Source organism: Molossus molossus, unplaced genomic scaffold, assembly GCF_014108415.1.
Source record: "Molossus molossus isolate mMolMol1 unplaced genomic scaffold, mMolMol1.p scaffold_m16_p_12, whole genome shotgun sequence".
NCBI classification, from domain to species: domain Eukaryota; kingdom Metazoa; phylum Chordata; class Mammalia; order Chiroptera; family Molossidae; genus Molossus; species Molossus molossus.
This window is the reverse complement of record NW_023425347.1, coordinates 81,680,958-81,798,245: the sequence shown is the minus strand read 5'-3', so window position 1 is coordinate 81,798,245 and position 117,288 is coordinate 81,680,958. Positions and strand designations below refer to the sequence as shown.

Below are 117,288 nucleotides of genomic sequence, written 5' to 3'. Positions count from 1 at the left end.
CACCCCCTCCCTCCCATCCAGTTTGCTCCTTTTCTTAGTTCTTGGAGGTGGGTGAGTCACTGTATTCCCCTAGGCTGGAGGCAGGAGTGAGGCTGTGGAATTCCAAAGCACAAAGGTGCAGCAAGGGTTAGCCTTCTGTGCCTCAACTTACCACCAACCCAACCACCCTCCTGCCTTCCAGTTATGCTTGGTGCTCCATGCAGGGAACAAGTGGGGAGCAGCCAGGGCCCGAATGGGTACGGAAAGAACTAGAGAGGAGGTCCACAGGCTCTGTCCTCAGAACAGAGTAGGGAGTCATCTCGGGGGACACTTGGCAATGCCAGGCATCTGTTCTTTGTTTCACCGATCAGGTTGTGGGGGGCAGGCGTAGCACTTCAGAGTGGGCTGTGGCAAAGCTGGGTTCCCTTTCAGCTGGGCAGTGGTAGTACTGAGGAGGTGGGTGGAGGGGAGGGTCTGGCAGGGGGAGAGCTTATTTGGGCAATGGGTCCCGCCCCAGATTTCATTCTCTGACCTTTCTTTCTTCGCCTGGGTGCATGTCCGCCGTGCAGCTGCTTTCAGCACAGGTGGTTCCACTGGGGGGACTGATGCTGAGTGACAAGCACGGGAAGCCAAAGGTGCATTCTATTCCAGACTCTTCCCTAGTCAATGGAGGGGGCACTCAGTGTTCTAAAGGAGCAGGCTGGGTGGTTGCCCTGTCTCCTCCAGGAATTCTAATGACCTTTCTGTTTTCAGCCTGTGCCACCTATCTAGGTAAGCTGGCTTCCCCACTGGCCCCTATGGCTCCACAGTGACCCAGGCTTGAGTCTGGCAAGGAACCTTGCCATTAGCTGTTATTTCCCATCAAGGAGAGACTGACCTCCTCCCAGAGCAAGAGCTGGGAACACAGGATGTGGTACGAGAGAGAGCCCAGGTTTCTCTGGCCCTCTCTCACCACTTCCTCCTGTAGCTGTAAACCAATGTTCTTCCCTTGCCCTTTGGGTAATGAAGAGCTGCTGTTGGGTACATGTTGTGCCTGCCCAGTGAGTTGGGAAAAGAAGGTGGTCAATAAGCATCGCTCTGCTCAGAGCTCCTGATCCAACCCCCCTGGAACCAGGACCGGGCCAAAGCTTCCTTGAAACCAGGTCCTGGCAGCAGCCTTGGAGCTGCTGAGGGTGGGAAGGTGCCCAAATTCTGTCTCTTTCCCTCTCTTCTCCTCTCAATGTTACTCAAGCTCCTTTTCCTCAGTTAGAATCTTCTGAGTTTATTTCCCCACTGGGTGGGACAGTACAAAGGAGAAGGGAGGATCTAGAAGTAACCCTTCTTTGTCCTCTGGGGTAAATGAGCTTGATCTAGTGCAAATGGAGAGACCAAAAGCCTCTGATTTTTATTTCCATAAAAATGTTAGAGAGAGAAATATATATATATTTCTTTAAATTTTTTCGTCTTTGATATGTCTGTACCAACAATCCATCCCCTCTGCCCTAAAGCCTGAATGAGACACATGAAAAAGCTGTGTTTCAAAGGTGTTAATTAAATGATTAAAACTTGGCTGCTCCTGCTGCTGTTTTTTTTTTCTTTCCGTTTATTTTCAGATAGAGTGGGAGGTGGGGGGAGGAAGAAACATTGATGTGAGAGAGACACATTGATGGGTTGCCTCCTGCACGGGCCGGGGACCAAACTGCAACCGAGGTACATGTCCCTGACCTGAATGAACCCACGACTCTTTGGTACACAGGCCGATGCTCTAAACGTTGAGCCAAACCACCAGGGCTGGCTGCTGCTTCTTAATGGGGTGGGGGAGGGGCAGGGTGGTGGTTGGGGCCCACATTTAGAAGGGAAAATGTTCTCCCTGCAAACATTGGACCTCTCAAAGTGGGCCTGCTCTGCTTAGCCAGCCAACGAGAATGTCAGGTGTTCACCCTCCATCCTCCAAACCTCCCTCCCTCCCTCACCTCACAGGGTCAAAAGTACAAGATACAAGCAGCTCCAGGCTGGGTGAGGGGCCCAGCAGCTGCTACACACTTGTGTTCCTCTCTCCTGAGATGGTTCCAGTTCACAGGCCTCATCCAGACACCCTTTTCCAGACATTTTATTTGAATTCATGACAGTGATAGTGATACCGACTCAGATGCCTTATGGAGAAGTACCCCACCCTCTATGAAGAAAGAATCAGGCCGTACCATCCGCCCCTACTTCTGACATTAACAACACAGCTGGTTTAGGGATTTTCCCAAACGAGCAGAGTTAAGGGAAATGCCAGGAGCCCAGGGCTGGCCCTGCCTCCAGTGCCAAGCCTTAGGGCTGGCAGGCACTGGCAAATGCTGCCAACCACGTGGTAGACCACTAGGTTCTGCTTCCCCTTCTCTTTTCAAATCCCACAATTTCCTGTTGGGGAGAAGCTGTAATTAATCCAGTTCAGGCACCAGATCCCAGGCAGAGGTACAGCTGCTGGGGTAACTCTAGGAAAACCTGGAAACCAGTATTTTCCCAATTAGAAGGACTGTGACATAAACATTTTCTGTGAGTTATATTAAAACCAGATTTCTCAACTCAGCTGCCAAGGGAAGAAGGTGACTCCCTGCTGCTGCCCAGCCCTCGTTACCACCTGGGAGGTCAGCCTCCCACCGTGGCCAGACTGCGACAATCCTGGGCCCCAGGGGTGGCTGAGCTGCCTCAGCAGTGCTGCAGCGAATAAAGTCCCAAACTTCCTGCTTCAGTGTCCTGGGAGGTGGGTAAATGGATGCTAGATGGAGCAAACTAAGGAGACAGATGACTTAGACCGATGGGAGAAGGGTGGAAGATGCCCGGTTAGCTAGCTGATGTTCCCCCCAGTCAGCGATTTACAGGAGATGTACCCCAGCTTGGTCATGAAGTTGGTTTGCTTCCACTGTGCGATGCACTCCTCAGAAATTTTAAAGTCAGCCTGGACAAAGAACAAAAAAGCGATTATAGTGACGGTGATGGCACGGCGACTCAACTTCTCTAAGAAAACAGTTTGTCAGAGGCTTCCACGTTCACATCTTTTGAATCAGGCAAGCCCAAAACCTTGCTGGAGGCAATGAATGACAAAACTGAAGCTGCCCTATTTGGGGCACATCACGAGAAGGCAGAGTTCCTTGGAAAAGACAAGGCAACAGGAAAAGAGGAAGCCCAAATGTGAGACGGACTGACTATAAAAAGCCAAAGACATACATCCATAGGAGCTGAGCAGGGCTATTATGAACAGGATACTGTGGACATCACTCATTCATAGGATCACCGGGAGTTGGAGCCAACTTATTGGCACAAAGATCATTTTAGGGACTTAGTTTAAGAAAATAATCATGGCCTGGCCAGTGTGGCTCAGTGGATTGAGTGTCATCCCATGGACTGAGGGGTGCCGGTATGATTCCCAGTCAAGGCACATGCCCGGATTGCAGGCTTGATCTCCAGTGGATCGCGTCGATATTTCTATCTCTCCCTAAAGAAAAAAGGAACTAGGTACCAGGACATTCTAATAGTGAAAAATAGAACAACTTCAATGTCTAGTAAGGGAAATAATTTGGTTAAAAAATGATAATTATGATATAATACTGTAAAATAAGATCCCCCCTTAATATTTAAGAAAATAGGGAAGTTTTCAGGCATAAAGTTAAAAAAAAAAAAAAAGGCATGATTCACACTGTAACTATGAAGGAAATAAATCACTAATGACATTTTCAGTGTCCAGGTGGTAGGACTATGGGTATTTTGTTTTCTTCATGTCCTATATATTTTTTTACATATTTACATCAAAAATTTATTTTATAACCAGAAAAAAAATCAGTGATTCATAAAACCATCCTGGAGAGCCAGGAAAGGAGGGAGGGGACAAAGCCATGTGGCACTTGCAGGAGAATGGAGAGGGAGAAACCATTAGGCATGCCCTCCAGAAACCCTCTGTCTAACTGAGGAAACAAGTTATCTCAGTACACGTGCTGCAAACAGTTAATTAACTAGCAACAGTTACTTTATTTTATTTTTTTTATCCTCACCCCAGGACATTTTTCCATTTTTTGTTCAAATAGAGTGGGAAGGAGAGAGAGGAAGAGAGAGAGAGAGAAACATCGACATGAAAGGGACACATTGCACGACCAACCAGGGCCGGGGACAAACTGCAACCGAGGTACATGCACTTAGCAGGAACCGAACCTGGATCTCTCTGGACCACAGGCCGACGCTCTAACCGCTGAGCCAAACCGGCCAGGGCTAGCAACAGTTATTAACTAGAAAAAGTCACACATGTAGTGGTAGTTCTATGAGGGGAAGGAATTTTCGCTGCTTTATTCACTGATGTTGCACCCAGAACTATGCCAGGCATATATATTAGGGACCCAGTATCTGCTGAGTGAATGAATTCCGGGGCACTGGGACAGGCTGAATATGAATCAGTGCCCCAGAGAAAGAAGGAAGAACGAGTGTTCCAAGATTAAGGAGGGCGACAGTGACCCCAGGAGGGTTTTGATCCTGGCTCCCCACTTCGGGTGACCCTGTGTGGCCTTGGCAGGTATCCTGCCAGGTAAAATGGGATCATCTATCAGACTAAAGAGCAAATGAGGAACTGTCTGAAGTCCCTCATGCAGAGCCCCAAGTAGCCTGGGGGTGCTCCGTGCATGTGAAGGCCCCGTGCTCCTTAGGCACCTCGTTCGGAAAGGTCTGAAATGAAGGAAGAGAGGCACTGGCAGAAAGGCCCAGCTGGGAAGAGGGCAGGTTTGGATTCATTAACAGTCTGGGGACACAGTGCAGACAGGCCAGGGAAGAGGTAAACAACTGCAGCTTTTTACCTGCAACTTCTCAAAGACTTTCTTCTTTGGCTTGAGCTCGTCATCTGGTTGGCCCTTCTCATAGCCCTTCACAAACACTCGCTCCCCAGGAGCAGAGCCTGCAGGAGGGTCCAGAGGCTCAACCTTGCGGCTGACCCCTTCTCTGGGAAGACACACAGGCCACGGAGAGTGAGGCTACCGGCTGCTTCCAGCTGCGCGGAGGCCAAATATTAGAGCCTCCGCATGGAGCCCCTGCTGGGGTGAGGTCACCCTTGTCACCAGGAGGCCCTCACGGCTATACGACATGTCAGAGCCTGACCAGGGTTAGATTAACCAGGGCTAAACTGAAATCCTATGTCAGGAGAGATACCAAAATCTGGGCGCTTAAGGGGGGAAGTACGATATAACAGAGAGAGCAAGTCCTTAACAGCTCATCAGAACTGGGTTTGAATCCTGGCTCCTCTTATGAGTGGTGAGAGGTGGGCATGTACGTACTGCTTTGAACCTTCAATGTCTGTTTTAATAAAGTTAACTGAAGGTAAAGTGCTTCATCCACAGTACTTGTACAGTAATTCCACCATGACCCACCTTTGGGCCAGGGTTCCCAGGGCTTCCACCTGGCACGTGGAGGGGCACCACATGGGCCAATTCCCCCGTTCTTTTGGCGTCCCCTGGTCCTGCGCTTCACCCCAAGCCCTTACTCACATAGAAGCACACAGAAGCATGCCTTGAGACTCGATTCCTCTCATCTTCTGGGGTTTCAGATTGCACAGCACCACCACCAGCCTGTCCTGCAGCTCCTCCTTGGACACAAACTGCACCAGGCCGCTCACCACAGTCCGTGGCTCAGCTTCCCCCACATCAATCTTCTCCACGTACAGGCTGTCTGCATCTGGGTGCTGCCAGCAAGAGATGTCAGTCCCAGAGAGTGTCACAATACAATAGATCATAGGTCCTGATGAACTCTGGCTCCAGGAAGGGGCAGCTGCTCCCTAGAGAAGCCCTCGAGGGACCCTCTGGAACGAATTCTCCTTCCAGGTCCCAGACAGCAGACAGTAGACCGGGCCTTGAAGGTACATTCTCCTCTCAACCAAGTGATGAGATTTGAGTAAAATGAGCCTAATTACTTGTGTAAGAGGTGGAAAGAACCTCTAAGAGAGATGAAATGGCCTGGACTCTCTGGGTGGCTGCCATGATGGCCACAGCTGCCCCGAATCAGTCCTAGGTGCAATGGAAGACGGAGGAGGACACCGCCAGGGTCGCCTTCTGAAAGCACCCTCAGCTCTCAAAGTAGTTTGGTGGTTTGGTCCATATACTGAAAACCCAATCAAGCTGGGAACAGAAAAAAAAGATAAAGCCCACAAAAATGGTCCCAGTCACTGGTTGCATAACCTTCTGTCTCTGGGAAAAAGGAAGTCCTTCTCCCTTCACCATTCTTTCTCTTTCTCTTTCTCTTTCTCTCTCTCTCTCTCTCTCTCTGTGTGCGCGCGTTGGGGGCTGAGGGGGTGTTGGTTTGGGAAATAAAGTGACCGATAAAAGATAAGGCCAGCAGCTTGTCCAGACAAGTTGGTGGAGACCAGGTGAGTCCATCAGATCAGATTTAACAGATAAACAAGTTCCCTTTGACTAACACCCCCCCTCCCCCCTCTGAGTTCCTGGCTATGTTTGGTTGCATAAGGCCCAGAGGCAGCAAAGGGAAAAGCCTGAGGCCTGGAATTAGACACCTGGATTCTGACTTGCAATATGACCTCAGGGATGTTACTTCCCATCCCAGGCCAGGTTTCCTCCAGATGGAAACAGACAAACCTGACCCCTATCTGCTTCTCTGGAATGTAGTGAAAATGAGTACCTTGTCCACACTGATGACTTTCCCCACACGGATATCCAGCCGGGATGGGATGACCTCCTCTGGTTCCGAATTCTTGGCAGGGCCTTTGGCAACTGGCTCTGTGAATGAGAACCCCAGGGGTCAGAACTGACCTTCCCCATGGTAGGTCAACTGCTGATCCCACCAAATGAAGACACTAGCAGGCTTTCATGCAGAATCACCGAATCTACCCACCAGTTATACCTTCGTTTATGTATCTGCCTACCTACCTACCCCATCTATCATCACCTAATCGTTCTTCTTTATTTAACTTTACTGGAAAGATTTACAGAATTATATATTAGTTATGTAGGATTTCATGGAAGTAGCAAACTGAGGACCTGAATAGAAACATCACTAATATTATTAAGTTTTATAGAATGTGGGAGTCCTGGCCTCTGTTTTACAGTGGCCTAGACTTTTCTTGACCAATTCAACTTTACCTTACCATGAATGCTACTTCTGAGTTACATCTTCTTTTTATTTTATTTATTTATTTATTTATTTATTTATTTATTTATATTTTTTGGTACGTGCCCCCAGCAGGAACCAAACCCAGGACTCTCTGGTCCGCAGGCCAATGCTCCAACTGCTGAGCCAAACCGGCCAGGGCTGATTTATATCTTCTTTAAAACAGGGCTGGCAACCTTTGAGAAGTGACACTAGATTGTCATCTATTCTTACTGAGCTATTAGGCTGGAGGGGAGGGGAGGGGAGGGGAGAGTCATAGCTCTCCCCTTAGGTGTTTCCATTCAGGTATTCCACATACTTACTGAGTCTTTTCTGGGAGGGGTGGTTGGCCAACTAAGAGCCAGTCAGAGGCACATAGAAGGAACTGGCAAACCTGAAGATGAGCTTCCTGAGAAGCTGTGTGTGCTCCGCCTGAGCAGTTGATTCACCCTCATGGTCTAACCCAACTGGTCTCCTTAGCTGAAGAGGATTTAGTGAAAGGATCCAAGCACATGTCCTACACCAGCATCTCCTGGCAGTGCTGGTACAATAGGATATAATCACTGCACGGTATCCACCAAACCGAAATCAAGTTCCATTTCAGGTGTCAAGGGGGTACACATTCTTGCACTTCAGACCCCTGGCTTCTTGGGCCCTCAGTTTAGGACAGACCTTTTTCTGAGGCACATGGACAGGTTATCTATCCAGATGATGTCACCCCCCCGTTCACCCCACCCCCCCACCCCCGACCTTACTCTGCTTTGAAGGATCTGGGTAGGCAGCACTGGACAGTTTCTTCAGTGCCGGGGTGTTAAACTTTTCCCGGATGGGATCCAGCAACTTGTTCAGAGCGACTTCAACTGAATTCTTTAGGTCTCCGGGGTGTACAACCTGCAAAAGTATACAAGGCCTGGTGAGATAAGGCCCTCAAACAGGCACAGGGCACCTGAACCTACTAAGAACAGTGTGCGTACAGGATGCAGGGTGTTTTCCCAGCAGTCAGAACCACCTCCTGGAGCTGGTAGAGCAGAGAAGGGGAAATAGGTTCGGAAAGGCTATCTGACTTGTCTGGGATCCAGGCCTTTTGACTGAATTCGATACTAACTTGAAGGTTTTAGAGGCTAAATGTTTTTATTAGTCAACATCTTCTAGCCCCTCCACTCATGCTGAGAGTGGTGGCATAAACCAGGTGTCATTTACAAGGAAACACTCACAAAGGTCACGGAAGGGCTAAAACCCAGAGGGGAAGCTGACTGAATAAGAAAGAACAAGGGCTCTGGAGTTAGACAGACTGAGGTCTGAGTCCCAGCTAGATGTATGACCCTGAACCAGGCACACTCTAAGTTCTGGATTCTTTGCTTAAAAAATGAAGATAACACCTTTATCTCATTGAGGCAAAGTCAGGATTAAATTACATAATGTGGGTGAAAATGGTCAGTAGTGCTAGTACACGAGAGTTCGGTAACTCAATTTCAATTAATTGGGATATAATTCACTTTTATATGCCAAACCTGGCCTGAAAGTATCCTCTATATTCATTCTGAGGGGATATCCCTTAGGTATGAGTACCTGTGATACAGCAATGCCTCTATTTTTGTCTCTGATGCTATTCTTTCATTTCCTTGGGAATGTTTAATGATATAAAAGCTTTAGACTTGCCCTGGCTGGTTTGGCTCAGCAGTTAGAGTGTTTGCCTGCAGTCCAGAGAGACCCGGGTTCGGTTCCTGCTAAGGGCACATATCTCGGTTGCAGTTTGTCCCCGGCTCTGGTTGGATCATGTGGGTGGCAGCCACTCGATATGTCCCTTTAATGTCGATGTTTTTCTCTCTCTCTTCATCTCCCTCCCACTCTATCTGAACAAAAAATGTCCTCGGGTGAGGATAAAAAAAAAAGCTTTAGACCTGTACTGTCAAATATGGTAGCCACTAGCTTCATGTGGATATTTAAATGTAAATGAAGCCCGCTGGTGTGGCTCACTGGTTGAGCACTGACCCATGCATCATGAGGTTGCCAGTTCAATTCCCAGTCAGGGCACATGCCCAGGTTGTGGGCACGATCCTTAGTCAGGGGCATGCAGGAGGTGGCCAATCGATGTTCTCTCTCATCGATGTTTCTCTCTCTCTCCCTCTTCCTTCCTCTCTCTCTAAAAATCAATAAAAAACATTTTTAAAAAATGTAAATGAAGATTCAGAGCCCTGGCCGGGTAGCTCAGTTGGTTAGTGTGTCATCCTGATACACCAAGATTGTAGGTCGATCCCCAGTCAGGGTACATAAAAGCAACAACCAATGCATGCATAAACAAGTGGAACAACAAAGCGATGTTTTTCTCTGCCTCCCTTCCTCTCTCTCTCTAAAATCAATCGTTTAAAAAAAAGATTCAGTCAACTCAGTTGCACTGGTCACATGTAAGTGCAGGTGGAACACACCCGCCCTCACAGAAAGTGCTATGGTTACCACTGTTCCAGGTTCTTTATTCAAAAGCATTTCTTCTCTTCCTTCTCATTATTCCCAAAGAGTACTGTTCACAGGGTGGAGGAGGGGATTGTGGGTTCTGTGGCCTGCCTCAGACTGCAGCTAGAAGGGTTTCAGAGCAACGGCTGTCAAATGTCCAAAAAATGGACTTCAAGGGCCCTCAGACCCCAGTGGTCACCGAGTCTTTTCCTCAGTTCGATGCCCAAACCTTTATACAACATTGCCTCCAGTGGTCTCCAGGCTGAACACTTCAGTGGTGGGGCATGGAAGGCCAAGTGAGGCAGCCCTGCCCATCAGCACATAATTGAGGTCATCAGACAGTTTTTCCTGAAGTTGAACTTAAGCAAGTCCCCTGTGGTCCCCACCCACAGTCCTGGTGCTAAACCCTCTGGCGCCACAAGAAGAAACCTAACCTTCTCCTGGGAGAGTCCTTCATGTATTTGAGGAGGACTGGACCCATACTCGCTTCTTGGCTAAGCATGCCCAGTTCCTTCAACTGTGCTTTTGTGACATGGTTTTGAGTCTGCTGCCTATAGTAGCAGCCTTCCTCTCCCCGCCAACACACCCAGCTTGTCAAATACACCTCATAAAATTGAAGTCCAGGGCTCCAGGCACAACCCCAAATGTAATCAGAACAATGCACAACTGAATGGACTATCAACTCCCTGGTTCCAGGACCTCTATTTCTGATGACTTGGGCCAAGACTTAATTGATATCTTTGACAGCTCTAACACACTGCAGACTCAACTCAAATTCAGAGTCAATCAAAACTCATCATTCCTCGTATGTGCTATTATTATATCTTCCCTTTATAATCTGGCCCTGCCTACATATCCCACAATGCCCCACCTCACCTTTTAGACTCTAGTGAGATCAAACCACTTGCAATTCCTTATATACCATGCTGATTCATCTTACCAAGTCTTTAAAAAAATTGTTTTTTCTTTATTGATTTTAGAGAGAGGAAGGGAGAGGGAGAGAGAGATAGAAACATTGATGAGAGAGAATACTGATTGGCTGCCTCCTACATGCCCCCGACTGGGGAACGGGCCCACAACCTGGGCATGTGCTCTGATCAGGAATTCAACTGGTGACCTCTATGGTACATGGGTCGACGCTCAACCACTGAGCCACACTGGCTGGGCTCATCTTACCAAGTCTTGGCACAATTTATTCCCTCACAGATTTCCTCATGAACTCCTGCTCCTCAGGTGAAACAGTGGATGCCGGCCCTTCTACAAGGCTTCCCAGAGAGTCGGTTAATCATTTCCTCCATTTTATTTCTAGACCATGCATATATCTTCATTGTGCAGTAAAACAAGAAATATTTGTTTATATGTCTGCTTCTCCTCCTGGATTATGAAATTCATGAGGATTTAGTCCTCTTTGTATTGCCAGCCCCTAACACGGTGCCTAACACATGGCCACTGAGTAAATCTTGTTAAACTGTTGGGTAAAATTAATAGTATCTTCTACTCTGTCCTTTTATATCTGTGTCTCTTTTTTGAACCCTGATTTTGCACCTGTCCTTGAAATGCTTCATTTTGGGTTGATCCTTCATTCCAGGTTACGTCCTTTGGAGAGCAATTAGGACACCAATATGTTAGTTTTGTGCCATTTGCCCTTCTAATCTGTGAACCATGTGAATATTCATCTAAGCCACTCACAAAATACAGAGCCCAGAAGAGTATCAAGTCAGAGCCCTGTGGTACATAACCAGAAACCCAGCTAGGACAAGACGGAGTGGTGTCAGAATAAGTTCTGTGGGGCCCTGGCTGGGTGGGTCAGTTGGTTAGAGTATCATCCTGTACACCAAAAGGTTACGGGTTCAATTCCCAGTCTGGACATGTATGGGAGGCAACCAATTGATGCTTCTCTCTCTCTCTCCTTTCCTCTCCCTAAAACATATCCTCAGGTGACGATTAAAAAAAAAATAAAAAAAGAATGAGTTCATGGGGTATTATGCCTCCTCTGGTATTACCTCATCAGCAAAGTCTTTTTCCAGGTCCAAGTAAGCTGTGTAGGTCTTGTTTCCACCCCATTTTTCATCCCGAAGGATCACAAACTCTGTAAGAAAAAGGATCCGTACCAACAAACTCACTGCTAAAGGCAGTTGGCATTCCTAGCACAACTACATGGGTATCTGTTGTTTCTGCCATATATGTATTTTGAACTTTATTATATGTTGTTGTTTTTTAAATTGGATGTGTGGCCATATTGTATATCCAGCTGGAATCTAAACTCAAGGGGGAGGATCGGTGTCTTACATTTCCTCTTATTCCTCTAGTTCATGTCTGCCCCCACCGTCATTTCTACCACTCCTGCCCACCCTGACACCCCACTTAGAACCTAACCTCGTAACACATGGACAACTAACTGGTATTTCAACTTCAATCCTTATTAATATGTACGAATTCAGAGCAGAGAATCAGGAAAGCCATCTCTGGAGGATGACTCACAAATCACAAGTATGATACAGTATATGATCTAAGTATTATCACTACTAGTTCTGCCATTTCAGCCTGGGCTCTGAAAAGAAAACAGGGAGTGTCTTACCAGACTTGAGGGGGAAAAGGACATGCTTGATGAAGGACAGAACCCCATTGTTCTCCACGTTCCCTGGCTCACAGAAGGCCTTCTTCAGTTTTTTCTTCACCTCCTCCTTCCGATCAAGGAGATCAATCTTGGACTCCTAGAAGCCATGGAGGGGAAGAGGACATCTTGTGGTTGAAAATGAGAATATGCTCAACTAATCTGTGCACAGCTGACCTTTGAACAACACAGGTTTGAACTGCGCAGGAGCACTCGTGATTTTTTTCAATATGCACAGTACTGTCAAGGTATTTTCTCTTCTTTTTTATCCTCACCCAAGGACATTTTTGCATTTATCTTCAGATGGAGTGGGAGGGAGAGAGGGAGGAAGAGAGAGAGAAACATCGATGTGAGAGAGACACATCGACTGGCTGCCACCCACATGACCCCAACTGGGGCCGCAGATAAACTGCAATTGAGGTATGTGCCCTTAGCGCAGTGGTTCTCAACCTGTGGGTTGCGACCCCTTTGGGGGTCAAACGACCCTTTCACAGGGGTTGCCTAAGATATAACAGTAGCAAAATTACAGTTATGAAGTAGCAACAAAAATAATTTTATGGTTGGGGGTCACCACCACATGAGGAACTGTATCAAAGGGTCGCGGCATTAGGAAGGTTGAGAACCACTGCCTTAGCGGGAACCGAACCCGGGACTCTCTGGCCCGTGGGCCGATGCTCTAACTGCTGAGCCAAACAGGCCAGGGCCCATCTCATTTTCTTAATAACATTTTCTTTTCTCTAACGTAATTTATTGTAAGAATAAAGTATCTATCATACATGTAACATACAAAATATGTGTTGATCGACTGTTTATGTTATCATATGGTCCCAGTCAACAGTAGACTATTAGTAGTTGTTTTTGGGGTCAAAGTTATATTTAGATTTTCAACTACATGTGGAGGGGGAAAGTTGGTGCCCCAAACCTTCACATGTTCAGAGGTCAACTGTATTTTAATCTTTTAAAACAAAGATTTAAACATTGAACAACTTTAACAAAAGTAAAATTAATCAGAGTGAAGTATCATTCACAGTATTGCCACCCAATAAATAAAACTATTTTCATTTTACTGTGTTCTTCCAAGACCTTGTCTATGGCATAGGAAATCATTAGAAATTTATGGTTAGAGAATAAATGTCCTGTGTTTTTTTTATTTGAGGCTATGTCATAAGTATTTCTGAGTGGCTACTTAGTATTAGGTTATAATTTTTATGCTGTATTGTATTCCCAATTATTAGTGACAACATAATTATATAACAATTTCTAAACTTTCAAATTATGTCCCAATTGTTACAAACTATATATCATGCTACAAGGAACATCCTAGCAAAAGTTCGTTTTTTTTTGCCTTCTCTAGGATTATTTTCTTTTTTTTTTATCCTCACCCGAGGACATTTTTCCATTTTTTGTTCAGGTAGAGTGGGAGGGAGAGAGAGGAACAGAGAGAGAGAGAGAAACATCGTTGTGAAAGGAACACACCGAGTGGCTGCCACCCGCACGACCCACCAGGGCCGAGGACAAACTGCAACCGAGGTACGTGCCCTTAACGGGAACCGAACCCGGGTTTCTCAGGACCACAGGCTGACGCTCTAACTGCTGAGCCAAACCGGCCAGGGCTAGGATTATTTTCTTAAACTACAAAAAATTTTGCCAGGCCCCAAACTGTTTTCTGAAAAGGGTACATAAATAATCGACATTGCCATCAGTAATGTGTGAGGATACTTGTTTCACACACCACCACCACCACCAGGTATCAAGAATTATCAGGAGCCCTGGCCGGTTTGGCTCAGCGGTTAGAGCGTCGGCCTGCGGTCCTGAGAGACCCGGTTCGGTTCCCGCTAAGGGCGCGTACCTCGGTTGCAGTTTGTCCCCGGCCCTGGTCGGTTGTGCAGGTGGCAGCCACTCAATGTGTTCCTTTCACATCGATGTTTCTCTCTCTCTCTCTGTTCCTCTCTCTCCCTCCCACTCTACCTGAACAAAAAATGGAAAAATGTCCTCGGTGAGGATAAAAAAAAAAAAAAAAAGAATTATCAGGAGCCATTTTTCCTTTTTAGGGCACAAAATTTGTTTCTTATTTTGAAGTCAGTGAGCTCATACTCATTTGAGTTCAGTGGTTACTAAATTCTGGTCCACATATGACTGTATATGAATCACCTGGGGTGCTTTTAAAAAAATAATAAATGATTGGGTTCCACTCAAACCTCATGAATCAAAATCTCCTGGTGTTGGGCCAGGTATTGTATTTTTAAAAAGGTTTCTGAGTAATTCTGATGCTTCATATTTGGGAACTGCTAATAAAACCAATTTCCAGGATTAAAATATGGTGATTATCACCAAATAGGATGAGAAACATGATACTTAGTCTCAGAAAAATAATTGAGATATGGAGTACCATAACTTGAGAGAAAAAGGAATGAGTATATTCTTTTAAAAATAACTAACAGTTTCTATGCATACATTTATTAATCTCTGACCAAAGATCAAGAAATCAGTCTTAAAGAACCAGACAAGTGCCCAAACATGACTTTAAACAGATTCAACTAGTAGGATTTGAAAAAAATACAGATTCCTGAGTTGTTTCCCAGAACCACTTTATCAGAACCTAAGGACAGGGTCTACTCAACTTAAAAAATATTTTCCTAGGTGATTCTGAAGGTCAGCCATGTTTGGGAGCCCTGAACTCAAATTTTCACATCTTTGGGTTCCACTAAGTCCTCTATTCTGTACCCGTAGTGAACAAAAGTGCACATTCCTTAGACAGGATTTATAAATGTTAAAAGATAGGATACATATTAGTTAAAGCAAACATCACCCTGAGAATCAAGATGCTAGTTGGTAAAATGCAAGCACAGCCTTCTCAGTAATGAGGTTGAATGTTATCACAGTTCTATGAATAAAGACATTACTTTTGCTTGTGCTTTATATCAGTAGCAGTAAAATGAAAATCATCAGGACTGCTTCTGGGTCCTTCAATACTCAAGAACCACTGGAATTAACTAAATTATTTAAGATTACTTATAACTCAAGGCAGAGTTGGCAACCTACCTCTTCCGAAGAACTCATTTTGCTACCAGTTAATCCTGGAACCATAGGATTCATCAGATGGACTCGTTTTGAGTAGCCAAGTGCAGGGAGATACTGAGGAGTTAGAAAGAAACACACAAAGCAGATATTAGTATAAATTCCTCCTTGGTACCCCAAGCTCAGCTAACTTGGCCAGCAACCTAATAGTTTCACGTATTCCTTCCAATCTCTCTCTCTCTCTCTCTCTCTTTTTTAACCAAATACATAACTTTCTTTTTAAGAAAAAAATTTTTTTCCCTTTATTGATTTTAGAGAGAGAGGAAAGGAGAGGGGGAGAGAGAGATAGAAACATCCATAAGAGAGAACGTCAATTGGCCACCTCCGGCTTGCCCTTCACTGGGGACTGGGCCCACAACCTGGGCATGTGTCCTGACCAGGAATCGAACCAGCGACTTCCTGGTGCATAGGTCGACACCCAAACCCTGAGCCACACTGGCCGGACCAAATACATAACTTTCGATGGTGATCATAATGTAAACAAAAATTCCCCCCCATCAAAGCTTTTTTATTAGTATTATATTGTGAGGCTACTGGATTTACCACCATAAACAACTATAAAATCTGGCAATACATAAAATAACCATTTGCATTGACAGCAACAGGTGGACAGCTATAAATCTTGAGAGAAGGGAAAGCAAAAGTGACCACACATTTACCCTGGCTTTCCCCTTGAGGGCATTTTTTTTTTTCCTCCAAAAAGGTGCTGAGAAAAAGACCAAGCAGAAAGCAGCAGTCTAACTAAGCAGACTGAAGTTAAGGGTTGTCAGGTGGCTAGGATTTGGGAAGGTTCTAGACAAAAGGGATCCCCTCCCCCCAAAAAAATCTAAGTCAAAATTCCCCACTGATTTAATAGCTGACTCATAGCTGTGCATGCATCCGAAGAGACTCCAGGAAGCTCAGCACAAAACAGGCTCTGGGAGGCTGAAGATCTGAGCAGAGATTTCAGAGGCTGCACAGTGCTGGGAGACAGAGGTTGAAATTTAAGTCCAATCAAAGTAGAGAGGGTTTTGTAAACACCTTGAAATTTCAGCATGAGACTCCAGGAAAGCCATAGCCTAAGAATAAAAACCACATCATGGGAACAAGGGCAAAACTGTAATAGACCTGTTCTAACAAAATCTAAAACCAACCCATGACAGGATCAAGGTAATAAATCAGTAATTTAACAACAGCCTACAGAAAACATAGCACTCTATAAACATAAGCCAGAGCCTCTATAACATATCTACGATGACTCTGATACATTAAAACACAGAAATGGAAAGCAGAAAAAAGTGACTGATAGTTAAAACAGACAACAAAAGCAGAGCCAGAAACCATTCAGGTATTGGAATAAGTAGATTTAGGGTATCAAAATAATTATGACTGGTGTGTTAAAAAGTGACTGGAGGAAAAGATGGAGGAGATGGATGAAAGATGAAGAACTGTAAACGAGAATTGGAATCTGTAAAAAAAGAATCAAATGGAAGTTCTAAAATGGCACAATACAGTCCTGGCCAATTTGGCTCAGCAGTTGGAGTGTCGGCCCGCGGACCAGAGAATCCAGAATTTGGTTCCCGCTAGGGGCACGTACCAAAAAAAACCCAAAAAGGCACAATACAATCCCAAATGGATTCAACAAAAGACAGGATTAATAAACCTGAAGAAAGGTCAATTGAGAATATCCACACTAAAGCACAGAGGGAACAAAGAAAGGAAACGACAACTGTAAGGGGTCTAACCTATATGTAATTAGGGTCCCAGGAGAATACAAAGAGATACGAGAGAAGCAATATTTAAGGAAATAATAGGGGACAATTTTCCAAATTTGATAAAAATATCAACCCACAGATTCAAGAAGCTCAGTAAAATCCAAGCAGGATAAATACAAAGAAAACTATTGCAGAAAACATATAGTGAAATTGTTGAAAATCAGAGACAAAGAGATAACCTTAAAAATAGCCAGAAAAAAGACATATCATCTACACAGGAGAAACAATAATACCTATGGGTGATTTTTCAGTGGAAACTATGGAAGCCAGAGGCAATGGGACAACTCTTCAAAATACTAAAAGAAAAATAATTGCCAATCTAGAACTTTATAACCCAGTGGAAGAAGAGACACAGAATTGCAGGAAGAAATCAAGAATATCAGAAAGGGTAAGTAATGATAAGTATGCATGAAAATTGTTTAAAAGACACATAGTAAATCTTTGGAATGTAAAATATATATAAAAGTGAAATATAGCCCATCCTGTGTGGCCCAGTGGTTAAGCATCGACCCATGCACCAAGAGGTCACTGGTTCGATTGCCAGTCAGGGCACATGCCCAGGTTGTAGGCCCAATTCCCAGTGGGGGGCGTGCAGGAGGCAGTCAATCGATGTTCTCTCTCATTAATGTTTCTATCTCTCTACCTCTCGCTTCTCTCTCTAAAATCAAAAAAGAAAAAAAAAGTGAAAAATATGACAACAATAGCATAAAGGGCAGGAGGGTATTAATTGAAGTATAATTGTAGGTTTTTGCATGGTTGGGAAATGGTAAAAATGTCTAACTTAAATTGTAATATATTACAAAAATACATGTCATCTCTAGGGAAGAGACGGGCAAAACTTTTTTGTAAATGGCAAGATAATAAATATTTTAGGATTAGTGAGCCACACATTTGGTCTCTCTTGCATACTTTTCATTTTTTTTTATAACCCTCAAAAATATAAAATCTGCCCTGGCCAGTGTGACTCAGTTGGTTAGAGCACTGTCCCATGCATTGAAGGGCCACGGGTTTGATTTCTGGTCAGGACACATACCAAGGTTTTGGGTTTGATCCCCAGTTGGGGTGTGGTCGATGTTTCTCTCTCACATCAATGTTTCTGTCTCTATTTCTCTCCCTTCCTTTTTCTCTAATAATCAATAATAAAAAACATAAATATAAAAAATTCACATTGTAGCCCTGGTTGGTGTGTCACATCGAAAGTTCATGGGTTCAATTCCTAGTCAGGGCACATGCCCAGGTTGTGGGGCATGTGAAGGAGGCAAATGATTGATGTTTCACTCTCACATCAATGTTTCTCTATCTCTCTCCTCTCCCTTTCTCTCTATAAAACAAAACAAAACATAAACATTATCTTTTTTTAAAGTGTTTTTATTGATTTTTTTTTTTAGAGAGAGAAATGGAGAGATAGAAACATCGATATAAGAAATACATCAATCAGCCCTGGACGGTTTGGCTCAGCGGTTAGAGCGTTGGCCTGCGGTCCTGAGAGACCCAGGTTCGGTTCCCGCTAAGGGCATGTACCTCGGTTGCAGTTTGTCCCCAGCCCTGGTTGGGTCGTGTGGGTGGCGACCACTCAACGTGTCCCTTTCACATCGATGTTTCTCTCTCCCCCTCCCTCCCACGCTCTATCTGAACAAAAAATAGAAAAAGTGTCCTCGGGTGAGGATAAAAAAAGAAAAAAAGAAATACATCAATCAACTGCCTCCTGCATGCCCCTTACCTGGGTATGTACCCTGACTGGGAAGCGAACTGGGACGTCTCAGTCCATGGGACTAAGCTTAATCCACTGAGCCAAACTGGCCAGGCAATAAAAATTATTTTTAAAAAATTACACTGTAAACATTTCCCCATTCACTAACTATATCCAAAACCCACTTAAAAATATTATATAATATTCTATTGTGAGGCTTTATCATAATGTATTTAACCAACCCCTTGTCATTTGATATGTTTATTTCTAGATTTTTGCTTTAAATTGATAATATAATAAATACTTTTATACATAATTCAAGTTGCACTTTTAAAATTATTTCCTTAGTACAAAGTTGTATAATTAGTAGGGCAAAGGGCAGAAACATTTTAGTGTTGTCAAACCACCCTCCAGTAATTTCCACTAGCAGTGTTTTCTCTCCACTTTTGCCAATATGAGGTTTTGAGACGCTTTCAAAAATGCCAACTGCTCCTCAAAAGCTCTTTTCAATTTACTCAAGTTCTTTCCCAGAAAAAAAAAAAAACCTATTATGGGCTTGTGCTAATTTCCTCCTTTAAACTCTGTTAAACCTCATCTTAGAGCTGAGTGGTTTATGTAAGATCCAGAGCAAACAGACTAAACGCTCTGGGAAAGAACAGCAGTGCCTTTCCCTGGAAACTGAGCTATCAGGAAAGGAGCAAATCAAACAGTTCTGGGCAGCCTCCTGGTGGAAGCAAAAGCATGAGCTTTTGAGTCAGACAGATCTGGGTGCTAATTCCTGCTTGGTGACTAACTGAGATACTGGACAACTTTCTTCCTCTTTCTATTCTGTTTTCTCATCTCCAAAACAAAGGAAAATAATTCTTACTATACAACATGGTTATGAGTGGTGGGACTGGCATTTTCAATAACCTTTCGTTGCATATCTCTGAGGCTCAAAAAAAAAAAAAAGATAGGAAAGAGGATACTAACCTTTTCTGCAAAGGTGAAAATCTTTCTTTGATCAACACCTCCAAATTGGGCATCTACTTTCAAATATTCTTCATCTAAGGCCTGTGGATAAAAACACACGAGAATAAACTCCTACTGTATTTCTTCTATATGCATCTTAGTAATCAGAAACTTTTGAAAATCACTACATTTTTCAGAAGGTAAGCTAGGAAGCAAATCAGCAGCATTCAGTCTCCATTTTGGCCTCAAGAGCTGCATAAACGTTTGCTGAGAGCCTGCAGTGAACAGTGCCTCCACGTGGATGTCATGGGGTAAAAAATAAGTCTCTGCCCTCAGGAAGCTCACAGTCCAGTGGGGAAGGGAGAAAAAAAGACAAAAAACCATAGTCATGTCAAAGGTACCCACTGAAGGAGACTTCTGGCCAAGATGGCAGCGTAGGTAAACGCGGTATCGTGTCCTCCCACAACCACATCAAAGTTACGACTAAACTACAGAACAACCATCATTCAAAACCACCTGAAATCAAGCTGAAGGAAGTCCTACAACTATGGAATTAAAGCAGCAGCCACATTGAGACTGGTAGGAGGGGCGGAGGTGGAGAGGCTGGTCCCACACTCACATGTGGTGGATAAAAATCAGGAGGCTACCTCGGCTGGGAAGGTCCTCCCTGAGGACTGAGGGGTCCCCGTCCCACACCAGGCGCCCCGCTCAGGGTTCCAGTGCCAGGAAGAGAATCCCCATCACTTCTGGCTGGAAAAACCAGCGGGAACTGAGGCTCAAGGAGGCTGAGGCGGCTGGAGCCCTAGGCAGCAACTCTTAAAGGGGCCGCGCACGGACTTCTCGGACTCTCTCCCTCTAAGCTAGAAGGGGAGGCAGCTCGAGGGGCGCCAGAGACATACAGGGAAGAACTGAGCTGTTTGGCACTGGAGCGAGGGCTGGAGAGGGGGGTTTCTCCGGGACAGACTGCTGTCAGAGGCCTTTGTTCCTTTGGTGAGCCCTTCCCTGGGGCGGCAGACAGCTGCCATATCTGGGACTCCAGCAACCTGGCTCACACTGGTTGCCCCACCCTGGTGATTCCCTGAGGCACCACCCCACCCAACTTTCAGGCCCACCCAAGCTATTGCCAATTGCTTAACCATAGGATTGGCCTGTCTTGGATCCTGCTTCAGGTTTTCCTAAATCCTTTCAAACAAGCAGCATCTGGTCTCAGCCAGTCCCATACATCTCATTAATACAAACACAGGGAGGCAGCCAAAATGAGACAAAGAAACAGGTCCCAAATGAAAGAATAGAACAGAACTCCAGGAAAAGAACTAGCGAAATGGAGATAAGCAACCTAACAGATGCTGAGTTCAAAATACTGCTTATAAGGATGCTCGATGAACTTAGTGAGAACCTCAGTGAACTTAGTGAGGGCCTTAAGAGCATAAAAAAGGACCAGTCAGAAATGAAGGAGGCACTAACTGAAATAAAGAATAATTTACACAGATTCAATAGTAGAGTAGGTAAAGTCAAGAACCAAACCATTGATTTGGAATATAAGGTAGCAAAAAACACCCAATCAGAACAGCAAAAAGAAAAAAGAATAAAAAAAAAATGAGGATAGTGTAAGTAGCCTGTGGACAACTTCAAGTGTGCCAACATTCGCATCTTGGGAGTGCCAGAAGAGAGAGAACAAGAAATCGAAAACCTATTTGAAACAATAATGGCAGAGCCCTGGCCAGTTTGGCTCAGCGGTTAGATCATCAGCCTGTGGTCTGGAGAGACCCGGGTTCGGTTCCCACTAAGGGCATGTACCTCGGTTGCAGTTTGTCCCCGGCCCTGGTTGGGTTGTGTGGGTGGCAGCTACTCGATGTGTCCCTTTCACATCGATGTTTCTCTCTCTCTCTTCCTCCAACTCTATCTCAACAAAGTGTTGAAAAATGTCCTCTGGTGAGGATTAAAAAAAAAAAAAAAAAAAAGAAAGAAACAATAATGGCAGAAAACTTCCCTAACTTGGTGAAGGAAACAGACATACAAGTCCAGGAAGCACAGAGAGTCCCAAACAAGATGAACCCCAAGAGGCCCACACCAAGACACATCATCATTAAAATGCAAAAGGTTCAAGACAAAGAGAGAATCTTACTTGCAGCAAGAGAAAAGCAGTTAGTTACCTACAAGGGAGTTCCCATAAGACTGTCAGCTGATTTCTCAAAAGAAACTTTGCAGGCCAGAAGGGAGTGGCAAGAAATATTTAGAGTGATGAAAAGCAAGAACCTACAACCAAGATTACTCTATCCTACAAAGCTGTCATTTAGAATCGATGGCCATATAAAGAGTTTCCCAGACAAGAAAAAATTAAAGGAGTTCATCACCACCAAACCATTATTATATGAAATGATGAAGGGTCTTTTTGAAGAAACAGATAAAATATATGAACAAACAAAATGGCAATGAATACATATCTATCGACAATTGAATCTACAAACAAAATGAACAGGCAGAACAGAAACATTCTCATAGATACAGAGAACATTTTGTTGGTTGCCAGATGGGAGGTGGGTTGGGGGAATGGGTGAAAAAGGTGAAGGGATTAAGAAATACAAATTGGCTGCTAGACTGACAAACCTCAAAGGGAAGGGGGTTGGGAAGAAATAAACCACGGAACTTATATGCATAACCAATGGACACAGACAACAGTGTGGGGAAAGGCGGGAGGGAGGTGGAAGGGGGGCGGGAGTGGGGAGAAGGGGGTCAATGGGGGGAAAATGAGGAACATCTGTAATATACTCAACAGTAAAGATGAAAAAAAAAAAAGGTGCCCACTGAAGAATGCAGCCTTTGAAAAATGTTAAATAACTGGCAGTAGAAGGTGCTGAGAGAACTCAGAGAAAAGGCAAGGCTAGACTAGTAAGCCAAGAGTTACTGTCACTTACTACATGCCAGGCCTATTGCCAGCCTCTGGATGCAGAGATGAATCGAACCCAGACTCTGCCTTCAAGAAACCAATTACCCAGTCTAGGTGAGAGACATATAAACAGATAACTTCAATACAGTGTGTTAAGGGCTAACCTAGATGTTCTTTTAAAGAACAGTGCTAAGGGGATGGGGAGGAGGGTGTCAATGGGGAAAAAAGGAGAAACATCTGTAACAAAAATAAATTAATAATAATAAAAAAAGAACAGTGCTAACACAAAGGAAGAAATTATTATCTCTAAACAGGATGCGAGAAGGCACAGAGGTGTGAAGTATTCAGGGAAATTATGACTGATGCAGTCTACAAAAGCACAACCTCAAGGGATGTGGAAAGTGTCAGTGATGATGTTAGAAACGTAGGTAAGGCCCCTGAATGTCATGCTAGGGTGCCTAGTATTATCCCAGTCAGTGAATGGTTTTATGGAGGGGAGAAACATGACCTGCACTGCAAAGGATCCCACCAGTAAGAGGGCAGAGCATGGAGTGGAGGCCTACCAGTTGGAGACAAAGAAAGTATCTGGAAGGCTGTGGTGATACAATGATGAAACAAGTTAGTGGGGATGTAGAGCAAGACTGAATTTAAGAGATTTTTAGGCAGTAGAATTGGTAAATTGAGTGTCTGATTGGATGGGGGGAAGAGGAAGAAGGCGAGGTAGAGAAAGATGCATGAACAGGAAGAATTTAGAACAGCACCGTGCAATAGAATGCACTGTGATGGTAAATACGTTCTATATCTGTGGTGTTCAACATGATAGCCACTGGCTACATGTGGTGCACGAGCAACTGAAATACAGCCAATATGACTGAAGAACTAAAATTTGACATTTTAATTATTTTTAAAAAAACATTATTATTATTTTGTAACCCTTACCTGAGGATACATTTTTTAAATTGATTTTTAGAGGTAGGAAAGGGGGGAGAGAGAGAGCAACATCGATGTGAGAAAGAAACATTCACCAGTTACCTCCCATATGCACCCTGACCAGGTATCAAACCTGTAACCTAGGGATGTGCCCTGACCAGGAATTGAACCCAAAACCTTTTGGTGTCCAGGATGATGCTTCAACCAACTGAGCCACCCGGCCGGGGCTAATTTTAATTACTTTTAATAGCCACATATGGCTATGACTAGAGGCTACCATAGTGGACAGTGTAGATCTAGAATGTCTCCAGGTTTAACCTTTGGAAAGATCACGTGGAGGTGACAAGGGAAGAATTTTCTTATACCAAACACTGTAGAAATCTAGAAAGAAAAAGTTAAGTCTATCCATATTGTCATCCTGCCTTCCTAAAGTAACCAGTATTACTAGCTTGGTCTATATTTTTCCATCTTTCTCCTTGCACACACACAAAATAGGATGTGCTTGTTTTGTTTAGTGGAAAATAGGATCATGCCTAAAATTTATTTTGCACACATTTCTGTGAAATTAATTTTCAGTGAAGAAATTGTGATCAACTTAAAGAAGGTTTGCAAGATGAGCAGTGTTTTAAAGGACAGACAGGTAGAGAGATTTGCAACAGAAAAAGTCAAAGAGGGTTCTAGGAAATGGAGGCAGGGGAGAAGGAGGGAGACAGGAAGGCCTGCAGCATGGTCAAGAAACAGCAAGTACATCAGTTAACTGGGCTGAGAGAGAGGTTTCAACCAGTGGTTAGAAACAGAACTAAAAGGTCACCGGGCAACCCCATCCTTGTAAATACCTGTAGTCCAGGGTACAGCAGACCACTGAGCAAAGGGTGCTCCACCTGCTTTACCACCTCAGCTCCAGCTTTTTTGGCATCGTGCTGTGTGACCACGGAGGAGAGTCTGTATACATCTAGTGTGTACTCTCTGAAGAAGAAAGTAAAAGGAGATAGCTAAGACTGAGCCCAGGCCTCAGTTTGATTCTAAGGCACATTCACTCTCCTAATTTTAAAACTTTTTTTTTTTGGTTAATCCTCACCTGAGGATATTTTCCATTGATTTTATCAGATAAAGTGGTAGGGAGGGAGGGAGAGAGGGGGGCAAAGAGAGAGAAACATGGTTGTGAGAGACACATTGATTGGTTGCCTCCTGCACGACCCCAACTGGGGCTAGGGATCAAACCTGCAACCCAGGTACAGGCCCTTGACCAGGAATCAAACCTGAGACCCTTTGGTCCTCAGGTTGACGCTCTTAACTGCTGAGCCAAACTGGCCAGGGCAAGACATTTCAAGAAAGCACTACCTACTAGCTTCTAAATGTGAGTGGCCCATCCTCTCATTCAAAATACTTCATTTTTAAAGATGGCTTTAATTAATCTTTTTCTTCACTTATCTCTTATCTCTTGAAATACTGCTTCTCTGCCATTCCCTTCCATTCTCTTCTTCTGGAATGCCTATTAAACACCAGAATTTCTCAATCTATCTTCCACGTCTTAAGAATAGTGTACCTAGCCCTGGCCAGTTTGGCTCAGCGGTTAGAGCGTCAGCCTGCGGTCCGGAGAGACCGGGGTTTGGTTCCCGCTAAGGGCATGTACTTTGGTTGTGGTTTGTCCCCGGCCCTGGTTGGTTGTGCGGGTGGCAGCCACTCGATGTGTCCCTTCACATTGATGTTTCTCTCTCTCTCTCCCTCCCACTCTATCTGTACAAAAAATGGAAAAATATCCTCGGGTGAGGATAAAAAAAAAAAAAAAGAATAGTGTACCTATAACTTAGTTTAAGGAAAAGGATCTAGTTACTTCTGAAGCTCCTGTATACCACTCTACGATCCTATCCCACTTCCTCCTCCTCCACAATAACCACTATCCTCAACCTTTGTCTTTTTCCAGTTTTATACTGCTTGTATCTCTAAACAATGTGTTGTGAACTTTCTTATATTCCTTCACATATGGCTAGGAGTAGAATTTCTGATCATAGAGGATTTGCATCTTGAACTTTAGTGGGTGATGCCAAACTATTTTCCAAAGTGGCTTTTATCAATTGTATTACTTAATGTTGTCATTGTTTTAAATTTTGTCAATTTGGTAAGCATGAGTGGCTTCTCACTGAAGTTTTTTTATTTTTTATTTTTTCATCCTCACCCGAGGACAATTTTGCACTTTATCTTGAGATATAGAGTGGGAGGGAGAAAAGGAAGAAGAGAGAGAAACATCAATGTGAGAGAGACACATCAAGTGGTCACCACCCACACGACCCCAACCGGGGCCAGGGACAAACTGCAACTGAGGTACGTGCCCTTAGTGGAAACCGAATCCAGGCCTCTCTGGTCCGCGGACCGAAGCTCTAACCGCTGAGCCCAACCTGCCAGAGCTCACTGCAGTTTTAATCTACATTTCTTTGAATAATAACCAAGGATGCTTATATGATTGATCATTTGGGTTCTTCTTTCTATTGGAATGACTCTTTTTTTTTTTTTTTTTTGGTACGTGCACCTAGTAGGAACCGAACCTAGGACTCTCTGGTCCACAGGCTGACGCTCCAACTGCTGAGCCAAACTGGCCAGGGCTGGAATGACTCATTTTTTGAGAGTGGATTTTGTAGTTTTTGACATATAATACTGGTTATTAATCCTATGCCAGTTACATGTGCCAGTTACATTAATCCTTCTCCCAGTTGGCAACTTGTCCTTATACTTTATTTACCTTTTGAAGGTCTTAATTTTAATGTAGTTGAATTCATCAATCTTTTCCTGTGATTTATGATTTTGGTGCATTTTGTTCAATTTTCCCTGCCCTGAGATCACAAGATCGTCTTATATATTGTCTTTTAAGTGTTTTGTAGTTTGGCCTTTACAATTAAATCTTTAATCCACTTGGAATGGAGGGATCACTTTTCCCCACATGGAAAACCAACTGCCTCTGCACCATTTTTCCTAAAAAGTTTATTCTTTCGCACTGGCAAGTTTGGCTCAGCAGTTAGAGCAGTGGGTACCTGGTTTGCAGGTTCGCTCCCTCACCCTCTCTCTAAGAAAAATCAATGGAAAAACATCAAGTGAGGATTAACAACAATAAAAAGTTTATTCTTTATTTTATTAATTTTTTAGTTTAGAGAAGAAGGGAGAGAGGGGGAGAGAGAGAGAGAGAAAAAACATTGATTGGTTGCCTCCTACACATGGCATGACCAGGGACCAAACTCACAACCCGGATATGTGCCCTGACTAGGAATCGAACCCACCACCTTTTGGTGTATGGGACGACGCGCCAACCAACTGAGCTACACCGGCCAAGGCTATTTCTAATTTGTTGATATGCAATGACAGCTCTGTTATATATCAATTTTCCATATTTGTGAATATCTATTTCCGAACTCTCTATTCTGCTCCAGTAGTTAATTCTTGATTTCCATGCTATACAAATGACAAAAGATCTGGTATCCAGAACACATAAGGAACTCCTGAAAAATACGTGCATAGACACTTGACAAAAGAAGGAACAGAAATGACCAATAAAAACATAAAAATAGTCCTGGGCGGTTTGGCTCAGCAGTTAGAGTGCTGGCCTATGGACCGAAGGGTCACAGGTTCATTTCCCAGTCTAGGGCATGAACCTGGGTTGCAGATTTGATCCCCAGCCCCAGTCAAGGTAGTTCGGAAGGCAACCAACTGATGAGTCTCTCTCACATCAATGTTTCTTTCTCTTTCTTTCTCTCCACCCCCTCCTTCCACTCTCTCTAAAAATCTGAAAAAATATCCTCTGGTGAGGACTAATAACAAAAACATGAAAATAAATTCTTCAGATATTTTATCCCTACAATTGAATGGGAGTTTGGGTAGACTTTTAAGTATAGACTTTTAGGTATAGACTTTTAAGTTGGAAACTCCTTTCCTTCAGAATTGTAAAGGCTTTGCTTTATTGCCTTTTGGTTTACAGTGTTCTTTTGAGAAATGTAAAACTGTTCTGATTCCTGGCATTTTAAAGTGACAAGGTTACCCTTTTGATTATTCAAATATTGGACCTCCTGCCCTGGCCGGTTTGGCTCAGCGGTTAGAGCGTCGGCCTGCGGTACAGAGAGACCCGGCTTCGGTTCCCGCTAAGGGCATGTACCTCGGTTGCAGTTTGTCCCCGGCCCTGGTTGGTTGTGCGGGTGGCAGCCACTCGATGTGTCCCTTCACATCGATGTTTCTCTCTCTCTCTCTTCCTCTCTCTCCCTCCCGCTCTATCTGAACAAAAAATGGAAAAATGTCCTCGGGTGAGGATAAAAAAGAAAAAAAATATATATTGGACCTCCTGAAGGTGCAAATAGCCTTCAGTATACTACTTACCATATATTTTAGATCTTTTTTTTTTTTTATCCTCACCTGAGGACATTTTTCCATTTTTTGTTCAGATAGAGTAGGAGGGAGAGAGAGAGAAACATCGATGTGAAAGGGACACATCGAGTGGCCACCACCCGCACAACCCAACCAGGGTCGGGGACAAACTGCAACGGAGGTACATGCCCGTAGCGGGAACTGAACCCGGGTCTCTCTGGACCGCAGGCCGAAGCTCTAACCGCTGAGCCAAACTGGCCAGGGCTATTTTAGATCTTAAGATGCTTATTTTTAAACATTTAACATCTCTTAAATCTAGATAAAGTCTTTTAAACAATGGCATACTATAGATTATAATTTTAATTGTTTAATAGTTTAAGTATTATTTTTAAGACATCTTAAATTAATTAAATATAATATCTCTTTATATTTTCACTTGGTTTCTGGCCACTGAGTACATATTCTTTTTTTTTTTTAAAAGGTTGTAGTCTTTTTATTTTAAATATGTTTTTATTGACTTTTAGAGAGAGGAAGGGAGAGGGAGAAAGAGATAGAAATATCGAAGAGAGAGAAACATTGATTGGCTGCCTCTTGCACAGCCCCTACCAGGGATTGAGCCCCAAAACCAGGCATATGCCCTGACCAGGAATCAAACTGGCAACCTCTTGGTGTATGGGAGGACACTCAACCAAGCCAAGAATATGAGTACATATTCTTGACTAATTTGAAGCATTTAGAAACATTTTATCCAGCATTTTTAGTTGTTTTCAGCGGAAAGTTGTTTTCAGACTGGACAGAGTACCTAGTTTGCCAGACTGCTGGAAACAAAAGTTCTTATCAACATCTCAAACATTTTTAGTTTTCTGTCCATTTCTCTGCACTGCATTCTGGGTGAATTTCTTAGAATTACCTTCCAAATTTCAAATATTCTCTTCAGCTGTGTCCAGGCTAGAGTTGACCCCATCTACTGGAGGTTTGTTTGTGGGTCTTTTGTTCCATTGTTTTTACTTAATGCCAAGGAATTGTACCCATTAAAAAAGGAAATTATAAAACAGAGACAGGAAGAAACATGAATACTTAAAAGTAAAAATAGCCCTGGCCTGTTTGTCTCAGTGATTAGAGCATCAGCCCACAGACCAGAGTCCCAGGGTTCAGTTCCCGGTAAGAGAACTTGTCTTTTTGGTAATATCAGGGATATAACACTTATATAAGTGATGGGCAGCTTGGTTCAATTACTGATAAAAGTCCCTAGGGACCCAGGCAGATGGCCAATAGTGCCCCATACCCTGACTCTATTTTCCATGAGGGGTAGGGGTGAGAATGGGAAAAGGGGAAAAGCCCTATTTTATCCACTGGTTGTAAGCAGCAAGCCTGGTTTGTCCCCACGGCCCCTTCCAGACTGGATTCCTGTGGACCTGTAACTTCAGCCCAGTTCACCAATTTGCATTTCAATCATTTCTCTTACCACAGAGATGTTCAGCTTGTTTTTGAACGTGGCTATGTCATTTGTTATTTTTTTTAATCTACTATTGCTGTGTTTGGAATAGAGGGAGTGCATCAAAGCGTGCACTTACAAAGCTATCTTCCTTTGAAGTCACTTTCATATATAGAAAAAGATCAAGTGACTTTGAAGCAAGATAATTTAATGTACCCTACCTTTACTCTAGAATAAAAACCTTACCTGAGTTATTGTAGATAACAGTATCTGGCATATACTAAGAACTCAGTAAAATATTTGCATGACTTGCTCTCTCACCTTTGTCAGATCTCTGTCTAGTGTCATCATATCACAGAGGTCTTCTCTAACCATTCTATTTAAATAGAAACCCCCCACTTACTGAGAACGTTCCTCCCATCTGCCTGCTTTGTAGCACCTGTCACCATATAGTAAGTGCTCCTTAAATATTTGTAGAATAGATGTAAAAATGAATGCAATCTCACACTCTACTGAGCCTGCAGATTCAAACACTTGCTTATATAAGGATGTTTATATGCTTTATTTAAAACTCTAAATGTCCAATAGTAGGGAATGGAAAAGAAACTTGTGTTAGATGAAATAAAAAAGAAATTAACTTCTAAGCAAGAGATCTGGGATCACATTCTGGCTCTTCTACTTATTAGCTGTATGAACTTAAGTTGGAATCTATTTCCTTATCTGTGAAATAGGATAAAACAATGCTTACTTTAAAAAGTTGTTCTCAGAGGCCCTGGCTGGTGTGGCTCAGCGGTTGGAGTGTTGGCCTGCGGACCAGAGAGTCCCAGGTTCGGTTCCCGCTAGGGGCACGTACCAATAAATAAATAAATAAATAAATAAATAAAAAGTTGTTCTCAGAGAAAATGACTGGTAGAGTGATACATGACTTATTGAAAGGTTTTAATAAAATATGTGGAGACTATGAGGCAGCAGGGGGGAATTACTTAGGAAATTGTTAAGTTAAAAAAAGTAGAACACACAAAATTATATGTATTCTAACATTACAAATAGAAATAAAACTGACAAAGAAGCAATAAAAATTGTTGGGGAGGTGATAAACAAGTGAAATATTTTTTTCTTTTTTAAAAATAATTTTTATTTATTGATTTGAGAGAGAGAGGAAGGGAGAGAGAGAGATAGAGACATCGATGAGAGAGAATATCAACTGGCCGCTTCCTGCATGCCCCCCTCTGGGGATTTGGCCCACAACCTGGGCATGTGCCCTGAGTGGGAATTGAACCGGCGACCTCTTGGTGCATGGGTTGACGCTCAACCACTGAGCCACACCGGCCAGGCAAGTAAATATTTTTCTTTCACAATTCTTTTTGTTTTGTTTTGTTTTTTTTATCCTCACCCGAGGACATTTTTTTATATTTTGTTCAGATAGAGTGAGAGGGAGAGAGAGAGAGAGAAACATCGACGTGAAAGGGACACATCGAGTGGTTGCCACCCACACGATCCAACCAGGGCCGGGGACAAACTGCAACCAAGGTACGTGCCTTTAGCGGGAACTGAACCCGGGTCTCTCCGGACCGCAGGCCGATGCTCTAACCGCTGAGCCAAACCGGCCAGGGCTTCTTTCACAATTCTTTTATCAACATTTGCTAAGGCTGGAAGGAGCAAGGGAGGCTGAACTCTTCATCATTGCTTTCCCACATGCTGTGAGCTCTGTAAGGCCAAGGACTTTGTTAAGATTACATTTATATCTCCAGCAAATAGGAGAGTACCTAGGCATTTACTAGTCAGTACATTTTTAATGGCTGAATTAAAAGGACAAAGGGTATACATTTTTTAATGGTTAACAGGTGGAGCCAAACAGCTTCTAATTCAAATTTACGAGTGCCTGGACTCCACAGATCTGTAATTAGCTAGAAGAACCAGAGCCAGGAGGAGGTGGACAATCAAGCACTTACTTGCTGAGCTGGTAATCAGTGCCTTTGATAAACTTGAGCTTCTCCAAGGGCACACCAATACTTTCCAGCATTGCCTTGATCACATTCTCATAGTAGCTGGTTCGGAGTTCTAGAAGTTCCCATGGAGCTTTCATGTTATCTAGGTACGCATGAAGGTCTGCAAACAGAATCGTTACCTGGACATAAAAGAAAAGGAGCCACCAAAATGTGAATTTGTCCAAGTACTTCCAAAATCCCCTCCCTGTCCCTGCCCTTTTTAAGTCTCTTTTGGCCATTCCCCAAGGGCAACTGCTTGGTTCAACACATTCCTTCTTACCTCACATCCTGCTTTCAGGAAGTCCGCGATCTTCGACATAGGCACAAAGTAAGCCACATGTGGCTTGCCTGTGGTTGCTGTTCCCCAGTAAACTTTAAGTTCTCGTTCCTTCAGTATCTCCTTTAGCTTCTCTTCCCCCAGAACTTCCTGTTATGGAAGCAGAAGACCTGGTTTAATGCTGGTGCCCCACCTTACTCATCCTTTACCCTGTGACAAGGAAAACAAAGGCATGTGTCACTGGGGATCCAGGCTCAGAGTCAGCAGGGGGCATCCAGCCGTGCTCTCAGCGCGGAGGAAGAGCTAATCTAAGTTGGTGTTATTACTAGTACCACTCCCGTGAAATGACTGATATTAGGGGAATGGGACATGTCCCTAATTGCATTTTCCCATCCAACTACCTCTAACTCATGCTCCTTTCTTTCAAAGCCAACTTCTTGAAATAGTTATCTTTTCTTCTGGTCTCCAGTCCTTATCTTCCATTCGAGTTTTAATTCCATATAGCATCACACCACTGAAAATGCTCTTACTAAGATCATAGATGGTCTCCACATTGCTAAATTCAACGAATTCTTTTAAATTCTCACACCCTGCCAACTCAGCCCTGGCCGGTTTGGCTCAGCGGTTGGAGCGTCGGCCTGCGGTACAGAGAGACCCGGGTTTGGTTCCTGCTAAGGGCACGTACCTCGGTTGCAGTTTGTCCCCAGCCCTGGTTGGTCGTGTGGGTGGCAGCCACTCGATGTGTCCCTTCGCATCGATGTTTCTCTCTCTCTCTCTTCCTCTCTCTCCCTCCCACTCTATCTGAACAAAAAATGTCCTCGGGTGAGGATTAAAAAAATAAAAATAAATAAATAAATAAGTAAATAAATAAATAAATTCTCACACCCTTCCTGAAACACTCTCCTCTATTTCATCCTCTTAGTTTTCCTCCTATTTCAGCTGCTGGGTCTCAGGTTTTTTTGCATCTATTCTTCTTCTCCCTAATCATTAAATATTAGCAATTCTTGCAGCCCTACCTCTTCTCACTCTGCGTTCTCCTGGATCCTCTTCAGTGGCTACTTATGCGCTAGTAACTCCCAAATCTCCTGCTCACATCCATGTATAGAACCATGTACTTGTTATCAATCCAGTTAATTCAAACTCAACATGTTCAAAATGAAAAACTCATGCTCTCACCTTTCTACCTTACTCCCCACCCATCTTTTTCACCCCTAGTTCAGTAAACAGTACTATCCATTCATCAAGTTGCATAAGTTACTCTGAAACAGCTCTTAAACCCTCCTACTTCTCTCCATCTCTGCACCACCGCCCTAGTCTAGGCCATCATTAGATTACACCAGGATTATTACTACAGCAGCCTAACAGGTCTCCTATGTCTACTCTTGCTCTCTCCAATCCATGCTCCAAAGGCAGCCAGAGATCTTGAAAACCCCAAATTTGATAAACTCATTTACCCATTTAAATACTTCAATAATTTCCTTTTGCCCTAAAACATATTGGGCCCTGGCTGGTTTGGCTCAGCGGTTAGAGCATCGGCCTATGGTCCAGAGAGACGCAGGTTCGGTTCCCGCTAAGGGCACGTACCTTGGTTGCAGTTTGTCCCTGGCCCTGGTTGGTTGTGCAGGTGGCAGCCGCTCGGCGTGTTCCTTTCACGTCGATGTTTCTCTCTCTCTCTCTCTTCCTCTCTCTCCCTCCCACTCTATCTGAACAAGAAATGGAAAAATGTCCTCGGGTGAGGATAAAAAAAAAAACATATTGGAAAAATCCTAATAGGCCAGTATGCTGCAGATAAAGAGATTATAGTGTTTCTCTTTTTTTAAATCTTCACCCAAGGATATTTTTCTATTTATCTTTAGGTAAACTGGAAGGAAGGGAGAGAGAAACATCGATGTGAGAGGAACACATCGACTGGTTGCCTCTCACATGACCCCGACCAGGGCCAGGGATGAACCGCAACCGAGGTACGTGCCCTTGACTGGGATTGAACCTGTGACTCTTTGGTCCCCTGGCCGACACTCTGCTAAGCCAAACAGGCCAGGGCGATTATAGTGTTTCTTCAAGTGATGGTTTGGGAGGCTGTTGGAAGGCATGGTGACAAAAATTGTTTTGTTGGACTGAATGATCCATTAGCAGGATATGTTAAAATTCTGTGTTCCCAGCTGGCTGGAGGTTGATCCTGCATCCTTCAGGCCCCTGACTATTTGGACACTTGGAGGGTTCTTACTACCCAAGGAAAAGTCATATCACTTACCCTTTAAAACCTGAGTAAGCCAATATCATTAGTTTTATATATCCTTTGTTCCCAACCAGCACTCTTTTATGGAAAGAGGCTAGGAAACAAAGGTTCTGGTTAAGGGGAAGCATGCAAGAATCTCTGGTTAAGATCAAGTTATGAGTGGAAATAACCTAAACGTCTATTAGCTGATAAATTGATAAACAATGGTTTATCCCTGTAATGGAATATTATTCAGTCATTAAAAAGGAATTAGGTTCTGACAGGTACAACATGGATTAACCTCGAAAACATTATGCTAAATGAAAGACGTCAAACCAAAGGCTATATATCGTATGATTCACCTTATGTGAAATGTCCAGAATAGGCAAATACATAGAGACAAAGTAGATTCGTGTTTCTCTAGAGTTGGGGAGAGGGGAGGAATGGGAAGTGATTGCTAAGGGGTATAGGTTTTTTTTTTTAATCCTCACTCGAGGATATTTTTCCATTCTTTGTTCAGATAGAGCAGGAGGGAGAGAGAGGAAGAGAGAGAGAGAAACATCGACGTGAAAGGGACACATCAAGTGGCTGCCACCCGCACAACCCAACCAGGGCCGGGGACAAACTGCAACCGAGGTACATGCCCTTGGCGGGAACTGAACCTGGGTCTCTCTGGACTGCAGGCCGATGCTCTAACCGCTAAGCCAAACCGGCTAGGGTGAGAGGTAGAGGTTTTTTTGAGAGTGATGAAATGTTCTGGAATTAGATAATGGTGATACTTGAACAACCTTGTAACAACAGTAAAACCTATGGAATTTTACACTTTAAAAGGGTGAAGTTTGCCCTGGCCGGTTTGGCTCAGCAGTTACAGCATCAGCCCGCGGACCAGAGTCCCAGGTTCAGTTCCGGACTAAGGGCACGTACCTCGGTTGCAGTTTGTCCCCGGCCCCTGTTGGGGTTGTGTGGGTGGCAACCGGTCGATGTTTCTCTCTCTCTTTTTCCTTCTCCCTCCCATTCTATCAGCTCTATCGAAAGATAAATGCAAAAATGTCCTTGGGTGAGGATTAAATAACGAAATAAATAAAAAACAAAAGGGTCAAGTTTATGGTATGTATATTATATCTCAAAAAAAGAGGAAAAAAGCTGTGGCCTAATTACTGCTTTTAGGATAAAACCCCAATTCTAAACAGCCTACAAAGCCCTGAAGACCCGATCCCTGCTACCTCTCCTAAACAAACAAGTAAAATGTATAGTATGTCAGATGGTGATAAATTCGATGAAGAAACAACAAAAGGCAGAACAAGGGATGAGCCAGTTCTCTGGCAGGGGATTTGTTATGTAAATAAAGTGGTTCAGGAAAGGCCTTCCTAATAAATGTGACAATAGTCAAAGGCCTGAATGAGGAGGCAAAGGAATGAGCAATATATATAATATTTATTAAGTTCTTGATCTACACTTTGCTCACTCTAGTCTTGTCCAGTGTTCTTTCTTCTCTCCTCTGGGTCTTTTAATCCTTACCTGAGGATATTCTTTTCCATTGATTTTCAGGGGAGAGGAGGAGAGGGAGAGGGAGAGAGAAGAGAAAGAAACATCGATGTGAGAGGCAACCGGGTAAAAATCGAACCGCCACTCCAGCCCTGCGCTCTAACCACTGAACAACAGGGCCAGGGCTTTCCTCTGGTTAACTTCCACTCCTGCTATTCCTGGAAACAGCAGGAACATATGTGGAGTGTGCTCCGTAGGCATCAAGAAGCAGTTTATTTAGTTGTTAATCCTCACCTGAAGATACTCTTTCGGTTGACTGTTTTTTAGAGTGAGTGGAAAAAAGGGGAGAGAGGGAGTAACATGGATGTGAGAGATACACATCCACTGGTTGCCTCCTGTATGCTCCCCCTCGGGGGCGGGGATCCAACCTGAAACTCAAGCACGTGCCCTTGACCGAGAATCGAACCCGCGACCCTTTGGTCTGCAAGCCCACGCTCTAACCGCTGAGCAAAATCCACCAGGACCAAGGCGCAGTTTAGAGGTCACTTTCTCAATCTTCCCTTACACTCACCCCAGCCCTTTCTAATTTCCTTTCAAAGTTTCAGGTATAGTAACTTTCAGTACTTTCTTCAACTGTAATTGGATTGCAGGTCATTTTTAACGTGATTCCCTCCAGACAAGCTCTGGGTAGGCAGGGCTTTGACGTATCCCAGCGCCTAGCACCGCGCCTGGCACATAATAGGGTGGGTGGGGTGGGAGTCCTGGATTCAAAGTCAGGTTCAACACAGGTAACTGCACACAGGAAGTAAGCCCAAAGTGGTTTCTATGGTACCTAGACAATTACTTTACTGACTGATGACTGACCGACCAGCAGTGAGGACTGCAGGCTCTCTCACAGCTGCCTTGGCACGGAGCTCCCACCCCATACACTTAAGATCCCGTGGTGGGGCTCAGGATCTCTGAACCTCGGGTCCCCAGTCCCCAGTAACGCGTTTCCAACTCCAGGGTCCGACCTGAAGGTTCCGGGTGATAAGGTGCAGCTTCTCTTCTGGGCTCGGAGCATCCCCCATGGCTCCGTCGCCCTTGTCTCCCCTGCTCAGTCCAGCACCTGCGCCCTTTCCACCGTCGCCGCCGCTGCGTGCCGGGAAATGCACTGCGGGTCCAGTCAGGTTGCATCAGCTGAGCTCGTCGCTCGGCTTGCTCGGCCTGGGCCCTTCGCCTGGAAGTGGTAGGAAGTCAGGAGCAGCAGAAAGTCGTGCGGGTCGATGAGACGGGAAAAGGTGGAGCCAGTAGTCAGGGTAGGCGGTGCGTAGGGCGGGGCTACGGCGCCTGCGTGTGGCTCCTCCTTCTAAGAGGCGGGGCGTTTTCCTGCCAATCACTGCCTGTTTGCCCTCCCCCTGGCGCTGCCCCGGCTGCCTCTGGGTGGGGGAGGTCGGGGAGAGGGGCGATAAAATGGCGCAGGGGGCGGAGTGAGGCGAGGTCTTTTGCCCGGCTTCGGCCCCGCTTCCGGAGGTGAAGAGCGGGAGGGGCGAGGAGGTCGTTATTCCCCGGCTGGGAGGAGGATGGGGTCGCCTGTTGCTTCTTCAGGGGACCGCGCACGCCGTCCGCCCCTTTGAGGGGTTGGGAGGCCCTCGCCCAGCTGGGAGACGGGCTCATTTTCGTTCCTGAGGTGATGGCGGCGGGAGGGGGGAGTGTCCCTGCCCCCATCTCCACGTCGGCGGGCTCTAAGTGTCCCTCACCCTGCTGAGGAAAAGGGAGCCGATTTGGCGGCCTGAGAGACGGGGAGCAACGTCGGTTCTCCCAGCCCAGTAGCGGCCGGGAGGGATGGAAGTGTAGGCGGGTGGGCGATGCCGCTGTGCGGCTGCCCCTACCCCGTCGTGGGGAGGGTGTAGCTAGGGAGGAGATCGTGGTCTCTGCCGCGCCTGGCCGGTGCGGGGAGGGGAGGACAACCTGCCCCTCGGGAGAGTGGGGGCCGTGGTCCCGCTGCGGGCGGTGCCGGTAGCCTTCCTCGGAAGAGGGCTGCCGCCGGGCAGGGTTTGCCCCTGCTGGGGGAGGGGCGGGGATCAAGCCCGCGATTCTCCCGCCTTCCGCGGGGTGGCGGGAATTCTTGGTCCTTGAGTAGGAGGGAGGAGGGAAGTGCGAAGGCCTTGCCCCGGGGGATGCTGTGCTGGCGGCGTTGGCATTTCTGAGGAGTGCAGGGAGAGGTCAAGCGCAACCTCCGAAGGGTGGACTTGGACCACCCTCCTCCTGGCTCCCAAGAACTGGAGGCGCCGCACCCGTTCCGTCCTGGCTGGAAGGAAGGCAGTTGGCACGTAGGGTGGGCCCTGGAGTGGGCCCAGAAAGTGATTGAATTGCCCACCTGCTGCCCCCACCTGACCTCCAGATTCCTATGGATGTATTAGAGGCTCCATCCTTTAGCAAACCTGTCTAAATTATTATTTTAAAAATTTCTTTTATAAAAAAGAAACCTGTTGCTGCAGTTTAGACATTTGGTCTCCCATGCCTGTGTGGGAGGAGAATCCTAGGGCTCTTATCTATCTGGTGAAATGTTACTTCAAGCAGTGATATCCAGCTCTGGGTTGTTTTTCTGCCCTGCAGCTTTTTCACTTACCTCAGAGGGAGTTGCACAATTCTTGCAGATAATTTCAGTTCACTCTGATTTTGTTTAAACGTTGTGACCCTTTCATGGAGTGATAAAACCTACTGGGTGCCTTTTGTGTAGTGCGCCTCACAGGGACTGCATATGGGGAAGGTTGGAAATCGCAGATCAGTGGGGAAATCCTATCCCTTGAAAATAATCCTTACCTTCCTCCATATCTGTCAGATTCAACTTGGTACTGCTCTGGTTTTAGAGCCTTGAAAGAGTTATATGGGGTTGTATCTGGTGTTGCAATTTTAATGGCCTGAATAAAGCCACTTTGTGTTCTAAGGCAGTAGGGTTCAGAGGTATGATAAAAATAGAAAGGGAACCAGTTTCTGAGGTTGCAACCAGGAGGTTTGAGAACAGCAAGGGTGGGCGTGGTACACTGAAGTGTGAAGAAGGGGGTGGACAAGTGAGAGACATGGAAGGACAGAATAGTGTCACAGAAGGGATGGGGAGCAGAGGAACTGAGAGGCTTGGGAGATGGGGAAAATATTCTTCCCTTACAAATAAAGAGATCCTCATATTTTTGCTGGAGGTTACAAAGTAAGTGCCAAGAAAGGCAGGTGATGGTAGAATTGGCAGACAGAGAAGTACTAAGACTGTCTTGTGGAACTTCACTTTAGAACTTCAATTTTATCTGAGATTCCCCCCCCCCCCGCAAATTAATTATCAACTTTCATTAGTATAGGGCTTTTAGGTTTAGAGTGCTCTCATAAACTTGCCCTCATTTAATCCTCGTAATAATCCGTGTTCAAAATTAACAGTGAATAATTCCCATTTTTCAGATTAGTGTTCTGATCTGATTTGAGGTTCAGAGACTTCAAGTGAATTGCTGAAGTTTCTGAATTTTAGTTTAGTTTTAATATACAAGATATTTCATTATTAATTTACAGAATATAGTTCAGATGCCCATGCAGCCTGGTCTTTACTTTAGTGACAAAATGGTTGAATACTGGGTTTGACTAGAAGAGATTAGCACATACTGGATAATTTCTTAACAAGTAAGGACTAGGGGAAGTTCCTCACCAGTTCACTCTTTTTTCCTACTATTCCTATGCTTCTCTTAAGACTGTTAGGGTTCAGAGAGGTGATGAGGATGGGGTGAAAAAATATCTGTAGCCCCTACTTATTTAGCTTTTATACTGTGCCTGTAGTATGCTAAGTGCTTTATACTCATGATCTCATTTAATTCTTCCAACAACCCCATGAGGTAGATATTATGATGGTCCCTAAATTACAGGAGAGGACATTTGAAACTTAAGAATGTAATCATTGTATCCCTACTGACTTCTAATTTTTATCCTCACCTGAGGACATTTTGTTTTTTGTTCAGATAGAGTGGGAGGGAGAGAGAGAGAGAGAGAGAGACCCAACCAGGGCCGGGGACAAACTGCAACCAAGATACGTGCCCTTAGTGGGAACCAAACCCGGGTCTCTCTGGACCGCAGGCCAACTCTCTAACCGCTGAGCAAAACCAGCCAGGGCCTGATTTCTAATTTTAAAGTGGTTTTATTATTAAATATTTTAAGCATATAAAGATTATAGAAATGAATACCAACAGTAATGAATACCATTATGTCCACCTTTCAACTTAATTTTATATTGCCATATTTGTTTTAGGTTGTTTGTTTATTTATTTTTATCCTCACCTGAGGACATTTTCCATTTTTTGTTCAGATAGAGTGGGGGGAGCCCTGGCCGGTTTGGCTCAGCGGTTAGAGCATCAGCCTGCGGTCCTGAGAGACCCGGGTTCGGTTCCCGCTAAGGGCACGTACCTCGGTTGCAGTTTGTCCCCGGCCCTGGTCGGTCGTGCGGGTGGCAGCCACTCGATGTATCCCTTTCACATCGATGTTTCTCTCTCTCTCTTTCTCTCTCTCTCTCTCTCTCTCTCTCTCTCTCTCTCTCTCTCCCTCCCACTCTACCTGAACAACAACAACAAAAAGATAGAGTGGGGGGAGAGAGAGGAGAAGAGAGAGAAACATCGACATGAAAGGGACACATCAAGTGGCTGCTTCCCGCACAACCCAACCAGAGCTGGGGACAAACTGCAACCGAGGTACGTGCCCTTAGTGGGAACTGAACCCGGGTCTCTCTGGACCATATGCCAACGCTCTAACCGCTGAGCCAAACCGGCCAGGGCTAGGTCTTTTTTTTAATAAAACATTATATATAGAATTGAAACTCTTATACCACATGCTATTCCTCTTCCCTTCCCACAACCAGAGGTAACCATTATCCTGAATTTGGTGTTTCTTGTTTCTATGTGTGTTTTTATAATTCAATGACATATGTATTTATGCATATACAGTTTATGGTATTGTTTCTTTAACAAATAAATTGCAAGAAAAAAGTGACGCCGTAGATGAAAATGTAAGACATCTCAGCCAGTTGCAATGTATGGACCTAATTTGGATACTGATTTTTGAAAATCTTAAAAAAGTATATGATATTTATCAAATAATTGGAAATCTGAACTGGATATTTTATGATAAGGAATTCTTGTTATTTACAAATGAAATGATGTGATGCCTGGGATTTGCTTGAAAATAATCCAGTAAAGGGGGTAGGTGGATGGGGTAAGATTAGTTATGGGTTGGTTGATGGTAGTTGTTGGGCCTGGGTGATGGGTGTATGTGGGATTCATTATGTATTATGTTATTTTTGTATATGTTTTAAAATGAGGAAATAAAATTATGAAGAGACTGATTTGTGCAAGTTAAAAATTATATGTATATAGTATTATTTTCATGCTTTTGCTCCCAGTCCTTTTGGAACATTATATGAGAGAAGCTCAGAAGAGCCAGCTCTGTGGCTCTGGATGTGGTGTGGCACAGGAATTGATGTTTTCAGTGGTTGTAAAGGCTATTGGTCCTATATGTGCACAGTAAAGTAATGATGGTTTTTTTCCTGTGAGGTTTGGCCACATTCAGGGGTATTTCTCATGTTCTTCCATTCCACCTGGAAAGTCAAGGGAAGCCTGTGCATAAAAGATGGCTTAAATTATTTTTGCCAAGGCACCAAAAACTCATTGGTGTCCATATCTTTCATGTATATTAGAGGCTGTAGTGAATTTAGAGGGTTCTGCCATTTCCTGACCATCCCTGGGCAAGTCTATTACAGGGGTGGTAGAAAAGGAAAAACACTGCCTTTGGAATTAGAGCTTAGTTTGGATTCTTGATCTAGCATTCTTAGTTCTGTGTACCTGGTTAAGTTACTTTATGTCTTTGAATTTTAGTTTCCCAAGAGTGAAAATCTATTGAACTCTTAATTTGGTCAAGCAGGTGCTTGGACTAGACCTCTTGGAAGGAGTTGGAGTAAGAGTGGGGGTAGGGGCTCAGAAAGGGCTTCTCAGAAATGTAGCTGCTTAACCCCATTGCCTGTGATACTTGTGCTTGACCACAAACTTTAAAAATTTCCAAAAGTCAACTGTTCTTCTGCCTAAAGAAATAACTTTATAAAAAAACTCAGTCACATGGCAGAGAAATTACGTTTCACAGAGGAACCCGCACCAGTGCCTGGAACTCTCACAACAATTGCTGGTAAAATAAGAGAAAAAGTCTTTGCAGTTCTCAGTTTAAATACAACAGAAACCTTAGTTTCTTTGATAAGATCTATTGTACAGAGTTAAGGGAGGGGTTAAATTAGAGTTGTAAAATGTCTCCCAGTGCCTAATTTATAATAGGTACTTAATACTTCTTTTCTTTCTGTTCCACCTCATTTTTTGTGTGTGTGGTACATGCCCCTAGGGGGAACCGAACCTGGGACCCTCTGGTCCACAGGCTGACACTCGACCACTGAGCAAACAGGCCAGGGCCTGTCCCACCTCATTTTTAAGAAGAGTATGTTTAACTAGGTTCCTTCTTTCTTTTATTTATTACACACACATTTTTTTTTTTTTTTTAGATCTTCACCAGAGGACATTTTTCTATTTATCTTCAGATAGAGTGGGAGGGAGGGGAGAGAGAAAGAAATATCAATGTGAGAGAGACACATCGACTGGTTGCTGACCCCAAGCAGGGTCAGGGAGGAACCCACCTGAAGTACATACCCTTGACCGGAATCAAACCTGAGACTCATTGGTCCGCGGGCTGATGCTCTAACCACTGAGAAAACCAGCCAGGGCCCAGTTTTATTGAGATATAGTTGACACATAACATTGTATTAGCTTAAGGTGTTCAACATAATGATTTGATATATGCACGTATTGCCATATGATTACCACAGAAAGTTTAGTTAACATACATTACCTCACATAGTTACAATTTTCTTCTTGTGGTGAGAACTATTAGTGTCTGTTCTCTTAGCAACTTCCAAGTATAAAATACAGTGTTGTTAACTATAATCACCATGGTGTACATTACATAGGTCCCTTTTAATTCTAAAATTCTGTAATTCCTTCCCTTCTAACTCTCTAGTACTTTATAACGTTTTATATTTTCTCATAGTGGTGTGTAATTATAAATGTTGTCTTCCCTGGCAAGATTATACATTCTTTGAGGGTGGAAATCATTTACCTTCATTTCTTAGAAGTTATATGGAGACATTTTATCTAGCTCAGTGCCATTTGATGATAGCAGCTCAGAAAATGTTTTCTGTAAGAATGCATGAACTAAAGCTAAAATTCCAAGTGATATGGAGGGAAGTAGAATAGGCAAAATTCAGTTAAAAGGCTATAATGGCCCAGCTGATATGGCTCAGTGGATTGAGTATCGCCCCATGGACTGAGAAATCCCAGTTCAATTCCAGGTCAGGGCTCAGTCACAACATGCCCAGGTTGTGGGCTCAGTCCCCAGTAGGGGGCTTGCAGAAGGGAGCAGATCAATGTTTCTATCTCTCCCTCTCCCTTCCTCTCTATCTAAAATAATCAGTAAAAACATATTTTTTGAAAAAGGCTATAATGAATTTTCCAGATTGAGTTTAGTGTTTATTTCTTACAGCTTTTCAGATGTCAACATGTAATATGTAAAATAATAGCTTACTATCATTTTTCCCACCTAGAAAATAATTATAGATCAAATCCATCATTAGCTGTTTAAAAACTAGGTTTTAGTTAAATGAGTAATGTGTAAATATTCAAGTGGAAAAGTAAAACGATACAAAAATGTTCCCTTGACCTCTCTTAGTTTCTGCACAGGTTATAGCAGTGATCAATTTTGTGTTTGTATTTTTTTTCCATCTTTGCATCTATGTATCTAATGAAAATGAGACTTTTATATGAGTGGTCATGATTAACTTTTAGGTCTTAGTGGAATTTTAGACATTGCCCAGTCCCCCTTTTCCATCCCTTCCCCATTTTATAAATGAGGAAACAAGTTCAAATGGTTAAGTGGCTTACCCAAATCATAGCTGGTTAGTGACAGAACCAGGACTATAACCCAGGTCTTTGGACTCCTAAGCCAGTATTTATCCTACTAGAGCAAATGATATCCTTAAGAAAGTACAGATTGTTGGAACAAAACTAGTTCTTTAGTTGCATAATTTTTCCTCTAAAGGTTTTTCTTTGATGATCTTGACTCAGAATTTAACTTTCTGGTATTTAAAAAAAAGTCAAGGTGAAAATTAATAGATGGAACACCTTAAAAGCATAATACAGTTGACTTTGTAATTAGCAGAGTTGAAAGTGATGAGAAGATCCTCTAATTTTCTTTGTACCTTCAGGAAGGTGGGAGTCAATCATTTTGACAAGTCCCCTGTAAGGAACAGATAGCAGGAGCTGAAACCTTTTCCCATTTGGTCTTGTGGCAAAGGCAGAGATCATGCCAGCAGCTCCACACAGTATGGAAGGCAGTTCTTATATTATTAAAGTTGTTTTTGTTTATTTATTTATTTATTTTTTTTAGTTTTAAAAGTAATATGTTTGGCCCAGTTGGTGTGGCTCAGTGGTTGAACGTTGACCCATGCACCAAGAGGTCGCCGGTTCGGTTCGCAGTCAGGGCACATGCCCAGGTTGTGGGCCTGATCCCCAGTGGGAGGGCATGCAGGAGATGGCCAATCGATGTCTTTCTCATCGTTGTTTCTATATCTCCCTCTCTCTCTGGGTATCAATAAAGGAAAACATATTGTTAAAATAAAAGTAATGTGTTTGGCTTTTAAAAAGTAAACTATAAAAATCCAAACATTTTAAATTATATATATTTGTTTTGTTTGTATGTTGTGGGTATTATTCCATGATAGTATATACAGATCTCACTGTGTTTTTTAAAAACAGTAGTCTCCACTTGTCCACACGGGATATGTTCCAAGACCCTCAGTGGATGCCTGAAACTGGAGTACTGAACCCTATATATACTAGGTTTTTTCCTATATGTGCATATATTTTCTTAATGGGAAGCACTTTTCAGCTTCAATTTGGCATATACGAATTGCCAGCATCATTACTCTTGCACTTGGGGGGTCATTATTATTTTTTTTTAATCCTCACCCGAGGACATTTTTCCATTTTTTTGTTCAGGTAGAGTGGGAGGGAGAGAGAGGAACAGAGAGAGAGAGAAAAACATCGACGTGAAAGGGACACATCGAGTGGCTGCCACCCGCACAACCGACCAGGGCCGGGGACAAACTGCAACCGAGGTACATGCCCTTAGCGGGAACCGAACCCAGGTCTCTCAGGACCGCAGGCCGACGCTCTAACCGCTGAGCCAAACCGGCCAGGGCGGGGCCATTATTAAATAAGGGTTATTTGAACATAAGCACTGCAATACCACTACAGTTGTTCTGATAACCAAGATGATTGGCTACTAAATGATCAACGAATGAGTAGTATAGTATATACAGTATGGATACACTAGACAAAGGATAATTCACGTCCTGGACAGGACTGAGTGGGAAGGAATGAGATTTTATCACACTACTCAGAATGGTATGTGATTTAAAACTTAAGAATTATTCCTGGAATTTTCCATTTAATATTTTTGAACCTTAGTTGACCTTGGGTAACAAATAACTGTGGAAAGTGAAACTGCAATAAGGAGGGACTACTGTAGTGTAAAATATTCCATAGCATGACGATACCATGATTTTCCTTAATTGTTCTGGTGATGGAGATAGAGATTGTTTCCTATATTTGACTATTTTCAATAATATTGCTTTGGACATCCTTGTAAATGTATCCATGTGTATTTGTATAGGTATTTCTGTAGGGTAAACTTCCAGAAGTGAAATATCTGGGTCAAATGGTATTGCCAAATTACTATCCACAAAATATTGTGCTGGCTTACACTCTCACTGATAGAGTGTGAGGGTGCTTTTTCTCATCCTCACCAACCTGGATTAATATGTCATCTTACTTTTTACCACTTTGATGGGGGAAAAAGTATCTCATTGTTCTAATATGTATTTCCATGATTTTGATGAAATTATCTTTTTCATATGCTTTTTTAAATTTTTTAGAGAGAAAGGAGGGGAGAGAGATACAGAAACATCACTGTGAGAGAAAACATCATCCTGCACGTCCCCTACTGGGATCGAGCCCAAAACCCAGGCATGTGCCCTGACCCAGAATTGAATTGGGACCTCTCAGTCCATGGGACAATGCTCAGTCCACTGAGCCACACCAGCTGGGCAAAGTTAAATATCTTTTTTTTTTAGCCTCACCCGAGGACATTTTTCTGTTTTTTGTTCAGATGGAGTGGGAGGGAGAGAGAGAGAGGAAGAGAACAGAGAGAGAGAAACATTGACATGAAAGAGACACATTGAGTGGCTGCCTCTTGCACGACCCAACCAGGGCCGGGGACAAACTGCAACCGAGGTACATGCCCTTAGCAGGAACCGAACCCGGGTCTCTCCAGACCACAGGCCAATGCTTTAACCGCTGAGCCAAATTGTCCAGGGCAAAGTTAAATATCTTAAAATTGTTTTTCATGTTACAAGTTACAGTGTAAAAAATTTGAAATGTTAGGACACCACCACTCTAGAGAGCAAATTGGAGTTGATATAAAGAGCATTTCCGGTTCCTCAATGAAACTTTTATTTCTCCAGGTATGATGTGTTCACTAGTGTCCTCCAGGGGTTCCTTGGATGAGGACGCATTGTCTGACTCCTTGTTGGACCTGAGTGAAGGAGAAGAAGATGATGGCCATTTCAGTCTCACAGAGGAAGAGATAGAGAAGTACTTGAAGGAGGATGATCTATTAGATGAGGAAGAGGAAAATTCATTGGACAGCAATGGACCGGTAGCTGAGACTCCTGGCCTTTCCGAATTACCTCAACTAAGTACATCAGTTGGTCAGGGACCAAGTCCTACGAAACCATTAAACAGACCCTTTGCACTAGAAAAGAATCTTGTAAAATTAACAGTTGTTGCACCATTTAATCCAACAGTTTGTGATGCTGTGCTTGATAAGGACAAGACTGATACATCCAAAGATATTGAAAAACCCTCTTCCCTTGGAGAAAAGATTAGAGAAGATGGGCTTAGTCCAAATAAGAGCAAACTTTGCACTAATTCTGAAGGGATCATCCCCAATAACTCTGCCTGGGATGGGCCCCCACTTCCTTCTCCTTCAAATAACTTCCAACAAACTGTCCCTGATAAAAGTATGCCTGACAGTAAGAAACCTACACCTATATTCTCTCAGATCTTGGACAATTCAGAGACTCCTCATATAGGGTCATCCTGGAGAAATGGATCCCATAAATCAAGTTGTGAAATGAGGTTTCCAGTTGTTTCCAGTTCATCAGACAAAGTAAGTATATTTTTTTCAAGGTAAAGAGAAAAATCTATTTTCATTCAGAAGCTGTATAGCAGAGCTTTGTGTTCAGACAAAGTGGGGTTTGAATCCTGTCTAGCACTGTGACCCTGGGCAGATTATGTAGCCTCTCTGTTCCCTCACATTTCTTATTTATAAGGTAGAGTAAATAATATTTCATGGTATAGTAAAGATGAATAAAATAGTGAATTTACAGTAATATACATGATATTAAATGGCCATTTATTGAATAATTAATAAGTTGAGGATGATTTTAAAGTTTTCCTTTCTTTGGGCTTTAGCCTAAGTCTCCGTCTTTGGTTACATTGCTATATTACCTACAGCACCAGCTCAGAGTCAGCCTTGGAAGAGCTGAAATATGTTGGACAATTTACTTAACCTCTTTGAGTCTGAATCCCTTTCTTCCAAATGGTTGTTTTGTTTTGTTTTCTTTAAAGAGAGAGGAAAGGAGAGGGAGAAACAGACAGAAACATTGATGAGAGAGAACATCAATTGGCCACCTCCTGCATACCCTCTACTGGGGATTGGGCCCACAACCTGGGCATGTGCCCTGACCAGGAATTGAACTGCAACCTCTTGGTGCATGGGTCAATGCTCAACCACTGAGCCACACCAGCTGGGCCCAAATAGGTTTAATAATCCCTGCTGCTTGGGGTTTTTGTGATTGTTAGTTTGTTTTTTCTTAAGATTGCAGTCACTATCTCATTTAAAGCAGCTATCATAGTGCCTGGTATACTGTGGGGTCAAGGATATGCTTCTGAGGCCTTTAGTTCTAGAATATTTCCATAAATAGTGTGCTCAGTTATTTTCTTATAACTAAGAATCATCTTTCCTTCTGCATTTCTTCTGTTCTGAAAAAAAAAAGGATATTCTTGACAAGGATTCTGGGAAGCTGAAAGTCCCTGAGAGAATAGGCAAAGTCATTCCTGTTCTGCAGGCCAAAACAAGGTAACAGTATAATGAAATATTGTTTTTTTTCCTCAGTTTCCTCATAGTGTGGAAAAAACACTGTCCCAGGAGTGAGCATACTTGAAGTTCTGGGACCTTCTATTGGTGTGACCTTGGGCAAGTCAAATAATCTCTGGCCTCTGCCAATAAAATCAGGCTAATGATGCCTTTTCCACTGCCTCACAGGATGATTTTGAAGAGTAAAAACAAGACATATTATTGAAAGCACTGTATAAATGTAAGATTTCTTTTCCTGTGTATGGGCAAGCCTGGTCACAGATATGGTAGAAGGTTAGAATTGATTTTTAACAAAAATGTTAAAATATAACTGTAGAAAATCATTTAGTCATCTCTCCTAACTTGCATACAACTGTCTTGGGGAAAAATTCTTATACAGGTTGCAGATTTGGGTCACCTTTCAATCTGTGCTCTTGTTTCCAGGAGATGGCAGTGTCTCCACATGGGCCTTTTTAATTAGTAAAGCTTTTTCAGTTGAGGCGCATTGGCTTCCTTACAGTGATTATTTATTTATTTATTTGTTAATCTTTACCCAAAGCTATTTTTCCATTGATTTTTTGTTTGTTTTTTAGAGAGAGTGGGAGGGAGGGTGGGAGTTGGAGGGAGAGAGATAAACATCAGTGTGAGAGAGACATATTGATTGACTGCCTCCTGCACAACCCCAACTAGGGCCAGGGATTGAACCTGCAACCCAGGTATGTGCCTTTGATCGAGAATTGAACTCAAGACCCTTTGGTCCGAGGGCCGACACTCTAATTGAGGAGTCAAGCCAGCCAGGGCTGAAAGTTAGTTGTTCTGATTGATCATCAGTATATGACTTCTGTCAACAAAACATTATACTCATGATTCTAATGGACTGTTTTCCTCCTGCTTTGTTCCAGGACTAACATTCCAACATTTTCACAATCAGATCTAGAACGGAAGAAGCAAACGTATGTTAGGAGTGTCTTTGCTCACATAAAAGACTCAGTGGACTCTAACCAAGGTAACGCAGTAACCAAAAATGGCATATAAAGATGTAACTTTTTTTCCTAGTGTAATATAGACTAAACTGAGATTGTTTTGAATGTTTTTAAATTGGTGAGAAAGATAACTTCCTTACCTCAGTATTTTCACTTCAAGAGATTGCCTAGCCAGATAATCCTCAAAATGGCTGAGCTAATCAGTATTAGAGAAGGTCCAAAGAGATTTATACCAGTATATGAATGAAAGTACCTTCCCTGTGGTGAGGACTCTAACCAGACTTGTACTTTTTGCCAGGGATTTTTTTTGGTCTGAAAAACAACAGAACCAGATGACCAGACACTGCTTAGTAATCATTAATTTTATTTGGAATTATTTGTTTTCCCTATTGCCTTTAGCATTTAAATGGTAAAAAGCAAGCATTTCAGATTACATCCTGCATCTTGCCATCTGAATAAAAGCTCTTGAAAGGCATTGACTACCTTCCAGATCCTTCAAGCTGAGTCATCTCTAGTTCATTAAAACCTATTGCAAACCAAAATGGCTAGACTCTTTCTCTTGCCCTCAAGAGACTATAGTTTGTGGTGTCATTCATCCTGAACTATTGGCTGATGGGGAAACTTGTGGGCTTTACTGAAGGTGCAGGGGTTAGAGAGGTTAGGTTTATAATATAAATCATCCTTCAACCCCTTATTCTAATTTAGTTCTAATCTCTTTTTAGTTTAGTGCCACCTGGTTCTTTAATAGTATTTACAAAGAAATACCAACCACTTTATGAAATCCCAGCTAATGGAAAACTTTATATGAAATTATAAATTCTTAGAGTAGAAAAGGACCATTAAGATATTCCTAATACTACATGATTCTGTTCTGTGTATCTTTGCCAAGTGACCATTCAGACTTTGCTTAGACCTCTAATAATGTAAAATTCATTACCTCATGAAGAAGGCCATTTATTGCTTTTAAAATTCTAATTGTGCCCTGGCCGGTTTGGCTCAGCGGTTAGAGCGTCGGCCTGCGGTCCCGAGAGACCCGGGTTTGGTTCCCGCTAAGGGCACGTACCTCGGTTGCAGTTTGTCCCCGGCCCTGGTTGGTTGTGCGGGTGGCAGCCACTCGATGTGTCCCTTTCACATTGATGTTTCTCTCTCCCTCTTTCTCCCTCCCGCTCTACCTGAACAACAACAAAAAAATGTCCTCGGGTGAGGATAAAAAACAAACAAACAAAAAAAAAACTTAAAATTCTAATTGTGAGAAAGTTATTCCTTACATTGAGTCAATTTCTGCCTGCCTTCCTATAATTTCCAGAGGTAGTTCCTAGTCTTGCCCTGTGGGATCACAAAAAAATAACTGCTCTCTTCCATTTATGTAAGGTATTTTAAGGACCTTTTAATGTTGAATATGTCAAATTAAGATTTCAAATGATTACAATATAGAATTTATTATTCTGTCTTGGATAATTAGATTATGTCTATTTTCATTAGTAATGCTGCAGGGAACATTCTGGTCAATAATTGTTTATGTACAACTCTAATTTCTATAGGATGAGTGCCTAGAAGTAGAATTGATGAGTAAAGTGCATAAATTTTTTTTTTTTTATTCCTCACCCGAAGATATTTTTCCATTTATCATTAAATAGAGTGGGAGGGAGGGAGAGAAAGAGACAAAGAGAAACATCGATGTGATAGAGCCACATCGACTGGTTGCCTCCCACACAACCCAACCAGGGCTAGGGACAAACCACAACCAAGGTATGTGCCCTTGACTGGAATTGAACCTACCACTCATTGGTCCACAGGCCAACGCTCTAACCGCTGAGCCAAACCGGCCAGGGCAACAATTTTTTTTTTTTTTATCCTCACCTGAGGACATTTGTTTTTGTTTTTTTTTTGCGTTTATCTTCAGATAGAATGAAAGGGAGTGTGGGAGGAAGAGAGAGAGAGAAACACCAATGTGAGAGAGACACATCGAGTGGTTGTCACCCATAAGACCCCAACTGAGGCCGGGAACGAACTGCAACCGAGGTACGTGCCCTTAGCAGGAACCAGACCCGGGACTCTCTGGTCTGTGGGCTGACGCTCTAACTGCTGAGCCAAACCGGCCAGGGCCCGGCAACAATTTTTAAACTTTTTTTTTTTTTTTTATTGATTTGTGAGAGAGAGGAAGAGAGAAGGAGAGAGAGAGAGAAACATCAATGAGATGTTTAAACATCGATTGGCTGCCCCCTGCATGCCCCCCACCGGGAATTGGGCCCAAAACCTAGGCATGTGCCCTGATTGGAAATCGAACTGGCGACTTCTTGGTACATGGGTCAATGCTCAACCACTGAGCAACACTGGCAGGGCCTTTTTTGTTGTTGTTATCCTCACCTGAGGACTTTTTTTTCCATTTTTTGTTCAGATAGAGTGGGAGGGAGAGAGAGAGAGAGAGAGAGAGAGAGAGAAACATTGACGTGAAAGGGACACATCGAGTGGCTGCCACCTGCACAACCAACCAGGGCTGGGAACAAACTGCAACCGAGGTACACGCCCTTAGCGGGAACCGAACCTGGGTTTCTCTGGACCACAGGTCGACACTCTAACCACTGAGCCAAACTGGCCAGGGCGTAACATCTTTTTTTTTTTTTGGTACGTGCCCCCAGCAGGAACCGAACCCTGGACTCTCTGGTCCACAGACCAACACTCCAACCGCTGAGCCAAACCTACCAGGGCTAGGCCATTTTTTTTTTTAAATCCTTACCTGAGGACACTTTTCCATTTTTTGTTCAGACAGAATGGGAGGGAGAGAGAGAGAGAAAAACATCGACATGGAAGGGACACATCGAGTGGTTGCTACCCGCACGACCCAGCCAGGGCCAGGGACAAACTGCAACCGAAGCACACGCCCCCAGCGGGAACCGAACCTGAGTCTCTCTGGACCGCAGGTCAACGCTCTAACCACTGAGCAAAACTGGCCATAGCAGGGTTGGGCCATTTTTAAAATTTTCGATACATGTTACCAGTTGTCCTATTTACACCCTCCAAATTGTATTTATTTTTATTGTCACCAATTTGATAGGTAAATTTTAACTTATTTTCATCCTCATCCAGGGATATTTTTCTATTTATCTTCAGATAGAGTGGGAGGGAGGGAGAGAAAGGGAGAAAGAGGGAGAAAGAGAAACATCAACGTGAGAGGGACACATTGACTGGTTGCCTCCAGCATTACCCTGACTAGGTCTTGAGACAAACCACAACCGAAGTATGTGCCCTTGACCGGAATCGAACCTGTGACTCATTGGTCTGTAGGCCGACATTCAGACTGCTGAGCCAGACTGTCCAGGGCTTAACATTTTGTTTTAATGATTAGTGAGCTTAAACTTTTTTTTCAATGTTTATTGGCAATTTATATTTAATCATAATTTCTTAAAATTATATAATATTCACACTTTATTCCAATTTCCTTAGTTTTTCCAAAAATGTCTCTTTAATTATCAAAACAGGATCTAATCAAGGTTTAACTGTTGTCTAGAACCCATGTGTACCACAATATACTGGACCAGCTTGGTGGTTGCCTATGCCAGCTGCTAGGTGAACTCAGAGAGGAATCTGTCTGGCATCGAGGCACAGGGCACATTGGTATTCATCATGAACATAGGCAAGAACTGGTACACAGGAACCAACATGCACATCTGTCTCTTTCCTTAGTCACTCTTAATCCATGTCACTTGTTTTGTAGATTGTCCCACATTCTGAATTATGTTTATTTCTTTTTTGTTGTCGTTTAACTTGTTCCTCCATCCCCTGTACTTCCTGCAAACTTGGGAAGTTGGGTCTAAAAGAGGGATTAGAGCCCAGCCCGTGTGGCTCAGTGGATTGAGTGTTGTCCCGTGGACTGAGAGGTCAAGGTTCCATTCCCAGTCAGGGTACATGCTGGGGTTGCAGGCTTGATCCCCAGTAAGGGGTGTGCTGGAGGCAGCCAATCCATGTTTCTATCTCTTCCTTCCTTTCTCTCTAAGAAAAATTAATAAAAACTATTTTAAAAAATAAATAAATAAAAGAGGGATTAGATTCAGATTAAGCATTTGTGGCTGGAGTAATTGACAGGTACTGTGATGTATCCGGTATCAAATTAGGAGGTACCACCTAATGACGGGTTATTCTACTAATAGTAGCGCTGAGTTTGATCACTTGGTTAAAGTGTTAATTGCCATATCCCTCCACTGTAAGGTACATTCCCCCTTTGTAATTAGTAAATCATCTGTGGAGTGATGCTTTGATACCATTGAAATACCCTGTTTCACAATTGTTCACCTAATGGTTTGATGATCCTTGCCTGAATCAGCTACTACACAGAGTTGGATAGAAAATGTTCATTTTATAAATATATCATTTTTCTACAATTATTAACTGGCAGTCTTCTCTCTATATTTTTTTATTTTTATGGGATGCTTCACGAATTTGTGTGTCATCCTTGCACAGGGGCCATGCTAATCTTCTATGTTGTTCCAATTTTAGCATGTGTACTGCCGAAGCGAGCACTATATAGATTTTTTTAATACCATTTTTACCTCATGGATTTTTTTTTTTCTGAAAAGGTTTTACACATAGAGGGGATGGGACTCGATTCTTGGCTGTAAGGGCATTGCTTAGCTCCTTTCTCTTCCTCTTGGCACAGTGTGTATCCCCATCCTTTTCTAGGTGAACTTCAGGGCCTGCTTGTCATTGGAGAACTTGAACAGCTTCACAGGGGGTTGTTTTTTTGTTTTGTTTTTTATTCCTCGCCTGAGGATATTTTTCTATTATTAGATAGAATGGGTGGGAGGGAGGGAGGAGGGAGTGACAGAGAGAAACATCGATGTGATAGAGCCACATCGACTGGTTGCGTCTGTGTCACACGACCCAACCAGGGCTGGGGACGAACCGAAACCGAGGTACGTGCCTTGACCGGAATTGAACCCACAACTCATTGGTCCTCGGGCTGACACTCTAACCACTGAGCCAAACTGACCAGGGCTATAGTGGGTTGTTAATAGGGGGCAAAGCTACACCCACCTCGGATCATGTCCCACACAAACTTGATGTGCTTGATGAGGAGCCTGCAGCAGCTGCTGTGCCTTGGCTTTTTCACGTTCTTGGTTACCTTGTAGCTATTTTGAGGCTCACTGCCATGGGGTGTCGCAGAGCCATGGCTGCTGCCCTTCAATGGCTGTTGCTAATGAAAGGCCAACAATGCACGGAACCCCGTATGGATTTTTTTTTTTTTTTTAATCCTCACCCGAGGACATTTGGACATTTTTTCCATCTTTTGTTCAGATAGAGTGGGAGGGAGAGAGAGAGAGAGAGAGAGAAACATCGACGTGAAAGGGACACATTGAGTGGCTGCCACCTGCACGACCAACCAGGGCCGGGGACAAACTGCAGCTGAGGTATGTGCCCTTAGTGGGAACCGAACCCAGGTCTCTCTGGACTGTGGGCCGATGCTCTAACCACTGAGCCAAACTGGCCAGGGCCCGTATGGATTTTTTTAAAACTCTGTTATAATCTACTATATTCATTATTTTTCTTTTTTATTTGTCCCAGATTTGACCAATAGGAACTCCTTCAAGTGGGTTTCTGTGTCTTCTGACATGACCCCATTAATCTTTTTTTTTAATTGTGGTAAGAAAACAACATTTAGCCCTGGCCAGTTTGGCTCAGCGGTTAGAGCGTCGGCCTGCGGTCTGGAGAGACCCGGGTTCGGTTCCCGCTAAGGGCACGTACTTCGGTTGCAGTTTGTCCCTGGCCCTGGTTGGTCGTGCGGGTGGCAGCCACTCGATGTGTCCCTTCACGTCGATGTTTCTCACTCTCTCTCCCTTCCTCTCTCTCCCTGCCATTCTATCTGTACAAAAAATGGAAAAATATCCTCGGGTGAGGATAAAAAAAAAGGAAACAACATTTACCATTTTAACCATTTTTAAGTATACAGTTCAGTAGTGTTGTGTTTATTGATGTTCCTGTGAAACATACCGAACATTTTTACCGTGCAAATCTCAAACTCTCTACCCATTAAAAATCAAGCCTCCCCACCCTCACCCCGGAAGCCCCTGGTAACGACCATTCTACTTTGCTTCTATGAATTTGATTATTCTAGGTATCTCATATAAATGGAATCATACAGTACTTGTCTTTTTGTGATTGACTTATTTCACTTAGCATAATGTCCTCAAGGTTCATCTGTGGTGTAGCATATGCCATAATTTTCTTCCATTTTACAGCAGAATATTCTGTTGTATGTATATTCCACATTATGTTTCCCATTAATCCTTCAGTGGACATTTAGATTGCTTTAACCTCTTGACTATTGTGAATAGTGCTGCTATGACATGGGTATACAGATATCTCCTGAAGATCCTGCTTTCAATTTCTTTTGGATATGCATCCAGATGTGGGATTGCTGGATCATATGGTAGTTCTGCTTTTGATTTTTTGAGGAGACTCCATACTGTTTAACATAGTGGTTGCACTATTTTATAACCCTACCAACAGTACACAAGGGTTCCAGAATCTCTACAGCCCCGCCAGCACTATTTTTATTTATTGATTGGTTTTCAGAGAGATAGAAACATCAAAGTGAGAGAGAAACATTGATGGGCTGCCTCCTGCACACCCCCTAGTGGGGTTTGAGCCAGCATCTAGGGCACGTGCCCTGACTGGAAATGGAACCTGGACCTCTCAGTCCATGCGACAACTCTCAATCCACTGAGCCATACCTGCTGGGCTGTACTTGTTTTTGTTTTTGTTTTTTTTTATTGCATGGCATAGAGACGTGATTGCCTTTAAGTAACTGAGTTTAAGGATTTACAGGGAAAAAATGAAGATTATTAGATGCTGAACAATATAGCCAGGCCTCATAGTAAAAAGAATCAGCCATAGAGCCAGACCCCCTCAGAAATGGGTGTCATTTTAGGTTTCCCCAGCTGGTTTAGTGCTTCTTTTGCTCTCTATTAGCTATCTCAAGGTCTGTTTCCTAGATCCCTGCCAGTGTGCTCTTCTCTGTTTTGTTCTCATTATGAAAGCTTACATTCACATTACAAAGGAGAGTATCTGATTGATTCACTTGATGACTTGTTGGTGCCAGGCCAGCTTGTAAATCATTAGCCAGCTGAGAGAGTCTCTGTTCTTGGATCATGTGTCACACTTGATGAGTAGGATCATGTGGTACAAAGTTTGGTGCCATATAAAACCTGTCCGAAGGGCCATTGACATAGCAAGACTCTGCATTAGCATTCTTCCTCCTCTATAACGATTGTTTCACTTTTAACTGATTCAGGACAGTTATTAGATTGGATTTCCCCCCAAAACTAGTCAGCTACATATTTATAGATTAAGGTTTAGATGAATTGCCAATTTCATTCCTGAAATTTTAAGGTTTTTTTCCTCCTAATTTCATTCTTAGGTGAATTTTCTTAGCCACAAAACAAAAGATCATTTTCACCACCTTTTAGCCACAATTTAAAATAAACCCATGGTACTAATTGTTGGTCCAAGAAAGCCCATCTGTTAGAGACTATGAAGGGAAGAGAAAATTCAAAACTTGAAACAAAAATATTTCTATTCTTGTTAGCATCTCTAAATTTGGAGGAAGAAGAGATTGAAGCTATGAGCTGAAATAAGGTTTTTGGATTACTAGCCCCACATGGGTTTGAATTCTGGCTTTCCCATTTACTAGATTAGAGATCACTATCTTTTCTAAGCTTCCATTTACTCATGAATAAAATGGAGATTATGGTATTTGCCTCATGTGGTTTATAGGATTAAATGATAGGATACATGCAAAGCAGTCAACAAAGTGCCTGGTACATAATAAGTGCTTGATAAGTGTTGGCTCCTATTATCTCTAGATCATTAAATCTTATTAATAATAAAGGTTACCATAGTCCATCAGCAAGTTCTTAGTGCTAATGAAAACTAACATTTTTGGGTGCGTGAACTGAGATCTAATTATTGAGCCCTGTTTACACAGCGCTGTGCCAGGTGACAACTGGGTATTTGAGACATATTGGCCCTGGCTGGTTTGGCTCACCAGCTTAGAGCATTGGCCTGTGGACTGAAGAGTCAAGGGTTTGATTCCTGGTTAAGGACATGTACCTGGGCTGCAGGTTTGATCCCTGGCCCTGGTCGGGGTTATGCGGGAGGCAACCAATCAATGTGTCTTTCTCACATCAATGTTTCTCCCTCTCTCTCCCTGCCTCTTTCCCACTGTGTCTGAAAAAAATCTATGGAAAAATATCCTTGGGTGAGGATTAAAAAAAGAGAGAGACATACTGTGTTATGTTTCTTGCTTTCTAATCCCCACTTTGAAATGTCAGTCCCAGGAACATTTGTAAGGAAACGCAATCCATGGTATTGTTGGAATTTGGAGTCTGTCACTAGTTGTGTAACCTTGGACAAATTGCTTCTCTGTGCCTCAGTTTCTTCATCTGTAAAATGGGGGAAATACCACATATTATTGTTATAAGGAATAAATGAGTTAATATGTATAAAATACATAGGACAGTGTCTGCTAAGTAGTAATTGCTATATATAAGTTGTTGCTGCTAGATTATGATGCCTAGCAGTTGAATACTTGAAGCCTCCTTGGGCCTAATTGACCAGTCTTTTTCTTTTAGTTGAAGCAGCGGTTCTCAACCTGTGGGTCATGACCCCTTTGGGGGTTGAACGACCCTTTCACAGGGGCCGCCTAAGACATAACAGTAGCAAAATTATAGTTATGAAGTAGCAACGAAAATAATGTTATGGTTGGGGGTCACCACAGCATGAGGAATTGTATTAAAGGGTTGCTGCATTAAGAAGGTTGAGAACCACCGCTCTTTAGTCTATCTGAAAAATATCCTCAAATGAGGATTAACAAAAATAAAAGTTACTTTCCATCTTAAGTGGGAAATTTGTTCCCAATTTATATTTTCTTATCAAGAAGTGAGATTAGCCCAGCTGGTGTGGCTCAGTGGTTGAGTGTCTACCCATGCACCAAGAGGTCACCAGTTCTATTCCCGGTCAGGGCACATATCCAGGTTGTAAGCCAAATCTCCATTGGGGAGCATGCAGGAGGCGGCCAATCAATGTTCTTTCTCATTGATATTTCTCTCTCTCCCTCTCCCTTCCTCTCTCTCTAAAATCAATAAAGGAAAATAAATTTTTGGAAAAAATTTTACAAAAGTGAGATTAATGTTTTCTTACCATATTAGTGAGACTGAATTTTTTTCCAAATCCTCACCCAAGGATAGAGTAGAAGGGAGGGAGAGACAGAGAGAGGAACATCGATGTGAGAGAGACACATCGATTGGTTGCCTCCTACACACGACCCTGACCATAGCAACCAAGGTATGTGCCCAACCAAGGTACGGAATTAAACCCATGACTCTGTTCTGGGGGCCAACATTCTAACCACTGGGCAAGACTGGCCAGGGCTTGAACATTTTTTTCATTATGTTTATTGATCACTTATATTACTTTTGTGAATTATCTATTCATGCCCTTGACCTTATTTGTTTAATGAGGAGACTTATGTTTGTAGAAAAAGGACATTAAACCTTTGCTGAATATATTTCAGATATATTTTTATTTTGTCAATTTTTTTTTACCAACTTGGTTGTGCTTTTTTATTTTAACTACACAGAACTTTTAATGTAATGAATCTATAAATTTTTCCTGAAAAGTATTATGTCATAGTTAGAGAATTTCTGCTGAGTGCTGCTGAGTGTCATAGTTGATATGTAGACTGATCCATTTAATAAGCATTTTTCTTTACAGATAGGTGATTGATTGTCATAGGATTTGAAGACTCATTGCAAACTAACATAGGCCAGAGGCTGTAACATCATAATAATAGCTACTACTTACTGTACATGGGCTGTGTGCCAGGCAGTATGCTAGGTCTTTTATGTACTATGTCCCTAATACTCAATTTCAACCTCAATATTACTGTCCACAGTTCTTTGATGAGTAAAGTGGGGCTAGAAGAAATGAAATGATTTGCCCAGAGTCAGAGAGCTAGTGACTGGATTAGAATTTTAATTTGTCTGCCTAACTGCAAAGTATATACTTTTCTACAAAGGTTGGCTTCTTGAGGCTTCAAATAAATTAAAGTGGTCCTAAAAGTTAAGTAAATATTTTTTATCAGAATTTAAAGAGATGGTCTGTAGCCTAGTTAGAGTGCCCTTGGTTCCTGAGAATATAGTAGATAAGATAATGAGATCTATATAAACTAGATGATAGAAAGATTTCCACTGACTAGGGCAGTGGTTTTCAACGTCTGATTCCCAGACAAGCAGCATCAACATTACTTGGGCATTTGTTAGAAATGCAAAATCTCAGCTCAGGGACCTACAGAATCAGAAACTGGGGTTGGGGTCTAGCAGTCTGGTTTATAACACCTCCAGCTGATTATGATGTATGTTAAAATTTGAGAGCCACTGGTCCAGGGAAATTGTGGTCTCCTTAATCATAATTTCTGCTTTTGTGAGCTTCAGTTTAAGTCTCAACCTTTAAGTGCAGAATTAGCATCATCGAATAGTGGCAAAAGCTGGAATCGAAGCAAGTAGTTTTGAGTCCAGTTTAATAAGCACTTATGGCAAGTCTACCTCCCTGAGCTATAGTTTTCCATCTCTAAAGTGATGTTAATAACATCTATCTCCATATATGACCTTTTTTTTTTAATTAACATGTGTCAAGTGCTTACTAGCACCTTTCCAGACACCCAGGTGTTTGAGAAATTGCTTCCAGCAATTTTTCTTTTTAAGCAAAGAGCCCCCAATGCCCTTCTATTCTCAATTTCCTACTTCTTTTTTTATCCTTACCCAAGGACATTTTTCCTTTTTTTTTCTTTGTTCAGATGGAGTGGGAGGGAGGGAGGGAGGGAGAGAGAAACATCGATGTGAATGGGACACATTGAGTGGCTGCCTCCCGCACAACCCAACCAGGGCTGGGGACAAACAGCAACTGAGGTATGTGTCCTTAGCGGGAATCGAACCCTGGTCTCTCTGGACCACAGGCCGACACTCTAACCACTGAACCAAACTGGCCAGGACAATTACTTATTTCTTTTTTTTTTTTTATCCTCACCCGAGGACATTTTCCCATTTTTTTTGTTCAGGTAGAGTGGGAGAGAGAGAGAGAGAAACATCAACGTGAAAGGAACACATCGAGTGGCTGCCACCCGCACAACCGACCAGGGCCGGGGACAAACTGCAACCGAGGTACGTGCCCTTAGCGGGAACTGAACCCGGGTCTCTCAGGACCGCAGGTCGACGCTCTAACCACTGAGCCAAACCGGCCAGGGCAATTACTTATTTCTTGAATGTATTTTGCTATCTTGTGTCTCTAGGCCTTTGTATTAGCTATTTCTCTTGGACACCCCCACCTCCCACCCTTCTTGATCTCACCAACTTCTTACATTTTAGATCCCTGCTTATAGTTTACTTCCCTTGGAGGGGACTTTCTCTGACCCCCACTCCCCAGTCTCTGTGTGTCAATGCACATATCATAAAATTTGGAATCACCTGAGGATAGGTACAGTGTTTTATATACCACCATGTTCTAGGGGACAATAAAGTTACTCACACATTGTAGGAGCTGATAAATGTTGAATGAATGAATGAATGAATGAATGGTAGCTGTCATTATTGTTTCTTCTTTGTCATTATGATCATCTCCAAGAGCAAGCTTGTAGTTTTTGTGCTGATTGTGATGATTATAAATAGATAGTATTAGGACCAGTGCCTGTTTTCTTTTTCTCTGAAAACTTTGACCTAGGCTGATATGGTAGTTCATTGAGCTGTTTCCTAACCACTGATCTCTCTGTATTACAGGTGCCTTGGTGGAACTGTGTTCTTTGATGGATCAAGTTCATCATGTGCATAACCATCCACATCCTTCGGACCTCACCATTCGGTGAGTGGGTGATTAGAAGGAGGAGGAAGAGGGTAGAATTTGACTATAGGAGGAGTATGGTGGGGGGTTGAGGTCATAATGTTGTTTAAAACCAGAGGTGGAAAAAGAAGGAATATAATGGAATAAGAACTGGACTGAAATGCCGGAAACCTGGATTCTGATACTAGCTATGCAGTTTTTCATTAGCTATATGATTTTGATCTAATCACTTCTCTGGTCCTTGCATCAGTAAAATTAAAATGTTGGACTAATTGATGTCAAAAGGCCTTTAAAAAAGTTTTTGCTCTTTGTTTCTTGCCACTTCTTGCTATTTGGCTGCACGCTCTCCACACCTTATAGCCATGCCTCACAAAATTGAGGAAATCAAGGACTTTCTACTCACAGCCAGGCGAAAGGATGCCAAATCTGTCAAGATCAAGAAAAATAAAGATAATGTGGAATTTAAAGTTCGATGCGGCAGATACCTTTATATCTTGGTTATCACAGACAAAGAGAAGGCTGAGCCCTGGCCGGTTTGGCTCAGCGGTTAGAGCATTGGCCTGCGAGAGACCCGAGTTCGGTTCCTACTAAGGGCATGTTTGCAGTTTGTCCCTGGCCCTGGTTGGTTGTGCGGGTGGCGACCACTCAATGTGTTCCTTTCGCGTCGATGTTTCTCTCTCTCTCTCTGTTCCTCTCTCTCCCTCCCACTCTACCTGAACAAAAAATGGAAAAATGTCCTCGGGTGACGATGATAAAAAAAAGAGAGAGAGAGAAGGCTGAGAAACTGAAGCAGTCCCTGCCCCTAGGTTTGGCAGTTGAGGACATGAAATGAACCAGACACGCCCATCTGTATTAACATGTTAAAAATTAAAAAAAAAAAAAAAAAGTTTTTACTTATTAGAGAGAGGGGGGAAGGAGGAGAGAGAGAGAGAGAAGCATCAGTCATCTACCTCCTGCACACCCCATACTGGGGATTGAGCCTATAACATAGGCATGTGCCCTGACTGGGAATCAAACCCATGACCTTTTTGGTGCCTGGGACGATGCTTAACCAATTGAGTCACACTGGCCAGGGTTTAAAGAGCCTTTCTAGTTCTGAAATCTTATGGATTCTTGATAAACTGTGTGATTTTATAGATTTATTCAGTTACTTTGATCCAGTTACCCAGAATCTTTGACTCCTTTTTCTCTTACCATATATTTAGTCAATTAGCAAATTCTATGAGCTCTACATACAAAATATATCCAAAACCTGACCATTTTGCATCATTTTTACCTGGATTTTTGCAAATCTAAATGATCTCCCTGCTTCTGCCCTTGCCTGTCTGCTGTTCTCAACTCAGCAGCCAAAGAGAATCTTTCCAAGCATTAGTCATAAGTCAGATTCTCTTCTTTGCTCAGAATTTTCCAGTAGCTTTTCATCTCACATCTTCCATCTTTACGATCTCCTTCATCTCCTATAAGGACCGTGGCCGAGGTTGACATAGTTAGCTCACCAACCTCATCTCCTACTACTCTGGGCTTTGTTTGCTGTAGTCACACTGACTTCCTTACTATTTTTCAACTATGTCAGACACTCTCCTACCTCAGCCTTTATTATTATTATTATTTTTTATTTTATTTTTTTTTAATCCTCACCCGAGGACATTTTTCCATTTTTTGCACAGATAGAGCGGGAGGGAGAGAGCGGAAGAGAGAGAGAGGGGAGAGAGCGGAAGAGAGAGAGAGAGGGAAACATTGATGTGAAAGGGACACATCGAGTGGCTGCCACCCACACGACCAACCAGGGCCAGGGACAAACTGCAACCGAGGTACATGCCCTTAGCGGGAACCGAACCCGGGTCTCTCCAGACCGCAGGCGGATGCTCTAACCGCTGAGCCAAACCGGCCAGGGCCTACCTCAGCCTTTACATTTATGTTTCCTCTGTAGTTATCAGAAAGACAGTTGCTGTAATGGTTATTAGATAAATTCTGGAGTCAGATGTGAATTCAAATCCAGGCTCTTCTACTTACTCCACTATATAATCTTGAGCAAGTTAGTTACCCTGAGGATCAGTTTCTGTACATGTACAAATTGTTAATGAGAGTGCTTTTCTCATAGTATTGTCATTAGCATTAAATGAGATGAGGTGAAAAATTCAGCAAGTGCTTGCATACAGGGCTAGGTAAATGTCAGGTATTGTTATAATTATTTTTAACCCTGGCTATTTCTCATAATCACCTGTGGAGATGTCTAAAAATATCGATGCTCAGGCTCTAAATCGTCTAGTCTGGGGGTGAGGAAGGGGCTAAGAATCTGTATCTTTTTTTTTTTTTTTTTTTATCCTCACCCGAGGATATTTTTCCATTTTTTGTACAGATAGAGTGTGAGGGAGAGAGAGTAAGGGAGAGAGAGAGAGAAACATCGACGTGAAGGGACACATCGAGTGGCTGCCACCGCACGACCAACCAGGGCCAGGGACAAACTGCAACCGAAGTACGTGCCCTTAGCGGGAACCGAACCCGGATCTCTCCGGACCGCAGGCTGACGCTCTAACCGCTGAGCCAAACTGGCCAGGGCAAGAATCTGTATCTTTAAAACGTTTCCCACGTAGGTTATTAGGAACGGCTGGAGTTGAGAATGAACTCAAATTATCTCAGTGGGTCAAGTTTAGAACCCTAGCCTAGCACATGACTAAAGGAGACTCTCAAGAAACTCTAAGTCTGTGCTATTAATTGTTCAGTTTCTAAACCTGCAGTGTGATACTCACATGATGATTTACCTTCTCTGGGATTTTGTTCTAATTTTAACTGCTATGTCCTGAGCAACCTTGAGCTGTGGCAGACAACGAGGTCCTGTTAGAAGTATAGCTGTGATGCAAGCAGTGAAATACAGATCCTGTTCTAAATGCATCTAGAGGGAAAAAAATATTTTTTCTACTTAATCATTATTATACATTGTACATTAGGTTTTCTTGGGACATTTGTGTATATGACACTTGTCACCATTATACCTGCCTGGGAATTAGGTGGCTTTGGAATTTGGAAGCAAATAGCAGTCATAATGTGACTTTCATATAAAATTTCTAAAATTGTGAGAATTTAAATATAAAATTAATATTTGATTTCTTAAAGATATTCTTAAAATAGTTATATACAAATAGCCATGCCAGCTGATACCTTCATCTTTTCTGTTTTTACTTTCCCTCTCTCCTAATAGAAACTATGCCCGGTTCCGACAGAAACCTCTGGAAAGATACAGTCTGACTCAGTGGGTTGACCGGAACAAGCGAAGCCACCAACGGTTCCAGAGTCTCTAAGATATCCAGTACAGTCCATGTGTCTCATCCCATTAGCAGTGAAAGTCCCTGTCCAGGGTCCTGTCCAGAGCAGCATCTCATCTGCTGTTTTGTGATTTGTAGATTTTGAATTTTATTTTTCACATATTTTTATTTAAAGAACTTTTTGCCTTTTGAAAATGTCCATTGCTGACTTGAAATTTTTGTATAAAACTGTGTGTGTGTGTGTGTGTGTGTGTTTAAGCAGTAAGTTGATAAAGTTTTTATTTTTTTCTTTAAATTGAAGGTGGCCACCTCCTTCATTAAGCCAAAACACCCAGGCTCAAGCAAAACACTCACCTTTTTGCAGAAGTAAAGTCTACTGGTGCCCAAAGAAATACTCATTTAATCTCCTGTAAGGAAGAGACTCTTTATCAGGCTGCCAGCTAATGTCAGTTATTGCTCATGACTTATAAATGGAGTCACTTTTAACATTCCCTCTTACTTTTTTACTTGAATCTTTAAATACCTGTCAAAATTTTAAAGTTGGTAATTCAAGATATTTGAAGTAGGATGGACATCCTGTTGAAAGGACAAATTAAAAGTGTAAATCTTATTTCCTTTTTGTACCTATTATTTGCCTTTTATCTTTTGGCTTTTATTTCCTTCTTCATCAAATTTACTTTGCACAATAGTGTTTGCAAATCTCATACATCTTAACTTTGACAAAAGACTGCTGACTAACCCATGTCGATTTGTGGTCTTATATCTGTCTTCTCTGCCTTTCTTCAAGGATTTGCTTTTTTTTTTTAATCCTCAACTGAGGATATTTTTCCATTGATTTTTAGATAAAGTGGGAGGGAGGGGGAGAGAGAGAGAGAGAGAGAAACATCGATGTCACATCGACTGATTGTCTCCTGTGCAACCCCGACTGAGGTGTGTACCCTTGACCAGAATTGAACCCACGACTCATTGGTCTGCCGGCTCTCTAACCACTGAGCCAAACCACCCAGGGCGGGGGCGTTTTAATTTTCCCAGCGACCACTGTGCTCTCTAGGGTTCGACCAGTATACTCCTGTTAGACATGGATATACCTCTTAAGTACAGTCTTCCTACTTTATTTATTGAAGAGCTGCTCACCTAGTGTCTTGATTCTAGGATTCTAGGACAGGACAGAAAGTTAGTGCTATTGAGGTGTCAGTTAGTCTTCAGTTTCATCTGCTGAACCTCCACCTTTAAGTATGAGGTCATGTGTTAGTGAGTCTCTGTCCTATGGGAGAGACTTTGGAGAAGGCCCTCTTTTGTCCATTGCTAGTCAACAAGAGGTGCCTTTAGACCCTGGATGTTATCATCTCATTTGGTCAGACCTTTGATGCACAGTTTCACAAAACTACTAACGTGGGTCTAACGTAGTTGTGATTAAGCCTGTACACAGAAAGATGACCTGATCTTAAGGTTTGGTATTCTAACCCAAGTTGACAGACTGTGCAGCCATCATAGATGTCTTAGGAGTTTGCCATTCTTTCTTCATAGACAGCTCTGGACATCTTTTGGGAAGATTTTGCGGTCTGGCATTCATGCTGCTGCTGTTCACTCTCTGTGAAGATTGTGCTTAGTTTCTGTAGCACAGCCTATGATACTGGGCTAGCTGCCTCCCTCTGGTTTTATTTCATCAGCCCCATCTTTGTATATGAGTAATCCATCTTAAACATCCTTCTCTGCTTGAGAAACTGACTTGGGGAAAAGCTTGGTCATTCAAGCCACCAATAAATTTAGATGGATGTCCCTAAGTATTGTTTTTTAGTTAAGGATTCTCTTTTCCCTGGACATTTTGGTTCAGTTCTGAGACCAAAATGCTAAAAAGTTCTGTTCAAAAGCAAGAGTCAAATCTTTTTTTCAGTTGTCATTTAGTACATCAGGCACTTCTCCAGGTTTCCCTAAATTAGCTTGATAGAATGAGACAAGCAACATCTACCTTTGGAACCACAGCATAGCTAAAATTAATTGTAGCTGGATAACTAGCATTGCAGCTGTCTAGTTCCCCATAGATAACCCAAGTTGTGAAGGGACAGTGTTTTGATTAGGCAAAACTCTAGGACTCGTGTTCCTGCCTTACTGGTACAAAAGGGTTTAAGTCTGAATGTGTAATGGGAGCATTGCCTTTGCCAAATCAAATGAGTGACAGGTTAACTATAAAATGTGACAATCACATTTCCTCTTTGCTCAAATAATTCTGTTTTTCCAAAGCTTTAGCAGCTTAATTAAATCTGTTGGATTGGAGGAGGATAGAACTGTTCTCTAGCAGTTAACATGATATTCTTTAAGGAGTAAAAAAACAAAGCCAAAGAAAATTTATTATCAAGCATGCCTGCCTTAAAGGTGGTAGTGGGTGAAATCTGGAGTTTTAATATGTTTTTAAAGATGTGTATCTCATATTCGGTGTTGGCCTCTAAGTCTAGTGTTTCATATGGAATTCTTACTGTATTTTACATTATGTACATTTAACTGCCTACCTAGCTTTCTTCATCCATGATGACATTCTCACCACAGGGTATTGATAAAGCAGAGTAAAAATGTGCTGTTTATATAGTTTACTTACAAGTAAAGAACCTGAAATAACCTGTAGTTTTGCATCTAATGCAGGCCCTGCTTTATTTGAGTTTTTGTCAGGATCAATTATGAAACAAGTTTGGTGCCTCCCCTTTATCATGTTTTTTCTCTTGTAGCAGTTGTGTTTAATGTCATTAAAAAGAAATAAAAGTTCTTATCAGTGGCATATGTACTGTGACCGTCTGTTGCAGGCTTTGAAGGAGGGTTACTTCCTCCTTTGCGTAGGTAAGTTAGTGGGGTATGGGAGGGGGTGGCAGTTAGAATGTGGTACTGGGAGGCGAGGATGCATGCTCCTTATTCTTTTCAGGGTAAATTACAGTGTTAACAAAGGCGTTTCAGCAGTTAAGAAATGTTGAAATTGATTGGGACTTGCAGCTACATATAGTGCATGTCAGGAGCCTGACACAGGGAGAGCCTGAAATATCACTGCTGCTGTTTTTGCAGAGGGGAAAGATGGCTCAGCCTGATCAGACAGGCATTGCCTTGCATTCCTTCCCATGTTTGTGTGATTGACCTCCGTGCCTCTGCTGCCTTTCCGGAGTTAGCCCTGATTAAGCAAGAAGCTGAGCATCCTGGGACATTCTCCCTTTGAAAGGGACATGAAATAGAACTTGTAGTACAAAACTGATGCTTGTTCTTCAGAAATTGCTCCTAGAATCTGGGGTACAGGTTGGATAACTATGGGTAGATGTGGGAGACAATGTTCCTTAGATCCCTTTTGTGAACCTAAGCTTCAACTTACCCCCAGGAACAAGGATGAAAGGGAAGGCAATAATAGCTCGGCACCTATATATATATTTTTTTTAATCCTCACCCGAGGATATTTTTTCATTGATTTTTTTAAAAAGAGGGAGAGGGAGGGAGGGAGAGAGATGTGAGAGAGACACATTGATTGGTTGCCTTCCAGAGGGCCCCAACCAGGGCCAGGGATTGAACCCGCAACCATGGTGTGTGCCCTTGACTGGGAATTGAACCCATCACTCTTAGTCTGTGGGCTGATGCTCTAACTGCTGAGCCAAACTGACCAGGGCTAGCCAGTGCTTTTTAAAACACAGCTCCTGCTGAGAAAATAAGTGGCAACATGTTTGACAGGCTTTTCTGTGCTGCTGCTCTATAAATTTTGTCTAGTATATTTTTTTACAGCCCAAGCAAAAGGTTCCATAAAACTTACTAAATACTCAGCTATTTGATATTCTTGTCTGAATCTGAGGTGCTTCTGACCTGTACATATCTATTTTGTTCCTGTCAGGTAGGTGGTCCTTTGTCCAGTAATTGCTCATTCCACTTTCAGCAAGGTGTGGCCATAGGCTTCACTTCAAAGGTTTCAGAGACAAGGCTGGATTCTCTGGAATGGTGGTATCCCTTACCCTTAGTTTGTTTCATGTTATAGAAAAGTGAGGAGAAGGAAAGGACCTTCTCTAAAAGGAATGAGATCATTCTTTAAAATATTTTCCTGTTTTAAACATTCTTCCTGTTAATACAGGAAGAAAAAACCCCAAGCACCTAAAACTAGAAAGCTGAGTTCTCCGCTCTTCTGAGAGAAAACAATTATTCCTAAACTAATTCTAAGGTATGTTTGCTTTGTATGCCAAAGCACCTGTCTGGGAAAAAATTTCCACTTGTCACAGGAAGTATCAAGTGGTCAGTGGTGGAATTCCTAAATGAACAAGCTCCTGTCTTGTCAATCCTCCCCACCTGTCCTCCCCCTATGACAACTGGAACATGCCATAGACAGAAAATCTGACCCTCCCTGGTACCCATTAAAAGGATGGAATGTAATCATTTGGACAATCTTCAAAGGAGTCCATGTGACAGTCCTGGAATGTATCATTAAGGAACTATTTGTATATGAAGATCTTCAATTTAGCGGCAAGTATCATTTGACAGTTTGGGAATATGGAACTGATGGAGTTTGGTGGGATTGGAGCTGGGGGGATGGTGTCCTATTTATGTAAACAATTTGTTCTTGGAGGCTACTTTTTTAAAAATATTTTTTTCTTTATTGATTTTAGAGAGAGAGGAAAGAAGAGAGAGATAGAAACATCAATGAGAGAGAACATTGATTGGCCACCTCCTACATGCCCCCCACTGGGGATTGGGCCCAAAACTTAGGCATGTGCCCTGACCAGGAATCGAACTGGCAGCCTCTTAGATGCTCAACCACTGAGCTGCACCAGCCAGGCTTGGAGCCTACTTTTTCTTTTTTTTATCCTCACCCGAGGACATTTTTCGATATTTCATTCAGATAGAGTGGGAGAGAGAGAGGAACATCGACGTGAAAGGGACACATCGAGTGGCCGCCACCCACACGACCCAACCAGGGCCGGGGACAAACTGCAACCAAGGTACATGCCCTTAGTGGGAACCAAACCCAGGTATCTCTGGACCGCAGGCCGACATTCCAACTGCTGAGCCAAACCAGCCAGGGCTGGAGTCTACTTCTTTTATTTATTTATTTTATCCTCACCCGAGGACATTTTTCCATTTTTTGTTCAGATAGAGTGGGAGGGAGAGAGAGAAAGAGAAATATCAATGTGAAAGGGACACATCGAGTGGTTGCCACCCGAGGGGACCAAACCCGGGTCTCTGTGGACCGCAGGCCAATGCTCTAACCGCTGAGCCAAACCGGCCAGGGCTGGAAGCTACTTCTTAAAAGCAAAATCCAAAAACTGTCACAAACAGGTGGAAAGAAAGTGAGAAAATAGAAGTCTGAAACATCACTTGATGTTTGGTGAACTATTACATATTTCTGTAAAGGGTTGAATTAGATCTTACAAGTGGGTTCTAGAGGAGCCTCATACTGAAAAGCTAGTGACTGAGGGGACAGGATTACAAAGAGAAAAGCGTTCCTGCCCCAGAAACACTCAGCCCTTCCCCAAACCCTGGGGTTTCCCTCTTGTTCCTGTGAGAAAGACCCTTGGCTCCCAGTCTAGGTGGTAGGTGGGGTCTGGGAATCTTCTGTTGTTACCCCTTTGTTTTTGACAGATGAGGAAACCATGTCCTCCTCTCTCCCACCCCTGAGTAACTGGCCTGAGGTGTTCTATGCATTACAAGGCAGGGTCTCCTGCCTCAGTCCAGCATTCCTCCCACAGGCCTGCTGTGGTCTGCCAGTCAGGTCTCAGTCTCAAAGAATTTGCCTGGGCCCCTCCCAGGCTGTGAGGAATCTGAGGATCTGAGTGAGTGGTGAAGAAGGACCACTTCCAAAGTCGTAGCTGTAGGGTTCTGTTGACTTCAGATGGTTCAGGAAAACTCCGTCGTTAAAGAACATGGGGATGTAGGGAGGTAGTTAAAGGCAATGGAGTTTAAGGCAAAAGTGTTGTTCACTCTTCTCCCTTCATACCCTCAGCTGCTGTACTATAGGCACAGATAAGGGGGAGACAGGAAACTCCCATTAGCAGTGCCTCCTGGACCCCACTGGCACTGTCCACACCTGATACTGACGAGGGGGCTTCTCCACCATTTGCACCGTGTGAGCACTGAGGACATGGGAAGTACCTCTTTGAGGTACAGTTTAGAGTTCTGTGTGCTGATTCCCACTCAGCCTCAAAGACCTGCCTGCCTTCTGCTCTCAGAACATCCCACAACAGCCTTCCCTAACCCACTCACCTGACTCTCTCCAAGCTCTGACTGAAGTGTTCGAGGTGCCCCACTTACTGGTTTGCTCATTGGCTAATGGTACCATTCCTCTACCTTCCGGCCTGCTGTGGGGACCATAGCGATGTTCCTTTAACAGCCCAGAACTGCATGCTGTGAACACTGAGCCGCAGCAAGCAGCCTCTGCAGTTCCTCTTCACTTCCCTCCGCACCCCTGGGGGAAACAGAACTGGATTCCTCTGGCCAGGGAAGGCACCCAGCCCCATTGAGGGGAAAACCCTTTGTTTTAAAAACTGAGCACCAGCCTGCATACCTATATGGTGAGGCAGCCCAAGCTTGGGTTAGGGTGCGGGGGTGGGGCTCAGTAATAGGATGATGGAGCAGCTCTTTTCTCCTCCTACACGTGCACCCCCATCTGTTCGAGATTTCCCTTCCAACTCCAGCTTGGTTGGCAGGCATGTCCCTAGGAAGCTGCAGGCCAAAATGGGGAGAGAACTGACTGGCTGCCAACTGCCAGAAAAAGAGGGCAACATTTGGGCATTTACCAGAAGACAAGGATGTGCCTTTTCATTTGTCTTTTTATTTTACATTTAAAAAGTGGTTATTGCTCTAACTGGATCAGAGGTAAGGACCTTTCCCCTAAGGAGCCTTGGCCTTGCAGCCCATTCAGCAGGGATGGAAGTCACAAGACAATGAGTGAAACCTCATGCCCTCCCATGAGGAAGCCCTTAGTATTGCTGACATCTGCCTTTTACCCGGTCTCTCCTCCCTCCCCATGTTCCACACTCAGGCAAAGCAGAGTGGTGGCTGACCCCGCCATGAGAGCTCTTGTAGACCGGAAGGAAGGGGTGGTCACTGGGTGATGGCTTTCAGCTCTCCGGCTTGGGGGCTATCGCTCTTCAGTTCAACAGGTATTCACTGAGCGCCTACTGTGGGCCAGGCTTGTGCTAGGTGCGGTCCTCCCATACGCGTGTCCTCAGCCACCACTGGAAGATGCAGAGGTCCATCTCTTCCGTGCAGGTATTCAGCAGCCACAACTTGTCAGTCCTAGAGAAGAATCTGCCTTCCCTTATCAAGCACCATTTTTTTTTTTTTTTAACCAGAAAGGGGCAGTGGAGAGAGACCTGTCACCTCACACCATACAGGCTTTAGGGAAGGACATGAAGACCCTGGGTAGCTTTCACAGAACCCTGGATGAGATGGTAAGATATGGAGACCCCAGAGGCCACGACTCCTGACTGAATGGCTCAGGCCTGCCTTCCAGCAGCTTCCACTACAGTGGTGATTTAGCAGCCCTCAGGATGTCCCAAGGAAACGTACCTTTTAGTGTCCAAGCCAACACTGTTACAATTCCAAGAGACTTTTCCTGAAGAAATGGGGCCAATACCTTCCAGGTGTCTTTCCTACTTTTTCTTCTTAAAACCCCAGACTGATGGTCTTACAGTCAAAATAAGGGCCAAAGAAATGAGAAGATGCAGGCAACCAGCTCGAGGAATCCCTCTGCCCTCTGGAGTGAAGCCCTTCAATTATGTTTTCCAAGAGACAAAACATAACATCTCTCACACACACACACACAAACACACACACACACAAGGTTGTGCATCACACCACAAACAAGTCCTTGATGGCTGGATCCAGAAAAGGCTCGATGGCAGCCATGTTCCTGCTCGGCCGGCAGCCCCATGGCTTCCCTGATGGTTCTTGGTCTGAAAGAGCTTAAGTCAGTCTAGATGCTTGTCGCCTCCCAGAAGCTCTGTGCATCTTCTCAGAGAGGAAGCCAGTCCAGGAGACCAGCCGAGGCATAAAGAAGGCTGCATCTCATGCAGCTTTGCCTTTTCCAGAATGGGGCCAGCCCTCAAGTTTTGTGGCTTATTTTTTGCAGAATTTGGGTTTGTAGTTCAGCCTCCTTCACCAGACTAGGACATCAGGGAAAGAGAGAACTGTGCAGCTAGCCGTGCCTCCCCCTCCACCGCTATCTTCCCTCTCCCTGTGCCCGTGGACCTGGGGACCAGCAGAAAAGAAAAATGAAATCCTTCTCCCTGCAGACAGGTAGTCACGCTTCGATGATGTTCACCGAGAGCTTGTTTGGAAACTGGGAGGAAAAAAGTGAGAGAAGCAGCCAGGGCTAATTGAATAGACCTCTTGCAAGGTTGGAAACAGAGGACACGAGAAGGAAGGGAGCAGCGGGGCTACAGCCTAAAAGCCGGGCTCTTGTCCCGTGTGGAAGGAAAGGAGTAGCCCTGCCTGGGAGTCTTGTCTCTGCCTTCTCAAACTCAGCCTTCGGCCTCACTCAGCTGAATGGCCAAGTCTGGGTCCTGGACTCACTGCCCCGGTACCCAATCCACCCCCAGCAGAGCCATCCGCTGGCTGGTTCTCACATCCTGCAGATCTGCCTCTCAGCGCAGCCTCGGCCACTGACATTGTTGAACTGCTTCTGGAGATGGGGGTTAATAGAGGCTTCAGGAAAGTGCGCCAGAGAGAGTGAAGCTAAGAGAGGACAGTAAGCCAGAGGATGTAAGGAGACGGAGGGAGAAGGAAATGTAGAGAGGCCAGATGTTTGTTGGATAATCATCGTCAGAACCATGAGATCCTCTCACATTCTCTACTGTCTTCTGAGCTGCTCAGAGCCAGCACTGAAAAGGTTTCATATCTGTTTTACACAAGAGGAAATGAAAGTACAGAGAGATGAAGCACCTGCCCAAGGTCACACAGCGCAGCAGGAGCAGAAATTAGCTCAGAAACCCCTCTCTTGTCTCACACCAGCTAAGTTCTGCCCTCCCCATTCACTGTCCCCCGCTTCTTCAGCCCCCACTGGCCCCTGGCACCCTGCAAAAGGAGAGGATCCAAAATCAATTTGCAGTGTCCCCTGGGTCACACAGGCAACAGCCAAGCTTGGCTCTGCCCAGCTGTAACCATGCCAGACCCTGAGCTGACCCCTTCTGCAGTCCAGAGACTCCCAGTGCATGAGCCATGGGGCTACCCACCCAGGTCCAAGTCCTGCCCTCACCTTGCTGCGGAGAAGACCTCCGCCTTGGTGCTCTGGTGTGCTCGTTTCTGACGCACTCTTGGTTTTTTCCTTGTTGTTATTGGGTTCGTTGTCCTTGATAATGTCATACTGGCGGCAGAAGAGGACAATGACGCCTAGGGGGACAAGGGAGAACAGTCAGAGTCCTTGCCCACCTGCTTCCTTCCCATGAGCACTTGCTGAGCTCCTGTTAGGTACTGAGCTCCAGATGGTCTCTCACCTGCACCCTGCCACAGCCTGCCTCTGGCTCTGGCTCCTGTGCCCACCTGCCCCCTTACCACTCATCCCCTTCACTGCTGCTGGGCTAGTCTTCCTACAACATGCCTTATGATCATGTCTCCTCCCTTCCCTTCTTTTAAACCTCTGAATCCTCCCCTTTTCCGTTAGGGGAAAATAGAAACAAGTGTGTTGACCATGTGCCAAGCTCTGTGCTGTGTGCTGACATATTCTAGCTCAATCCTCACAGCACATGAGGGTCCCTATTATCATCCCCAGGTTAGGAGTGAGGACACTGATGCAGAGCTTAGATAACTTACTCAAGGCCACTCAGGGGTTCAGCTGGGATGTGCACCCCAGAGCCTGCCCTCCGCTAAATGCTTATTGTTATTAAACTAATAATACATGAGCATAATAACTTTTGAAAGTTGGATGGTATTAAGGCAGCCAACTCCAGTTTTTGTGTTTTCCCCATTTTTACTTCTACACTTGATTTATAGTGGTTATTTCTTGACCTGTGTGTTTTAGATATTCACCATGTTAGTGTCAGTGGTGGTCAGGGTAGCCTCTGGCCAGAGATAGCCTGTGGCCAGAGACAGTATTCTGTGGCCTGTTCTTGTCTTCTTGCAGGAACAAATTCAAATAAGAGACAACAAACAGCAGCAAAAGCATTTTGCTGAGAATTTATTTGTAGAAAAGGAATACACTCAGATATAGTCTGAGTGGGCAACTCAGCTGGTTGAAACCAAGTGCCCCACTTAGTTGAGATTTGGGGTATTTATACCCTTAAGCTGAAGTGCCCCTAAGTAAGTCTCCCCCTCCCTTAATTCTAAAATATAAATATATATATATCTCTTCAAGCTATAAGGCTCCCTCACTCAGGTGTTATGCCACCAGTTTGACCACAGTCTAGAGCGACTCTAGATCTCTCCTCACACAGGGGTCTGCTCCCTCCACTGTCTAATTTCGGTTTGTTATGTCTCACACGTATCCCCTCCAAGCATTTCCCAGCTCCTATCTTCCTAGCTGCCTACTCTAACAGTAGATTAAGCCTAACAACTCCCCCTGCTTCCTTCCCCATCGTCCTAACAGAATTACATGATGATTTTGGGCTCATTCACTGTGTTCACATTGTTATGATTTATGTATATAGTATCCATGCCAAGTCTAATAATGCACCGTAAGCAAGTCTCCTCTTTTGTCCAGCCCTTTGTTTTTCCTGCTTTTTTCCAAGTGCCTGTTTTTCTATGTGCCTATGGAATATTTTTTTCCAAATTCTTCTACCTGAGACAGCCTGCCCCTCACCCACCATGCTACTACAGCTGTGGCGAGTCCAAGTCCCTCAAAGCAGACTCCAGTCCACAACCTCGCCATCCTTTGCTCCCCTACTTTCTATCTTCTTTCTTGGGTCACTGCTGTACTGAGCCGGACTGAGCTTAATTTGTTTCTTTTTCTTTTTTCCTTTTTTTTTCTTTATTGGTATCAGAGAGTGAGAGAGAGAGAGGAAAGGAGAAGCAGAGAGAGAGATAGAAACATTGACTGGCCGCCTCCTGCATGCCCCCCACTGGGGATCGGGCCCACAACCTGGGCATGTGCCCTGACCAGGAATCGAACCGGCAACCCCTCGGTGCATGGGTCGACACTCAACCACTGAGCCACACCAGCCGGGCTTAATTTGTTTCTTGAACATACTGTACTCAAAACACCCTTCCTTCCTTTTTTTGGCTGCCTGGTGAACTCCTATTCACCCTGCAAAGCTCAAGTCCCATGTTACTGCTCTTTGTGTTTTTCCTGTTTTCTACTCCTAGCCCCAGAATTAATTCCCTCTCCTCTGCTCCCATACGTAGTACCATTATAGCACTCATCTCACTGAATTATAGTTAAGTCGGGGCCTGGCTTCTCCCGGACGGAGCTGCTTGCGGGTCGAGGCTCTTAGTTGTGGCTGCAGCCCTCCCTGGAATGCGCTGTCTGGAATGTAGCACTATATGGAATGAAGTGACTGTTCGAAAAATGCTGGTTGAGTACAAAAATAAAATTTTATCTTTATCCTCAGGGAGCTTACAGATTAAGTGGGAAAAGACAGAGATATAAACCCAACTAACTTATCTAAGAAGGACTGAAGAGAGGGGCAAACAGTGTGCTGTGGAGGCATCGAGGCAGGAGTGACATTCTAGTGGGCGGACCGGGGAGGTTTTATGGAGGCGGTGTCAGAGCCGGTCCAGAAGGGTGAGCATGTCCCAAGCCTGAGCTGCCCAGGCCTGCAGCACCTGGAGGCACAGGAACCCACAGGAGGGAGGACAGGCTGCTGTGCTGTGGCCAGAAGGCAAAGGGGCTGTGGACGTGTCACCACCAGGAGCCTGAGGGAGGGGAAGAGAAAATACTCCTATAATCCTACAAGGCAGCTCTCAATATGCTATTTTATTTTTATTCATTTATTTTTTTGGTGAGGGCTATTAGAGAAGGGATCGGATCTGGTCCCTAGAGCTGTCCCAGGCAGAACTTAGAAAATCTGATTTCTTAGCTATCTCCAAGCCCCTTACCCTTCGTTTCTGTGACAGAGGGGTCTGGTCAGGGTCCTCCACTTCCCAGAGGTTAAGTGAAGAAGGGCTTGGAGGCCAGACTCACCGGCCCACATGAACAGGACCACAACGATGATCAGCACCTCGCCTGTCTGCAGCTGCTGGTTCCTCCCCATCTCCTTCATGGTCACCTCATCTGTGGGGACAGAAATGGTAGGTCTGGGTTCCTTTCCTCCCCCCGCCACTCTTCTGCGACCAAGCCCAAGATATCAGGTGCTTATTTCTAGAGGTGCCCACACATCTAACAAAAAGAGGTTCTAGAACGTGCTAACGGCTACTTGGACAATCCAAAATTAAGTGTTTACATACTCGCTGTATTGGGTCACTTGAGTGACCTCCTCTCTCTCAGGTACCACTTTACTTGACAGTGGAGGAGGGGTGGATAGAGGGAGGGGAAGATAGTGCTTTCCTCAACCTCCTACTGCTCTGGCCCCCACCAGCCCTTTCCCCACCCGCCCCTTCCTAACAGTGACCAGCCTGCCTTTGTTCTTGGAGGCCATCTTCTCGGCCTCGCGCGGTGTCTTGAAGAGCACCGGCTCGCTGGCTGGACTCTGGCCCTGAATGGAGATGGCTTGCACGTGCACGATGTATTCCGTGTCCTCCTCCAGGTCCCAGAGGGCGCATGAGCGGGTGGTGGTATTCACCTCCTGGATGAAGCGCAGCATCCGCACGTCCTTCTTCTGTGAAGGCAAGAGCCAGCCCACTGTTTTCAGTGCCCAGTCACCACCCCGCTCTGCCACCTCTCCAGTGGTACTAATGGGCTCACCTAGCTACCATGCTAAGCCCTTTGCATACATAGTCTTCCTTATGCATCCCATCATCTCTGCAGATATCATTCTTTCCACTTGACAGATGAGGAGACAGGTCAGAGGGATTAGGGAAGTTGCCCAAAGCCATACATTTTGTGAGAACTGGAGCCAAGTTCAAATCTCACACACTCCTAATTCCCAGGCTCCAGAGACCTCCCTCACTGCCTGAACCCCTCTGGGGCCCCCCTTTCAAGCCATATGTGCAACTTTCTGCCCCTCAGTCTTGCTCCTCAGTCCTTTCCCCTTCTCTTCCCCTACCCACCACTACTATCTTGAGGTGTTCTTCCCTCCCGGAGGGTTACCTGCTGAGAGATGGCAAATCCGATGACAACCTCATCCTCTAGGACATCCCAGCTCACCACTGCAGAGTTGGCCTTGAGGTGCCTGACAGTGACATTCACTGGGGCGGAGGGGCTGTCTGGGGGTGGGGAGGCACCTGAGCCTGAGCAACCCCTGCTGTGAGGCCCAGGCCCACTGCCTCATGAGAGGAAACCTAGGGAAGGCCATGCCATGGGGGAAGAAAAAACCAAGGCCTCCATGGGGGTGGCACAAGGACCTCAGTTCCTCAGTGGGTTGCAGGGCCAGGCTGGGAAGGCTCCAGGCTCCTGGTGTCCAGGGCGGGCACCCCAGATGGCCACAACAGGCCCTACCAGGGGTGCAAGCTAAAACTGAGCCAAGACCAGATTTAATGGCAGTGCGTTAAGAGGTGAGGGGACAGGCATGGGGGAGATAAAGGTGGCCAGGGTTCAGGAGCTGAAGGTTAGTCTGATGAAAAACAGGCCAAAGGAATCCCAATCCAGTGCTCTTTTACAGTACTGCACTGGCAAGTGCGTGACCTTGAGGAAAGGGGAAAGACCGAGAGGTCGAGAAGAACCAGGCTGGGGTGAGCCCTGGGATGGGAGTTAGGATCAAGGGAGAACCCCTTAGTATTGTGGTGACCCAGGCAGAAAGCAGACTGCGGAAGCTCCAAGAGGCAGGTGGGGAGGTGGTAGGGGAAGGTGGGGTCATTCAGAGCAGGGCCTCTCAGCTGAGAATCAAGAGTCCAGGGTAGGGCCTTCTGGATGTGGGAAGAGGATGAAAGGGGGAGTAGGAGGAAATGATGGGGGCGGTGGAGGCCAGGGAAGGAAGAACCTTCTAGCAGAGGGGCAGTGGTGTCTCTCAGCATCTGCATCTCACAAGGGGCAGGTGCTGATGGGAAGACCTGGGTCCGAGCCACACCCCTCACCCCACAGATGAGTGGACCCAAGGCCCAAGGGGAGACAAAGTCAGACGTGGACCAGAAGAGAGAGAGGGAGACACAGACAAGTAGTGGCAGACACAGATCCAGACAGCAGACAAGTGAGGTATCAGACAGACAGAGATGGGAGTAGCGAGAGGGACAGCAGGGAGCCACGGAGAGATGGATAGAGGCAGAGAGGAAGGAGGCAACAGCAGCCAGGATGAGGCCAGGCCCCACGGGACCGGCCAGACACTGACTGCACCGGGCTCAGGGGGCCACCTGCGCCCACCGGGTGCTGTCGGTGCCAGTCCCTATCTTCCTCACACGTGCTCACGCACAGTGGGGCCCCATCCGGCTCTGACCTGCAGAGTTGGCCTGCAGGGCTCCGGAGGGAGGCCCAAGCTGGGGGGGACTGGTGTCCTCAGCTGCTCCCCGGGCCAGAGAAGGGAGCTAGAGCACCTGAGGCAAAGGCCTGGGCTCAGGGCAATGGTGTGAGGGGAACGAGGGTCACAAGACCCTAGACCCCAGGACTGGGACGGCCCGAAGGGAACTGGGGCTTGGAGGAAGGGTCTGGGGGTCAAGAAGGCAGGGAAGAGGCTGGGGGTGGCGTTAGGGAGCAGTAAGGGACAGACACGGGTTCCCAGGGAGCAGGGGAGGGAACTGAGGACTCCCGCCGCCCGGCCCGCGCCGAGCCCCCGCCCGGGCCCCCTTACCCGCCTGCACCAGCGCGAGGCAGACGCAGCCCAGCCACAGGCGGAGCGCGGCGCGGGGCGGCCCGAGGGGCATGGCGGCGGCTCCCGCCGGCCGACCCGGGGCGGCGCAGGGGGACGCGGCTCCGGCGCCCGGCGGCCGCTGGCGCTCGCAATCCGGCCCGCGGCCCGCCCGGCCGGACCGCCCCGCGCCGCCCCGCGCCGCCTGCATGTCGGTTCCGCGGACAGCGACTCCCGCGCGGTGGCGGCGGCGGCCGCGGCCGCGTCCACGTCGGGCGCCCGGGGGGCGGGGCGCCCCCGCTGCGGGGAGAGGCGCGGGGCGGGGTGAGGGCCGAGGGCGCCCTCCGCCCCGGCTCCCCCCTCGGCTGGCCGCCAGGTCTGCGGGGCTCGTCGACTGGCCGCCCCCACCCTCTCGCGGGTGCAGGAGCGCAAACGGGGTTCTCTGCGCCCCACAGGGCTCAGCCCCAGGCTCGCTGCCCTTCTCCCCGCTGCACACAGCCCAGACCCACACCCCATTCCTGCCCTTTCCCAAGGGAGAAGGACAAGTGCTATAGAGATGCTCCTGTGTGCTGCTTTCACTCTTTGGCCTGGGGGGGTCCCACGGGAGGGTCCCACCCTCACTCCACCCCAGACCAGGAGGCCTTGCTAGCTGGGGCCGAAGTGAGCTGAGGGGAGTAATCACACCAGGGATGGGGTGCACAAAGAGTGCGGGCTAAGTGCTGAGTGCATACAGTAGGTGTTCAGTGTTTACCATGGGGTGGGGGAAGGGGGCTCTGACTCACTGGAGGGCCTAGCTCTGTGACCCCCCAGCCAATCCTTCCCTTTCTTTGGGCCTCCATTTTTATCTCCATGAGGAGAGTAACACTGAGCACCTACTAGGTGTCAGATACTGTGGGAAGGGCTTTACTTGCATTATGTCACTTACTTCTCACTTACAAGGCCTTGCTCTACTGTTGGAATTTTGCACAGGAGACTGCAGCTTGGAAAGGTTACTTGACTTGCCCCAGGACCCACAGCAGAGCCAGGATTTTAAAACACAGGCTGATTTGATTCTCAAACCTATGCTTGACACAGATGTCTCCCCACCTAAAATGAACTCAGTCACCCTAGGATCCCTGAGATCCTAGAATTTGCCTGTGCCTACCCAGAGAACAATCCTTTCTACCCAGAGAACAATCTGGAACAATCTCTTCCAAGAGCAGGGTGAGGGAGGAGTGGCTCCAGCCCGCCCCCCACCCCCCTTCACTCTGGCAGGCTGAACGCTGAAAGCGGTGAATGAGCTAATGACTGTCAAGTGCAGGGGCTTAGGAGCCAGGGCAAGCAGCGCAGTTAATAAAAGAGCTTGGATGACCCTTCCCTCATTACCCTGGGACATCCATATGCCTATTACTGTCCCTACCACAATCTCACACACCATCCTATCCAATTCACTTCTTTTCTGATCTTGGAGTGCCAGAGAAATGCATTCATCCTGTACCCAACCATCCTCTTCCAAATGAGGATCTCTGGAATACCAGACAGCTAGGGAAAACCCCCAACCCCACTCTGTGATACTCTCCACTCGGAGAACCTGAGAAACAGGTTGAGGAGAGAGGCACAGACCAGGGCCCGAGGGCCCCTGTCACAGAAGGGCCATCCATCTCTCCAAATGAACCCTTCTCCCTCCTGTCTGAAATTACACCATTATGGGGGCATTCCTTTGGACCTTAAAGGCCTTCTGGTCTTCCAGAGGCCCTTGGAAGGGCTAATTCTTTGCAAGGGGACACCTTGCAAAGTCCACTCACAGAACCATCTTCAAGATCTCCCACCTCCCCCTTTTAGATTAAGAAACTGAAGTCCAGAGATGGAAAGAGCTTAGTGCAAATTCACAGTGAGTCAAGAGCAGCAATAAAGCCCACATCTCTTAATGCTCATCCCAAGGACTCCTTGCACTGCCTCCCAAGTTTCTACTTGGTTTCCTTGGAAGAGGTGAGTTGGGAGGGGGCTCAGGGGTTCTTGCTGAGCAGCGGAATTTATCTGGCCAGCCCGTCGTCAGTACCCTCAGGCCTGCTCTGCTTAGCAGGACACTCCCCCAGCCCCATCGGTTTCCTCAGCCACATACCTTGTCCTGGGTAAGTCTCTGTTGGGACCCTGGTCCAGAGGGCAGTCCCCTGGTCAACCTGTTTGGGATAGGAGCCTGGGAACCAGAGCACCTCTCTCTGCCCTTTATCTCTTCTCTCTCTTTTTCGTTTTTCTTTCTCTCCCTTTCTCCTTTCTCTTTGCTCTTTCTCTGGCAGCTGCGTTCCGCCCCGCCCCGCCCCATTCGGCCCCGCCCCACCAGCTGCAGCTTGGCCCCTAGGGACCCCCTCACCCACCAGGCAGGAAAAGACAACCCAGGACCTGCAGGAGCAACTGGAGTCTCCTTAGGTCTCCTCTCAGGAGCCAACAGGAAAGAGAGGGATCATCTAGAGGTCACAGAACCCACTCCTGTCCCTGCTGGGAAGAAAAGGAGGGAGGGACAGGGTCCTCTGGGGTCTGGAGTCCAGTCCAGCGCTGGGGAAAAGAGAGCCTCAGCGCCACCTGCTGGGGTCTCCAGGTATAACCGCAGATAGATGTAGGGCATTGGGAGGGGCGAGAGGCTGTGTCTGAGAGTTTGAAAAGGATGGAGAAGAGTTGCTGGAGTTGGGACACAAAAGACAGGTAGGATGCTGTGGCCTAAGACTGACGTTCTCCATAGGATGTAATAGACACTCCATAGTGCTATGTTTTCCTGAGAAGATATAAGATTTAGCTACTCATCAATGATTAGTGAGGTGATTATTAGTAGTTAAATAAATGTTTAACTACTGTCTTCTCTCCTTTTTTAGAAAATAAATAAATGAATAAATAAAAGACGGGTAGGATTTGAAGAGTTGTGGATGTGGGGGTGCAACCTTCCCAAACCCCATAATGCATTACCTTGATTCTGGGAAAAGTCCTGATGCTTGGAGCCTGACGATCAGTGGAGGCTGGGTTGGGAGTAAGAAGAGCTAGAAGGATTTAGAGGCACCCTGGCTGATCTCAGGAAGGGGTTATCAAAGCCATTTACTTTGTGTATATCTCTTAACACAGAGCTAAGTGCAGTAGGCGCTCAGAAATGTTTGTTGAATGTATGGAACAGTTTTGTTCTCTCGACATACATTTTTGGAATACCTATTCTGGAAATACAGCAGTGGAAGAATGAATAAATACATGAACAAGGATCTGAGTGGGGATCCAGCTGCACTGATCTCATTTGGAGGACTCCACAGACATCTCCTAGGAGGCTGACTGGTCACTTACACATGGACACCTGGTGAGGACACGAGCAGTTGGATCCTCCTGCGTGTCTAGAGCTTCCCAGGGTCCCAGCACCTAACCCAGGCTGCAGGCACCTAAGCCAGATTCCAGCTAACCATGGGAAGGCTACTGTTTGGCGCCTAAAATGGGCATGACCCTATCTAGAGGGCCCCCTAGATACATACCTCCAAAACTACAGGAAGAATCAGGAGAAAGGCAGGACATTGCTTTGGAGATAAAGTAGTCAAGCATCCACTAAGAACTTGGCTGTTCGTCCATGAAATCTTGAGTCTTAGGCTATGTGTTATTAGCTCCCATTCCACATCAGGAAGCCGAGGCTCACAGATGTGTGGGGACATGCCCTGGGTCACACAGCCAGTGAATTACAGAGCCATGTCTCAAATTTGGCTATGTGGCTCCAAGTTTAGGGCTACCTCCTTTCTTCACCTCTAAGGGTGTCCCAGGACAGTGGGCCAGGGCCAGGTCTCACTAGAAGACATACATTTTCCTTCCCTGGAGGGCTTGAGGGGGCTTACTGCTCACAGAAGCAGTTGCTAAGCCCAGGGTCCAGACCACACCTGGGAAGGGACCCAACACTCCCCCAACCTTGTCCACATGCCGGCACATCACATATATCAGAGAAGCCTTTTTTTTTTTTTAATATGTTTTTATTGATTTTTTTTTTTTTTAGAGAGAGAGGGAGGGAGGGAGGGAGAGAGAGAGAGAGAGAGAGAGAATCAATGTGAAAGAGAAACATCAAACCATCGAGTCCTGGCTGGTTTTGCTCAGTGGTTAGAGCGTGGGCCTGTGGTCCAGAGTGACCCGGGGGTTCAGTTCCCGCTAAGGGCATGTACCTCGATTGCAGTTTGTCCCCGACCCTGGTTGGTTGTGTGGGTGACAGCCACTTTATGTGTCCTTTTCACGTCGATGTTTCTCTCTCTCTCTCCCTCCCACTCTGTCTGAATAAAAGAATGGAAAAGTGTCCTCAGGTGAGGATTAAAAAAAAAGGAAAGAGCCCTGGCCGGTTTGGTTCAGCGGTTAGAGCGTCGGCCTGCGGTCCTGAGAGACCCAGGTTCAATTCCCGCTAAGGGCACGTACCTCGGTTGCAGTTTGTCTCCGGCCCTGGTCAGTTGTGCGGGTGGCAGCCACTCGATGTGTCCCTTCACATCGATGTTTCTCTCTCTCTGTTCCTCTCTCTCCCTCCCACTCTACCTGAACAAAAAAAATGGAAAAATGTCCTCGGGTGAGGATTAAAAAAAAAAGAAAGAAAGAAAGAAAGAAAGAGAAACATCGATTGGCTGCCTCTTGCACGCCCCCTACTGGGGATCGAGCCCACAACCTGGGCACATGCTCCAACCAGGAATTGAACCGGGACCTCTCAGTCCATCTGGCAATGTTCAACCTGCTGAGCCGCATAGGCCAGGCCAGGGAAGCTTCTTGAATCCTCTCAACCCTGAGAAGTCTGGATTGTTATATCCATTTTACAGGTGAGGAAAATGTAGTTCAAAGAGAGGAAATGGCTTGCATGGGTCATATGGCTGGAAGACACTGGTCTGGCCTGTTTAATCCCCAAAGTCTCCCTCACAGCAGTGATGAGACCAGCCCAGCTCAATGCTCTCTGAGTACCTGTGCCCGGCCAGCCTGGAGATGAGTGCAGAGGACATAGTGATGCACCCGATTGGTCCTAGCCCTTGAGGACCTTCCATGGTACAGAAGGAGAGACACTCTTAAAATACAGGGTGGGGACTGGCCTCTGAACCAGAAGGCACCAAGGATCTCCAGGGGCCAGAAGTAAGCATTAAGTTGAGAGGAAAGCATGGAGGGCTTCTGGGAGAAAGTGTTGCCTAAACTAAATTACTTCTGACACGTGAGAATCAGTCAAATGAGGGGAAAAGGGCAGAGGAGAAAAAGAACAGTTGACCCTGAGGCCTGGGAGAGCAGTAATCACGTGAGAGGGAAGCAGGGGCACAGAGGAGGGTGTCAGGCTGGCTGTGAACATGGGAGTGGGAACCATAGGTCTGGTTTGACTGTTCCAAGCTTGCAAAAGAAGTCAAGGCTAAGAAGGGCTTTAGTCATTGAACAGATACTTACTGAACACCTACTAAGTGCCAGGCGCTATGCAAGGTCCTGGGGATACAGCTGTAAACCAAGGCCCTCATCCCCGTGGATTTCACATTCTAGTGGGAGAGACTCACAGGGGCTATGAAAAAAGAGGGTGATGAAAAAAGAGGGTGATGTGGTAGAGAATGGTTGGGGTAATGTTAGGTAGTGTGGTCTGAGGGGGTGACAACTGAGCTAAGACTTAAAGAAAGAAAAGGAGGCAGGCATAACACATAGGAAAGGTGCTCTAGCCACAGGAACCACAAGTGCAAAGGCCCTGGGGCAGGAATAAGTTTGTTATGTTCAGGAAACTTGAAGCCAGTGAGACTGGGACTTCATGAGCAGGAAGAAGGAAATAAAGGTGGCTGGGCAGATAGCACAGGACCTGGGGCAGGGAGGGTTGTAAGCATTTAGATTAATTACACTTGCAATGGGGAGCTTCAGAGAGATGTGATGTGATCTAATTTACATAAAATAAAAGGCTCACTGTGCCTGCTCCAGTGTGTGGACTGGACTACAGAAAACAGGGTCAGATGAACTGTGAGGAGGTGAGGGGGCTGCTACAGTCACCTGTCCAGAAATAATGGGTCTTGCCAGGTAGCTTCGTTGGTCAGAGTGTTGTCTGGTATGTCAAGGTTGCAGGTTTAATCCCCGGTCAGGCACATACAGAAATCAACCAATGAATGCATAAGTAAGTGGAAGAACAAAATCTCTCTCTCTCTCTCTCTCTCTCTTCCTCCTACCTCCCCCCCTCTAAAAAATTGTTAAATTAAAACATAAAGAAATGATGGGTCTTGGCCTGGGTGGTAGCCAAGGACAGGGAGAGAAGTTGATGAAGGCTTTGGGATACTTTTTGTAGGAGGAGCTGATGGGTGAGATGCAGTGAATGAGAAGAGAGAAGATGAAGAGGGAACAGGGCAGGGTAAGCTCTCCAAAGTCAGGATGCTAAGCCAGTGACACCTGGCTGGGTGTTACTCTACCTTGCTGAGCCTGAAATGCCTCCTCTTGAAAAGGAAGATAATAATAATAATATCCATACCACAGAGTGGTGGAAGTGGGGTATTGGGGGCTGGAAAAGAGGAGGAAGAGAGGAAGGGAGTAGAGGGAGGAAGGAGATGAGAAGGGAGAGGAAGGAGGCTGAGTACAGACCTTCCAATTGGGTGACGGAGATTTCCTCAAATTTCTTCAGTTCTTCAGAATCTATAAAGGAACAGAATTCCATCTGATAGCCCTCAGAAAGGTTGAGAATCTTTCCTAATGTCACACAGCCAGTCAGTGGTAGCTCCATGTCTCAAATTGCCTCGAGCCCTGGACCCCATCTTTGCTTTTGGAGACAGAATCTCGGCTACAAACCAGTCTCCAAGATCCCTCAAGAGCAGTGGGACCATCGGTCCTGTTTCAGATGTCGAAGGGGTGTGGCAGGAAGCGAGGGCAGCTGGAGCGAAACCTCCTCCCCACTAGGGAGGGGTGGAAGGCCAAGAGCCTGGGAATTAGACAGCCATTAGGCTCAAACCTCAGCCCCTGAGTGGCTGGGTGACCTCAGGTACCACCATCTGAAGTCAGGGTCCAAGGCTGAAAGGCCCGCCCAGCTCCTACATCCCAGGTACAAGAGGATTTCCCTCAGAAGGAACGTGGCTTTGCAGAGCCAGAACATGGCCAGCAGAGGGCGCCCGCCTTGGTCATAGTGAAGCCAATGTTGCCCAGAACAGGAAAGGCTCCAGGGACAGAGCACTCAGCTGGGAGAGGCTGCCCTGCCTCCTGCTTTGCTCCCTTGGCCTGGTCCCAGGTGGGCTGACCACAGACTCAGCAGCCAGGCAGAGCCTGAATCTTGCTGCTGCACTGTGCACAAGTCAGTGAACCTTTCAGAGCCTCAGTTTCCTCAGCTGTAAATGGGTCTAACAATCGTGTTATTCACAGAGTCCTGTGAGCAATCATTGAAGATCAACCGCATATGGGGCCCAATACATAGGAGCTGCTATTTTTGTTAGCAGTGGTGGCTGTTGTATCTTAAAGTGCCTGACACAGAGGGCGTCCAATCAGTGGTAGCTATGATGACAACGACAATGATGATGATAATGATGCAGACTCAATCACAGTTTATTTTGAATTTCTTAACCCAGCAGCGTCCAGGGCCTATTGACCTGGGATGCCTCCGGTGACAGGGAGCTCACTACCTTCCAGCAGCATGTTTTCACTGTCAGATCATCCTCTGGTGAAAGCTGCCTCCTGGAAGACATACCCCTGTCCACCTCCCTGCTCGGCCTAGCTTCTGGCTTCAGGCTCTGCCTGAAAGACCCATGAGCTTGAACCCCGACATCTGGATTCCTGCTTTTGCAGTAAGGGCAGGGAGCTCACAAGTGAACCCAGGTGGCTTCACCAGCAGGAGATTCCCAGTGGGTGGGTCTTGCTCTTGCTGTTCAAAGTTCCTTCTCGGCCAACTTGGAAGAAATAAGTGGAAGGAAAGCCCCTGCTGTCCTCTGGACCTCCCTTCACTCCTCAGTCTCAGGAATGGTAGGAGGCCGGAGAGAAAATCTGATGACCCAGAGTCACAAGTCCAGGAACCCAGGCATTCTAGTTGGGAGGCCGGAGCTCCGGGCCCACCTGCGCCAGGCCTCTCATCTGATGGTCCCAGGTGAGTGCTTATGGGTCTGGCATTGAAGGGTCTGGTGGAGAGAGCAGGAGCCAAACAGTCCTGGGCTCACATCTTGGCTTGGCCATGCCAACTGTGTGACCTGAGACAAACCACTCTACCTCTTTGAGTGTGTTTCCTCACTGGGCACTTATCTTAAAGTGGCATTGTGTTATATGTGGAAAGGAAATGCAGCCCTGGGCACGTAAGAAACATCTATCAATGTAACAGTGGATGTTATCATAAAGCGTAGTCCCTCATTTTCCCAAGACCTTTCCTACATCTGAGCAGCCAGGGTGGCTGTGGGAATGGGTCATGTCAGAAAGGATGATGTCCTGACCCACTTCTCATCATGCATGTGCAAGAGTGTGCATGTGTGTTCACAAGGGGGCGTGGGTGTGCACATACACATGCATTGGGCATGCACACATATGTAGAGGTGTTAGTGTGCTTGTATATGCATGCATGTACCTCATGCTGGCCATCCAGGGAATCCCTGGGCACATGCGTACTCGCAGGTCCCGGTGCGGTATTTCTGCACTGAGTCAGGAGGGCCCTGTGTTCACTGTTACTATGGAAACAAAGAGGCAATCCCCAGCCTCAGGGAGAACCTAAGGTGCCGGAAATGAGAAGCTGACCCAGTCTTCCCAGGCAAGAGAGAGAGATCAGAAGCATGAAGGCCCCGGGGATATGGCAACCTCGGCCCCTGGGGGTTAGGTTCTGGGACTCTGGGTCCCTCTGAACCCTCAGGGAAATCCTCACTTCTTCAAGGCTCCTGGCTCCCTGGAAAGGGCTCAAGAAATATCTGGGTCGCATCTTGGATCTGGCTCTAACCCCATGCAGTCTCAGGCAGGTAACTTGATCTCTGTGCCTCAGTTTCCCCCTCCGTAAAATGAGGATAAAGCGGGTGCCAGCAGAAGCCTTGAGCTAGGATGTTACCTTTCCTCTCCCTGGGGCACCTGCCCTCAAGGCTGTATGAGGGTCACCAAGCAGCCTCCTCCATGTGCACTATGCCCCATAGTGTCTTCCGGGGCGCCTCACAGCAGCCCTGGGAAGGAGGCATTTCACAGCAGAACTGAAGCTCTGGGAGGGCGTAGCTGGCCAGTGATGGGTCAGGTCTGCTGCCCCTCCCCCCGCCCAGCCCTGCACCACAGGAGCCCAGAGTGACTGGGGATTCCAACCACTGTTCTGGTTTGTGAGGAGCAAGTTGGGAGGAGAGTCACCTGGGGCCATGGGCACTGGCTGCCACTTTCACCCCCAGGGCAGAGCGGGGCTGCAAAAAGGCTTCTGGGAGGCAGGTCTCAGTTTAGGAAGAACTTCTTTTTTTTTTTATCCTCACCCGAGGACATTTTTTCTATTTTTTGTTCAGATAGAGTGTGGGAGGGAGAGAGAGAGAGAGAAACATCGACGTGAAAGGGACATGTCGAGTGGTTGCCACCCACACGACCCAACCAGGGCCGGGAACAAACTGCAACCGAGGCACGTGCCCTTAGCGGGAACTGAACCCGGGTCTCTCAGGACCGCAGGCCGACGCTCTAACCGCTGAGCCAAACCGGCCAGGGCAGGAAGAACTTCTTTATAAGGTCTTGACTCAAGTCTCAAATGTCCTGCATGCAGGCTGTAACCCATCCAGACAGAACTGTGTCTAAAGTTACAAGTGAAGCCTGGCCTGTGTGGCTCAGAGGATTGAGCGTCGCCCCAAGGACTGAAAGGTTCTTGGTCGGGGCACATGCCCGGGTTTCAGGCTCGATCCCCAGTAGGGGGCGTGCAGGAGGCAGCCGATGGATGTTTCTCATATTGATGTTTATGTCTCTCTCCCTTTCTCTCTCTAAAAATTCAATAAAAATATATTTAAAAAAAATAAAGTTACAAGTAAACACTCAGCCTCCTGCCCTTTGTTCCACTTCCATTTGCTGTGAACCCAGGAAAGATTGTAACCGGTCAGAGACAGACCAGGACAGACAGGAGCGAACCCCCCAGCAATGGGTCTGTGAAAGAAAGATCCAAATGCCTATCTGTCAGACGAGCTGCGGAGTGGTCACTTCTGATTAGGGGAAGGGATAAAAGAGTGAGCCTGGCTGGGCGACCTCAGGCAAGTCACTATCCCTCTCTGGCTGAGCCAGAGGCCCTTCCAGCTAAGAGTTGCTTTCACCAGCAGAGGGAAGAGGGATTCTTGTTGCAGGCAAGGGTTGGCTCAGACATGACTCCGGCTGCCTGCATCACGTACTACCCGCTCCAATTTAAAAGCCATACGCAAGGATATGAGGGTCAGGGAGCCCACTTTCCCCAGCCTTGGCCCCAGATCCCCCTTTCCAGTGTTGGAGAGATCCTGGCCATCTGGTCGAGGGAGGTGCTGGGCTGGTGGGGAGCTTAAGGGAAGGTGGAGGGTAAGACTGAGGTGGGAGGTGTGGGGTAGGACATGTCATCGAGAGCCTCAACTGTCCACTTACTCTGGTAGGCACTGGGGATCCATCGAAGGTTATTAAGCAGAGAAGAAGGGACTTGATTTAGAGACGCAGAAGGTGGGGGGGCCAGAGTGGCAGTACAGGGCCATCTGACAAGGCAGAGGGGCAGGGGAGGTGGTGGGGGGAGAACAGGGCAGGCCTGAGAGACATCCTCTAGCAAAAAGGGCTGACTGGGGAAAGAGGCGGGTGTGGAGGTGACGGACCCGGATTGGGTGGAGGCTTGGGCTTGACTGATGGATGGAGGAGGATCCAGGCACAGGGCAGGCTGGGGTGGGAGGTGATGAGTTGGATATTGACTGGATTTGGTCCAACGTGACTGTGGGCTTCTGGGAACAAGTCCAGGAAGCAGCTGGAAATGCGGACTTGATTGAGAAGGAGACAGAGGGTCAGAGGGGTTGTTTTTGCCTGTGTCTGCAAAGCTGGGAAGAAGCTGCCCCAGGATCTTAACCTGGGTCCGTGTCCTATAAAGCCTGTACTCTCATACAGAGGGACCAGCAACGATGCAGCCCTGTTCTCTCTTGGAATCTTGGCTTGGCAGAGAGATCAGCTGCTTTCTTGGGGATCAGTGCTCTTCCTGGGGGCATCGCATCCCTCCCTCTGCTCAGAGCCCGGCAGCTCCTGGGACTCTGCAAGCAGAATCTTCGAGCCCAAACTTCTGTTCTGTAGAGAGACCATCTCCAACCACCTTCCTGATCCCTCAGACTGTATGCAGGCCCTGTGTCGAACTTCACAGGTTTTCTCTCACTTAATCTTCCTTCACAACAACCCTTGGCGGGGGGCTTTTATTATCCTTTCCATGTTACAGATGAAGGAACCAACTGAATTTCCAGGGCCTTGCCCGTCTCCACCATGGGAGTGGGTGGTGGGTCAGGGTCTGCGCCCTTCCGTGGGAGCTACAGGGCCGCTGTGTGACCTGGGCAGGCACAGCAGCTCTGAGCCCCGTCTATAAACAAGATTCACCCAAGGGACCCCAGCTCCATCACAAGGCCCCTCTCACCCTGAAATTCAGGTCTGCAGTCCCGGCTCCCGGGACTTTCCCAGCACGCCCGCCCCCGCCCCCTTCTGTTCCTCCTGGCCCAGCTTCCTTGGGAACAGCCAGGCCCAGGCTGTGCTCCTGGCAGCTGTACCACCTGGGCTCTGGTCCGGGGGTGGTCCCCGGCGGCGGGGGGTGGGCAGAAGCTGGGATCAGTTGGGCTAAGATGCCAGGCATCCCGGAGACCCCAGGTCCTACCACAGGGCCCACTGTGTTCCAGGCTGGGGCAGGCGGGGCCCTTTGGAAAAGGATGGCTGGAGGCTTTAATCACTTTATCAGTGTTTGTTTTTGTAATTCAGCCCCGAGATGCTTTTCCCTCCATCTGTCCCCACCATCTGCTCCCATCAGGATTTTCCAAACCATTTGGGACCAAAGAGGGAGGGTGGGGGCTGGACCTCTGAGGGGATGAGGAGGGGCTACCTCCATCTACCTCACTGAGAGGCTTCTAGGGGGAGCCTGGGCTCCTGAGTCAGACAGACCTGGATTCAAATGCAGACACTGTTACTTTCTTGCAGTATTACCTTAGACAGGTGATTTCACTTCTCAGGAGCCTCAGTCTCCACATCTGTAAAATGGCAGTGATACTAGTGATTCCTCACGATTAGTGCCGATCAAATGAGGTAACACAAAGCACTCTGCATACAGTAAGTGCTCAGAGCTAAGGGGTCCTCTCTCCACTCATCCCCCCCTGCTTCTCTCTCTGGCATCCTGGGGGCTGGTCTGTTCCTCTTTAGGGCTAGGGGAGGGTAGCCACCCCTCACCACACTGGTCAGATGCTGGGAGGTGCCCTCCTCTGGACCTGCCCTCTCTTCTGTCTCCCACGGACCATGCCCACCGCTCAGTTCTCTTCACAACCACCCTCTACATCTACCCTAAGACGAGCCTCTTCTCCCTCCTAGATGCCTCAGTCTGGGGTGGGAGGGAGCTAAGCATCATCAGAAAAGACACCCCCATCCCCACCCCTGCAAAAGGCCTTCATAGAAGGCACATCGGCAGGGTTCCAGGGCCGCTGGGGCCTCATCTGTGTATGCCAGAGCTTCTTAGGCCCCTGGGAGGGGAGAGGCGGCTGCTGGGAGATAACCAGCTGCACCTACCAGGGCCCAAACTCTGCCTCCAGATCTACCTACTCATTTGAGGTGCAGGGACAGTCAAAGGGAGGGAGATGGGGTACACAGGGTGAGGAAAAGCCACGGTCCTGCCTTCAGGAGCTCCAGATGGGGAGGCAGGATGTAGACTGGGGGTCCTGAGGGCAGGGCTGCAATCACCCTCAGGAGAACAATGGGGCTAAGAGAAGTAGGTGCCTGAGGGGCTGAGCTGCGGAGTCAGCCTGGGCAAGATGAAGCTGGGGCAGGGAAGAGGGAGGATGCAGAGTGGCAGAGCAGGCCATGTGAGGGTAAACTGAGACCCATCTGATGGGGAAGAGGATCTAGAGCAGACTGGGGAGATTCTGGCTTCAGGCAGGCGGGAGAAAAAGGGGGAGGAGGAGGACGGCCTGAGGCAGTGAGGCAGGGCGGCCCCTCTCCCTGCCCCAGTACAGTAGGCCCTCCTGGCCTAGTGGGAGAGAGCTTGTCACTCAAGGGGCCTGAGGAGGGGCTGAGCAGTAAGTCTCTCCCCACTCCCAGGTCCTCACGCAGGAGGCAGCTGGGAACCACCCACGCATGTCTGGCGTCTCTCACGCCTCCACCAGGGGTCCCAACAGCAGCGCCAAGGCACACAGAGGAACTGGTGTTCTGGGGCCCGGCTGCCCTTCGTCTTCCACAGGCTGGCTCCCCAGCTCCTCTGCTTGAGACCTCCCCTCCCTGCTGGCCCTCAAGCAGGAGGGACTTAAGGAGACTTTGACCACCTGATCAGCTTGGTCTGGGAACCTGGAGATGGAGATTTGGTCTAAGCCCTGGGGAGCCAGGAGGGCCCCAGCTGCTGCCACAGAATTGGGAGGAGCTGTCCAGTCCGAAGACAGATGCAGTCCGCCCACCTTCAAAGTACCTCCGGAAGCCAGCTCCATCTATGCCACCCTGGTCATCTCTCACCCTGAGTTGGCCCCTTGCTCCCACGGTAGCCCCCAGTCCTCAAAGTCTGTTGACAGAATGCCTGAGTAAACTTTACCTGGGAGTCAGACCCTCTCACTCTGCTCAAAGCCCCAAGAATTTCCCATGTCACCTGGAATAAAACCTAAAGTCCTTGGCATGAAGCACTGCCTCCATCCCAACCTCTGCACGCCGATCTCAATTTAACACTTATCTAACCCGCTATAGATTTGACTTATATATTGTGTCCATTATTTACTGTCCACTCCTGTAACCCCACTGCTGAGAACAGTGCAGGGCACAGAACTAATGCTTGATAAATATGTGCAATGAATGGCTGAGGGCACAGGGATTCAACTCACTAGCTGTCAGACACTGAGACAATCATTTAACCCCATTTGAACCTGTTTCCTCATCTGTGAAGTGGGAACACTAAGGACCACCTCCTAGAGATGGAGGAAGGACAACATTCGAGCTCAGGATATGAGGATTGTTGCTGAGGTTGGGCCCATGCACCTCAGAAGCCCCCAGGCTGGAGATCGATGCTCCCCAGCCTTCACAGGCAGAGGCTGAGAGGGGGGCAGGGGTTTCCTTGATGGGGGAGCAGTGAGTGGGAGAGCACTTTAGATCAATGTTGGGAGGTGGGATTCCTTCTGAGAGGGGTCTCCCGAGTAAGATCCGGAGTGGCGGGCAGGGGATGGGGGTGTGCTCTGCTCTGTAAGGCGGAGGTGGGGTAGAGGGCGTGCCTAGCCCTGGAAGACCTCAAGGACTGCTAAAGTGGGCGCGGCCCCCTCTCCCAAGAACCTCAGCTCAGTTCCGGAATTGAGGCGCGGGGTCAGCGAGGGCAATTACCGCACCACAGGACCCAGATTCGACGTGCAGCTCCGCAGCCTGGTAGGGATGGGGAAGAAAGGCACTGAAGCGGCCCGGGGGGCGGGGTGGGGGGAGGGGGTAGGAGAAGGGAGGGGGCTGCCTGGCTTAGGAAAGGAATGTCTGGGCACTGACCTCCGGCCACCCCATTCAGGCTACCTGAGCTGAGATGCTAAAGAGATGGGACCCCGATCCTCCAAGCCCGGCAGGTGCTCCCTCGTGAGGGGGGCGGGGAAGTGAAGACGTCCCCTTCCCTCTCCCGGGCAGGGGCGGGGCGGAGCCTAGTTCATCGCTCCCCCCACCCCCAGGGCTGGAGGGGAAAGGGAGGAACCCGGACCCCTCCAGGGGAGGAACTCGAAGCGAACGCTGCGGGGCGTCTCCCTCGCAGTCCCTCCCCCCGCCCCCCGCCCGCCCCTCCAGCCGCCTCTGTCGCCGCGCGCCGCAGCAGCACCGTCGTCCCTGCGCAGTCGGTGTCTCCGCGTCGCTGGGTGAGTGGGGGCCGCTCTGGCCGGGGCTGGGGGATGCGGGGAGGGGGCATGCCGAAGGGAGAGGGCCACGTCCAGGGCTCTCCAACCCCGTCGCTCCCGCGCCTCCCGGGAATCCTCCCTCGCGGTGCGCAGGGAGTGGGGGCTCCACCGAGAAAACGCGCGGAGCTCTCCAGGGTCCTGACCTCCGAGTGGCCAGCCCGGAGGAGTCTTGCTTCGTCCGCCTCAGAGCGCCTCCTCCAGGAGGGGCCACTCACCCCGCGCTCTTCGGGTGCTGGAAGGATTGATTGAGGCGGGGGCTCAGGGCTAGAGGTAGGGAGAGGTTCAGGGAGGGTCTCCCAGGCAGGTTTCTCAGGTCAAGCTGTGTGTTCTTCTCACTTTGATGACTAGGGGGTCTTTGCAAGACAGCGGAATCTTCAACCACCCTCAGTTCCAAGTCTTCCAACCGGGAGGGGCAACTCTGAGGGTGGCAGGGAAGAAGGGGCACTGGAAGATCTCTCTTGCCCGGTGCATCTTTCTACCCCCGCCCTGATGACCCAGTTCCTTGGACCTTGAGGAAGGGACTAAGGGACACACTCTGTTACCCCAGCCCCACACATTTCCTCAGTCCCCTCCCACACACTTGTTCTGTGGGTTCTCAGCTTGGGGCAGAAGAGGCTGATTTAGAAAGAAGGGTGACCAACTTAAAGAAACATGCATATGAGACACTGCTGAGAACATGCACAGGTCCCCAATGGCCACACAGGCACATCCCCCTCATACTGTGATGGGTGCATACCTAGTCACATGCACAGATATGCACATGCATAGATATGTATTGAAACACGTAGGGAGACAAATGCAATGCTGAAACCAGGGACACATGCATGCATGAGCACATGCACTCACACACATGCTCACCCACATATGCACAGAGCTTTGTGCAAATGTACACACAAGGAACCCTCTCACCCTCACAGCCCCAAGCTGGGGAAGATTCACCAGCACACATCCCATATCATTGCTCAGAACTGCTTGGCTGTTCTCTCCTTGCCGCCCCCTTAGCCCTCCACACTCTAAGCTTCTGCACTGAGGGGACCTTTCTAGACTACAGGAAAGGTAAGTGTTGGGGATGAGTTGGCTGGCTGTAGGTCTTCCTGGAATAGGGACCCCTTGTAGGTCTAAGAAGGGCTGCAGCTCCCTTTCCTGGGACCTAGCAGCACCCCTGGGAAGAGAAAGACAGCAAGTGTGCCTGAGGGTCCCACATGCAGCTGGTCATGTGAGAAGTGTCAGCATGGGAGTTGGCTTATGATGACATGTGTAAGACATGTGGGGTCGTGGGCTGGTGTGTCTTGATGCACAGGGTATGGGAGTTCTGCGTGTGTGGTGCCTGTGTCCGTACATGTAAGTTGTAGAGCAAAGAGAATGTTGCCGTGTGTGAAGGCATGGTGACCCATGGGTGGGTGTGGGCTGGTGTGTGAGTGACATGGGACACCCATGTGGATTTGGTGAGCTGTGTAGCGTGTGTCAGTATGTATTTCTTTGTGCATTGTTGTGCATGAGTCTTGTGGCATCTAATACATGCAAATAATTTTTATTTATTTAACACTTATGTAACACTTATATATGCAGGCATCATTATAAATGCTTCACATGTATTAACTAATTTAATTCCACAACAATAATGAGGTAGGTACTATTATCCCCACTTTACAGATGAGGCAGAAAGAGTTTAAGGAAATTGACCAAGGTCACATAGCTGGTAAGAGGCAGAGCTGGGATTTAAACCCAGGTGGTCTGGCCGGGCCAGTGTGGCTCAGTGGATTGAGTGTTGTCCCATGCACCGAGAGGTTACAGGTCGATTCCTGGTCAGGGCACATCCCGGGGTTGTGGGCTCCACCCCCAGTAGGGAGCGTGCAGGAGGCAGCCTATCAATGTTTCTCTTTCATCAATGTTTCTCTCTCTCTCCCTCTCCCTTCCTCTCTATCTAGAAATCAATAAAAACATATTTTAAAAAACAGAAAGAAAGAAAAGAAACTCAGGTGGTCTGACTCTGGAGCCCAGGCCAAAATCTACCTTATGCAACCTCCTGTCAGGCACAAGTGTGTGGGAGAACAGGCCAATGAATGGGCTGCAGGGGTAGTTCGTGGTAATCAGGCATATGTGAGACAATGAGGGGGCAGTGGGTGGGAGGGAGGAGGGCCAGAAGGCCTTTCTGCGCCTCCCTAGGCAACTCTGGGAGTCAGTCCTGTCACCCCATGGCTGTATAACTTGAACCAGGTCACCTCACTTCCTTGATCCTGTCTTCTAGTCGGTAAAATGGGTCTAATCCCCAGGCTTCATTTTGTGAGGGTGAAATGGTGTATATCTGTGAAGGCTCAGTGGCTGGCCTTGAGAAGAGCCTTGGTAAATGTAAGCCCCTTCCCTTCCTCTGTCTTCAGGCCTTTCCTTGGGGAAGTGTAAGGTCTGGGGAAATGGCGTGGAGCCTGTCACAGAGGCAGGATGCCTGGGTGTGGGCTGCATGACCTTGGGCCACATCCTCTCTCTCACTGGATCAAAAGAAAGGCTGGGGTGGCTAGTGTCTGGGGGCCCTCCTGGAGTGGTGTCAAGGGACCAGGAGGGCCTGACCTCTCCTCTCCATCCCTTGACTCTCTTGGGGACCCAGGTAAGACTCAGCTCGGTGGCCATGGGCAAGCAGAACAGCAAGCTGCGGCCCGAGATGCTGCAGGACCTGCGGGAGAACACGGAGTTCTCGGAGCTGGAGCTGCAGGAGTGGTACAAGGGCTTCCTCAAGGACTGCCCCACAGGCATCCTCAACGTGGACGAGTTCAAGAAGATCTACGCCAACTTCTTCCCCTACGGTGACGCCTCCAAGTTCGCTGAGCACGTCTTCCGCACCTTCGACACCAACAGCGACGGCACCATCGACTTCCGGGAGTTCATCATCGCGCTGAGTGTGACCTCACGTGGCCGCCTGGAGCAGAAGCTCATGTGGGCCTTCAGCATGTATGACCTGGACGGCAACGGCTACATCAGCCGTGAGGAGATGCTCGAGATTGTGCAGGTGGGCCCCTGGGCCCCTGCGAATGCCAGGTGCAGGGCCCAGCAGCTTGCACGCACCATCCCTTTTTATCCTCTTGACAGCCCTTGTGGCTACGTAGGCAGTGGCAGGTGCTATTCTTACAGCCTATTTAAAAAACTCTTTATTAGGAAATACTTTCTAATTTAAAGAAAAGTTAAGTAAACCCTGGTATACCCTTTACCCAGATTCACCGATCAACACTGACCGCTTTTGCTTTATCATTATGTGTGTGTGTGTGTGTGTGTGTTTTGTTGTTCTGACCCTTTACCCCTGAATACATCAGGATATATTTCCTAAGAACAAGGACATTCTCTTACATAATCTATAATATGATTATCAAAGTCAGGACATTCAACATAGAAACAATGCTATTATCTAACTTAGAGATCATATTCCAGTTCTGCCAAATGTCTTCATAATGTTCTTTTTGCCCTGATCTAAGATCACGCATTGCATTTTGTTTTCATGTCTCTTTAGTCCCGTTTTGTCTGTAACAGTTCCTCAGTCTTTGTCTTTCAAGATTTGACATTTCTGCAGAGTGCAGGTCAGTTATGTTTTATTGATCCTCATTTACTCAAGAGAAAACAAATGCTCAGAGAGGTAAAGACATTTGCTCGCGGCCACACAGCCTGTGAGTGGGCCACCTGGATTCATGGTCCACATTCCATCTGGATACTCAGCCACATTCCAACTAATTAATTGAAGGCCCACTAAGAGCCTCATGCTGAGTGAGATGCTTATAGCCATGATCTCAGTGCATCTTTACAACAACCTCAAGAGGCTCAGAGAGGTGAAGTGACTTGTTCAAGGTCACACAGCATATAAGTGGGGTGAAGCTCAAGCACCACTCAGAGCTGCCTCTTGGCCTTAACTCTTAGATTGCTTACCTGAAAAAGAGGGATGGTGATTCTGATCATACAGGGAGATTTAAGGACCTGATATGAATACCATTTTAATACAAATTTAAGCATGACATGTTAGCTTTACCTCAAAAAGCTTCTAGAGTATCCATCCCCTCAGTCCAGCATTAAAGACCATCAAGGCTCTGGTTCTATTTCTACCTATCCAGTTCCTTGTTCACTATTTTCTTGAACTTTTATTTTTTCACCTGTAAAGTGAGGATGTTAACTCTCAAGGCTACTATAGATATAAAGTGGGATAGGCACTCTGGCAGCCCAGCATGTAACGGGTACTTGGTAACTGTTGTTATTCTCTCCCCGGCACATTCTTTGCTCTTGCCAGAATGGCCTTTTCAACATCCTTGGAATGTACCCTGAGTAACCGTCTGCCCAGCTCTGCGCAGCTCTTGCTCCCTTTCCTTCTGTCTCTCTGAACCCTTCCTCTTTTTATCCCTCAGCTCTGCTGATTGCTCCCCACTTCCAACTCATCTAGCCCCTACGGACTCTTTGGCTTCTCTGTCACTAAGGGTCTGGATCTACTCCCTCCAGCTAGAGTAGAATGGGCTGCCTTGCGATGTGGTGCCCTCTCTATGCCTGTCACGAGGGGAAAGCCTTTATGTTTGTCAATGACTCCCTTGGGCCAGGCATTGAATCTCTAGTTGATGGGTAGCAGGGAGTGCTGGGGGTTCTGCTGGAAGGATTGGGGTAGCCAGGGTGGTGGAGGATTACTCAGGGATTGGGCAGCAACTGGATACCAACCAGTGTGGAGGGGTGATCATGTTTTACCACTTAGTGTGGTTGCACTGGTATATACTGGTAAATTTCAGCCCTGCTGGAGGTGCCAGCCAGTCCCATTCCTTGGGCATCCTCGGGAACCCCTGGCTGGCCGCTGCTGTCTGGGGCCTGGTTTCCCTTACCACAGCCCATCAGTCAGTCCCAGACGGCGAGTGCAGACTGAGCTCTGCAAAACGCAGTGGCTGATTAATTACAAGTTGGCTCCAGTGAAACAATGAGTGAGCAGCAATTCCAGACAATTAATTAGGAGGCCCATGAGTTGAGTTGTCACAAGGGGAACATTCACTAAGTCACTGGCTCAATCCTTCTCAAGACCCTGCCTTGTGGCCAGGAGGTGAGCACACTAAAAGGGGAGAAACTACACCTTGGCTGCTTGGGGCTCCCACTCTGGTTGGCAGGCCACACTGACCAGCTTGGTGACAGAGGTATATATATGACACCTGGGAGTTCAGGGGACTGAAGGTTGGGGAAGAACTGAGGATGTGGTGGATGAGTAATAATTATTATACAAGCTGCTATTTATGGACTACTTACTCTAGCCAGTCACTGTTCTACACACATTATCTCATTTAATCTGCTAGACAATATCCTCATGAGGGAGATATGATTGCCCCCATTTTACAGAAGAGGAAACTGAGGCTCACAGAGGTTAAGTACTTGTCCAAAGCTATACAGGAAGTAATTACTGGAACTAGGATCCCACTCCACGTCCACCTTATTTCAAAGCCCCTTCTGCTCATCACCACTCCAAGAGGGAGTGAGTTCTAATCTAGTCTCTGCCATCAGTTCCCTTTCTGAACCTCTATTTCTTATCTGGAAAATGAGAATCATGATACATACTTTTCAGGGCTGTTGTGAGGTTTAGAAATAATGCATGTAAAGTACCTGACACACAGTAGGTGCCTAATAAATGGTAGCTAGTATTACTGTTCTAGGCAGAGGCTGTAAATGCCAGGAAACTTGAAAGGTGCAGGGGTGTTTAGTTGTGGCAGAATCACCTACCAGAAAGGACTGATAGCGTAGGGCTCAGAGGGACCAGAATGTGAAAACTTTGAGTGCCAGGGGCCAAGAGGTTTGGACTTGGTACAGAGATCAGTGGAAGGTGCCAATGGCTTTCAAAGGGAAGTTCCTGCCCGATGCCAGGCACTGTGCTAAGTTCTGGGGATATAGGCACTAACTAGATGTCCATTATCCTCATTTGTATGTTGGGGACTAGGGACAATCCAACAAAGGCGTAATTACTTCCAGAGAGGTGTCCCCAGAGGAAAAGCCCAGGAGGTTCTGTGCTAGCATATGGGCCCTGACCCAGCTTGGATCAGAGAAGGACTCCCTAAGAAAGCGCCATGTAAACTGAGCCACAGGGAGGAGCGGGAGGCAGCAGAAGAAGCGTGGGGCAGCATCCAGAAGGAACTGAGTGCCTGGCAGGTCTGGAGGGCGGGCTGTGTGGAGGGGGCGGCCCGCTGGGCTGTGGACGTGGTGGTGGAAATCTGTGTTTAGAAAGAGCTTTCAGAGGCGGCGTGGGGGACAGACCCATGAAAATGAGGCTGGAAGAGACCAGTGTGGAGGCTAAAGCCGGATCTGAGGCGGGGTACATTTATGGTATGGGAGAAGGGAAGCAGGTTTCTTGGAGGCGGTTTCAGAAGCAAAAAGCTGAAAGATTGAGAGGATCGGTCTGGTCCTTGAGCTCCAGGACCCAGCCTATCCCACTGGCCAAGCCCCACGTTCTCTGTGTACATTTAGCGCAAAAACCCTCCTTCGTGCCGCCTCCGGAGCTCCTGCACCTGGCGACTGCAGCCGTGGGCCCTGTAGAGCCCAGGTTGTCCCCACCCCGGCAGATGCTTATTTGCGTTTATTTGCATAACATTCCCCGCCCCCTCTGGACCCGGCAGTCTCGGGCCTTTCAGCCCTCAGTGCGGCCCGCGCCCCCTATCGGCCCACAGTAGCACTGCAGCTCAGTGCTAACCTCAGCTCAACTCCCTCGGTGGGTCACCGTGCGCTGGCCGCCTGGAGTTTCCGAGAAGCCCGCTAACCCCGTACTTACCTCGGAACCTACGACCCCGATGTCTTCCAACATCTCTATTCACCCCCTGCACTCAGCCACCCCCCAGTTTTCCGCGCCCACTCAGAGTTTCCCGCTGTGGGGCCTTCGTATACGCAGATCAGCAATTCCTTTCCCACCTAGCGCTGCCAGGGAACTTGGTCAGGGGCAACTCCAACAGCCTCTCCTCTGGGAAACCTTCCATGGCACTCCTTGGATCCCCCGCTTCCCTCCGCCTCTCCACCTCACCCTGGCGGGAGCCACAATCGTCGGCGTACCTGGGGGCGTTTGAAGGATGGGGTGCGGAGCTCAGGCAGCCCCCTCTCATTCCCTGCCTTCCCCTCCCGACCCCCAGGCCATTTACAAGATGGTTTCGTCTGTGATGAAGATGCCGGAGGACGAGTCGACCCCGGAAAAGAGGACTGAGAAAATCTTCCGCCAGATGGACACGAACAACGACGGTGAGGGGCAGGGGCGGGGCTGGGGGGGGCCCCACTCCCCTTCCCCTCCCGCCGCTCTGCTCCGCCTCCCTGCGCTTCACCGCCGCCTTCGCCCCGGTCACTGTTCCCCTCGCCCTGCAGGTAAGCTGTCCCTGGAGGAGTTCATCCGCGGGGCCAAAAGCGACCCGTCCATCGTGCGTCTGCTGCAGTGCGACCCCAGCAGCGCCTCCCAGTTCTGAGCGAGAGGAGCCAGGTCCCCCTCCTCCCTGTCTTCACTGGTCCTCTCCCGGCTCTCAGCTTCCTCTCCCTTGTGTCTATCCAGGCTGGGTTCAGGCTGAGCCTTCCCTCGGGGGCTGCGCTCTGCGGGGAGCCTATGGAACATGGAACCCTGCAGTCCCCCCAAGGCCCAGGCAAGCGGTTAGCACCCCCCAACCCAAGAGGCCCTATCTCCCTTGGGCAATGAGAGGGAGACAGGGGCTCTGGCTTGGTCCTCCCCTCAGAGTCGGTCTTCCCCTACCTAGATAGCAGAATTTCAACCATCCCCTCTCCCCGCCAACACGCACAGCCAGGAGGCCAGACTTCCCTCCCCCATCACGAGGCAAGCTACCCCACTCCCACCCTTGTAGATCTCAGCCTGGGTGGAGGCTAGGGGGAGACCAAGCCCAGGTGAGGAGCTAGTCCTTTTATTTGGTGGGGAGAGAAGGATTGGGGTGATGGGGGGGGGCTTCCTTGAGCCATCTTTCCCTGCAGGAGGGCCTAGACCCTTCCCGCTCCAGCATTTGTTGGCCTTGAGGCCACGCTGCAAAAGGAAACCTCCCAATTCCGCACCCAGTTGTGAGTCCCACGAACGCCCACCTGCCTTTCAGCACTTGGATGAACACAGACAGACCCACAGGCCCCTCTATGTTTTTGCATCCCTCAGACACACACACACAGGCCCACAGAGATGGGCCGACAGGGCTTGAGCCCCCCCCCCCCCCTGCATCATGGGTGGGAAAGCACAGGCCTCCCGGCCGAGCCCCTCCCCGCTGCATGCATCGCTGTGGAGCATCTCTGTTCTTTTTAATAACTTCAGAATAAAGTCTTGTTTCAGTGCAGTGGGTTGGGTGGTTGGGGGTGGAGTTTAAAATCCCCACCCAGGTTCCTGAATGGACATTGAGCCCTCATGGGCCAGCTCCAGGAATCCTGGCCCGACTTGGTTGCAGGGCCCCACTGGCCATGGGGTCTGGGTGAGGCATCAGCTGTCAGAGGGTCAGCGACACAGAGCTGGGGCAGCTCATCAGGTCATGGCCCTCCATGGCCTCTGGGCTCTCCTGCATCTGTGGAGACACAAAAGGCTGCCAGGCTGTGGGATCTGGGTCTGGGTCTCCTCCTCCAGGACACCCAGGGAAATGGGAGGATCTCTGAAGCAAAGGGGCATCACTGCATCCTCCACCAGGCAAGAGCCGGGCTATACCCTTGGAGTGCCCCCAATTCAAGCCCAGATAACCTTCCCCCTCCCTCGGATCCTGGGCCTTGGGTGAACCAGGTGTCAGCTGTGTGACTTAACTGGGAGATCTGACCTCTCTGAGCCTCCTAGCTTCTTCCTTTGGTTCTGGAGAGAAAACTATTGCCCCAGTTCTCAAATGGAAGCCCCATGCAGAGGGATGGGGGCTGCCCAGCAGGGGCTCCCAGAAAATTGGGAGAGTCAAGGCTATGGAGGGGGTGGCAGGCCTTACCATGTGGTGGCTGCTTTTCCCCCACCAGGGCCTCAGTTCCAGCAGCTGGTGGATGAGCCTGGCGCATCGTACAGCAAACACACTCTCTGCCACGCAGAACACAAGTGAGATACCCCAGAGGCACAGGCTGGAGCTCTGCAGGGACACAGAGGGCAGAGATAGCTGCAGGGGTTGGGGGTGGAAGGCAGGATCCCAAGAACCCTTCCCACCTCATGAGCACTGGATGACCCCCGCCCCAACCCAGGCCTGAGCACTCACATAAATGCGTGTGGGGTCGAAGGGACAGTCAGGCGCCAGCGCCAGTAGTTCAGGGCTCCTAAAAGTGCAGGCAGCCAGCAGTGCCCGTCCCTGGGTGGCAAAGGTCACGGCGATCGAGGCCAAGAGGCCGAGAGCACAGGTCAGAGAGAGAAAGGCACAGGCCACACTTGAGCTAAACACTGCCCAGCGCTGGATAGGAGAGGCCACTGGTCAGTGGATGTCAGGCTCGACCCCATGGGCAGCTCTGGCCCCCATGGGGTCAGCTCACCCCCTCCAATCAGGCAGGCCCTTCTTACCCCTCAGCCCCATCCCAGGAGGTGCCACATACCAGGGGGATGCTGGGGAGGTAGCGTGACAACACGATGGCTGTAGTGCCGGAGGTGATGACCTGTGGGGAGGCTCAAGTCAGCTCTGACCCTCCTGCTGGAGGACAGTGGGCAGTGAGGGTCAGGGCCACTCTCGGATAGGGATTCCACCAATGCCAACTGGAGCCCTCCAAGCCACCTCCTCCACCGTGACTTAGCCTTGGTCTGCACGGAGGTACTGCCTCCTCATGGTCCAGCCCCGGAGTGATGTCTCTAAAACACAATCACTTCCTGACTACAACCTTCCATGACTCCCCACTGCCTAAAGCTGTGTATCTCAAACAGGACCTGTGTATCCCAGGGCTGCAGGGGATGTACCAGGATATATATGATTTGCCTCCTGGAGTGGAAGAGATTTTTGGAAGAAACTAAGTAACTCGACTGACAAGGAACTAAAAACAAAATACACAAATCAGGACAATTTATGGAGTAGAATTAAAAATCTTAGGAGTAAATTAGCTCAGGCTCTCAGTGACCTGGCCTTAGTCCCATCAGCTTCTCAACCCCCCTTGGCCAGACTCTTCCTTCATTGCCCTGGATGTGGACACCCACACACAGCCTGCTCATGAAGCTGCCCACAGTGCCCTTCAGGAACACCCTTCCTGCTTCTCTTCACCTGCTTGGGTTCTTCCTGCAGGATCCCCTAACCACCCTCAGCCCTAAGAGGTGGCTATCTAACCCATCAGCTGCCCCCTGGACCTTTTGGGCTCCATTCAGCCAGGCTTCCCCTCTGAGCTCCCTCACTATATCAGGTATGGGCTGCACCCATAGGAGGCAGGTGGTGCGACAGGAACCCAGCAACATCTTTAATTCACTGTGCAGCTAGAGTAGGTGCCTTAACTTCTCTGGGCTAAGTCCTGTTCTGCAAGATGAGCTTATGGAAAAGACACTGGCTTTGGTGTCACACACAATCATTTCAAATCCAGCCTGGCTTCTTTGTTTTTTAAAATCCTCATCAAGGATAACTTTTTCTATTTTTATCTTCAGATAGAGTGGGAGAGAGAGAGAGAGAGAGAAACATCGACGTGTGAGAGACATGTCAATTGGTTGCTGCCTGCACATCCCTGACCAGGGCCAGGGTCTGAACCTGAACCGCAACCGAGGTACGTGCCCTTGTCCGGAATCGAACCCGTTTGGTCCGCGAGCGGACACTCACCGCTGAGTCCCTGAGTCTCGGTTTCCCTTGTAGGGATGATAATGGCCCCATGTTGCTGTGAACATTGAGAATTAAATGAGGAAATGAGAATAAAGCAGAAGTGGTCCAGCCTGGAGCACATCCCCAGCGGACCTCCTAACCTTGAGCTCCCTGCCTTCCCTGCCTTCTATCCAGGCTGGTGAGAGGAACAAACAACAGTCATAGCAACTCCAAAGGACAGCACACACATCTGCATGACACACCCTGTCCCACTGACTGAGGCGCTCCTGGTTGCTGGGGCCTGAGATGCTTCTTCATCCAAGCCTTGCCCAACAGGCAGAGGAGGGAACAGGCTTAGAGAGAGAAATAAGTCCCTCAGCCAGGAGGTGGCAGGGAAGGAACTCAGACATGGGTGTGCAGCGGCCACCTCTGTAACTAGGTGGGAAAGAACTTTATGGACTTGAGAATACTGGCTCCTTTATTCATGTACTCATCAAACAGGTACTGACATCCAGCCATAACCATGGCTACCATTTATTCAGTACTTACTGTAGACCAAGCCTAATCCTAAGCTGCTGATAAATTGTTTTTTTCAGTGTCTCCAGAACAGATCGCAGCCATTCCCACCTCCATACCTTTGCGTCTGCCATTCTCCATACTGGAATGCTATCCCCGCTTCCTCTACCACCAGTGGGCCCCAGCATGCCACATACCTGGGTTATGGGGATTACAGCTTGTCTTTGAATCCCTACTCACCCATCAGTACCCAGCTCATGGGCCTCTCTCTGTGAACCCGCCTGAACCCTCCCAAACTGAGCTGATGCTCCTTCCTTCCATCCAACAGCGCCTCGCTATTTCCCTATTACAATAACAATCCCAGCTCGCAATAGTGAGCCCTGAGCATGTGCCAGACACTGTGCCAAGTGCTTTATGTGGATGATCTCATTCAGCACTCCTCAGGACCCTCTGAGGCGGACACTGTTAATGATCCTCACTTTACAGATGAGGAAGCGGAGGCAAAGAGAGGTTGAGTGGCTCCTGCAGTTGGTAAGTGGTAGAGCAGTGGTTAGTGCTCAGGCTCTCTACTTGCCCATCCCAGGCTCTGGGTGGAGACTCATTCAAGACCTTTCAAGCCCCCTCCAGCCACCCCCCTCTCCCCCGCCTGGTCATACCACAATGGCGGAAGTGACAGAGAGGATGTTGACCACGCAGTACTGCAGAGCCACAGTGTCGTGGGGGGCAGCCACGTAGCGCAGCACAGTACCATGGAGTAAAGCTGCCGCGATGAAGCTCACGTGACCCAGAACCACCAGCACCAGCCCCGTCTTCATCAGCACCTTCCGGAAGTCACCCACACTCAGGCCACCTGTGGGGATAGCTGTGTCAGGCCATGGGTGGGTTTCATTCTGCCGGGCAGAGGAGACAACTGAGGCCATGGTTGGAGTTCTAAACATTTCTGGAGAACTCGGGATTATTAACTTGTCTTCTCTGAGCCTCAATTTCCTCATCTGCAAAAGGGGTTCACAATGTCTTCATGAGAGTACTTGGAATTCTAAGGTTGGAAAAGCATACAGGTGGTAATTAATAAAGGGTGGTAGTCCTTGTTAATGCTCCAGATCATGAGTGGCAGGGCTAGGATTTGAACCTGGGTCTCTAGCTCCAGACCCATAATCCTTCCCCTCAGCTCCCATTCACTGCTTTATTTATTCATGTGTTCATTACACAAATGTTCACCGAGTGCCTGCTCTGTGCCAGGCCCTGAGCTACCATGGTGAGCTTGATAGTCACGGTCCAGGCCTCAAGGAGCCCCTAGTTCATCAGGAAGGGATAGGTCCTGCTCAGGATTCAGTCTGGGAGAAAGGGTGTGGCACACAGTAGATACTGAGCTCACAACTGCTGAACTGAAGTGCCTAGAGGTGGGTGACTCAGGGCAAGAAGCTCAAGCCTCTGAGTCTCTATTTACCCATCTATGAAATGGAAAGAAAAAAACCTTGTCTCCTAGTGGGAAAGGATGGACATACCCTGGGGAGATGGATAGGAAAGTGGGGTATACCCTGGGGGTTCTGGGACAAACAAGTCCTTAGTCTAGGGGCACTGGGCAGGGAGAGGGCAAGTGATGGTGTGTTGGGGGCTGGGGTCCAAAGAACATCAGGGACTCAAGCAATTTCCCTGCAGCCAAATGGCTGTCCAGCCTCTGTCTGCACAACCCCAGGTGCAGGGAGCCCTCTTGCGTGGGCACCCTAGGCTGTTCCAGATCTGTTCTCTGGAATGTCCCCCATGGGTCCTGGCTCTACCCTTGGAGACACACACTGTGCTGGTCCCCTGGCCCTGGCGGCCCCTTCCTCTAGCCAGCTCTGTGACACTGGAAGGCCAGGTCCCCAGAACTAAACAGCTCCTTCTGCCTCTAGCTGCACCTGGTGGGAACTGACTGAGTCCCTTTCTAGACTGCAGTCTCCCCATCTGTGGATCAGAGTTCATATATGGGAGCTTTGCAGCTAAAAAAAAAAAAAGAAATCACTAGATTGAATGTTCTTGGGGACCCTGTACCAAGAGGCAGTTCCCAGGAATCAGAGAGGGATGGGGCCATCCAGTCACAGACACCCTGTGTGACCCGTAGCAGCACCTCTCCTTTCTGAGGCCAGTTCCTCCCGTGTAAAATGGGGAGGGTCTGATCTGGCTGTTCTGAGAACCCGAGCCTACAGGACCCTCTGGAGCTGGAGCTGGAGCAGAGGGAAGAGAATCAGAGGGCAGATGCAGGCTGGACAGGCATGTGGAACTGGAATGGCATCGTGAAGATTAACTGCTGGCCAAACAGGAAGGGGCACTGCAGCTTTGTTGCAGGGGCCTGGCCCACCTCACCCCATCCACCCACCTACCCGGCAACCCAGACACCACCCCGCTCAGGGCTGGCTGGGCTCATAAACAACAGCATCCCAGGCCCAAGACTTTGGTCAAACTGGAGGCACGGTTCCAGCATGGGGCTGTGCTTGGAGCGCTGGACGGGTCTGAGGGCAGTCTCTGGCTTCTTTGTTTCTAAGTCACCATTCTTGGAGCACTTAGCAGTGGGGTTGGCACCACAGTAAGCACTTCATTCTTAGAGCTAACCTTATCCTCATGGTAGTCCTAAGGGGGAGGGGCCACCACACCCATTTTACAGATGAGGAAACTGAGGCTTACAAGGTCTGGGACTCCCTAGGTTTGTCTGATGCCCAAGAGCAGCACCACTGAGCAGAGAGGGCGAGGGGAGAGGACACATCCATCCCACTCCTCGTCTGGACCTGTTTGCCAGTGGTTCTCCCCTCTCTGCCTGGTTGGGGAGTGGAGAGTATGGAAGCAAAGGTGCAAGACCAAGACAGCCAGCCTCTGGCTCAGAACTCCCTGGCTCAGAACTCCCTGGCCCTGAACTCCCGCTCCTCTGCTTTACCTTGTAAGCGAGGTGGGGGCTGCTCTCTACCGGTTCTTCCCTGGCCTGGGGTCCCACATCCTCAAGAAAGGCAAGTGGGGAAGAGGGGCCGGGAGGCATGGAGAAGACACCAGCAGCCCTCCTCCCTACACATCACTGCTGGCGAAACTGGGGCGAGAGGAAAGTGTTCTGCAAAGAAGGCGGCCTGGACCTCGGGGTTCCGGGCTCCCACCACAGTGCTCTGCCCCTGCCGGCAGAGTCGGGTGGGTTCGGGTCTCCTGGGGTGCACCCCTGGCTCACCAAGGCGCAGACACATCTCGGCTCCCGCGCGGGGTCTCCGCGGCCGGCTCAGTGGGGCTCCAGAGGCTGCGGGTGGCCTGGGGGCTCTGCTCCCATCCTGGTCGTCGGCCGCCAAGCGCCCCCGCAGCCGCCGCCGCGCCTACTTCCCACCCCGAGCCCGGGCTCCCGGCACCGGCCCGGCCTTCCTTCCCGTCACCCCCCGGGCGCCCTGCCCCTGGAGGGCCCTGGCGGCTCGCTTGGATCCCGGGCCAGTTAGACCGGCTGGGCAGCCCTTCCTGGCCCGCCCGGCTGAGTCACAGCGCTGGCCCCACCCTCCGCGCCAGCCTGGATCCTGGCTGGCACCAGGCCGTCCCGCACACTCCTAGCCCACCCCCACTTCAGTGAGGCCCATTTTACAGATGGAAACTGAAGTTCAAAGGAGCTAGGCAGTGGGGAGAGGCGGGGGTCGTATGCACATTAGCCGGGTTATTGTGACCTAGTGGGCCCCGGACGGAAGTCCCCAGGGCGGGAATCCACAGGGGTGGGGGGAGGGCAGTGCCTGGGGAACCAGGGTCTGTCCTTAACTTGCTGCGTGACCGCAGGCAAATTGCTTTATCTCCGGTTCCTGGCCTGAGCTTTACAAACTGCCTTGGGGGTCTCTGTTACCTCACTGGGAAATCAGGGATAATAATTTCTGCCCCCTAAGATCGTGGTGAGATAAAATAAGAAAATGCATTGAAAACTCTCTAGAGTATCTTTACAAAGTGTAGACATGGCAGGAGCACAGAATGGTTTTACTAATCCTGGCTATTGGTTACTGAGCCCTTTAGTGCGCCAGCATGGACTTGTGCCCTCCCTTGTGCCATCCTCAGCGCCCAGAAGTGGACTTGCCAGAGTGCTCAGCTGGAAGTGGTGGGATTCCCACCCAGACCTCCGTGCCTGTGTTCTTCAGCGTGTGCACCCTTCACCTCATCTGGGTGCTGAGCTGGAGCCTGACACACCAGATGTCCACTAAATGTGTGCCTTTCTCCACAACTGTATCCGTGCCTGTGGCACGTACTGTGTGTGGGTGCCTGGGTCAGCACACGCAGAGCCTCTGCAGTGTTAATGGAGCGCATTACCACCACAGGATGGAGTGGAGCCACCTGGAACTAGGCTGGAAGCCCCCTGTGACATCAGCAGACCATCACAGCCAGGCAGACTGGTCTAGTAACCTCTCAGCAGACATGCTTCCCTGTCATGTGCTGTCTGAAGGGCGACAACGCATGACAGGTGCAGGGCAGGAAGAAAAACGTGTAAGGTAAAAGGCAAGGTGGGTACTGTTCCTCAAGCCAGGGGGCTGGCACCTGAATGTTGATGTCCATCCATGTGGATAGCCTTTTAACAGGTAGGGTAATTGGGCAGGACTCATCTATATGGTAAATGGTCGAACACTTGTATTTGTGACTCAGCAATTCCATTTCTAGGTCTTTACCCTACACACCAAAGAGTACAAAGATACACGTGCCTTTAATGATGTTTACGGACGAGCTGTTTCTAATAGCAAGCAATAGCACTAAAATGACAACCGAGAGAGGTATGGCTAGAGGAGAGCAAGGGGAAGGCTTTGGTTTTTTTGTTTTACACATGGCTATATTACTGAAGTCTTACGATAAGTATTTATTCATGTCTTGCTTTTGTAAGAAAGGAAGAAAAGGCCCCCTCATAACCACTACCCTGCCCTTACTCCACCAACAACTTTATGGATGACAAAGGCCACCCTGGAGAGCACCTTTCGTCACTGCAAAGCTGATTTTAAATCTCATGTGTGTATATGCATGTGGCTTCTCCACCAGATACTCAGTGTCAGTTAGTCCCCTTGACACTGAGCCCATCTGGGGCCTTGTGGAATCAGGTTGAGGATCTGACCTTTTAAATGTCTCTGCTTTAAGACACATAGATGAGGATTCTTTTTTCCTTATTGATTTTAGAGTGAGAGGAAGGGAGAGGGAGAGATAGAAACATCAATGAGAGAGTACATTGATTGGCCGCCTCCTGCATGCCCCCCACTGAGGATTGGGCCCACAACCTCGGCATGTGCCCTGACTGGGAATTGAACCAGTGACTTCTTGGTGTATAGTTTGACACTCAACCACTGAGCCACAGTGGCTGGGCAGGATTCTCTCTTTTTATCCTTGGAACAATACTGAAAGTGGAAGATTATCGCCCCATTTTACAGATGAGAAAATTGAGGCAGAAAATAAGGAGCTCTTCAAAGATCACACAGCATGTATCAGTGGTAGAGCTGAGACTTGAATGAGGCCTGAGAAGGAGCCCTGACTTCTAGTGTGGTTGGGGACAGTGGCGAGTCACAGCCTGCTTTCTGGGGCCTCTGAGGAGGGAGAACTGCCCACCTGTTTCTCCCCAGACACAGTTTCCTTGCCAAGGCCCAGCCTCAGCAGCCTGAAGTTATGGCTGTTTCTCTTCCTTATTGCCAATTGGTCAAAGTCCATTAGTCCGAGCCACCCAGTGTCACTTGCCTCTGCCCCACCCCTCCACACACGGGCTTTAGGTTCCAGGAAGAACCCCAAGCCAGAGCTCTAGTTACTTGTCCTCCACCTACTCACTGTGACATGCTGGCAGCTCTCTGTCATTCCCTGGGCCTCAGTTTCTCCGTCTGTAAAATAGGGATAGTGATTATCTTTCCGGCTTCCCAGATTTCTGAGGCATAACTTACTTGAGGGATATGAGAGCGGGTTGAAACCTAGCCAGAGAAATACAAGCAGTAATTCTCTCTCTTCCTGGAACATTTAACAACCAGGTGTGGCACTAAATTGGAGGCTGGGTCTTCCCAGGGCTGCTCAGCTGGGTATGGCAATTCAGGCTTCTGTCTCTGTGCAACCACTCCTCACCTTAAAAAAGCCCCTCCGCCCCCCAGGCCAGCCGGTGTGGCTCCGTGGTTGAGCGTCAATCCATGCATCAAGAGGTCGCTGGTTTGATTCCCGGTCAGGGCACATGCCGGGGTTGTGGGCCCCACCCCCAGTGGGGGCATGCAGGAGGCAGCCAGTCGATGTTCTCTCTCATCGATGTTTCTTTCTCTCTCTTCCTCTCTCTCTCTCTCTAATATCAATAAAGAAAAAAAAAAAGCCCCCCAGCCGCCGATTACAAGAACAGTCCCGCCCTGGCTGGTTTGGCTCAGCGGTTAGAGCGTCGGCCTGCGGTCCTGAGAGACCCGGGTTCGGTTCCCGCTAAGGGCATGTACCTCGGTTGCAGTTTGTCCCCGGCCCTGGTTGCTTGTGTGGGTGGCAGCCACTCGATGTGTTCCTTTCACATCAATGTTTCTCTCTCTCTCTCTGTTCCTCTCTCTCCCTCCCACTCTACCTGAACAAAAAAATGGAAAAATGTCCTCGGGTGAGGATAAAAAAAAAAAAAAAGAACAGTCCCTCCACATAAATAAAACAATCACACACAAACCAACTGTGTTCTAACTTAGGTATATGTATACATGTATACAAATCTGAAAGCCAACTGATCATGCTTGTCTGAGGAAAGGAGGCAGTTAAAGGGGACTTTTGTTTCAATGACAAACTCTAGATGGTGTGAATGAAGGTGTTTATTATTCTTTGTATTTTTGTCTATCTTTTACATTTCTAAAAAAAAAAAGCTCATTGTAGAAAACTTGATGGACAAACAGGAAACTATAAAAGAAAATATCAGAACTACCCACAGTCCTCTCTGCCCTCACAGAAAATCACCATTCACCATTCACGTTTGGAAGGTTTTTCCTATGTGCATGTATCATTTTATTCTTCTTGAGACTCCTGCCACCTGGCTCTACTCTGCCACCCCTTGTCATCACCTGATGTGTCTCCCTCCCTGTCGCCCACCTCCATCCATCAGAATTGGGTTACCAGATTTCCATCAGGTAATCTGTGCTCAGGTCCTGCTCATCCATGTGAATGACCCTCCAATGCTCTTCCTTGACCTCCTCAGTGACCTTCATCATGACCCCAGCCATCCTCTCTGGGGCCTTGAACAACCCCCTCTGACATCCCAACCTCAAGCATCCTAAAGGTATAGCATGCCCATCTCCTGACTCCCTCTGCCTGTACTTCTGACTTCACAGAGGCCACTGGCCCATTCTGTTCTCTGTTGTTCAGTGAGCCCCCTGCTGGCCTCTTCACAACCAAACCTACACCACAAGGTTGAGCATCTGAAGGAAGTATAGGGGCCTTAAACTTGGACCAGGGTAGTGGCTATGGAGATGGAGAACAGAGGGGAGATTTGAGATATATGATTCTAATGCACATTAAAATGTGAAAAACACTATTCTAAACCCACTCACCTCCTTACTTCTCCCAGCTGCTCCTCCAGCCCCACATGGACACTACTCCATCCTGCATCCTTCCCCTTTCTTCTAAGTACTATAAACATGCCAGTCTCCTCATCCTGCAAAAACACATCCTCCCTCAACTCTCCCTTTACATTTTTCATTACTCCTTTTTCACTTCCTTCCCATTCCCCTCCAAACTTCCAGAGTGGATTATCTTTATGCTATCTCCATCTTCTCAACTCCCACCTCCTCCTCAGTCCACAGCAATGTGGTTCAGCCCTCTGCTAGATGAGTCCTTGTCTAGGTCACCAGTGACGTCTAACCGCTGAATCTAATGGAAGCATCTCCTTTCCTGGTTTTCTTCCTACCTCTCTAGTTGTCCCTTCTCAGTCTCCATTGTGGACCTTTTGTCATTAGCTTGACCTTTATTTTTATTTTTTAAATTTTTTTCCTTTATTGATTTTTAGAGAGAGATGAAGTGAGAGGGAAAGAGATATAGAAACATTCATGAGAGAGAACATCGATTGGCTGCCTTCTGCATGCCCCCCACTGGGGATCAGGCCCACAACCTGGGCATGTGTCCTGACCGGGAATTGAACCAGCAACCTCTTGGTGCCTGGGCTGACACTCAACCACTGAGCCACATCAGCCGGACTAGCTTGACCTTTAAACATTGGTATTCCTTTGCATCCTTTCTGCTTCTTTTATTGTTCCCATTGATTGGTTCATGCATTGTTGTGGTCCCCCTTTTATATGATGATTCTCAGATCACTGTCCCCAGACTAGACAGCTCCCCTGAGCATCAGACTCAAGTATCCAGTTACCTTATCTCTCCACCTATGTGTCCCACAGTCACCTCAAGCTCAACACATACCAATGGAGAGCTTCATCTTTTCTCCCAAACTGCTTCTCATGTATTTTCTGTCTCAGTTGGTGGCAAAACCTGGGGCCCATTTTTTACTCTTCCCTCTCTTTCTATATAAAGTTAATTGTAAGTCCTGCTGATTCACATCATAAATATTTATATAACCAGTGCCTTCCTCTTTGTCCCTGCTATCACTGCCCTTGTTCATGTAGCCTCTCTTGCCCCCGATTGTTTTTCTACACTACTAAGTAATCTTCCTACAGTATCAAACAAATCACATTACTCTTTCGCTTAACATCGAAAGTAACCCAAAGAAATTAAAGAAGACAAACAAATGAAAAGGTATCCAGGATCATGGATTATAGGGCTTAATATTGTTAGGATGACAATTCTTCCCAAATTGATCTACACATTCAATGCAAACCTTATCAAATTCCGAGATGTCTTTTTTATTTTATTTATTTTTTATTTTTATTTATTTATTTTTTATCCTCACCCGAGGATATTTTTCCATTTTTTTACAGATAGAGTGGGAGGGAGAGAGAGAGAGAAACATCAACGTGAAGGGACACATCGAGTGGCTGCCACCCGCACGACCAACCAGGGCCGGGGACAAACTGCAACCGAAGTACGTGCCCTTAGCGGGAACCGAACCCGGGTCTCTCCGGACCGCAGGCCGACGCTCTAACCGCTGAGCCAAACTGGCCAGGGCCCGAGATGTCTTTTTTTTTAAAATCCTTACCTGTGCCCTGGCCGGTTTGGCTCAGCGGTTAGAGCGTCCACCTGCGGTCCGGAGAGACCCGGGTTCGGTTCCCGCTAAGGGCACGTACTTCGGTTGCAGTTTGTCCCCGGCCCTGGTTGGTCGTGCGGGTGGCAGCCACTTGATGTGGCCCTTTCACATCAATGTTTCCCTCTCTCTCTCTTCCTCTCTCTCCATTCCACTCTGTCTGTACAAAAGATGGAAAAATGTCCTCGGATGAGGATAAAAAAAAAAAAAATCCTTACCTGAGGATATATTTGCATTTATTTTTAGATAGAGAGGGAGGGAGGAAGAGAGAGAGGGAAACATCGATGTGAGAGAGACACATCAACTGGTTGCCACCCACACGACCCCAACCGGGGCTGGGGTATGTGTCCTTAGTGGGAACCGAACCCAGGACTCTCTGGTTCACAGGCCAACACTCCAACCGCCGAGCCAAAGTGGCCAGGGCTGTCCTTTTTTTTTTTTTTTTTTTTAATAGAAATTGACAAGCTGATCCTAAAATTCATATGGAAATGAAAAAGATCCAGAATAGCCAAAATAACCTTAAAAAGAAACAATCACACTTCTCAATTTCAAAATGTACTACAGATTTATAGTAATCAAGACAATGTGGTACTGGCATAAGAACAGACATACAAATCAATGGAACAGAATTAAGAGTCCAAAAATAAAGAAATCAGAAATAAAAATACAACATGGTCAACTGATTTTTGACAAGGATACCAAGATGATTCAAGGGAGAAAAATAGTGTTTTCAACTAAGGTAGCTGGGACAACTAGGTAGTCACATGCAAAAGAATGAGGTTGGACCCCTACCTCAAACTATATACAAAAATTAACTCAAAATGGATCAAATACCTAAATGTAAGAAATAAAACTATAAAACTCTTAGAAGAAAACATGGGCATAAATCCTTGCCTTGGATTAAGCAATGGTTTCTTAGGTATGACACCAAAAATATAAGCAACCACAGATAAATTTGACTTCAACAAAATGAAAAACTTTTGTGCTGCAAAGAACATAACAAGAATACTAAGAACAGAGGCCTTAAGTATCTCATATATAGCTTGCCACTCAATATTCAGCACCTAGAACAGTCACATGGTAGGCGTTAACTGATGAATAAACATTAAATTGGTGGTTCTTTTTTTGGGGGGAGGAGTATGTGCCCCTAGCGGGAACTGAACCTGGGACTCTCTGGTCCGCAGGCCAAAGCTCCAATCGCTGAGCCAAACCGGCCAGGGCAAATTGGTGGTTCTTAAAGTGTGCTCTGGAAACCCACGAGTGTCCTCAAGACCTTTTCAGAGGATCTGTGAAGTCAAAACTATTTTCATAATCATACCTAGATGTTATTTTGCATTTTTGATGGTAGAAAGGCAATGGAGGGTAAAACAGCTGTCCCCTTAGCACAAAGTAAGGCAGTGACTCTAGGCTATACTTGTAGTCATTGTATTGTCACTGCCATGCGCACACAGTAAGAGAAATAAATATGCCAGTTTCACTTAAGAATGATTTGATGAAACGGTAAAAATGATGAACTCTATTAAATGTCTACCCTTGAGTATAACTTCTAAATATTTTGACAGAATGGGAAGCATTCTACTGGATGCCTCAGTACCATGGTTGTCTCCAGAAGCACCTGTGCCACTGAGTTGCAAGCTGAACTAACAGCTTCTTTTCATGAACACCATTTCTACTGATTGAAAGACACACTAGAGTTATGCAAATGTGGGTTTTCGCAGACATTTTCTCTAAAATGAAGGAAGTGAGCCTGTCAATTCAAGGGGAAAAATTGAAAATATTTGCTGCCAATGATACAATTTGAGCTTTTGAGTGAAAATAGACTTTTGGAAAATTCAACATTTGGAAGATCTGTACAAATCAGTGAACCAATTTCCAAGCGACCAATACACAGTGTTACAAAATTATTAATGAATAATGGATTCATTCAAAGTGCAAGATAGACCTATTTTAACTTAATGAAAAGTTGATTGATATGGCTTCAGGTTCCATACTGAAACTAAATTTTATAAAACTATCATTTGTCAAGTTTTGGTATGGTATCAAAGAGGAATATCCACAATTATCTGCAAAGGCTTTTAAAATGCTCCCCCTTTTTCCAATTATATATTTGTGTGAGGCTGAATATTTTTCATATACTTCAACCAAAACAACATATCTCAACAGATTAAATAAAGCAGCGAATGGGAATCTAGATGCTTTTCATAAATCCAGACATTAAAGTGATTTGCAAAAAAATCTCAATGTCATTCTTCTCACTACTTTGATTTAGAAAATGTAGTTATTTTTCATTGAAAAGTGTGTTATTTATGTTAACATTAGTGGGTTTAATTTTAAATAAATATTTAAAATATTTTAAATTCTAATTTCCAATATTGCAAGTATTGATAATGTAACCCACATACACAGAAGATCTTTCAGGCCTTTAATTTTTCAGAGTGTAAAGGGGTCCTGAGACCAAAAAGGTTAGGAAATACTGCTACAGATCAATAATAAAATTAATCAACCCCTAATAATTTGGTGCACTGGTGGAAGGAAAAACAAGGTAATTATAAATAAGCAACCCCATTTGGAGAAGCAGAGGAGTTGAAACGAGGCCCAGAGGTCTGCAGTGTGGTCAAGAACAGCAAGGAATGCCTGCTTTGGTAGAGTGAGGTCAGTCTGGCTGCTCTGTCGATCGGGGGGTCTCCCCATCCACTGTAACTTTGTGGCTACATCTTAGAAGGATTTTGAGGACTTCCTGTTAGTACTGTTTGGAGCCAAGACATTGTCTTAGGGGTTGATAATCGCAGGCTTCCATGTGCCAGGATTGGGGTTTCTCTGGCAAAACCACTCCCTTCGAAGATGGGTAAGATTTTTGACTATTCACATTTGGATAACTCCATGGGCTAATAATCAAGTCAGAAGAATTGTGAAATATGGTCCTTGCGTCTAGACCTCGATCTTGGTGTGCCAGGGAAAGGGAAGGAATCTCTCTTAGCAACAGGACCTCCCAGCCCTTGTCTCAGGGCCTCCACCTTCCCCTCTGCCTTGGAACATTTGTGAACACGGGGCATTGGGGGGAAGCACAGCTGGTTGCCCCTGACCACTAGGCTGCACCCCAGTGGAAGGCTCTTTACATAGGGTCCTCTTAGTGAGGACAGGTAGGAAGGACTTGGGAGGGGCTGTTTGCTGCCTCCCTGCCTTTGTTCTCACTTATTTAGTTTTAGTGTAAGAGATACTGCCATGCACGTCTTGACCATCAGACTCTGCATCAGCTTGGATTGCGGGCTACAGGCAGTCTCTTTTAGCAAAGCTGTAGGGGCCATGCTGCCTGATTCGTCATAGCTCTACCCCTGCCTAGCTTCGTGACCTTGGGAAAATTACTCTGCACCTCAGTTCCTCAAGCGTAAACTGGGGAATAACAACAGCACCCACTTCTTTGTGTTATTATGAATATTAATGACTTAATATGTGTAAAGCACTTAGAGCCTGGCCCATGTTGAGTGCCCAAGAAACATTAACTTTTATTATTCGTTATTCTCTCTGCAGAGTTGGTCTCTTTGACTCTGAAGACTTGGGGAAATAGGCAACACAACCTCCTGACATATTTCTACCTGGCCTGGATAGGGAAACCCTCGCCTTTCTGTGCTCCCCTCAACTCAGCCAATTGCACCTGTTAAGAGACATCAC

The 117,288-nt window shown here is 46.9% G+C and overlaps 6 protein-coding genes and 1 non-coding gene across 8 annotated transcripts; 3 read left to right on the top strand and 4 right to left on the bottom strand.

Moving 5' to 3' along the window:
* Positions 1-2,052: 2,052 nt before the first annotated feature.
* On the bottom strand, positions 2,053-36,988 carry YARS1 (tyrosyl-tRNA synthetase 1). The gene is made up of 13 exons (XM_036256924.1): positions 36,190-36,988; positions 31,480-31,626; positions 31,164-31,339; positions 24,269-24,398; positions 19,637-19,717; positions 15,185-15,277; positions 12,107-12,242; positions 11,532-11,617; positions 7,833-7,968; positions 6,610-6,707; positions 5,466-5,659; positions 4,782-4,923; positions 2,053-2,902 (listed from the first exon to the last, which is right to left on the bottom strand). The coding sequence occupies exons 1-13, from the start codon at positions 36,244-36,246 to the stop codon at positions 2,792-2,794; spliced, it is 1,587 nt and encodes a 528-aa protein (XP_036112817.1). The 5' UTR covers positions 36,247-36,988; the 3' UTR covers positions 2,053-2,791.
* An 8,808-nt stretch (positions 36,989-45,796) lies between these two features.
* Positions 45,797-63,656, top strand: LOC118626697 (S100P binding protein). Its single transcript, XM_036256714.1, has 5 exons — positions 45,797-46,504; positions 47,394-47,476; positions 48,376-48,479; positions 60,282-60,363; positions 63,542-63,656. The coding sequence occupies exons 1-5, from the start codon at positions 45,800-45,802 to the stop codon at positions 63,639-63,641; spliced, it is 1,074 nt and encodes a 357-aa protein (XP_036112607.1). The 5' UTR covers positions 45,797-45,799; the 3' UTR covers positions 63,642-63,656.
* LOC118627328 lies at positions 52,870-52,974 on the bottom strand. Its single transcript, XR_004959089.1, has one exon. It is a non-coding gene; the product is annotated as a U6 spliceosomal RNA (small nuclear RNA).
* LOC118626698 (60S ribosomal protein L38-like) lies at positions 60,705-61,174 on the top strand. The gene is made up of 2 exons (XM_036256715.1): positions 60,705-60,860; positions 61,118-61,174. Exons 1-2 carry the CDS (start codon positions 60,705-60,707, stop codon positions 61,172-61,174), a joined length of 213 nt encoding a protein of 70 aa, XP_036112608.1.
* An 8,038-nt stretch (positions 63,657-71,694) lies between the features above and the next one.
* On the bottom strand, positions 71,695-78,572 carry FNDC5 (fibronectin type III domain containing 5). Its single transcript, XM_036256813.1, has 6 exons — positions 78,365-78,572; positions 76,735-76,850; positions 76,105-76,303; positions 75,670-75,759; positions 72,811-72,944; positions 71,695-71,719 (listed from the first exon to the last, which is right to left on the bottom strand). The coding sequence occupies exons 1-6, from the start codon at positions 78,570-78,572 to the stop codon at positions 71,702-71,704; spliced, it is 765 nt and encodes a 254-aa protein (XP_036112706.1). The 3' UTR covers positions 71,695-71,701.
* A 14,657-nt stretch (positions 78,573-93,229) lies between these two features.
* On the top strand, positions 93,230-101,109 carry HPCA (hippocalcin). Its single transcript, XM_036256636.1, has 4 exons — positions 93,230-93,267; positions 95,909-96,307; positions 100,413-100,518; positions 100,639-101,109. The coding sequence occupies exons 2-4, from the start codon at positions 95,930-95,932 to the stop codon at positions 100,734-100,736; spliced, it is 582 nt and encodes a 193-aa protein (XP_036112529.1). The 5' UTR covers positions 93,230-93,267; positions 95,909-95,929; the 3' UTR covers positions 100,737-101,109.
* Positions 101,110-101,542: 433 nt separating this feature from the next.
* On the bottom strand, positions 101,543-107,794 carry TMEM54 (transmembrane protein 54). Of its 2 annotated transcripts, none has more exons than XM_036256858.1 (6): positions 107,677-107,794; positions 105,146-105,339; positions 102,802-102,861; positions 102,474-102,662; positions 102,216-102,350; positions 101,543-101,834 (listed from the first exon to the last, which is right to left on the bottom strand). In XM_036256858.1, exons 1-6 carry the CDS (start codon positions 107,690-107,692, stop codon positions 101,742-101,744), a joined length of 687 nt encoding a protein of 228 aa, XP_036112751.1. In that variant the 5' UTR covers positions 107,693-107,794; the 3' UTR covers positions 101,543-101,741. The 2 variants fall into 2 exon arrangements, with proteins under 2 accessions (XP_036112751.1, XP_036112752.1); XM_036256859.1 differs by having other exon boundaries at positions 101,543-101,816.
* Positions 107,795-117,288: the final 9,494 nt, after the last annotated feature.

Coding starts and splice junctions, on each gene's coding strand:
- YARS1 (XM_036256924.1), bottom strand. CDS start 36,246: ATGGGGGATGCTCCGAGCCCAGAAGAGAAGCTGCACCTTATCACCCGG. Junction 31,627..36,189: donor TTATCACCCGGAACCTTCAG/GTCGGACCCTGG, acceptor CTTCCATAACAG/GAAGTTCTGGGGGAAGAGAA. Junction 12,243..15,184: donor AAATGAGTTCTTCGGAAGAG/GTAGGTTGCCAA, acceptor CATGGCTTCTAG/GAGTCCAAGATTGATCTCCT.
- LOC118626697 (XM_036256714.1), top strand. CDS start 45,800: ATGATGTGTTCACTAGTGTCCTCCAGGGGTTCCTTGGATGAGGACGCA. Junction 47,477..48,375: donor GTTCTGCAGGCCAAAACAAG/GTAACAGTATAA, acceptor GCTTTGTTCCAG/GACTAACATTCCAACATTTT. Junction 60,364..63,541: donor CCTTCGGACCTCACCATTCG/GTGAGTGGGTGA, acceptor CTCTCCTAATAG/AAACTATGCCCGGTTCCGAC.
- LOC118626698 (XM_036256715.1), top strand. CDS start 60,705: ATGCCTCACAAAATTGAGGAAATCAAGGACTTTCTACTCACAGCCAGG. Junction 60,861..61,117: donor TTATCACAGACAAAGAGAAG/GCTGAGCCCTGG, acceptor GAGAGAGAGAAG/GCTGAGAAACTGAAGCAGTC.
- FNDC5 (XM_036256813.1), bottom strand. CDS start 78,572: ATGCAGGCGGCGCGGGGCGGCGCGGGGCGGTCCGGCCGGGCGGGCCGC. Junction 76,304..76,734: donor GATTTGCCATCTCTCAGCAG/GTAACCCTCCGG, acceptor TTGCCTTCACAG/AAGAAGGACGTGCGGATGCT. Junction 75,760..76,104: donor GATGGCCTCCAAGAACAAAG/GCAGGCTGGTCA, acceptor CTGTCCCCACAG/ATGAGGTGACCATGAAGGAG.
- HPCA (XM_036256636.1), top strand. CDS start 95,930: ATGGGCAAGCAGAACAGCAAGCTGCGGCCCGAGATGCTGCAGGACCTG. Junction 96,308..100,412: donor AGATGCTCGAGATTGTGCAG/GTGGGCCCCTGG, acceptor CCCGACCCCCAG/GCCATTTACAAGATGGTTTC. Junction 100,519..100,638: donor GATGGACACGAACAACGACG/GTGAGGGGCAGG, acceptor CTCGCCCTGCAG/GTAAGCTGTCCCTGGAGGAG.
- TMEM54 (XM_036256858.1), bottom strand. Junction 102,351..102,473: donor TCGACCCCACACGCATTTAT/GTGAGTGCTCAG, acceptor GTGTCCCTGCAG/AGCTCCAGCCTGTGCCTCTG. Junction 101,835..102,215: donor GGAAAAGCAGCCACCACATG/GTAAGGCCTGCC, acceptor ACAGCCTGGCAG/CCTTTTGTGTCTCCACAGAT.